The sequence below is a fragment of the Diadema antillarum genome, unplaced genomic scaffold (assembly GCF_040938485.1).
Source record: "Diadema antillarum isolate AM-2024a unplaced genomic scaffold, OU_Dant_1.0 seq00000189_RagTag, whole genome shotgun sequence".
Classification (NCBI taxonomy): domain Eukaryota; kingdom Metazoa; phylum Echinodermata; class Echinoidea; order Diadematoida; family Diadematidae; genus Diadema; species Diadema antillarum.
Genome location: NW_027271253.1, coordinates 139,267 through 274,572, shown reverse-complemented (window position 1 = coordinate 274,572; position 135,306 = coordinate 139,267). Strand labels below are relative to the sequence as shown.

General features: G+C 38.6%; 5 protein-coding genes, 1 long non-coding RNA gene and 1 other non-coding gene across 7 annotated transcripts; 2 read left to right on the top strand and 5 right to left on the bottom strand.

The window, feature by feature from the left end:
- Nucleotides 1-6,196: 6,196 nt before the first annotated feature.
- Nucleotides 6,197-18,327, bottom strand: LOC139728663 (uncharacterized). The gene is made up of 6 exons (XM_071639598.1): nt 18,217-18,327; nt 13,301-13,424; nt 11,279-12,790; nt 8,726-10,450; nt 7,471-7,675; nt 6,197-6,224 (listed from the first exon to the last, which is right to left on the bottom strand). The coding sequence occupies exons 2-6, from the start codon at nt 13,305-13,307 to the stop codon at nt 6,197-6,199; spliced, it is 3,477 nt and encodes a 1,158-aa protein (XP_071495699.1). The 5' UTR covers nt 13,308-13,424; nt 18,217-18,327.
- A 3,828-nt stretch (nt 18,328-22,155) lies between these two features.
- On the top strand, nt 22,156-30,355 carry LOC139728662 (coiled-coil domain-containing protein 63-like). Its single transcript, XM_071639597.1, has 9 exons — nt 22,156-22,316; nt 22,899-23,088; nt 23,744-23,866; nt 25,041-25,222; nt 26,270-26,463; nt 27,422-27,708; nt 28,338-28,586; nt 29,244-29,365; nt 30,082-30,355. Exons 1-9 carry the CDS (start codon nt 22,156-22,158, stop codon nt 30,353-30,355), a joined length of 1,782 nt encoding a protein of 593 aa, XP_071495698.1.
- A 5,184-nt stretch (nt 30,356-35,539) lies between these two features.
- Nucleotides 35,540-53,213, bottom strand: LOC139728645 (glyoxalase domain-containing protein 4-like). Its single transcript, XM_071639582.1, has 9 exons — nt 53,038-53,213; nt 51,897-51,946; nt 49,479-49,599; nt 48,366-48,510; nt 44,219-44,269; nt 42,835-43,001; nt 39,699-39,812; nt 37,204-37,290; nt 35,540-36,036 (listed from the first exon to the last, which is right to left on the bottom strand). Exons 1-9 carry the CDS (start codon nt 53,125-53,127, stop codon nt 35,968-35,970), a joined length of 894 nt encoding a protein of 297 aa, XP_071495683.1. The 5' UTR covers nt 53,128-53,213; the 3' UTR covers nt 35,540-35,967.
- Nucleotides 53,214-58,921: 5,708 nt separating this feature from the next.
- On the bottom strand, nt 58,922-58,994 carry Trnai-gau (transfer RNA isoleucine (anticodon GAU)). The gene has a single exon. It is a non-coding gene; the product is annotated as a tRNA-Ile (tRNA).
- A 5,126-nt stretch (nt 58,995-64,120) lies between these two features.
- Nucleotides 64,121-66,869, top strand: LOC139728644 (uncharacterized). The gene is made up of 3 exons (XR_011710821.1): nt 64,121-64,200; nt 65,350-65,397; nt 66,113-66,869. It is a non-coding gene; the product is annotated as an uncharacterized lncRNA (long non-coding RNA).
- A 5,305-nt stretch (nt 66,870-72,174) lies between these two features.
- On the bottom strand, nt 72,175-95,887 carry LOC139728643 (aromatic-L-amino-acid decarboxylase-like). Its single transcript, XM_071639581.1, has 11 exons — nt 95,684-95,887; nt 83,442-83,555; nt 81,846-81,965; nt 80,427-80,561; nt 79,064-79,207; nt 77,857-77,923; nt 77,109-77,203; nt 76,515-76,673; nt 74,687-74,785; nt 73,680-73,781; nt 72,175-72,489 (listed from the first exon to the last, which is right to left on the bottom strand). The coding sequence occupies exons 1-11, from the start codon at nt 95,885-95,887 to the stop codon at nt 72,268-72,270; spliced, it is 1,461 nt and encodes a 486-aa protein (XP_071495682.1). The 3' UTR covers nt 72,175-72,267.
- An 18,629-nt stretch (nt 95,888-114,516) lies between these two features.
- On the bottom strand, nt 114,517-134,937 carry LOC139728646 (solute carrier family 15 member 4-like). The gene is made up of 7 exons (XM_071639583.1): nt 134,332-134,937; nt 127,181-127,307; nt 125,390-125,564; nt 123,167-123,329; nt 121,328-121,396; nt 117,868-118,213; nt 114,517-115,805 (listed from the first exon to the last, which is right to left on the bottom strand). The coding sequence occupies exons 1-7, from the start codon at nt 134,935-134,937 to the stop codon at nt 115,447-115,449; spliced, it is 1,845 nt and encodes a 614-aa protein (XP_071495684.1). The 3' UTR covers nt 114,517-115,446.
- Nucleotides 134,938-135,306: the final 369 nt, after the last annotated feature.

The window sequence follows — 135,306 nt, the reverse complement described above, 5'->3', positions numbered from 1 at the left end:
GTAAATAGTGATGGTTAGATAGGCATCTTCTCAAGAAAATTTGTGGAAATTGTAAATAATTTTGAGGGAGATTTGTCTTCTAAACAGTGAAAAATGACATACAGTGCACTCCCGTTATAACGAAATGCTCGAGACCTGCAGTTTTCTTTCGTTATAACGAAATTTCGTTATAACCGAACAAATACAATATATAACGAAAACAAGAAAACCACAATATATCATATTCTGTTTGCTGAATACTCATCATACACTGGAAAGCTATGTGAAATGTGATGGAATAACTGTATCACAATAATAAACGCAAGTTCCCCCCAGAAACTGTGCGTGACACAAAGAGCGAACACACAGTGGTGTGAAGCATTCACCCATGCAGAGACGCTATAAATGCTAGTTCCGCTACGAAATTTCGAAAGCAATTCGCATTTCGTTATAACGGAGCACATTTCTTTTGTTTTTCTTTGTCTGTGGCGCTCGGAAAAGACTTCGTTATAACGGAAATTTCGCTATAACCGTGTTCGTTATAAGCGAATTTTTTACCGTAGACTTTAATGGTGATAATTTTGGGACCAGAATATTTACTTCGTTATACCGAAATTTCGTTATAACCGTGTTCGTTATAACGGGAGTGCACTGTACATAATAATGATTCGAGACAGTGTACACTTCTCTGGAATAGGTTTGTTTTAATGAGTCACACTTGGGAATCATACACATTTGGAAACCCAAATCTTGCAAAGTTTCCCCACCCACGACCAACATAAGATATTCCATAATAAATGTGTGCCACATTCATAGAATAAAGACAATTTCTCGCATATAGAGTTTACACAAAGTTCTATAAATTTGCATGATGCTGCACTGAAAACATATTCATCGTGCAAATGAATTTGTACACAAGACAAAATCACAAACTCAATCATGATAGTGAAAGTGGAAGTACATGTAGATATATGTCACATCATTTGTATAAATAAATTTAACGTGCTTCAGAAGACATAATTACTCATCTCGGTGATTCTCCCTGTAATACATAATGCATTTCATAAAAAAAAAAAATAATAACTTCGTGACTTTACCACAGCACATGGAAAGCCCTGGATATACAATCTTGAATATTGAATACAGTGCCAATGATTGCCCACAACTTCAAAGAAAGTCACTAGAAAGCTCAGAAGAATTGTCTTTTTTTTTTTTTTTTGGGGGGGGGGGGCGGGATTCTTGTGCATTTTAATGAGCTGTGTTCCACTGAGCCACAGTTTTCTGCCCACAAGCCCCTCTTGTTTCATTTGTGTCTTTTTTTTTTTGGGGGGGGGGGGGAAGGTATTGGGGCTGAAGCTAAACCATGTTTTCTACTGAAGCTTACAAGGACGTTGACTTTCGGACGATTAACAATGGATACTTTTTCAGGTCACTGATTTTCACAACTCTGACCCATGGTGCACAAAAGAAAGGAGAAAGAGAGAAAGAAAAAAATGAGGGTGGTGGAGGGGGTTAGGAACAGAAAGGGCTGTTTCATTGATTGCATCTATTCAGGGCCATACATGTGACTCCAGTTAAAGCTGGCAATGGCTTTGGAAAACCACAACGCAGAACATTGGGTCCATCAACATTAAACGGATGAAAATGACGAAGATTTAAAGGCGCAATCAGGAAGATTTAAAGGCGCAATCAGGGAGGCGACTGCTTGCTACAGGCATCTCAAAACAGGCAAATATAATAGACCGTTTTGGTAATGCATTCAAATTCCATGCATGCTTTGTTAACAAAAGTTGCCCTTGACAACCACAAAGCTTGCTGGAGGCTTGCCCCACCTAGCAACAACTAAAAGTGGAGAGAACAAGAGAATGAAATGAGTCGTTTCTACGATGGAGAAAAGTTCTCTCCTACTGCTCAAAACTCTTGAGGTACACCCCTGGGTCAAATATACCCATAAAACATAAATTGAGTTTTCTTCTAATACCATAAGAATAATGATAGGCATTTTCATTAGAGTGAGTGAGGCTTACATTACAATTGAATGTAAAATACCTACTGGCTCTTGAGAAACAAAAATCAGATCTTTAAAACCAAAGAGGTAATGAGAATCATGTCAATTCATATGCCTGTGTACAATGTATTACAAATGCATCGCAATTTGTTTCTGTGTGCAGCTTAATTAGCTTGCAGCTCATGCTGGTCTGGAATCTTGCAAAAATGACTACATGTACCACAGAATCTGAACTAGATCCTGTCATCACTTTCATAAATGAAATGATACCCATTACCAGGTCAGGCGTTAGTAAAAATACATACACTTTCCATAACTTTTGAACAGTCCAAAGTACTATTTGGTGGATGATTGTCACTAATGCCTTCTGCGATATACATTATGTATACAAATGACCTTTAACCCATAGAGGACGGACTGATTTTGCTATAACACACATTTCCCATAGACACTTACTCCAGTGTACCTGGGACTCCTCCTCATCGGATTAAGAAAATACACTACACTACATCAGGCTCAACATTGAGCATACAGTGGTCATATCACTCTCACTATATAACTTCTAAAATTGTATATCACATTGGTTTTGCCACTCTCTCATGACAGAAATGTGTAATGACAAAATAAATACTACTTCAATAGTGTCAGATTGTCACTTCATAGAAAACAAATTTGAAAAACACACAATCAAAAGCAGAAAAAAACGATGTATGTATTAGCTTTCTGGAATGTACTCTTTAACTTTAAAAAGCAAATGATAACAAAAAGATTCTCATAATGTTAATCGAGAGTTTCATTACATCGTTTATTTGCCTAGCAATCACAAGTAAATTCTGACTGTTAAAACTTTGTGTGATTTGCACTGCATGCAGCCTAAATTATATTACAATCTTTACTTTTCAACCACTCTTCCTTAATCTACAAGTATCAGAGAACATCACATTTTTGGAAGGGGTGACAAATTTGCAGCAATTGCTGAAGTTACTGGTTATTTGAAACCGAGATGGGCAGGCGAGACTGAATTAAGCTATCATTGTGCACTACGGGGAGAGTGGTGACCAAATACAATCAAAATTTGTAATTTAATTACAAATTTTGCAAACCCTAGTAGGGTAGTAAGGTCCAAATGTGTTCGCTCTACATTCAATGTGCAGAATTATTGTACTGTTTTGTATCTACCTGTACACCAATCACAATGTCAGGCAATTAAGCCTTTGGGCTGCTATGTGCCATTTCTGTTTGATCAGAACAAACCAATATCTTTCCATCTATCTACATATCTATCAAACTGGTTTAGGGAGACAAAGAAAAAAACAAGCCAGCAACAAAGATAGGAAAAAATAAATTTAGTGTACATGCAGCCATACACATATGCATGTAACTTGCATTACATGTTCCTCGTTCTAACTTATCTCTTTGATTCACCCATCATTTCACATTACAAAAATTACAGTAATTTCTTGATATGAAAGAAATTAGGTCAATATTTTCTTATCTAGCAGACCAATTAAAAAAACAAAAAACGACAACAACAACAAAACTTCTTATTGATTCTTCTATCTCACCAACATTCATGTCTTGTTTCTTGTAACTGTAGAATTTGTGTGGTCACTTTGTTGGCCAACTGACCCACGAATTATTGATTTAGACGATTCAATGACGTGAAATGATCTGGCAAACTTGGCAGTTCATTGTTTGCCATTTATTCTGCCATAATCATTGTACATGTAATCATCTACATGCAAACAACAGGGGGGCGCTAGACCACAGTGGTGGTCTGCCACATTATACAGTAACCATCACGATAGCAGCCTCGAGGAGCCTTGGCTGCAATATAAATGCTACAGGTTTCGAGAAGCTGCCTTATCATGGCCAACCCGGAAGTTAATCCCCGAAGGTCATCGGCAGCTAATGTAAACAGACCAGCTATTGTGACTGATCCCCACTAATAAACGCTGCACAACTTGCACACCTTTGTGCTCAATCGTGCTTTTATCTGATTTTTTTTTTTTTTTTTTAAAGATTAAAAAAAATCAAAAGCAACTATATCTGTTTAATAGGGGGAAATTTACAATGGAGAGGGAGCTTGTCAGGGCTGAAGCGGGCGACCAAAGCAATACAAACAGACAAGTGACCGCTTTTTGGAGAGGACTTAACCTCTCGCAATTTTGCTCAGCATTCCTGAATTGCAAAACATGTGGCATTCTACAGTAATAGCCGATTGCACTACATCTATACAAATGTGATGATTGTGTTCTTAAATAATATGTAATAGTATATTATACTATACCAGCTGTGAGATGCTTAACACAAGCAAAACATACATGAAGTGTCTGGCGTATGGTACATGTGTATCTTGTATCAACAAAAGTGTTATCAGGGCCACCTGTATTCTACATTGAGAATGTGATCTTTTCAAATATATTGTTACAGGCGGATATGCTGTCTTCTTTGTTTTCATTATTGCAATATACTAAGAAACTGTTGTGCAGTCAAATAATCTTTCCACTGGCACCTTATCTTTCCTTAGGAAAACATGTAGGAAATTACAACAGAGACTAGATAAATTTGGCCACTAGCATTTCAGTCAAGGTACCATCCCCACCAGTGATTTAGATAATTCGCTGCCTCACTTCTTGAACTTGGAAAAACATATGATACGGTCAAACCTGTCTTAGCGACCACCTGTCTATAGTGGCCATCTATAGTGCCATCAACGGCCACTAAAAGCAATTCCCTTAAAGAGAAAAAGCATGGTAATGAACCCGTCTATAGCGGCCACCTCTCTACAATGGCCAAAATTTTCATTTCCCTTGGGTGGTCACTATAGACAAGTTTGATTATAAAATGGGCTTTAGAATCCCTGCAATCTGATTGGTCAGTTGCCATGCATTGATTTTTACTGATCCACACCGAGTCATGCGTCCGGTAAAATCTGAATGCATGGCTATGCGCCCGGTAAAATCTGAACACATGGCTCAAATTTTGTATAGTGTCGTCTGAAGAGTACCGGATGCATGGTGGGGAAAATGGTTCTATTTCATGAATTTACAGACCCATTTTATAACATAAATGATGCACAGGCCTATTTCGGGATCAGTGAGAGTTGGATGCTCTCGTTTCACTTCTCTGACCGATCCAGTCTGTCCTGTGCATCCAGTGATTATATACTGAACCATGATTTACTTAGGCTGCAGTGCCCTCCAACTGGGATGAGGCCAAAGTACACCTTCAGACATCAATACAGCGGACAATTTGAACGGCATCCATGCAGACTTCACTGGAACCAGAAACAGGTGGTATGGTGGCTTGAGGATTACCTTAAGGAGTGATGTGAGTTCCGTTGGTAATAGCAAGCATTCTCATCCTCTGATGCAGCAATTCCACCAACTCCAGAACTACAGACTACCTCAGCGTTTTGACGGTGCAGAGGACTTTTTCCTGTGAAGGCGAATAAAACGTTTATTGTGATTTGGTACACTGTACACCGTGGCAAACTGATTGACCAATCACCGAGTTACGAATTCTGACATGCACAAATAGACACAAATGGACATACTGGTATGCACAAACACACACACACACACACACACACACACATAAATAAAATTTAGAATGCCGCCCATGTACGTATTTTCTTTTCTTTTTTTCCTTTAGTGTACCAAAAGCTAATACACAAGTTAGTTCGCAGAAATCACGTACTCAATTGAGGGCGGTGAGTTGGCTCAGTTGGCAGTGTGTCTGCCTCCGCCCCAAATGATCTGGTTCGAACCTGAGTCTGGACTGAGCAATGTTGTGTATAATCATACCGTCCCCTCTAGCAAGAGGCAAAACACCTCGAATAGGACATAAAATGCAGGTCCCGTGTGTGAGAGAGTCACAACTCATGCATGTAAAAGATCCCACTTCATTCATTCAGCGCAAAGAGCAGTGTGATTAACCCGGTGAAGTGGTCCCACCTCACATCCAACTGGACCCAATGGAAGACCAGCTTAGCATAGCTGAATATGGGCTATCCAGCCATCTTCTCAGATGGAAAATGAAAAACAAAAAACAAATCAAGAAACTCTACACCAAAGACCAGCCGTCCAAACTTGTCCCGCCAGAAAACAAACTCAACCCTCGTGTGTCACAAAATGACGAAGGAAAAGCAGTTTGAAAAGGTGGATTGGTGATGATGGGCAGAGAGCAAAATACCAAGGCATGAGCTTACGAGGAATACTGGCTTGACAGTAGGCTGAGAATGAGAGGCAAAGAGACAAAAACATATACAGACAGAGACAGAAAGAGTGGCAGAAGAAATATATAGAGTTCCTTTTCAAAAGGTGCTCAATCCACTTTTGGTGGTTGAGTGAAAAACCTTGATTTTTATTTCACATGCTTCCAAGTGTTTTCAGGCAATGTCTTTATGTCCCATGATAGTACTCCATAAAGGGACAAGAAAATGTGCCTCGGAAAAATGTAAATGTAAACACTTAGATAATTGACATTTTTTAGACTTTGTGGATGTACATGTGTAGCATCGTTAGGAACAGGAATTTTAGAATGGTGATGTACAAGTAAAAGTGGTTTTAGTGACTATTTTCGGTGACTTTGTAAATTTACTAATGGAAAAATGAGCAAAGAAAATGGGATTCCATGGGGATTTGGACCCGAGACCTCCAGATGCCAGCCCGATGCTCTACTGACTGAGCTATAGAAAGCCCTAGTTCAGTGTTCATCCCAGAAACCCTAAATTCTCAATGCTCGGAGGGTCAGAAGCTATTGCAGTGAGTTTGTGTGTAATACACATGCACACACTTAAACCTAGCATAAACCCGAAGGATAATTCAACTTGGGGATAAATGCGAGGGATCATCGAAGTGATGCAGCTTTTTGAATATGTAAAAAACGCAAACAGAAGAAAACTGACCAAAAATGAATACTCTGTAAATTCGTCTGGACTTTGTAACTTAACACATTCTTCTCCTATTTTCTCCATCTCTCCAAAGAAATTCTACGCAATGAAATGAAATATTTCACTGCTAACAATCAAAGATTATGTGGGTCACCTGAAAAGCTACATGTACACAAGCAGGGAAGTTGAACAGCCTGGCCTTACTATGGGGTCAAAGTGTGGTCAATCATGCACACAGCTTTTTGAATGGATCCTGCTGGATCTTATTCTAGCACCTTTTGAACAAAACAGAAATGGATTTAGCACCTTTTGGGACAAAAACCATTTTCATTGCCTAATTTCTTCATTTCCTGACAAGAATGTGATACTTACCACTGATCATTGCATTGCATTAGTTTTTTGTTGCGCATAATGTGCAAAAAACTTCTACTTTTGCAGAACATAAAATAAAATAAGAAGATACACAGATAGACAGACAAGCAAAGAGAAAGCGAGAGAGAGCGAATGGGAGCAAAAGAAAGAGGGAGAAACAGGGTGTGATGTCATTATCCAAAGCAGTCCCCCCCCCCCCCTCTCTATATCTCACATCTGTGACTTTCGCTGGCCACGTAGCTGATGCATCTTCTTGTGGCTGTGGAGTGCGAGGGCGCCCTCCTGCGGCCCCGTCCCGTGGAATCTCGTCCCTGGCCCTCTCTGACTTTCCTCCCCCTCTGCCCCGTCCTCTGTTTCAGCGGCTCCTGTGGTGAAACTCTCCTCATCGCTCAGGTCTGGCATACTGGCACTAGGGGGTCCTGATATTCAAAGGCAGGAGTGTAAAATGTATCAATCAGGTCAATGGAGTCTCTTTGAATAGGAAGCAGACCTTACCATCAGCTCTAATTCTCGCAAAGGTTTTATTTTCTCATCTCATTCACTCATTGTAAAAACTGCAAAGATTTTTTTTTTCATTCTCCTTTTCTCTGTATGTTGGTTTTCTTTTGTGGGGATAGGGGGAGGGGTAGATTACAATGATTTGGCCACACTCCTTATCCTAAGTTTCAAACCAAAAGGGCGAAGAACATGTGCATACTTGTTACAATTGTGATTTAAAAGATGAATGACTAATAATAGTGACCAGAGCCTTGCCATTAATGAAAATAATGGCTTGACACTTTGGCTACAGTGACTTCCAATAACGGCATAGCACATACGCATGCTATAATGATATGCATTATGGCATAACAAACAACCAAACTGCACTTAAAAAAAAGTTCATCGAAACAAACAATGGAGTATGATGGATCTTTTGGAGTATTACATCCAAAAATCCTCGACAGGGTTTTTAGGCTTCCTATGTACCAGTGTATTTTCTTATAGATGAAAGAGAATGAAAATACATACCTGATCAGGAAGCAAGCATGCAGCATTGTTAAGGTAACTCTGAGTTTGAGAAGCAGTACCAGTTAAGTTATGGAGGCAAAAACAAAGTGACTGCTTATTGGCAACAATTGAACTTTGGTCAGAGACTAGGGTCATTGATCTCAAAGTGATTGAAGTGATGCTAACTCCCAGGTAGTCTTAAGATGATTATTTACACAGTGTTAAGAGTTAGCATAATTTGTTTACCTTGTTTTCCTTGGCCTTAATCAAATTTCAGATTTGGCTATGCATGTCTTGCTATTCAGGCAAATTATGATTTAATTAAACAATTTACAGAACAGCACAGAATGGTGACATTTGTTATTCACATCTGCTGGCACTACTTCACTCATTGGGTTTGTGCTTCAACATTGACAAAATTGACATTTCTGTGCTTGGGAATGTACTTGGGAATGTACCAGCCAAAGATCTAGATGACTTACCATGGAGGTCGGAAGAAGCTCTGACACTGTTGGCATTGTCATCCTCCAACTTTATCCTGATGTCATTGGACTCGATGCATTCATGTTGGTTCAGCTCCTCAGCTGAGGTGCAAGATTTCTGGCACATGTGGCACACATACGACTCCATCGGGCACTTTTGGGTGTGGATCTGTTCCTGGGGCAGGAACACGGCGGTGCGCCTGTCGCTGCGGAAGGATTGGATCTTGCAGCCATGGCTCCTCAAAGCTGTGATGTCCTTGAAGAGCCTGTTGCACCCATAGCAGAGGAACAAGCCGCCGGGATGTGGCTTTCCGTCTCCAGACACAGCGCCCAAACTCTGCACGGTGGTTTGAACCTCTGGTGTCGATCCCTCTCCAAAAGGCACAGACCTATTCTCTGCAATGGTTTCAGCTGTCAAGGTAACCTCAGCTGTGGAGCTGCCTGTTTGGGTGATGCTGCATATTTTCATGTTGGATGGATTTGTTGTTCCAGCTGAACACTTACCACTGGAAACATGCTGCTCCTTTAGGGCTGCATTTGCATTGGAAGATTCTGTCAAAGCCTGCTGAGTGGGCCTCATTGGTATGTTCACCCTTCGTTGTGGTAATACATTCTTCTGAACATTACTGAATTGCTGGTTTTGGAGTCCTGCATTCAGAGTGTTTGATGCCGGTGCGAGGCCCTGCACAGGTAGTGTTTGCAAGTTCTGGGGCTTGGGAACCACTTGTACCAGCATGCCACTTTTCAAAGAGGGGTTCCTTGCCACAGAAAATTGGATGGGACTGGCATGGCTTTGCTGATTGCCCACTGGAATAAGATAGGCGGTGGAGTTCTGTCCAGCTGGAACACTGCTGATGACCGGCTGCGGGGCAACCCTTCGGAGCATGACGACAGGATTCATGGCCTGGTTAGCATTCACCACTGGTGGCAAGTTCTGCTGGCCAGGGGCCACAGCAAGGTGGCGGGGCAAGGCTCCAGGTAGTGGATTGACAATGGAGGCACTGCTGCATGGCTGCATCTGCTGGTTAATCACCTGACAGAACTCAGGCTGTTGGACCTTCACTTCTTGTGGTTTCCCTTTTGTAGCCACTGTCGGTGTGGGAAGGTCTGTTACGCTGTCTCTCTGGGTGACAACACCCTTGGTGCTTAGCACAAGGGCTGAGGGCTTATCCAAAAGTGATGTTAATAGTGGGTCGGACGAGTTGGTAACAAGCTGCTTTTTGGCACTGGAAACTGGCCGAGTGCAAATTTCTTCCTTGTCTACTCCTGAGCTGACTGACTGGATGCTGGACACTGGAGGGCTAACAGATGTTGGGGGACTGATGGAATTTGTAAAACTGGAAAATGGGAAGGTTCTCCTCTGGAGGCCTTTCTTTTTCTTGTGCCAGGGCAGATGAAGAGTTAGCCTCTCCAGACTTGGGAACACCTGGGGGCACTTGGAGCACTTGAAACGGCAAGACGGGAACTGCCCAACCTTCTGCAGGCAAACTGAGCACAAGTAGGACCTGGATTTCTCGCAGACTTCCTTCGGAAAGTCATGCTGGACAACACGGGCACACATGCCGCACAGCTCTTTGCGGAATGTCTCGAGCGAAGATGTGACGGGTGGAGCTGGCGGCGCAGTCCCTCTGCCCGGCTCAGGTCTCTTGCGGACTTCATAGTAGCTGAGCACCTGATTAGTGACCAGCTTGATGAGAATGTTGGACTCATCATTTGCTCTGCTTCCTGCACATGGTTGGATCAAAATGGAAAGTTGATGTCACAAAAGCTGTAAAAAAAAAATGAAAATTATATCCTGCACTACCCAATTCTAACGCTTCTTTAACTATGCTCGATTTAGCAGAAATCACGATAATCATTTCATCCTGATTTTGTTCTACCATTAGACACCATGTGACATGCCATTTCATCCAATCATTTCCTTGGTCCATTAACATGTCTAGCTATGCCACTGGTATGACGACATCTTTTTAAACACTTCTTACTTTTTAAATCTTTTTATTTAATTTTATTCATACAGGGTGGCCTGGTTAGTAATCGAGAACTGTTTTCCAGAGGGCCCTGTAAACAAATACATTCAAGATAACAATCATAACAAATAACATAAACATAACTCATCAAACAGAATAAAACAGTATTTGTAAAGAGAACAAAGTATAATAGTCCACATGTTACTAGTTCACTTGTCAGTTGCTGCACGGCTGAACAAGCAGCTTGGTTGACTCAGAAACCATGATTGATCATGTACGTTACTTCTGAAAGACTTTCAGCAAATAACAAAATTTATCTTAGGAACATCTCAAATTTCAATACAGTTGACTCTTGTCATAATGAAATCCTTGGGGCAAAGAGTTTTCTTTCTTTATATTGAAATTGTGTTACTATCAAACTAAGGAAGCATACTAATGGATAATCATATTGGGACCTAAATTTTTACTTTGTCAAGACAGGAATTTTGCTACAACCTAGCCTTTTATAACAGGAGTGCATTGTATTTGCAAAACCTGATCCTATGTTTTGTCCACTGACAAAGACACAATTGCCAGATCTCACCAGTGTGGCCTGCATCTTCCACTCTTCCTCCTTCAGTGGCGTCAGGTTTATCCTGCGAAGACCCTGCTCCTGTCCGCTCCCCCTCATTCTCCTCCTCCTCCTCCTCCTTCTCCTCCTGTTCCTCTTCCGAGTCACTCCAATCTTCATAGGCATGCTTGTTCACGAGGCACTTGTGGTAGCCCAGGGCGGACGCGTTCCAGAATGATTTTGAGCACAGCTGGCAGGTGAAAGATGTGTTCAGGACATTCTCGGTCACGGCTGGGACGTTGCTTCCCCGCTCATTCCTCATACTTCGCAGTTCCTGGAGGTGCACGGGATCTTCAATCTTCTTCTTCCTGCCTTCTATACTTTCTCTATAATCCTCCTTGCACTTGTGCCGATTGAATCTGAACAGTGTCTTGAACCAGAACTTGCACGTTGTGCAGACATAGACAAAGTCTGGGGCTGGCTTGATCTTGTGTCTCTCCCCAAGCTGCAGATGATGCCTCTTCTTGTCCTGTTCGTAGAGGGCCTTGGACATAAAGAATGTTTCACAAATCAAACACACAAAGTGCAAACTGTCCCCAATGCCTTCCCTGTGTGCCTGGTACGACGCTACATCTGGGAAATTGATGTTGCAATGGTGGCATATTTTCGGCTCCTCCGTGACGTGGAGGGTCTTGTGCATGTTGCGCGTCTTGTTCTTGTCGAAGACCTGGCAGCACATCGGGCACACATACTTCAGGAGCCTCTCGGCCAGCTGCTCCTGGCAGGCGTGCTGAATGAGCTTCTTGGCCGAGGGGAAGATCACGCGGCAGTGCCGGCAGCGGACGCTATCCAGACACTTCCGGACATGCTTCGAGTAGGCCTTGTGGTGATTGAAAGTGTCCTTGCAATACTTGCATGTGAAGCTTACTGAGGGCCTGCACATAGAGCACAGACCTTGCAAGGCTTGGGGTAGGGATTTTGCCGTTTGGTGAAATATCTTCATGCATTGGGAGCACTTCTGCATATTCTTCCTTTGATAGGCCATTGCTCGAGAGCTATTCACCCCCTCCCCTCCCACATTTTCATCTCCCTCCTCCTCGTCTGTGGAATATTGTGCCTGTAGGTCCCTCTTAATTTTGTTCCTAATCTCCCTTTTTACATGTTCTCTCAGTAGCTGCTGTGGATCAATGGCTTGTGCCGTATCCACAAACTCGTCTTGAGGTTCCTGCTTCAGACGAACAGTGATGATTTTAGGGGGCGGCTCAACATAATCTGGGTCATCTTCATTGACTTCTCGCTTACGCTTGGACCTCACAAGCAGTAACTCTCCCTCTTCTTCCTCTTCTTCGGGGCTCAGACTATATCGACTGTCATTGTAAGACGATGGTGATGCCTGGGCTGGAACAAACCCATCCTCTTCTGAGCCATCATCCTCAGAATCCCGCAGCTCCTCCTTGATCCATGACGTATCAATGACCATGGCCACCTCAGCACCTGCCTCTGATGAATTCAAGTCTCTCTCATGGTTTTCTGTATCCTCAGACCCTGGGTTAATCAAACACAAGACATGTTTCAATCTGATTGTTTCTATCACCATCTTAATTTGTACAGAGGAAACATTGCTGGTTAAACTTCAAAATGCAGGAAATTACAATGAGATAAGCCCAATCCAGAATTGTCAATAGTAGGAATGCCCTACAAAAAAGGCAAAGAAAATTGCAATAAAAAGTTGATGATAAATGATAACAGCTTTACCAACTGAATACACTCTTTATATGGCATATGAACACATGCCTGCATTTTTTGCTTTTCTTACTGTACAGCTGTTATTGCTAGGGTTGGTGAAAATCACATTTTCTTGTTCCAGTCCCACTTTTCTGCTTCCATTAAAATGGTACATAATGTCATTTCCAACTTCCATTTTATGCAATGAACAAGAAAACATTTTACAATGATACTGAAAACTCAACGCTTTATTCTATTAAATGCATGTACTGTAGGGACATGTGAATCTATGATCAGGACATATGACAAAAGCATATTGGAGAAACTCACCTTCCATTTTCTATGTAGTTCACTTCATTACAGTGATTGAAACCCAGAGTGTCTTTTCATTCTGTAAGGTTGACAGCTTCTGTTTCCACCCAGCCACTTGACCAGTAGTTTCTCTGCATTCCTGCTGGAAAAGAGAGCAGATGTGAAGCCGAAAGTACTTAATAATGATAACAATAACAACAATTTAAGAGTCTCTATGAGCTTTATTTACAAAAATCAATCTTATACATTAAAAAAGGCACAATAATGTACGTTTTGAACAGCTTTACAAATTTGCTTAGTGTCTGTTTCAATGAGATGAATATCCGGGTCAAAATAATGCCTGCTGAAATCTCAAAAATGGATTTTGTATTATAAAAGTAGGAACAAAATTGTTTGTGGCCTGGGGTAGGTGCATCAAACATCTTGGAAATCTGCATATTATTCACTTGTCTGCTTGGGCATGTGATGATCACTTGGAAATTTCCCCATGAAATAAACAATATGACAACGTCTGGGTTGAATTACGTAAGAGATCGAGGCACTCAAAAGAGCAACATTTTGTAAATGATGAGCAGAGTCAGTGTCAGCAGATAGACACACAGATAGCTAAATGAATTGATTGCATGTATAACGTTACCCTACAACAACAAATTAAACATTACCACAGGAAGCCAAATACGAGAAATGCATTAAAATTTCTTTCATATATGGACCCCAATACCGTACCCGTTTTTATGTTTTTTTCCCAGAATTTTTAATGCAACTAAAAAAACGATGAATTAAATCTTGGTGTTTTTATTATAGCTCTGTGCAAAAATGTAAATTGCAAACACTAATTTACAACAACTTTTCTTTTTACTGGCTTGTATACCATACATGATGATCAGACTATAACTGGTCATCAGTTGAGTCTTGCTAAGAGTCTATCTGAAAATTACATCAAAGCACCTTTGAGTGCTATAAAAATGGTTTATCATTAAATAGTTAATATGCCTCTGTGCAGTGTTTTTATCCACTTTTATTGCAAGACATATATACAAACTGTACGGTACATGTGTCATATATAGATCTTGATGGTATGGTGCTATTAATTAAGTACCGGTATGACATTTTTTTTTTTTTTAAGAACAAAAAAAAAATCTGAGTTTGAACATCAAATCCACTGCTCTGCGGCTGCTGGTGATATCTCTGTGTATTGAAAGCAAAATAAAATTCGTGTCAATAATCACGTAGAATCTATTGACTATAGATCCTATAATCATTCATAAATTCCTTAATTCTTCTTTTTCTTCTTCTATCCTCTTTTTTTTTTTCTTGCTATCTGGTTGACATGTTTACGTTTGTTTTTTATTCTAACTTTGTGCATTTGAATATGTTTTTGTATCTTTTTATTGTGCAAGACCCCTTGGTAGAGCAGTTTTTTTTAAACTGAAACGGCTATCCTGTTGAAATAAAACAGAAATAAATAAATTACTGAAGGATGTTAATTATTGGTTAGCTCCTAAAATTTGATTATTCCAGATGAGGCTTCACATTATATTAAAGCAATTACTACTAAGTAGATGTCTGCCAAGGATCACTTACATGTATAATGCTGAAGGCTCATAATAAGAACCAGACTGTATTAAAATACCCACATTCTTTATTTTCATGTGCAATTATCACTTGTTTATACCTACAGTGCTCTACACTGAGCGGTGCAGAGCACTTATATATTCACGCCTCACCACACAGGCGTGTTGCTACTCATTGCACATGGGAACCATTGCACATTTATCCAAGCAGGGGCCTGTTTCACAAAGGTCGCACTTAGTAAGTCAGACTTAGCGCTAGTCAATCTTAGTCTAAGTGCGACTTTTTAAGTCTGTTTCACAAAGTCAATCTTAGGCTAAGACTGACTTACTCGATTTCAATAGTAATGTACGAGCCAAAAATATGCAAATTAGCCGAATGTTGTCTGCTGATGATTTTTGAGTAATTTCTGGAAGGGAAATTGCTTTGATTTTCTGCAACTACGATTCATATGACATTACTGTATCATTCGTTATTCACAGTGCTCATTTACTGACTCATATTATTTCTCTTTTGTACATGAATAGCCGCTCGTTTGATGATTATTTTGATATAAGAGATGTTTTGTGCATGAGGCCTCTTTAATCCAGTCCCACATGTTTATATTGGACTGTGTGAAAGTTAGGATGAATGGGGTTGCTCGCGCAGCTCGCAGCAGCTAGCTGGCACTGATATGATTTCTGCATTCTGTACAACCATTCACATTGCACAATTATTGGTAACTGTGGACCTTGGTAGAAGAGGATTCTGGCTAGCCTCTTGTTGCACACGAAGAGAAGTTTTCTTTTCCAACTAGCTAGAAGTGAGTGTAGCTTAATCTGTTTAATCATTTAAATATAGGTCCTTGAATTTGAGCAAGAGATGATTCATTGAAGGTTAGGAAGGGACTGAATATTATGAACTCTGTGTGTGTTGTACCATTTATACTTGTATTGAAATTTGTAGAGTCTGCTCATTACTAATATCATGTCATTAGACAATAGCCCGACCAGATGCTGTTAATACGCTGTGCAAATAACTGGGCTGTGTATAGTTATGTCTACATATAAACTCTTATCAGTTCTAGTATATTAGTATGACTATCAATTAAACAGGGCTATGCCTAACAGTTAGTGTAGAGTCTGTGCACTGTGTTATTAATCAAGATAGGGGCGCAGTGCCACATCTTCATGATTTTGAAGAAAACAAAGTGCATGATTGCCCTAGACTGCACGTATAAGGTTAGTTAGAACCATGATAAATCATGGCTAATGGCTATCAATTGGTTGAATTTTAAAGTCCAATTGCTGGGCCCTGAGTTGAATTGGGAAGTAATTGATGAATTTATGCGTTTTCAGATTTTGGAATAGTGTTCGAGAACTGCATCAATCAAGATTAGGCATAGAAACTACTAGACCTCTAACGTTTTCTGTGTATACGTTACTGTAGCCTTTGTTGATGCGAGGCAGAGGTGACTGTCTATTGGCTAACCGTTCCTCTAACTGACACAAAATGCTGGGGGGGGGGGGGGTTGTTATGTCTTATTTTGTTTTGTTTTTTGCTTCCAGGAAAAAAAAAAGCATTCATTAGATTGTAACTGGTACGGGTACCGTAGAAATGGAAACTTGGCTAATTTCATTGGCAGTCATGTGTAGAGGTAGACCAATAAATCTGCCTCTTGTCGGGTAGCCTCTTGTTAACTGTATTTATGCAGTCGCTAATGCAGTCAACCATATTACAGACTGTATTTATGCAGTCGCTAATGCAGTCAACCGTATTACAGACTGTACAGATACAATTAGGCTACCGAACAAGAGACAAATTTATCGGTCTAACAAGTTAGTGTAAATACACACAGCCCCGTCCTGTACACAAGAGGTATAATATTTCTAACAAGTATAGGTCTAACTAATTTGTTAGGTTTTTCTAATTTGTTGTGAATGCATGATATTTATAATGGATAGGCATGCATTAATATTCATGGGTAAGCAGCTAAGAAGATAACAAAGGCAAGAAAGGATTGGTAGAAATATAATTAATTTCCGAAGTCCAGATACATGTAGATTATATACATAGCTCTTTATGAGCTAAAATTTTGGTTTAACTTAATAATTCAAACTATATCAGTACATTTGTAGGTAGGGATCTATTTTTATGACTATTTTTAATTTGGACCATTGTTCCGTGAATAGTGTAGGAGTAGACCCTCTACGAAACTAGTGATTCTCTAGTTTGTTAAAAATACTGCCGTCTCACTCAGGATAAGATAAAGTGGAAGAAATTAATGAATATTAGGAGTTGATTATGCTTTTGAAATTCCCATTTTGGAATTTAAGTCTGACTTTACGCATGGCTTCAGGCCATGCGTAGAGTTACGCAGGACTTGGTGGGACTTACGCATGACTTAAGCTTTGTGAAACAGGATTCAAAGTCCTGCGTAAATTTACGCAGGACTTAGGGATTTACGCAGGGTTTGGGGATTTACGCATGAGTTAAGTCAAACTTAAATCTTTGTGAAACACCCCCCTGTCTGTGTAGATGTGCGGCACAGGCATTCGGGATTTGCCTACTGAATGGGGTGGGATAATTTTAATCGGAAAGTTGAATGTCGTGTCTGGAATTTCGATAATTGCAGCCCCATATGCTTCGGCCCAAAAGCAACCTGCAAAGTGTTTTAGTAGGGTCCAATGTTTGTTTTCTTTTATTTTTCTCGCTGAGACACGCCGCGGCACGAAAACGTAATTCTGTAATTCTGGTAGGCCTAATCCAGGCACTTCTACACACACAACCAACGACAACGTGTAATAACGCGCAACCCAATTTTAGCTTTACGGGAACCGACTGCGGCAATGTGATATTGAGAGAAAAATATGTGCGTTATTCGCTGACATGTCCAGAGTGGATTTGGCAAAATTATATGACCTAACATCCATTAATATCATGAAACATAGAGTGAACATACTGTCAAGTTGCGTAATTTATTAGATTTTCAGCAGTCAACACGAACATTGGGAAATAACTGCGCACGAAATATGTACGGAGTAGCTTCGCGCAGTAGTACTTTATAGAACGGCCACGGCGCATGCTACGTGGTGATCAATGCGGTAGGATAGTAGTGCTCTGTGTTTCCTTGATACTATGCGGGTTCCGCACACAGGGCGCTGCGTGCATGATGCCAGCATTGCAGCGCGTTCAACCCGTGAGCCTTTCTGGCGTGCAGCAGTCACCACTCGACGATAGATAATCTTCGCGTTTGAACACTGTAACAAGGCAGTACACAAGAAGTGCAACCGTTCTTTGAGGTACAATTATCCCATCCGCCTTGTGCTTCGAGAGCCAACCAGGCTGTAAAATAGGAACTTGTTGAACTACTGAATACTTACCCCACTTTTACAGTCATTACACGACATTTACAGGCCACTCAATCCACGAAATTCCACCGATTTTGAGGTGTTCTGAAGAGAAATTCTCGTGGACGCAGCATACGCGATGGCGGAAATGACGTAGGCCACAGGGGCGCGCGTACGTTCTACTGACGTCACGAAGTATGTTGACCTCATCCTGTACTAGTAACGTACGCAGCAGCCTTGGTGTGCGTCCGTGGTGCTCGAGAATTTCGTGCTTTCGGCATGCAGTGCTTTCGAAGAATTTCGAGTTTTGAGCCAAGAGCTAGCTATGTATGACAAGAAAAAAAAATGTATTTTTCATAAAACAATAAGTTTCATCAAACAATACAATACGCTTGGTTTGGAAAAATATGAAATAAATAAATGTTCTGAGAATATATTATGTTTTCGTTTTCTTTGCAGCCTCTTTACTACTACATTGATTGTAGTTAGTATCATACAGCATGCCCCCCACCCCCCCCCCCCCCCAAAAAATATATATATATAATCAGATTTTCGCTTTGGTAACTTTCAATTATGATGAACTGTCTGAATGCTCTTTTAATTCAGGATATAAAAATGTATACCGTCTTGTACCTTTATTTTGCGGAAAACCCCATTTGATTTGGTTAAGTGGTCACAGAGAAATTTAATTTGTCATGGGTCTGTAACTCTTCCACTTATATCAAACTTACATACATTAATTTTGAAACTTGTTTTTTTTTCTTTTTTTTGGGGGGGGGAGGGGGAAAGGGGGGGACATTCCCATATATGTGTAGCAAAACAATCACATAAATGTCACTACATCAACAACAACGTAAATGTTCCACAGATGTAATGTAACAAACAAACACACACACACACACACACACACACACAAACGCATACAGAAAATAAAGAAAAACAAAAAATAACACACACACACACACACACACACACATACACATACACATACACATACTATATATACTTACTACATATCCTAGAAGATTGTTCAGATTGTACGACACTTTGTAATAGATGTACCGGAGAGCGATTTCACGTTTCAACGCCAGGAAAATAGAAAGAGAAATGTTACAACATTAATATGTCCGTGGCGCTGCTACACCGCGGCTCCGGGGTGGCGCTTCCGATCCAAACTTTGATGAAGTACCGTATAAGAGCAGGTGGTACTGTGACGTAACAGAAGATGAATGATTGCATGCGCGCGCGTGCAAGCAGTAATATACGGCGCCATGGATACTGGGTAATGCACACATTGCGGCTCGTTCAATTCATCGAATCAGAAAATGAGCTGCATTTACATTGGATCAAAAGTACAAGTAGAGGGAACAGGTGAGATCTTAAAGCCATTTTACGTCCAGGATTCTGTGCGTCTGTGATGAATTATTACCAAAGAGGTTACATACGTGTACTGTATTATCATCGCTCTAACTATCATATGTTGGCAGTGTTGTTTCCTTAATCCTCGTGTGAGTATATTCGTATAATGATGCTGAATGTAGAATTAAGGCAATCGAGAAAAGTGGCACCTGCATTTCTGTGGGTGTAGGCGTAATACATTTGTGCTGTATCAAGGCCCCTACTTTTGTTTTCTTTCTCTTGTTTATTTTTTTTACACTGATAGATGCAATTGAGATACAGGGTTTCCCCTCTTGTACAGTCTTAAAGGGAACGCAAATCCAAAGAGCAATGTGGATTAAGTGAAAGCAGCAATATAAGAAGAACACATCAGTGAAAGTTTGAGGAAAATCGGACAATCGATGCAAAAGTTATGAATTTTCAAAGTTTTGTTGTTGGAACCGCTGGATGAGGAGACTACTACAGGATATGACGTATGAGTTGACAACAATACAAAGAAAATATAAAGAAAATTCAACAAAAATTCACTTTTCTAGCATTATGAAAGACCACTTGACTAACCGCTTTCAGAAAGCAAGGGAATGATTGCTACCCTCAACATAATTATGTCAGTATCAAGTTGATGGAATTTGTAATTTTCATGAACAATGAACTTTTGTGGAATTTTCTTCATATTTTCTTTATTTTGTTGTCCACTCATACGTCATAACCTCTAGTAGTCTCCTCATCCAGCGGTTCCTACACCAAAACTTTAAAAGTTCACTGATAACTTTTGCATCGATTGTCTGATTTTCCTCAAACTTTCACTGATGTGTTGTACTAACGTTGTTGCTTTCACTCAATCCACATTGCTCTTTGGGTCTGCGTTCCCTTTAATGTATTCAAACCGGTTTTCAAAGTCACATTGCAGTGGACCATTGAATGTAAATGTTAAAAGCAAAACACAAAACGAAACGAAACGAAACAAACACCACATGCGATACAAGACACAGTGTATGTCATCATTTGCAGGTGTATAAGCCTACATTGCGAGTATAAATTGTTTCAATTAGATTTCCAAACTCAAAAGGAGATGATCAAATACATCAGGACATACAATTTTTGGAAAGCACCAGCGCGTTGTGTTCAGTAACAAACCAGAACCGGAAATAGATTATTTGGCAGTCCTAGCTCTCACTATAATTATCAAGATAGGGAAAGAAACATGCAAAATCACAGTTAAAATCTTGAAGTATGATATCGATCATAACATAATTTCAGCAGACAGTACATCGTGTGGAACAAACTTCGAGCGCGTTAATTTCGTTACTTTATTTTCATCTGAATGATTCGGGAGATCGATTCCTCGAAGAGTGCATAAAACAGTGTTTAATTAAAAGCACGTTAATATGACATATTTGTAAAATTCAAGACTAGAAATATTTCTTCGCTATTTTGTTTGTCCGTTAACATTTTCCAATGGTCGATGTGATTTTGCAAGCATAGTGTGCCATAACGGGCACAATTAGCATCATGGATATAAATAGTAAAACGAGTTTCTCAGGAATTGAGATTGTATTGCTTTGATATGTACGTGATTGAGGCAGGAAAATTATTCTGAAGTAAGTCTCCTTTCCTTGTACTATTTGTCTTGTCATAATTGCATCAGTATCATGGCCCACATGATGGAAATTACAACTTCCTCAACAACTGCAAGCTTGTTAGTGTTCAGATAGAGTTTTTGCTGAAAATAATGATATTGATGGCGTTGATGATAGATAGTAGCTTACCGCAACTGCGATACAAATATATATAAATGAGAGAAATTGTCATTAATATGATGTCACTTTTGCAATGATCAAAATAGTGAAAGGAACAATGAAACAATCAGAGGAGTAAGTGGACCTGCATGATGGAGAACTATAATGATATACGACACTAATTCAAAGCGCTTTCCAATTAATGCGCTTATGTGTAATATCTGTTTATCCCCATGTTGAGCGTGGATAGACTGTTCAGAGACTCTTAACGCCGGATAGATAGACGGAGTAACGAAAGATGTTTGATAACAAGAGGTACTGATCGAAATGGTAGACTGCGAGATGCTCATGCGTTATAAAGTTAAAGTGTCGTACTGGACCCTTTTCATCGATTCCTGTTTTGGGGGATTATACATGCGTTAGGCCGAGTGATGGCGCGATCTCGAGAGATGCTGTGAACGTGCTGCCTCAGTTCTGGGATCGCGCTATCACTCGGCTGAAAGCGTATAGTCAGGAAAAAAATGATAAAAATAACAGTCAAAAATTAGACAATATCTGATCTTACGCGGCATGGCGCAATTTGTGCTTTTTGCTGTTACAAGACCAGTGAGTGGTTTCCAAAAGCTATCCCGCAAAACACTGCACAAAATGAGCATTTTATAAAGTTAAAATTGACATGAGAATGATACAAATATTGGTGATGATGGAAAGTTATGATTTATTGTGGTATCTTAAACACAAGCACAACGCTCTTTAATTCTTTATTTTTTCATCCTCGGTTGCAGACGAAAAACCCAACTAAAGGCAAAGGAGGCCCTCTACCACAGATTCAACCATGAACGCGTTGACGCGGAAGCAGGAGTCGGCCGTGATCGACCCCGATGAGCTCGTCAACGCCGAGGCGGAGCTATGCCAGCTCAAGCAGCGATATCGCATCGTGCAAAACGATCGCAAGGCCTACCTCGATGAGTCCAGCAATGTTCTTCGAAAACAGCGGTAAGAAGGGGTCAACGTACTTTCTCACGAATGATGATGTATATCCAGGTTTCTGTTTGAAGATCACTATAACTATTGAGTACTGTTGTCAGGTCTTTTCGTTTGGCCACATGTATTGCGTGATCATCAGGGAAATCGATTCAAGTCAACATTGCATTTTGCATTCAGATTAGGCATCCTGATGGGGGCCGATCCTGAAATCTGTCAGTTGGTGTTCATATAAGCGGAGTAACATGCTATGGCTCAGTCCGAAAGAGGTCGTAGAAGTGAATAGTGAAAAGACTCTACTTGCTTGTGACGTCATAATAAAAGAACCGCATATTATAGGCAATGTGTAGGCCCACATAATGTCCAGTCTAAGAGCGGATGAAATTAATAAAAGTGAGATTGCAACCATATTATCAAAGAGATTGGTTCGAGTAGATATTGTTATTCTACATTATGCGCGTGCTCTTTCTATAACTCTGAATATTCTAGCATATTAAAAGGTTACAAAATACGAGTACAATTTGTATAGGTATAGTCTCTCAGGAAGACGACGAGTCATTCTTTTCTTTATACTTTGCTATTTTCATCATCAAGGAAATACATAGAGTCCCTACTGGAAGAGAAAGACGAGTTCAAGATGGACATGCGATTGGTCGAGAGCATGACCAATAGGAAACGAGATGCAAATGACCTAGAGACTATGACGATGCTATTGGCCACTTGCAGCGAGGGGAATCGGCAAATAGAGGAGGAGAAGAGTAACATCAGAGCATGTGACCTGAAGGCAAGTCGTCTCCATCAGATTGTAGTTTGAGAGGACACGGGACTTCAAGCTCGTAACCATGCCAACGGCAGAAATTTGCACACGACACGTGCAATCGAAGTAACGTCCGCACCGTCAATCAAAAGCTCCCCTACTTATCATGATTTATGTTACACGCACGCACGAACACAAATATACTATCAATGGAATATAATTATGCTACAATATTATAATAATATGATATCAATAAGAATGGCCAGATGTAATAGATAATGACAACATTCATCATTATTTTCATCATCATCATCATCATCATCATCATCATCATAATCATCGTCTTTATCATCACTATACTGTAATTCATCATCCCTATATAGGTAATTATCATACTTGGAAAATTATTACAAATGTCAGAATAATGTATACTATCTAATTATACTGAATGTCAATAGAAAACAACTATGATTGCTATGATAGCAGCTATAATAATTGCATCATGGAAATGACAGTAATTGTTCTATATCAAAAATTAAAGTAGGCCCTAGTGGAGATGATAACGGTAGCGGCAAAAATAATATCTGGTAACAACGTCAAACGATTATAGACGCAGTATCACATTGTAGAGTAATACGAGTGTAGCAAATCAATGTGTCTCCCTTTATTTTGCCATGGAAAGCTTTCGATCGCTAGTGACTCTAATCTGACTCGTCTGCGAGTTCGAGGGGGTTGGAACGCCGATCAAGTCCGCCAGATGACCAGTCGAAAGAAGATTCGGACAATGGAGAACAAACTCGATAAGGTATTATTATTTCATTTCGTTGTCGATTTAGAGGTGGCAGTGATTCGTATATTTCGTTCTTTGCTCATCAGACAGCCGGGCTATATGGAAATATTCTTCCTCTAATTTAAATTAAAAAAAGTTCGGAGTTTGTGATAGTGAGAGCGTTTGCGATTTTGTTGAACATTTATACACACTTGTGAAATGATGTGACGGATTATGATAAACAAAATAAATAAATCTGTATTGCTGGTAGCTATAAGTATGATAAGAGCTAGTACAATGAAAAATCAACTTTGGAAGGCTGTGCGAGTAATGGGGAAAAGACAATATTTATAATGTAAAATTGTCATCATTATTTTGACAGTCTGATATACGTGCTTCTTTTTCTCATATTGAATATTAATGCCTACTCATCAATTTAGGCCCATATATTGTGAAAGATGGAATCTTGATGCCCTGATCAAGGATATTAAAGTAGGTAATGAACATTGTGAAAATGAGAACTGCATATTGCGTTGCATGTGGAATTGTCTTGGATGTAAAGGTGAGATTTTCCCTGTATCACAAACTGTTCACTTAAAAGGGAACCCAAACCCAAAGAGCAATGTGGATTGAGTGAAAGCGCAGCAACATTAGTAGAACATATCAGTTGTCAGTGAAAATTTGAAGAAAATCGGACAATCGATGCAAAAGTTATGAATTTTTAAAGTTTTGGTGTTGGAACCACTGGATGAGGAGACCACTAGAGGTTATGACGTATGTTTGGACAACAATATAAAGAAAATATAAAGAAAATTACCCAAATCCAATTTACTAGCATAATGAAAGAGCACTTGACTAACCGCTTTCAGAAAGCAGGGGGAATAATTGCTACCCTCAACAACCGCTTAACATGTTATGTCAGTATCAAGTTGATGGAATGATTAATTTTCATGAAAATGCATTTTTTGTGGAATTCCCTTTATATTTTCTTTATATTGTTGTCCACACATGAAGCTATAGCCTCTAGTAGTCTCCTCATCCAACGGTTCCAACACCAAAACTTTAAAAATTTATAGGCCTAACCTTTGCATCGATTGTCCGATTTTCCTCAAACTTTCACTGATAATGTTCTAATGTAATGTTGCTGCTTTCGCTCAATCCACATTTCCCTTTGGGTTTCCTTTAATTTGCAATCTCATTACTTCGGCAGAGGACTGTCGCATTCAACAAAGCTCTAGCCACGAACTGCGATCTCCGCGATCAAATCCAGCAGCATCGCCGAGAGCTGCAGCTCTTCAACGGCACGTACCAGTCGCTGCTTACCCGGCAGGCCTTGCTCAAGGAGGAGATGAACGAGACCATCGAGCAGTCCACGGCGGCTTACGACAACAGGTATACCATAGCGATGGGCGGAGCAGGGATGGGGTGACGAAGGATTTGTATTGAAGATGTGACAGTGATGATGATGGTGGTGGTGGTGGTGGTGATGATGACCACTTCGACGACGACGATAATGATGATGATGTTTGTGTGACGATGATAAAGATGATGATAATGATGTTGATAACGATGGTGGTGATGTTAACAACGATGATGATGATGATGATGATGATGATGATGATGATGTTAATGACATGATAATGACAACGAATATATGTTAACGACGATGATTATACTATAATGATGATGACGGTGATAATGAAGAAAGTAGGGAGCTTTAGATCTGCAACGGGGACGTTAAGACAACGATTGCGTTGATTGTTCTCCTCACTCCCCGCGTCGTGTTGCAAAGCAACTTTAGATTACGAGAAGACGCAACCTACAATATAGAGTAAAATTTCACCCGATATAATCACTGCATCAAGTTGCTCTCTGCGTCGTGAATTTGCAAACTCAGACGACGCGAGATCGATTTTTAATAGCAAATGTACGCATGGGCAAAATATGTGTTTTTTCCCTCTGAACATCCGCGGTGTGGAAATCTAAAGCTCCTTAGTATCAATTATGACGTAGTTGATAATGAGGCATTTGATGACGAAGATGAAAACGATAATATACTCAGTAGTTGATAATGCTTATGATATAATTCGTGGAAATTAGTGATGGAATGATCATACGAAAAGATGAAGTATGATATGATTTTGATGAAAAAGAAGAAGAGGGAAATGAGCAAAGATGATGATCACTATAAAGATGATGAAGTTGCAGCATTTGCTGACGACAACGATATTTTTGTGATCTGTAACGTACGAGAAAGATGATAGAAGATCATTACAATGACCACGACGGAGAAACATGGTAAAATAAGGAGAATTAAGACAGCAACATAACAACAACAATGGCAAAAAACAACAACAGAGAGGTAAATGATAAGCATTAATTTTTGTTAGGCCTGTTAAGTAAGATTAAGAAGCTGAAGACACTGTTGGTGTTTCGCAGGGAAGAGTGCCTGACCAGGATGGCGACTCTCAACGAGCGAAACGAAAAGGACGAAAGCCACTACAACAACACGATCAAAGAGCTCAAGCGCATCCTCGCCCATGACCAGAAGCTGAAGGAGTTCATGAGCCTCAAGACACAGGACAGGTCGGAGCTCCTCAAGGCTGCCTCAGACATCGCCAAGAAGAAACAAGGTATAGGCTCTATATTCCGGTCGATATCAATTCTATTCAGATAATGACCAATGATGACCAGTGACTTATAGCTGACTGCACCGAAAAATGGGTATGTTAACTTCAGTATTCAAGCAAGTAGAGTCAAACCTGCCTTAGCGGCCACCTGCCGTTATATGCAGTCACTAAAAACAAAATCCCCCACACATTAAAAGAGAAAATCCGTGTTAAAGGCTCTGTCTGTAGCGGTCGCCTGTTTATAACGGCAATTTTATTGTCTCCAATGGGTGGCCGCTATAAACAGGTTTGACTGTATTAAATAAACTTCCTAGCTGAAGGTTATCATCAAGACAATATTGAAACTATTATTTTTTTTTTTTAACTGGAGAAGTCGAGGGGCAGAGTCAAAAGTTAGAGCTAATATGCGTGTAAGTGAAAAAGAAAATAATTATGTAAAAGGAAGGAGGTAAAATATACGGCGAGGAAGAGGAAGAAGAAAACGATGAAGGTAGTGATATTGGTAATGATTAGTAGCAGTTGTTTATTATTAGTATTATCATTATCATCGTCATTATTATTATCATTATCATCATTTTCATTGTTATTATTATTATTGTTATTATTATTATCATTATTATAATCATTATCATAATCATTATCTTTATTGTTATTGTGATGATGATAGTGATGATTATCAGTAGTAGTAGTAGTAGTAGAAGTAGTAGCAGCAGTAGAAGAAGAGCTGTAGGAGGCACTAGGCAAAATTCAACTTAATTTTTCCCTCCATCTGAAAGTGAGGAGGATGAGGAGAAAGAGTAGGAGAAGGAAGAAGAGAAGAAAAATGACATATCCCGCCAGTAGGAATTCTAAGAAATATTTAATTCAATATTTTTTATCAAAGATCTTGAAAGATTTCGTCTGTCAATAATATTGCGAACTCTCGTCCTTGTCATCACTATTGTTTTCATCTTGATCGCAGCCAAGAGCAACAAAGTGTGTCTCCACAAAGACGAGATCAAGGCCTATCAGGTCGTCTTCGAGCGCCTCAAGCAGCACTACAACGATCCCGACCTCGATCACCTCATCCGCTGCTTCCTCGACCAGGAGGGCGTCAGCTTCGCCCTCTTCAACTACAACAGCGAGCTCAAATGCGACATCGAGACTCTGACGGCTCGAAACGAAACGCTGAAACGCGACATCGAGACCTTCCTCGAGCAGGGGTCTCTGCTGGAAGGGGAGAGGGTGCACATGATGAAAGACCTCGAGGTGGGTAAAGGGCGTGGTAGGCGGGAGATAATCTTCCCCTTGGATATGACTCTAAACAGCAGAATTCTAAAAGATTTAGATTGTCTAGCCCACAATCTTACAGGAAAGAAGTACATAACGGAAAATGTCTGTCCTCAGATGGAGAAAAAAAAAACATAACTATGGTTACTTGAACTTTGCTGTCTGGAAAGATCTCGGAAGAGGCTGCATGTGATTTTAGCAGAAGTGTAGGCAGGAACACTAGGCGAAGAATGCTGTGTGAGCGAAATAAATCGTCAACCAACAACCAATGACTTTGGATATTGGTATCAAATTTCTGACTCCTGTGGCATGCAATTCGGCATGATACATTGTTGTAGCTTTTGCCAAATTGTCATGACTTTATGCTAGGGATAATGTTGCACGTATTTTCATGTCTATTTTCAACCTTACATTCATCTAATAGTATTTTAAAAGTAAACAAAATCACTTCTATCATGACTGTGTTTGGTTACATTTGGCAATAACGCGCTCTAATTACACTCTATCTGGTATATAACTTTGTGTCATTATTACTGCTTACAGTTGTTTTCATTTTTGCAGACCTCTGAGTTCATTCTTCCATTTTCCTGCTGCTCTTCTTTTATCAGGCCAAGTCAAGTGATGTCATGTCTACCGCCGACGCCGTCGAAAATCAGCTCAAACGAAGTCGCAAGGACCTCGACATCATTATCCGCGCCATCGCCACGTTCGTCAGGAAGCTCGGCTGCGACACCTCGGCGGCCACCGGCCGCCTGGGCTGCCGCGGCGCCATCAACGACCGTAACGCCATGATGATTCTCGGGCTCGCTGAATCCGTGTGCGATGACATGATCCTGATCGAAGCTTTCCGACAGCACGTGGTGAGATTCTTTTTTTTTTTTTTAAAGACAAATTCTTACTTGATTTCTGCCCATATCTGCAAACTAGTTGGAGCATACTGGCTCATAAAATAGTCAAGCTTTCTCCGTGGACGTCGCACGTTGAATAAGAGAGTGTACGTCACGAGTTCGACACCACGGATCATACAGCCCCTCAGTCATACAGCCCATGAATTCGACACTAAGCAAATAGGGTCCATGAGCCCGGAACTAGTCAAACACGACCCTTGAGACTGACACACTAAGCTCCGTGATGTAATGTCAGCCTCATGGGCCTCGTGGGCCTTGTTTGCCTATAGTGTCGGTTTCATGGCCATATCTGAACTCTTGGGCTGTATGACTCGTGGGCAGTATACAACTCAGGTACCTTTTTCTTTTTAATGTCGAACTCGTGGGTGTCAGTCTCGTGAGATGACCCCGAATAAGATTCCCTGAGAGTGATGGACACCGATTTCGTCGGTCGCAGATTCCGCGAAGAATATAATTATCTCAACAATATAAGTCTTCCCTTACAAAGGGAAACAAAGGAAAGAAACATTGAAACTAATATCTTGTATCATGTAATGTATAAATTATGTCTCAAACAGCAAAGAAATGTTTGATTTTGTCTATTTTCTTTTGTCTCTGGTTTGGCAGATAAATCTGAAAAGTACTCTAAGAAAGAAGGCACCTGTAGGCGCTCAGCAGGGAAGCATCATTGCTGCTAGGCTTCGCCCCAAGTCGCCCGTTGCAATATCCATCAAGCCCCCGTCAATCGGGTATGTCTTTGACACGGAAAAAGACTCTTCATATTGTGATGATTCTGACCTGCGGAAATGTTTTCGAAAATTTGTTTTCCATGACAGATTAGTTAATGGAATATTTGACCAATTTAAGTTTTGTGAAGAAGGCACTATCATGAGCTGATGTGAATACAGTATTTGATAATTGCAAGAAGGTTCAACTTTATGTTCAAATAGTATCAACAACGCAATAAGCGTAAAATGCGACGAGTTTCTAGAAGTCGTTTCAAAATGGCTGCGCTACTATAACACAACGGTCTAAAATAGCATTTTAAAAAGAAATATATACATATAGAAATGGAGAAGGTGGCATAACGAATAAAACTCGCGACTTCCAATCGGAGGTCCCGAGTTCGAATCTCTTCAAGTGCCTATACGTCCTTGGACAAAATGTTTTAACCCACCATGTTCGTCTCAACTCGGGTGTAATAAGTATAGGTACATGATAAAATTGGATAATAGTGATGACAAAGCCTTCAGGTAGAGCAGTGGCAACAGTGATCAGAGCCATACCCTGGATAAAGAAGACAATACTATAATCTCAGCAAGATGGATTTCCTCTTGCATTTGGTGATCTTGTCTTCTAGCACGGAATACCCTAACTGGATGACTCGAGAATTAGTCTCCTATTGTTCTCTTTTCCCTGTATAACTCAAGCAGATTCTCATAAATTTTTCTCTTCTTCTATCCAGGGAGGACGGTGAAATTCCTGCCGACCTGGAGGCAATTGCCAGTAGCAACATGGACGAGTCCCAGCCGCTCTCGCTGCACGAAATTCGCCGCAAGGTGGTGACAGCCATAGAGAAGCGCGAATTACATCACGCCTCGCTTAGAAACGACTGTCATTCGCAGTCTACGAATCCAAGCTCGCGAAACGACGCGTCAGCCGAGGACTACCATTCCGACCACGCAGACTCACACGAGGAATTGGTCATTACTTCCGGGTCACATGCAAATACATTGTAGAAGCAACCCCCATCATTCAAAATTTGGACACTTTAACACCATGCAGGAGTCATTATCTAGATTCATTAATTGCAAAATTAAATACATCTAATCTAAAGTGCAAATGAAAAAAAGATACATGTGCCTTTTAAATCTTCCAGTTATCAAAGTAAATGTTACTGTTTCTGCTTTTTGACAGTTTGTAGAAAGCTAGGGATGCGCAAGTAATGGTCTATTTGATGTAGAATGTCATCATCAAACTAGGAATAAAGAATTGTTCTTTAAATGAAAATGACCTGCTTGAGAAAAGATGAAGAAATGGAGACATGATGCTCAATTTGTAATACCTGAAAAGAACTTTGAAATATGCGATTCTTGTCCATTAACTTGAAATTCTATTCGAAACTTAAGTAAATGTATCATCTTTTTGCAGTTGCACTTGAAACAAAACAAAACAAAAATGAAAATAAATCCCTGCAACTACATTTCAAAGCAACGAAAATCAGCGTATCATGTGTAGTCATCATTATTTGTGATGTACAGTATATGGCACTGTATGGGATCATGGGACTGTATGAAAATAAGATGTGTGATACATTTTGTACATTGCAGTACAAGGCATATATTTGACATCCCCCCCCCCCCCCCAAACTCATGTTGTGCCCCATCCTCTCCCATTGTCCTGCATTCTTGGGCAACACTACTTAGAACTAAGTTTACTCATTTCCACACCACAGGCACATACTATTTTACAGGGGCAGATCCAGGAATTTCCTAAAGGGGGGGGGGGGGGGGCGCAACTAATATTTTTGGTGCTTTTTCCGGGCTTCATCTCACTTTTTTCTTTTTATTTCTTTTGTTTTAACAAAAAATAAAGAGGGGTGCGCACCTGGTGCGCCCCCCTCTGGATCCACCATTGCATATAGGCACACACACAAACACACTTTTTGACAAACTTGTATCACAAGGTAAGATACTAGTAGTCCGTTGTCCAAGCACTGATCACACTACATGTACATGTATACTTTTTGCCTTGGGAGACAATATTTTCTCACTGAATCATTTAATATTTTGCCCTCATTTGTCAAATATCACACACACACAAACACACACACACACACACACACACACACACACATACAAACATACCGACATACACACAAGTTTATTAATCTTGCCTAAACTTAGCACAGTGTAATCCAAATGGCAACTCATTTTGTAATGTTAAACGCATGGAGAAGGTAGCACCATTCCATAGGAGCCGACAAGACTCATTAAAACCTGTCATCCCTTGTCAAAACTACAAACACACGCAAAGAATCAGACACACACACACACACACATCTTTATTGGAGAAGCCAGTATTATTTCATGGCATTTGAAGTTCACTTTGCCCGTAGTTCCAATTTGCATCCCTTGTAACACAGTAAGTCAAGAATGACAGGACACACAATGTGTACAGCATAGAAAGTATAAATCTATTTCTGTATCAAAATATTGCATTCATCACAGTACTGCCAAAAAAGCAATCCCATTCTGTATGCACCTATAACTATATATTGTACTAATTCACGGAGATGACTTCTTTTTTGCCAAAGTAACCTTCATTTTCTAAAGCATCTAAAAGGAAGTGCATATTTAGATACTGTGGTAAGGGATATTTTAGGCTCAATCACATGCATTTCTAGATATTCTGGGCCATAAAAAACAACAACAAACGAACAGCAAACTATGGTGTAAAAAAAAATGTGTATCAACATTTAATACAAGAAATGAATGAAAGTAATGTCCAACTTAAGGTCAACACATGATTGTCTAAAAGAAATTTGCACTCTTACTCTTGTACACCCTGTTATCTAGGAAAGTCATAATGCAGGGAGAAAATTAAAACTAAAAAAATGAAATGAAAACATACAATAAAATCAACTTGAAAATTTTCCTCTGTCCATATGTCAATGTATGAAGCCTGTCTCTCCCCCCCCCCCAAAAAAGTACATTTTTTGGAAATCACAGAACAGCCAATTTGCTAAGAGTTATACATCTGCCATTGTATGCACATATCCTATATTGCTCTCAGACAAATGTGACAGTGCACCTCAAAACGAACAACAAGTCGCACACACTGATTTTGCGTGAGGACTGAAAATAAGTGAAATGGTCAACTTAGCCGAACTTGACTTTTTCATATTTTCTGAAAGAGCGGGTCTTCTTTTACATTATGCTAAAATTTGGTATCATAAAACGGGCAGAAAAGTGTGTTTTTTAGCAGTTTATCTCGAACATTTTTGGTAGAATAGTGTGATAAAGTGTGTCTTTAGAATCCCTTTTTCATTTCTGAAAACCTTGTCCACACTCTTCACTTTCAACTCTAAAAACTTTTGAAAGGATAGTGCTACTGCTTTGAAAGTTGGCATTAATTATGGACATAATGTGTTAATGAGGCATGCTTAATTTCAGTTTACTCTGATAATCCCTTCATTGTTGTTACTCTGGTGGTTTACTTCCTGTTTTTTGTCCCATTCATCGCACAGCCAGCACGGTTTGGTAAAGATTAAGCGCTTGAATAGACACTGTACTTCAGAGCCTCTTTTCTCAGTTCACACTTTTCCTGAGTTTGTGCTTTCTTTCCAATATTTAGATAGGTTAGGAGAGTCCATTTGATTTGAGTTATACATCATTTTAAAGCTTAAAGTCTACTCTTTCAGAATATGGTCTTAACTAAAAATTCATGTCTGGCGACTTTTTGTTTTGAGGAGCAGGGTCACATATTTATCTCTTGAACTAACGATGCATGCATATTTGTGGTAAATGACGATGCATACAGACATACATGAACTAGTAACTGATGACTGAAGTTAACCAATATCATAAAACTTGAAGCAAATCTCATGGAAAATTAGAGAGAAAATGAAACGACAAAAACTTTACACGTCAATATGATTACAAAACAAATATGAGTGAAAATTTTGATTTAGTTTGGAAGTTTTACAAATTGGCAGCAGGATATGATGGCTGTGTTTCTGTATATCTTCTGTGTCTATACATATAGGGCTACATATTCACAAACAAGAGACCCGGGGGTCTCGAGCTCACCTGAGTATCGCAAGTTCACCTTCCATGCATTCTGGCAGACTCTTACCTGAGAACATTGGAAACTTGTGGTGGGGTAGCTTTGAGAGCTGGGGGCATGGTGTCCATTTGCATATTCCATCACACTGGTAAAAATACCTGCAAGGTACACTGTACTTTATAGAATGCTGGACTATGCAGTTTTGAAACTTTTGAAATGAACAAACTTGGAACTACAGTCATCAATGTACAAACACAAAGTAACTTTGCTTTATCAAGTCTGGTTCTACAGAAGAATTGTAAATATTCCTAAATGTTTGGGGGGGGGGGGGGAATAAGGCCCCCTCGGTCCCCAAAGGGGAGCATGGTGCCCTGTTGAAGAAATTGAGATCTTAACCAGGGGCGGATCCAGGAATTTCGTAAAGAGGGGGCGCGTTTACAAAATTAAAGGGGGGGGGGGCGCATGCACCCCTCCCCCCATTTTTTTCTTTTTATTTCTTCTGTTTCAACAGAAAATAAAGGGGGGGGGGGCGTGCGCCGGTTGCGGTCCTCCCTGGATCTGCTACTGTTAACTCCCTGGCATGCAACCTGTCAAGTTTGGTGAATATTCATGAACACGTACAATTTACACCACCATTTGGACCCATTCCACCCCACTCCCTTGGGTCAAAAGGGGGGGGGGGGGGGTCCCAAGGGGGAAGGGGCACCCCTGATTCTGCCATGAACAAACTTGAAACAACAGTCATCGACTCATTGTATTAACTTAGCTCAATCACTTCTAGTTCTAGAGAAAATCTAGTTATACCCCTAGATTCCTTACTAGGGGTGGGGGGGGGGCCCCCTGGGGGCCCCCCAGGTGGGGCATGGTGCCTATTTGATAGAATTGAGATTCTATTCCCCTAGGGATGCTACCTGCCAAGTTTGGTGAAAATTCATTAAGGGGTTTTCAAGAAAAAGATGAAAAATTACAATTTAGGCCCCAATTTAGGCCCCCTGGGGTCCCCCAGGTGGGGAATGGTGCCCATTGGATAGGAATTGAATTCTATCCCCCTAAGGATGCCAACTGCCAAGTTTGGTGAAAATTCATAATGGCATTTTCAAGAAAAAGATGAAAATGTACAATTTGGGCCCCATTAGGACCCCTCCCATCCCCCTCCCCTAGGTCCCAAGGGGGGCACCCCTGATTCTGCCATGAACAAACTTGAAACTACAGTCATCAATGTACTAACTCATAGCATTTACTTAGCTCTATCATTTCTGGTTCTAGAGGAGAAGATTTTTTAAGATTTCTTAATTTTTTTTTTTTTTTTTGGGGGGGGGGGGTTTGGGCCCCTCTGGGGGCCCCCCCAGGAGGGGCATGGTGCCCATTTGAACAAATTGAGATCCTATCCCCCTAGGAATGCTACCTGCCAAGTTTGGTAAAAATCGGTCATGGGGTTCTCAAGAAGAAGATGAAAATGTAAAAAGTTTACGCACGACGGACGACGGACGCCGGACGACGCACGACGGACGCCGGACGAAGAGCGATCGCAATATCTCACTTGAGCCTTCGGCTCAGGTGAGCTAATAATGTGTTGATGTGACTCACAGGAAATATAAACCTGCTATGCATGGTATACATTGTACGACATAATTGTAATAATTTTTCCAAGGCTAATAGTGGAGCATTTTTACAAGTTTGCCTCAGCTTTTATTTCTCTTCATTTGTTTATTGATCAACATTGCGTCATTTATAAAGGACATGACTTTTATTCAGGCATATTGTAATATAGATCTATGGAGAAGAAATATTCATATAAAACTCTGAATTTCATCCACAAAATGTAATGTTTAATTTTTGATTGGAAAGCATGACACTACTACCTTTGTACAGAATACATAGATTCTTCTACTGAACAGATGTCATCATTTCAAATATTAGTGTATGATCAAATCAGCCAAATCTTATAATTTGATTAGTAAAGTTTATGGAAGGCTAAAAAACATATTGTATAAAACAAGATTTTTCTTCAATTTTTAATCTAAAATAAGAATTGGTACCTCCTGCATCTTGGATCTTGGATCTGTTTTCTATAAAATGTCATTCTAAAGGTATTAATATCAGCCCTTCATATCTGAGATGGTGATGAAAAATTGACAAAGTCTGCTGCCCTCTTGTGATCGGATGCTGCAGATAATATGCTGCAGCCATAATTTGGCATCACTGCATCTCACAATGCTCCCCATTAACAAGGCTGTTTCCTAGACTCGCCTCACATTGCCTGGCAGCTGAAAAGAAGTTTTTTCTCACCTGCATGGCCACAACAAGTGTGGGACAAGCACTTTTGTGGTGTGAAAATTGTCCTGGTATGCTCTGATGATGCTGCTAACATGATTTGCTCGATTCCATGATCTTCTTGAAAATCAAACCACATTCTTGACTGATTAATGTTCATAGAGATATTATATTGCCATGATCTAGTCTTCAGCAAACCACACTACTTGCATCATAGATTCCAATGCATATACATGGATGGCTCCACACTACACACGCCATGTGACGTCCAGTTCAACTTTCATCTGTTCTATGGTTTGGCTGCTTTTTTCGCTTGCTTCTTTGCAAACCACTCGTCGCTTTTGTCAGCAGCAATTGCCTGAAAAAGATAATGTCAAACAGGATTACATAAATATTCATCTATTTCAGGAAGATATACAAAGTTCCTGTGATCTAAAATGCTCAAAATGGGTATCTGCGTAAAGTGATGACCAAGACACACATCTAAAAGAATCATATTAACCCTATATAGCCTGGCCTATTCTGAAACTGCACAGCCTGTGAAGTTAAAGTCTTAATCTCCCATATCTACCAAAACTATACCATTCCTTTAAATCCTACTCAAGTTAACGTCAAACATATTCTGCAATTAAAGTTTCAGGAAGGACAATCAGATGAATGATACCAGTAACATTCATCTCTCAAAATAGTGATGGATCAAATTCTTCTAACAAAGGACAGTTAAACTAGTACCAAAAACAAATGCAAGGTTAAGAATATTGTTAGAACAAACTCTTCAGATAAAAGAATTCCTCCCTCACCCCACCCTATCACCACGACCACCATTACCACCCCACACCATAAATGGCTTGCCATCTTTTCAAGCAAGTCAACATGTGCATGTTGTACCTCTGATAGGAGGTAGTTTCCCAATCCCTTTTACACAATGAATACTTCAGAGGAAACCAAAACCCAAAGAAAAATGTGGATTGAGTGAAAGCAGCAACATTAGTACATGTACAACACATCAGTGAAAGTTTGAGGAAAATCAGACAATTGATGCAAAAGTTATGAATTTGTTAAGGTTTGGTGTTCAAACCGCTAGATGAGGAGACTACTAGAGTTTATGACGGCATGTGTGGACAAAAATATACAGAAAATATAAAGGGACTTCTACAGTATTTTTCATGAAAATTACATATTCGATCAACTTGACTCTGACATATGTTAAGGGTAGTACATAATCATTCCCCTGCTTTCTGAAAACAGTTAGTCAAGTGCTCCTTAATTATGCTACAAAAGTGAAAGCATGTTGAATTTTCTATAAATTTTCTTTATAATTATTGCCCACACATGATGTCATAAACTCAAGTAGTCTTCTCATCTAGCGGTTCCAACACCAAAACTTTACTTCAAATTTTCACTGATGTGCTCTACTAATGTTACTGCTTTCACTCAATCCACATTTCTCTTTCGAATTTTGGTTTCCTTTAATGAGGGTCACCTGTACCGCCTCTAACAATTTTTTACACAATGGTGAGCTCACCTCGTCTAGGAGACTGTCGGCTTTGGGATCCATCTGTGAGAGTTCCCGGAAGGCCTCGTCTCCAACGAAGCAGATCTCATGTCCATCCTGGGGAGATATTTCAAGATTCAAGACTCAAAGGCCAAAATTCATAAGGGAGGTACAATTGAAACCATGGTTTACACAAATTTCTTCTGCATAAATGCGATTGACAGATTGCGTATGCCAACAGACGTCCAGGAGCAAACGCGCATTGATAAGCGCATGTTAAAGGTACGCCTATTGCACGCTAATTTTAGACCATGGTACAAATTCTGTCATGAAAATGCATGCATAACATTCGTTTTTGGTCATGTAAGTGCACTTATATTACCAATAGTATATTATGATTTAATACACACAATAGCACAGACTACACACAATGGACATTCCATATTACAATCCCTACAACAATATCTGATTGAGTTTCATTTTATTTCTGAATTTCTTTATCATACATACATGAAATACAAAGTCTATTGAACAAACAAATTGAGCACAGTATAATTTGAATCTGACGGTTAAATAAACACAGTTTTAGAAACAAACTTCATTAACCCTACTCAGGCCGGGCTTTTATGGGTGTTCTGTGGCCGGGGGGAGGGTTGATTCAACCCCCCCCCCCCCAAGATCTCGGCCGTTGATCGTGCAATCGCCACGAAAATTGGCTCATGCGTTACCTGCGGTGTAATCTACCAAACTATAAGAAAAGAAATGGAAATTTTTGTCATAATGATTAATTATACTAATATATGCATAAAATCATACATTTTGCTCTAAATCAGAAAGTGAAGCTCCTAGAATCCTAATTTTTGGTGATAACATTCTTTGTAGCAATCCTAACAATGTACTTGAAAAAAATCTGGAATCAAAATTAATTTCTTATGTATTTTATTGTTTTATGAATTTCTTATGCATTTCTTTGTTCTATGATCTTTTGTTTTAACATTTTTTTCGCAAAATTTATGACAGAACCTATTTCAAGCATAATTATGCTAAATCAATTTGTTTCAGCCTATGAAAGTGAAAATAATCATATCTTTATGAATAAGAAGAGAAGACTCCATTTGCATAGACTTTATACACAAAATCACGTTTTTGAGCCATTTTCTGTCTGACAGGCATATGTATAAAAGGTCGTGCAGCGTTGTAATGGTCAGCGCGATTTTCGCAAAAATGGTGTCAAAAGATGCGCGAGACTTGAAAGTAAAAAGTCAGAGAACGGCGCGGTCAAAAAATTTCGCGCAGCGGAGAAGTCGCGAAAAATGTCGAGGGGGGTTCATTCAACCCCCCCCCCCCCCCCCGGCCTTTTTAGGGTAAAGAGCTGAAGAGGCAAAGGAAGTGATGAAATAATGCAGAATCGAGCATGTTGTAAAACTTGTTCTAAGGCTCAGTCCCATCCAGACATGTATGAAAATCAAACTACTAACCTGTTGTTTTGTTTTATTTTTTTTCACACAAATATTTTTTTTTTTTACAAAGCCAATTGAGTTAAGCAGGAGTCACTTCAAAAGAGCCATGTGAGACATTTACAAATCAGAGCGCTCTCATACTAGAAAGGAAATGGAAAAATTGGAGCAAGGTGTTGTAGATAAAATAGAAATATTTTTGTGAGGAAAGTAGATATCGTTAATTAGGAGTGAATATTCACAAATAGTTCTAAACACACATTGGGTATAGAGCAACAGACCTGACTGGGGAAGGGGAACCCTACACATTTTTTCCCCCAAGGTGATGGGGACACTGCTACCACTCCCACTGGCATTTATCTTCTACATATTTAGGTCTCTCTTTGCATAATTTGGGCCATCCTGTGATGATCCACGAATGACTATTGGTCTTCACGTATCAAATCAGTTACCCTCCAGATACAAAAGGATTACACAGTAAAGATTTCTTGATATAAGGAAGACAAGATTCTTCCCTTTCTTCCCCCTGCAAACTTTTGCATTAAATAATGGATAATAAATTGAAAAAAAAAATCACCAAATTTTCATATCTCTCCTTAAATAAAGCTTTTCATAAACCTCTAAAAATTTTACATTTTAAAGGGATGGTATAGTATTGATGGAGATGAGAAATGGGCTTTTAACTTTTTGCGAGAGATCAAGAAACCACTTACTAAAGAGTAGAGAGCATACCATTCTAAGAGGAATAAAAAGTTGATTTGATGAAAATCGGTTTTGTAATGGCCAAGACATCCAAAAACAAAGTAAAACAAAATAGTTGGAATAAAATTTGGGTCTCATCTTTTACTAGAATTGCTCTGTTTTGGGTATCTCAGCCATTTCGAAACGAATTTTTATCAAATAAACGTTGAATTTCTTGTGGAATTGCATGCTCCTTCATATTCATATCAAGAGGTTTCTCACTATCTCACAAAAAAAAATGTTATAAACTTGACGTTAGGTCTCAACCACAACTATGTGATCCCTTTAAAGCAGCAGGTAACCAGTTTTAATCTCAGAAAGACTCACCGGGTCACCAAGAATGACCACCTCAACAGTGGCCTTGCCTGGTGTGTCCAAGCTGACCAGTGGTGTGAGAATGGTGTGTCCACCTTCCTTACTGGCTGCCTCTATGCCTGGAAGCTGAAATGAGAACAGTTAAGACAATGAACATGGAAGCACTGCCTAAAATATGCAAGCATCCAAAAACAGCTACAAAAAAACATACCTAGTTACAATTTCTTGAATTATTGCATCAAAAAAGGGAAAGAGGAAACATGCAAATATCTGATATTGACAAACCAAGGAATACATGAATACACTTACATATTGCAAATTATGTTTATTAAAGAATGAACAAAGACTTTAAAAAAATGTACTACTGATCAGAACTATCCTTAGGAGAAAATTTGTGCTTGATTTACAAGATGAAAAAGACAAGCATCCATGTACATGCACATATGTGTGAGTGTATATGTGACCCGCTACAACAAAAGGATCCTAAAGTCGCTGACGGGCGAGCCAATCATGGCCCGGAAAAATGCTATTTTCAGGCCTTTCCTTTGATCATTTAGCTTCGAAATTTCGGCAGATGATAGAAGATATATTAGACTACAAAATTATGTTAAAAACAGAAATTCAAACGTTTTGACAGATTTTGGTGATCTGACTTCAAACTCGATTTTCTCGGCTCACCCATCAGCGACTTTAGGAATCTTTTGTTGTAGCGGGTCACATATGTGTGTATATGTGCCCTTGTCCATTCTACGCCATGACCACTGAACAGTAATGCAGTAAAAAATATTCCCAAATACAAATGGTCAGTGTGGGAGGTTACCCATGATACCTGACATATACTGGTACATTCCAAACACCATTTATGCCATTTACAGCTTGTCTCGTATTGTTCACCCAGGACTGTATAATGTCAAAAAATACCACATTGCCAATCATCTTGACAAAAAGCAGAATCTACCAGCACTATGTTTGATCGATTGAATGATTATTTCATTGACAGCATAAATAAGACAAGAACTCCTACACTCCTCATTGGATTAAAGCAGCATATACAGCTACATTCATGGATCCAAGGGAAAGAATAATGGAGGCAAAAATGGTATCTTGGGAGTGTCAGAAATAAAGAGTGACTGTACATGTATTTGCTTAAATATATGCCAGTGTCACATATGTCATTATCATACACCACAGGCTTTTATGTGCCTGATAGTTTTTACTCTTTAAGTACTTCAACTACTGATCAGTGATTACATACAAAAATGACATGTCAGTCCAACACAATATGTTATACCCTGCCATGATAGATCATTCTCATGTAAAACAAATGGCAACCCTTACTGAACATTTGAGCAATGCTATTGTAGTGATATCAATGGAATGAATTATTGTATTTATCATATTCTATTTGCTGACAAAAAAAAAGAGCCACTGATAATCTTTGTCACATATGGCGTTGTGATTTACCTCCTACTGCACTCTGATTGCAAATTGGCACGTACAGTGCACTCCCGTTAAAACTAACAAGGTTAATAAGAAGTTCCGGTTACAACGAAATATAAATTCAGGCAGCAACATTGATCAGCTCTATGTATTTTCATTGTTTATCTGTTTGGCTATAACGAAATTTCGATGCAACGAAAGAAAACTGTCCGCCCCAAGGACTTCGTTATAACGAGAGTCCACTGTATGTCTGGAAAATAACTGCCAATGATTAGAGATAACTTAAAGGGTGTGTACAGTTCTGGTCGAGGTGAAGATCTAGCTTTTAACGTTTTGTGAGATATTCAGAAACCACTCTATGAGATGTCAAAGAGCATGCAGTTCTAAGGGGTATCAAAAGTTTATTCTATGAAAATTGGTTTTGATATGGCTGAGATATCCAAAAACAAAGTGAAACAAAGAGATACTAATAAAGTTGGGGCATGTCGCCTTTTATTATTAGCACTTTTTGGGATATCTCGGCCATATGAAAACCAATTTTCATCAAATAAACATTGAATCCTTCTTAAAATTAGATGCTCTTTCATATTTCATAAGAGGCTTTTCATTATCTCACTTAGGAATATTCAAAACAAGAATCCCTACCTCAACCAGTACTGTACAGTCCCTTTAATCTCTTCAATTTCTATTGTGTCACCATGGCCTTGCTGTATGACTGAGGCACTTTGTAGGGGATGGCTAACTTTACACAATTAGGTAAAGTTTGGATGAATCATCTGAATGCAGCTAGGAATTTCACAGATTTTCAACTGTATATGGCGGCCACATTTTGCAAAGCATATATAACTACCTCCGCCAAGGGAGAAGGTTATGTTTTCTTCGGCGTTGGCTTGTTGGTTTGTTGGTTTGATTGTCCATGTGCAAAATAACTCAAAAAGTTGTGAACAGATTTGGATGGAACTTACAGGAAAGGTTGAAAATGACACAAGGAACAGATAATTAAATTTTGGTAGTGATCCAGGAATTTTTATGGATTTCATGAAGGATTTTCAATATTTTGGCAGGTAGGGTCAATGAACTTGGGAGCTCAGGCTGCGCGTATTTGAGGTTTTCATACACACACTTAAGTGCGTGCTCTAGTTTCTGCTAAGGTGAGGTGCCCCGCCCAGCTGGAAATTGATGACTTACAGTAACAAAGGCTTCTGTACGGGGAAATCGGGCGACTTTCAGCACGTTTTTATGGGTGGAAATCATTAATGTATGGAAGAACAAGATCATGCTGGAAATGAGCTGCTTGGCGGAGGTCTGCGCTCTCAGAGTGCTTCTCTAGTTCATTATGTTTTTCTGCTTTAGATGCTGTGCTGTGCATGCATGGCAAACAGTCAAATGATCACCGATGCTGTGTGTATTCAACCGCCATTCAGGTATATAAACTTATGTAAAGCTTGCTTGCTGTATATGCACACTAGTGTGCAATAACGCAATCAATAACAGCAGTGTTAAGTGTATGAAACACGTGCAAATTATACACATACATATACATGTATGCACTTTGTATGTATGCAACGATAATACATGTATGTGATACATACAAAATGGTGGAAACTTGTCTATAGCAATGACCTGTCTACAATGGCCACTATTTTTGTCTCCCTTATAGGTGGTCACTACAGATCCAGGTTTGACTGTACTGATGAAGGTGGCGTACCTGTTCCCTTGGGCAAGCAAAAGCTATTCTCCCGAACGCCGTCTTGTGATCCACAGCACCACCTTGGTCCTGGAGCTCTAACTTGCACTGGCCATTTCCGAAACCAAGAAGGGCGCTCTTCGGCGACTGCTCATAGAGGGTCATGCCGCAGAGTTTGGTCCAATAGTCTTTCCAAGACAAAAACAAACGATAGTCAAACTTTTCGTTTCCCTATTGAAAAACACATTGCACATGTTATCACTCAACACTTTACCCTCACAAACACTGTTTATAACCTCTGGCAACGAAGGGATTATGTTCTCATAACATGCTGGTTCGTTTGTCAGTTTGTTTGTTTGTCTGTGTGCAAAATAACTCAAAACGTTGGAAAGGGATTTGGATGAAACTTGCAGGAGAGGTTGAGAATGACACAAGAAAAAAATGATTAAATTTTGGTGGTGATCCAGGAATTTTTTATAGATTTTATGAAGGGTTTTTGATATTTTGGCAGGTAGGGTCAATGAACTTGGGAGTTCAAGCTGCGCATTTTTTAAGGTTTGCATACATGCACTAAAGTGTGTGCTCTAGTTTCTGCTATTAAAGGAGAGGCGCTGCGCAGCTGGAAGTTGATGATGTAACAAAAGGCTTCCATATTGGGAAATCATGCGATTTTCAGCATGCATATGTATGGGTGGATATCACTGATCTCTGTGGAAGAAGAATTTATGGTGAAAATGAGCTGCTTGGTGGAGGTCTGCGCTCTCAGAGTGCTTCTCTAGTTTTTGTTGTTATTTTTTGTTGTTGCGTAATACACATGGCAGCTGTAAACAAGAGATATCTGCTTAATAGCAGGTTAATCCTCAAAGCACGAAAAGCGCGAAAATAAAACCACCGCGAAAGAAACCACGTTTACAGTAATTGGAAATTTTCATGAAATCTGAATCTAAACACATTATGAATGCAATACATGGCTAACATCTGTCAAAGTACTTCACTAAGTATTATTGTTTGAATGGTGAATTTTATATGTCCAACTAAATCATACATCGCACACACTGCAGCAATTCACAATTGTTTCCGAAGTGTTGTTGTTGTTGTTTTACTTCATACTTTCAAACCACTTGAAAGCAGTTTGATGATTTGTTTTGTAAGAAAACTTGTCTTCAGGACACCATTTCATCAAAGCTGTCAGCCCTGACAATTTGTCAATCGCTGACAATCACCATAGTAACAGTCAGTGACCAGAGCTTCTCAGCCAATCAAAACCAAGGATTTTGCTGAAATTGTCAGAGACTGACATCTTGTTAAATCACTGACAACTTTCACGAAATGGTGCCGGGATCAGACTCTGATCTACCGTGTGCATGGGTCGATCATCTCACACAATATCTCGTTTTATGCTTACCGACTGACTTCTGCAGGTTTGACACCCCCAGTGCCACTTTTTGAACAGGATCTGTAATCAGGAAATATCAGATGAAAAAAAAAAAGAATTAAGATAAAGCATCACTCGAGATCACCTTGAGAATGACATTAAAATTCTCATCATGAGGATGTCTGCTTTTAGTCAATATCAAACCTATCATTTCTTTGACAGAAACTCGCCAAATTTAAGTGCAAAAAAAAGGGGGGGGGGAAATTGCTTGGATTCTTGAGACACACAAAAAACAAAATATAATTGATTAGTGAGTAGTGACTGTTTTTTTAAAGGTTTATGATGAAATGTTTATTTAAACTTTTGCAGATACTATCTATTAATCCAGCTGCATGATTACATGATTAAAATTTATTTGTTTATTGTAGTTCCACAGCACATTTCTATAATGATGTTATTCTATGCATGCAGTCACTGTAACCAACCCTGAAATCACCTTCTGGACATAACTCCACTCTAGAGGAAATATTGCAGCCACGGCAAATCTTTACTGATGCCACTTCACGGTTCACATACACGCTAAAATTACTCCAAGACAACATTCAGCCTCCCACCATGTCTGCCTTAATTTCTACGTGTGGGGAGAGAGGGCAGCTGTGGTCCAGTGTTTTGTGCAAAGGACATACACACACTATGAGAAGGTTTGAACCCTTGACCTGACCATCCTATGAAAGTGCAGGGTACAATCCACTGGATCACGACACCTCCAAATACATATTGCAAACTTCCAAAGATGACATACAGTATGTGTGCCTAACCAGTGCATCCCCTACAACAGATATCAATTTGAAAGGGGACATCATATATTCTTTGAAAATATGTGACCGTGCACCTCAAAACGAACATAAAGTCGCACACACTGATTTTGCGTGAGGACTGCAAATAAGTGAAATGGGTCAACCCAGCCGAACGTGACTTTTTCATATTTTGTGAAAGAGCGGGTCTTCTTTTACATTATGCTAAAATTTGGTATCATAAATCGGGCAGGAAAGTGTGTTTTTTAGCAGTTTATCTCGAACATTTTTTGTAGAATAGTGTGATTAGGTGTGTCTTTAGAATCCCTTTTTCATTTCTGAAAAACCTTGTCCACACACTTCACTTTCAATTCTAATAACTTTTGAAAAGATAGTGCTACTGCTTTGAAAGTTGGCATTAATTATGGACAGAATGTGTTAATGAGGCATGTTTAATTTCAGTCTAATCTGATAATCTCTACATTGTTGTTACTCTGGTGGTTTACTTCCTGTTTTTTGTCCCACTCATCGCACAGCCAGCACGGTTTGGTAAAGATTAAGCGCTTGAATAGACACTGTACTTCAGAGCCTCTTTTCTCAGTTCATACTTTTCCTGAGTTTGTGCTTTCTTTCCAATATTTAGATAGGTTAGGAGAGTCCATTTGATTTGAGTTAAACATCATTTTAAAGCTTAAAGTCTGCTCTTTCAGAATATGGTCTACACTGAAAATTCATGTCTGGCGACTTTTTGTGTGTTTTGAGGTGCAGGGTCACATATATGTATTTGATTTAAGACACAAGGAAATGAAACATGGTCATATGACAAGAAAGATATTGATTTACACATCTGCTCCAATATCTATTTATGGTTTACACAAAACATAGCATGATGATAAGAACAATATGAAATCAATTAAGAAGGGGAGGGGAAGGAGTAAATTTGAGAGGAAACATTCAAATACCCTATTTTGTCCTCCAACAAGTCTCCATTTCACCAGAGATGTAAACAGAATAAAAATTTGATGCCCTTTGGAAGCATTTTGACAAACGGCCCTTACCAAATGTCTACTTAAACTTTGCTCAAGCACTTAACAATGCTCAGTTGGAGGATTATGTACAGAACGGCCCTGACTAACCAAACTCTTCCTTGTGTTGAACTGTTGCCATCACCAAATACTAGCCTACAGTGCATACATGCATCGTAAAACCTAATGACAGCTCAAGGAACATCGAGCTCCTATGCTGAGTTGAGAATTAATGGATTTTGTTTAGTGTTTTAAAATTCAGCTTTCAAAAACTGCTAAATTTTGGGTGTTTGTGTGTTTAAATTGAACTAGAGAGGTAGAAACATCACCAAATAGCCAAAATATGAGAAAATTACTGAAGTCTAAAACTGCACCATATTGATAAATGATATTAGTGGCAACCACATATGCAATGTGAGGAGGTTATGTGTCTCTAAGTTTCCCACTCATTTAGCTGTCAACAAATCTTCACCAAATTTCATACTTTGACAAGAAAAAAAGAGAAATCTAAACCAGGAGTATCCTCTGCATCAAATTAGTACATGGTAGACCTAACTATGGAAAATAGGATGTACAGTGATTCAATTTATCCACAAATCAATCAAACACATTATTTGTGAGATATTCTGTACACATATGCTCAAGTGTAAGAGCTATAAGGTGATGACATCATCTTATCTAATCTGCATATGATGCATCACACGTTACCGCGGGGTACCGTAATACCCGGGGTACCATGTTGTGTAGCGCCACCTCACGTCCACTCGAGGGCAGCCGCAGAAAATGCATGCACCGTGTGTGCGTGTACATCATCATTCCCATGCTACTGCATGTTATACAGTCATGCTTGTACTATGCATGCATGGCACGCTGTGTTAAGGCCGTGTCACACCGTTACGGGCAAGCTACGCAGGCTTGTGGCGAGGAGGTAGTTGCCAGCACGCAGAAGATTTTCAGCGGGCGAACAAGAATGTTTGCAATTTTCATTCATGCCTTGTCATACCATGATGGGGAAGTTTTGCGGCTTGACTTGCGGGGAAACAAATTTACTCCCTGGAGCTCTCCGCAGTTGGTCCACACCTGACAGTATCTAGTGCGTATCTCGCCTGTAGTTGCCCAGAGGTGCTCACGCAAGTCCAATTTAACCGCAACCAAGTTTTGAGCATGACCAAAACTTTTTCCGGGTGAGTCGTGGAAATGCCCGGAGAGGTCCACGCAGAACGCCAGTAGGAGGCCCTTAGCGGCAGCACTTCCCAGGCAACTCCCACGCAGGTGCTTCGCAGTCCCGTATGCAGCCAAGATAATGAAATTCTGTGGGATTTCAGCCATTCCATCAGAGGAATTCCTTCACTAAGTTGTCAGCCCCCACGCGACTGGTACAAAGGTCAGACAGTATACTCGCAAGTATAATTTAAGTAGAACGCGTCCAGCAAGTAAGACACACGCGCTGACTCGTGCAAATCCTTTTCCGCCCTCAGGAATGTCCGGTATGCTAGAAAATCCCTACACGTAACAAGCCCGGGTAGCTTGCCCGGAAAGGTGTGACAGGGCCTAAACACGGTTGCGGGTAAAAAAATATGCGTGCGCACCTCCGGGCGACTACGGTTGAGATACGTGCTAGGTACTGTCATGTGCGGATCATCTACGGGGACCTCCGGGTAGTCAAAATTGTTCTTTGCGAGACGCACGCAAGGCTTGCCCGGAAAGGTGTGACACGGCCTTTAGCAATAGCACGTGCTTCAGTACAGTGCAGTGCAGTGCAGTGCAGTGCATTGCAGTGGCTAGCGCGCGCTAGCTCCAGCACCAAAATAATTTCCACTTTTTGGCAACACAGGGTACAACCTTTTTAAAAAAATAAATAATTCAACAAAATGGCTGATTTTCATTTGGTACCCGGGGATACCATTTATGTCATCATAATCATGTAAATGAGACGACGACATCACATCATCTCATATGAATAATTATGAAGTAAAAACTAAAATCCCTATTGTATAAAATCGATGGCACCTTTAAATGATTCCATAACTATTCCATTTTGATGGAGCTCACATCATGCTATTTACTCAAACATGGAATGGAGGTGCACTAACCCACTGAGGACAGGCTGATTTTGCTATTTAAACACACATTTCCCAAAGACACCTGCCCAAGAATACACAGAACTAGTCTTTAAAATACAGGGAACCTCATTACAAGGACCTAAAAACCATGATTATTACCTTGTTACATCAGATTTCTCATAATATCAGGGTTAAAAAAAAAAGTCGGGACCTGTAAAATCACCAATCTATTTGTTATATCCAAATATGTTATAACAAGGTTCCATTGTACCCAGATGGCTTAGGCGTCTCCTACCTCCACTTGGGGCTGCTTTGTCCACCAGGTAGAATCGGTATCCCCCCGGTGCCTCGACGGAGTATTCCCCCTCCGACACAGAGGCCAGGGTGAGACCGGCCTTCCTGGCATTAGCAACGGCCTTGCTGGATTGGATTGTGATTCCCTGGGTGGGGGGAAAAAGGGGATGGTGTAAGAGGGAGGAATGTAAACAGGAAGAAAGGATGTTTGCATCTTCTACCAGCCAGGGAAACTCTTATCCAGAAAACGTTTAAAATGACATAATTGTGTGCTGTACAATAATAATAATAATAATGATGATAATAATAATGATAACAACAATAATAATAATAATAATAATAATAATAATAATAATAATAATAATAATAATAATAATAATAATAATAATAATAATAATAATAATAACAATAATAACAATCATCATCAATCATCATCATCATCATCACACAGGCACAACTCTCTCACAAAAAATCAGGGGGTATGAGAGTACTTGCAGATATGAGTCTGAAAAAATCTAAAACTGATGAAACAGAGGTTTGAAATGCATTAAATTGTAAAAATTTCAATGCATTTGAATTGCTAAAAAGTCTGGAATCAGATTAAGCTCTGAACTCTCACATCCCTGAAACATACATTTACTCAGACAAACATACAAACAGATAGACGCTCACAAATGATTTGGATTTAATCTGACAGCATGCTGTTTACTTAGCCCCAGAAAGCAAGCAAACACTCATCCCTGTGCAGTGCAATGTCCATGCTCAAACAAGCAGAGGAATTATCCATTATGCCACTTAGTACACTGTGATACCATTTTCAAGACTCCGCCCCTTCATCCCTTCAAACACACATCATCCTTGAATACACTTCTCATTCTGGCACGCAAGTTTCATGAAAGTCCAATACCCATAATAAGACCTGTCCAAAATCAATGCTAAAATACTCACATTTTCCAGATCATATTAACATTTTCCCTATAAATTTTGAAAGACGACTTCTTGTTCTAAACTCATCCTATGAGCTGCAGAGAATACACTTCTTTAGTTTTCCAACTCGAGAGGTTCAACCATAACCTTGGCGACATCGACTACAGACTGTGACCTTTCACCTTACCAGGAAGTCATTTCCGAGGTCGTAGCTCTTGACCCCATAATTGTAGGTCAGCTCCATCACAAAGTGGCTGTCCTCCGCTCCGAATCCCACCATGGACTTGCTCCACTTGCCATCGTACGGTCTACAAATTTTTTTGTGAGGATGACAGAAATATTGCATTTGTAAGCTAGGATATACCACGAATATCATCGAACATACCAACATTTACACACTGCCCTCTTAGGGCCATTACTCATGGCAGATAACATTCAGACAAACATACAACAATTTTATGCTTCCCTTGTATGTGAAAGAGACATTGCATGCGATTGCCTACACATTATAAATTTTGATGGATTCCAGGATAAAAATTTAACCTCTAACCTACAAGATTCTCAGGGCCTCACCAAGCTCTTGCATGCAGTGGTCTGAAGAATATGTTTCATTTTGGTTCTAAATTACCTCTTAAAAGAGGCTGTAAGCACCATAATATATATATCCACATCTCACTTAATTACAGTTAAAGACGTGAACCATCCAACATTGCATCTAGCTCGAGATTGAAGTAGGTTGAGAAATAAACTAATGGGCATGTTTGCCAAGTCATTACATAAATGTCAAGTTTATTGGCTTCACATCTTCCACGCTTATGAAATTGATTAATGAGATAATGGGTAATCCCAAAAACATCTTGGATCTCAAAGGCTGGCAGACTCACCAACATTTACAGCGCATGTGAAATGTGCTGAATCATTGCTCCTCAAATCAAGCTCCTTTTATCGACACTCAGTCTCATTGTTTCTTTCATGTACCCACACCAAGAATTTACACGTTGTAGTTTGTTTTTTCCATACATTGAACGCTATTTCTGATTGTCTGGCAGGCTCTGATACAACACACTATTATTGTGTTCTGCTCCAGTATTGAATTGTTATGCATACAGTGCAGGTCTTACACGTCACACCTTATACATTGCATGATATCTTGATTAATCTTTGCTAGTTACTACTTCCAAGCTGCTTCTCAATGCGTGCTATTCTCTGCTTAGCACTAGAAGGTTGCTTGCAAGGTTACTTCACACACTGGTGTGACTGGTAAATCTCACACATTTTTTGGAAAGGTTTCAGATAATAGATAGTTGCGTACCTACGATGACTAACTGTTAGTGATGCAGGGATAACATGAAAGTGGCAGTTTATCAAATGTGTTTTCACAGACCAGTCCACTACATACAAACACACATATTATGATGCACTGTGTGCAAGGAGTTGACTGCTGGATGTTCGTTCTCATTTCATTAAAAAACAGATGTTATGACAGCAAGTCTTGCTAGAAATAGCAACTTCTTGTAGCAACAGCCAATCAGGAAGCAAGATTCTTGTCATCACTAGGACACTTGCCAATGAGACAAGATCGAGAGTTGATATATCACAGCAGTTAACTTTCTGAGAAATTGAGCCCAGGAGTTTAAGGATTTAAAAGGAAGCTGATGCCTTTGTCAGCTAAATGCTGTGGTTGGTGGAAACTTGCAAAAAATTATACTAGAGGGCATACACAGCCCATTAACCCCCTCACAACTTCCATCTCAAAATACAATTCTGTATATCATACCATATATCTTTACGCGAATAGCGAGTCTAAATTTTTTGCGTATCGGGACTTTCAGACAATTTCATGAGTGGTTAAATTCGCGATGGTGGAGTACTGTACTGAACAGAGAAATGTACATACGTCTGCATCACATTCATATCAGGATCAGAGTCATAATTTTCATGTGTCTTTAATTTCACGAATGGCACCCGACTCGAGAAAATAAAAACCTCGCAAAATGTATTTGGCGTATATTGTATTGCATGTCATGCTTAACCCTCAAGTTGTGACATGGAAAACCTTTTTCCTAAGAGGGTTCTAAAATCCCTGTTGAATCTGTGCAGGATTGACCTGGGTCCAGACTTACCAAGACTCATTCCCCAGAGCTGTAGTAAGAGACCAATCTCACGCTCACTTGCCCACTCAATCACTTTCTCACAGCTCTCAGGGGAAAAAAATAACCCCAAAACAAAACAAAAACTGAGATCAATAATGAACATCAAAGGGGAAGACAGCTAGCCAAATGCTGAACTGAGTGTAAGGTAAACTTTTTCTTTATTCTCATTTTGTTGATTAGAAGATACCTACTGGGCTTAATCTTACATTTATAGCGATGGGTTTTTTTTTCCCGTAAATTCTAAATGGATAATTTAAGAGCTAGAAAATTGTAACTACGTCATGCCTGTCATGTTTTAAACTCATTCAAAACTGGCCAAAATTTTGACCAAAAAAAAAAAAAAATGCCCCTCCTACACCCTCCCCCCCCCCCCCCCTTCTTGGCAGCCAGTTGAGAAACTTGGCATTTCTTAGGGTCTCGTCAACAAAGAGTTCAAGTGGAGGCACACTCACCCATTACAAGTCGCCTTGCAGCCTTCCTCAAACTCTTCATGCCTCAGAAACTGTAAAAAAAAAAAATGAAAATGATATTATGACAAAATTTATGTCATCTTACAGACATTATGATTCATAATGCTGTCAATTTAAGTTACTCATTATCATCATTTCTACGACTCCACCAAAGCGGGTGTGTTTGGTGTTGGCAAGAAATTACTGTGTATATACACTCTCTTCAGCCATTGCCTCCTGTTTGGTTGGTTGGTTAGTCACCTATGATTTTTTTTTTTTACATACAGGGCAGTTTTCAATAGGGAAGTGCTACTTGCCCTGGGCTAGCTGACAAGTGATTTTTAGAACCTACACTTGTGCAAAACCTAACTGTGTGAACAAAGTAAAGATACAGTTCACATTCCTTGAACCATGTACCACAAATACTAAAAATCATGTTTTGTTCTTTATACTTTCCACATCTCTTGAGTCTATTGTCTCTGAAACAGTTGAGTGCACATGGTCGTGACACTTTTGAACACTTTAAACCTGGTGTTGGAATTTCATAACACATTAATGCACTGTAGTGTACGCACACCGTCTTTTACAACCCCTTACTCCTCCAAATCTCCATCATATTTGTCGCTGTCATCACTCCTGGTTTCAAGATAACTGATGTTGGTGGTATTGTTGTTTGAAGAAGAAGAAGGAGAAGAAGAATATAATTCAATCAAAATTATTTCATAAATAATATATTTCCTAATTAATACACGATTGCAGATTGCTTCATGCAGTGAGTGTGCCTGTGCTGTGTTTGGTACAAACATGACAAATGAATTTATTCTGTGCTGTCTGCTGTGTAGCTGTGTGAGCCATATTTACATTTTAGTATTACTTACAATAACCACCAGTCAGTAGGACTACTGGAAAATATGGCACAAATCACTCACGTGAATAATGATTAATAATCATTATTCACGTGAGTGATTTGTGCCATATTTTCCAGTTGAAAAATATTTTGTTAACCTGCATTTGTGCCGAACATACTTACGTAGTGACAACAACGCGTCTAAACGTTTAGATCGAGTCATCGAGAATTACATACAAGGACAAGTATTACGTTAGATAACGATGTGAATGCTTATAATTTGTACCGTGTACAAACCTTCATTCCAAGAACTTCTCGATAAAACTTCGCAGTGTTGGTTCGATCACCAACTTTGAAGACGAAGTGCAAAGCTCGGCGACCAGACATCTTCTCTTCAGGAGTTAGTAAGTTCAAAATAACCGAGACTTTCGCATACAAATCACAACTACTGCCTACGGAGTCTTCCCGTCAGAACTAGCGGATCGGTGTTCCCTACGCAGCGCCGCAGTTTGGCAGGCAGGTCCAGAAGGAGCACGGAGTGGAGTGGTGGAGGGGGTGGGGCGGGACCGAGCAGGTGCGGCGGCGGCTGTGCTAAAAACAGAACGGCTGTAGCTCTCCGCGCAGTAGTACGTACCACGTGGTACGTGCCTGCATTTTGTGTTTACATCATCGTGCGGCCAAAGGTCAACATCGGAAAGAAAACAACGTTCAGTACCGGTACGGTGTGCAGTATTCCATCTTTCTGGACAGGGACATGGTGTCCTCGAAAACCACACTCCTTCTTCTGAAGTACTAGTAGAAAAGTACAATGAGCAAAGATGTTCACAGGTAGGTCGCAACAAGATTAGAAAGATAACTACGAAATACGAATCCCCAAATAAAATCACACTCACCAACCAGGGGATTCACCTCCGTGCACGAGTGTCACGCACGCACACGCTGAAATAAAGGAGTGACTGCGATTACAGTCATTTTGATAGGTGGTGTCTCATTCTTACGAAGGTTGGGTGTAAATTCTATTGGGACTCGAGTAGGGTAGGGGGATATCCCGAAAAATCGTTGAAATATAATGTTCGATTAGTATTTCAAAAAAGGATAAATATATTCTCTACATATCCAAGGCCGGGACTCGAGTAGGGGAAATCCCGAAAAATCGTTGAAATATAGGCTTAATAAAATGGTTTGTTTTTGCGCTTTTGTTTTTTTTTTTTTCATTTTCCCGCGATATATCTTCACTGACTTATCTGAAGTTTTCAAATCTTTCCGAACAATCCTGAAACAGAGTCCCGAATAGGGTTATTTTCAATCCTGAAAATCCCAAAATATGCAGGGATAATGCTTTTGATGTTCTTATGTTTGTTTGTTAGTTTTGGTTTGCTCTTTGTTATATTTTTAGTTTTTGTTTTTGCCCCGATTCTCTTGAAGGTACAGTACTTACGTACTAGCCTAGATACTATGTGCATGTTTTCCTGCAAAGGATGCCAAGCTTTACAAGCTTTTTACTCGCACTTTTCATCTGGGCACTTGAACATCACAAGTGCGATGATAACCCAACGGCGGTCTGTATTAATTTACGGGAACTTGGAAGAAGAAGAAGAAGAAGAGGAGGAGGAGGAGAAGGAGGCTGGTCTTCTTTTCGCAGAACATTTCGCCACCTGGACTCCATGGATACTGGATCCGTCATGTTGCTTTCCCAGTTTCCCTTCCAAAAACCTGTGATGGGGCTAATTTTGATGACCTCCCTTCCTAAATCTTGTGAAAGAGGGTTATACAACCCATTCCCATCCTTAAATGGGGTGTCTTTATGAATATGGAACAAGCATAATGATCATATGTAATATGGTTGACTGCACAAAACAAATTATCAAACAAACGACAGCAAAGAAATCTAGAGGTTTTAGGATCATGTCTTTCATGTAGGTTGTATAAGATTGTAATTCCAATTCAAGGTTCATAATTTTTATAATACTCACATTTTTTTTTTTGTCTTTTTCTTTCCTTTTTCTTTTTCGTTTTCGGATTAACGAATCTGATTTCATGTTCGGAATGATCGAATCTTCGGAATAACAAACCACAATTATTTCATGTTACTACTCGGATTAAAGAACTTTTGGAATGGCGACCCTCCTTTCGTTTTTGGAAGGCCGAAGCTATAGAAGTGATTGTTATGTCCATAGATATGCAAACAGTGTTTAGACAACCATGGAAGCCACTGTTATGTAACCTAGCTTAGCAGGCTTGTTCCTTATGTTTTTTTGTTTAAAGAGCCTTGAGTACATCCAGTATGCACTCCAACAATCCTGCCTATTCCAAACTTTCTTTTGATGGGATATCGGTTGAAAGTTCTGTCGTAAAGTCATCTTCCATTGTTAGGAATCTTGGAGTGTGTTTTGACACGCATCTGAACAAGGAAGCACACATCACAAATGTGTGTAAATCATCATACCATATGATTTATAACCTCAGACGTATCAGGAAATATTTTGATGAGAACAGTATGAAAATGATTGTCCAAGCATGTATTGTTAGTAAATTGGATTATTGTAATGGGTTATTATATGGACTCCCTGATTCTCAAGTTGGGCGCCTGCGGCGAGTCCAAAACTCCTGTAAAGCTTATTTGTATATAACAAACCTAGGTTTTCAAGGATTACTCCTCTTCTGAAAGATTTACACTGGCTTCCGATTCGTAAACGAATATTGTTTAAGATTTTGTTGATTGTGTATAAGTCACTTATCGGTCAAGCCCCCAGTTACATATCCGAATTATTAGTGTTTAAATCTCATCGACATACTCATAATTTGCGCAGTTCTAAGGACATTCTTCTTTTACAGATTCCAACATGTAAAACAAAAGTAACATTGGGAGACAGAGCATTTGCCTGTGCAGCTCCCAAACTCTGGAATGATCTACCATTAGAAGTCCGGAAATCCCCAACAGTAGCAGTCTTTAAATCACGACTCAAAACACATCTTTTCATTTAACTGTTCGTTATTATCAAGCACATCAGAAGAACATATGTCTATAGGTTTTGCGCTTTATAAATTGATATATTATTATTGAAATGATTATGCTCTCTCTCGAGAGGGTCACGAGAAACACCGGGGACAACCATGCACTGCTCTTTTCTGTTTCTCATTCATTTTGTCGTGGTCACAATATAGCTTATGTTCACGGAACCCACGTGATCAAGACGTCAGTGATCAGGCTGTGTAAGAAAGTTTGTATAAGTTTAGGTCCCACAGTTCCCATGCACAGTTATGTCTGAAAAAATGTAGTTTATAGATTCCGGAGTTCTGAATGATTACTGGGAGCTGTCATAAGAACAACAGTTGGCGTAAAAATATGCGATCATGAGAATTCGTCTAATTTCGAGCTACATGTATTAATTAAAATCTTTAAAAAGTCCAGAATTAAAACTATTGCCTTGGTGAAACACGGCCTGTCTTGATCTCCTAAACCAACGGACCCAGAAAAATAAGACCAGCAGTCGTTTTTAGTCTTTACGGATAGCTTCACCAAAGGCCGTTGTCCAACCGTCTCTCAGGAAAGGTCAACATCGATAAGGGATTTCATGAAGAGAGAAAAAGGAATTACAGTCACATCAGGGTCTGCATACTTCATCGCTCGCGAGTTTTGCAAAGCTTTATGTATAATAAAATCTTGTTCCTGCATGATCTTTTGTGATTGGCCCATGTTGTGACCTCTCTTCCAATAGTGAGCGCTCAACCATTCATTATTCTGTAGTTGAGATCATACTTTTTGTGACCTTTCTTCGGTTTTTTTTTTATATTATTGTTGCACGGCGTATTTAGTTCGGCTCGAGAGAAATGTTATCTGCGAGGAACGATGTGGTCTTTCACCGGCGAATTGAATAGTCACCCTCAGTCGGGAACAAACTCGCACAATCCTCGCTCGTTCTCCACCATTTTCCCCATCGGCACCGTTGGGTAAAACGCTGGTTGTAACAAAAAGAGATGGAAATCGTCGGGGAAGAGAACCTCAACACCTGGATTGAGAAGTGGGAGACAGGGAACTGGTTTCCTACAAGCCCCAAGAAGGTGGTAAATGAGTAAGTCTTTTCCATACACTCACTTAACTTTACTTCAGCGAGTTCCATCAGGGGCCGCGCAACACAATGTCAGTAGGCCTTATAAAGGAGCGAAGCCGCTCCCCTAACTACCCACACAGTTTTGGCTCTTAAAAAAAAGTGAACCGAAAAAAAAAGGAGAAGAAAAATCGGAAAAGCACGATTCCAAAAACTCATGACTTTGAAGAGTTTTATCCCGGTCTACCCAAACGTCTTCCAAAATGAAAACAACGCAGACTATATACAACCGTGATTAAGCCGCTGTTTGATTTAACTGCTCTCTGTATGGCACCCACCACCGCAATTTCATAAAACACCCTGCACTTGATTGCTTTAATGTTTTCCTAATAGAGTCATGTCGCTGAATACATTTATTTTTGTGAGGTCCCTTCCATTTTCCAGCCTATTTAACCGCTCATGATGGCGGCGGTCTATTGCATTCAATTATCTTTCTCATTTACTGGAAATGATTTACCATTTATGCTTCTTATTTCATTCAAATTTTCTGTTTAAGTTATAGGCCTATCGTATGATATTGCCTATTATATTATGTTGTATTTATGTTTTCTATACTTGTGACGTATTTTGGTATTGGTTTAATCATTGCAATTGTTATAGTTATTGTTTGCATACTTTGGAACTGAAATTGAATTTGTATGTGTTGAACTGCAGAAAATCTTAAACCAAAGCAAACCAAAATCAAAAATAGAAGGGGCCGGGAGGGGGAGGGGATCATCGATCCTGCATGCATTCATGCTACGCCTGACTTTCCGCTGGTCTCTTGTCCATAATTATGGTACTGTGAAACGTCTGCCTCCTTTTTATGTGGATTTACACCATAGCCACAGCTTATGTTCCTTTGAAATCAATTTTCAGCTGACTGTGTTGTGTTGTGCAGAGTTAGTACCTATGGTATCATTCATTCATTAGTAATTATTCAAACTTGCAACGAATAGCGGATACCAGGTTAGAACTTACTGCACTTTCTAGTGCACGCGATTGGTTCGAAAGGCACAAACTTGAATGAGACAATATGAGAAAATGAAGTGAAAACCCCCCGTAAATCCCCAAATAGTATCATACAACAAAATATATTTTCAAAATGTTTTGCATTCTGTTGATATTAGACTGCGTAATTACCTTACTGCTATAGTTGGATGAAGTCAATCTGAAATACGTGTATTAAAGGTCGTGTTTACCTTTGGGAGCAGTAATAAAAAAACCCCCAAGATATTACATACACTATGTGTAGGTCTGTTGTATTACAAAACACCCTATCATAACATTTTCACTATAAAGCATAAAATATAAGGAGATATCAGTATTTTTCTCATTATACCATAACTGTATTGATAGACGTTTAGTCTGGAGACATTTTAATTATAACTATTGTTCACATTTTGTGTATTTCAATATACTTAACATGGAGGATTCAATAATCTTTACATTTGTTTTTTTTTATATCCCTAACTCGCATTTCAGAACTGTTTTAAAGCACTAATGCTTGGTTCTTGTTTCATCTGCAAATGGTAAATTAGGCCTTTAACACTTTTTAGAGAACACTGCATTGTTTTTTCGCGTAGTGAAGGAATTTACAAAAAAAAATATGAAAGAACAGATGAATCTCAAAGTCAGGTGAACAATGGAAATATACGTTAGTCTCAAATGTTTTGCGCTCTGCTAGCTTGTCAGTGTATTACTGTTTGTGACATTGAGGTCGTTCCCATGATTTACATTTAATACCAACGTCACGGTCCGGATACACTCATGGAACACACTTCCTGAGGAATTGAAACAATGTGCCTCCTTGTTTTCATTCAAAGCAAACTTAAAGAAGCACATTTTATTACAGTATACTTCAAATACGAACTAAAAACTAATAATTTATATGACTATAATGTTGGTCTCCCGATAGCAACATCGCATATCGTCCCCTCTTCCAGCAAACCAATTCTATTCAAATTCATGAATTTCTTCCGTCGAGATGTTTTCATTGCAACTGATTGACAAATTGTCCTACATCGACGTAAATAAGCACTGAATTGATCAGTGTTTAGTAGTAGCCATGATAAAAAAAATCATGGGCGTACATACTCGAGCAGGATTCGAACCTACGACCTCCTGATCATCGGACAGGCGTCATCTCCACTAGACCACCGAGCTTTCGCCCGAAAGCAAGTGTTGGTTCTAATCCTTATAGCATGCAGCGGGTACTGCTTTGTTATTCAAATTCATGAATTTCTTCCGTCGAGATGTTTTCATTGCAACTGATTGACAAATTGCCCTACATCGACGTAAATAAGCACTGAATTGATCAGTGTTTAGTAGTAGCCATGATAAGAAATCATGGGCGTACATACTCGAGCAGGATTCGAACCTACGACCTCCTGATCACCGGACAGGCGTCATCTCCACTAGACCACCGAGCTTTCGCCCGAAAGCAAGTGTTGGTTCTAATCCTTATAGCATGCAGCGGGTACTGCTTTGTAGGTTCGAATCCTGCTCGAGTATGTACGCCCATGATTTTTTATCATGGCTACTACTAAACACTGATCAATTCAGTGCTTATTTACGTCGATGTAGGGCAATTTGTCAATCAGTTGCAAAACCAATTCTATTATTCTAAATTCCAGCCTATCTGCCCTTGTGCACTTTCAAGCACTTGCACGCACAATCACCACCATCACACATCAGAGTTTATTTTCCCCTGCTATCTTCGCTGCAGAATTTGTATTGTTACGAATCTAGTACGTCCCTACCTTTTCCTCGGGCCGGCCATCTTTTCAAGCAATGCTTACAATGGCGGCCCTCTGCATAATCGCTTCTTAAATTGTTGTTGTAATCCCCGCTGCATAGACATGCATATTGTATATCATAATATTATTAATTTCCTTTTATATCGTTGTTTATGCAAGTCAAACGACTCTGTTTTGAATTTACTTTGTATATTTCCCCACATGTTCATGATTATGTAACTTATATGTATATTGATTTGCTGATTGAGTCATTGATTTGCAGAAAATAAAGTATCTATAAAAAAAAACTTGAAATGTCACTACTTCATTAGTTAAAGAACATTGGTCAGTTTAATAGGAGTCCATCCTTGTTTTGATGTATCACGTTATTGTTTGTTTTCTGTAGGTTTTAAAATCTTGGTGTGTTTTTGTTTGTTTGTTTGTTTGTTTATCTGAAAATACCGAAATATCGAATTGTAAATAATAACAAACCCAAGTGATGTTAGATCTCCCAGGAGGTATCTTTAATTATAATGGTCACTTTTTGTTTATGAGTATTGTGTACTTATATTTCTGCATGTTTTTATGAACTATCTTATCGTATATCATGTGCTTTCTATGAAGCGAATTAAAGGATACGATGATGTTTGTTTTGTTTTGTTATGTTTTGTTTTGTTTTGTGTGTGTGTGTGTGTGTGTGTGTTTTACTTTGCCCAGGAATCTGATTAAACATGCAGAGAAGATAACCCGAGGGAAGAAAATCTGCAGAATCTTTGTCCCATTATGTGGAAAGTCTGCAGACATGAGATGGTGAGTTTCTTGTGTGTGTGTGTGTGTGTGTGTGTGTGTGTGTGTGTGTGTGTGGGTGTGTGTGCAATGTGCGTGTGAGTGTTTTCTTTGAGATCATTATAGGGCAACATTGTGCTGTCAAAAGGGCCAAACTTGACGTTACATCGAACGGACAAAGGACTAGGAGTTCAAAGGACAAAATTAATGTCGTAACGAATTTGATTATGAATTGAGTTAAAGACAAAAAGAAATCGAATACACCAAGAAAAAGATACCGAAGAATGAATACAATGATGCACCATTAGGTCTTCTACCACCCAACGCCAAATCAGCTATGTAGTGATAAGACATATGTCTTCCAATTCATTTTGAGCCAAACGGGTTATCGTCCTATTCCCCTCTGTCATGGCATTCAAAAACAAAACGGATGTAACATCAATTTATTCCAATGCTTTTCCTTACACGTAGAATAATAATAATGATAGCAATTATTTAACATTGTACAAATTCTCAAGCGCAAATATTGGTAATCAGTCGCTTAAAAGTATATTGTATGTATATTGGGAACATGATATATCATGCTCGCAAAAAAAAAAAAAACAGCATAGGAATAAGAATGCCTTGTTTGAGAGATAACTGGTTTTTTTTTCTATGGAGAGACTATTCTTATTGTTTACAGATTATTAGTTGACTTACACCAGAACCTAAACTGGCTTGAAAGATGGATACAAGCTCTGAAAAAATGTGGCAAAGCTTGTACCTCCATGAAGTCATTTGAAAAAGCGCATTGTTTCCTTTAATTAGTATTAATTTGCTGATCTTTCTTTTTTTTTTCGTCAGGTTGTGGGAACAAGGCCATTTCGTTGTTGGTGTAGAGATCAGCAGGAAGGCAATAACTGAGTTCTTCCTGGACCAAAGTATAGACTACAGTGTGTCAGATATCCCCACGGTTATGAACGGAAAACTGTATCAGGTTTGACAGTATGATAAATTATTGTATATAATCGCTTTATTGTTAAAGGGATCATATTATAGTTTTGGGTGAGACCTAACTTCATAAGCAGGTCTGTAATTTTTTTTTTACTGTGAGATAATGAAAAACCTCTTATGAAACATGAAAGAGCAATGAAATGAGTCCAACGTTTATTTGATGAAAATTGTTTGTTGTTGTTGTTTGGAGGGGGTTAATATCCAAAATAAAGCGACCCACTTTTTATGTTATGATCGCTTTGTTTTACTTTGTCTTTGGATGTTTCAGCCATTCCAAAACCGATTTTCATAAAATGAACTTTGAATTCCTCTTAAGATGGTATTTTCTGTGCTATTTCATTAGTGATTTCTTGGTATCTTGCAAATAGTTAAAAGCCTAATCCTCATCTCCACCAATACCATATCTTCCCTATTTTTTTTTAAAGCAGTTAATTTACGCGGAACAACTCGATGAAAGAAAAACAAAACAAAACAAAGCCGCGATTTTTTTTTTCATTTTATCCTCGATTTCATAAACTTATCATTTGTTCTTCTTTTTAGGGTGGGGTATTAAAAAAACAGATCGGTCTCCTTTTTTTTTTTCATTTCCCCCGATTTTTGCCCTCATAGCGCAACTGCTGCTTCCCGAAAAAAAAAAAGAAAAGGGGTTCGCATTCTAGGCTCACATTCCTACAACGCCATCAACGATGAAATATTAGTATGCTCTCTCATAGACTGTATACTGTGTGGAAAGCTGCACGGACGAGGGCGCATTATGTAAAAGGAGTACAGTTGGCAAAGGGTCTAGAAATCAGACTAATGTTAGATTTACTGTATGCATTTATGACGGCTAAAGAAGCACACGATTACCTATGAAGGTTAGAAAAAAAAAAGACCGATGAAGAAGAGGTTATTTCCATCCATCCGGGCAGAATTTCGTTATAGCCTCTTGACTATGACAACTGACAAATGTATTGTGTGGTTTGTCTGGGATGTCTTTATCTGTCATGTATAGAATCATGATTTCTATATTGTTTGATTGTTTTCTGGAATTTCTTTATCAACTTCTTACAAGAAAATCGGTACAGACATAGATTACTGATACATGCAATAGAATGACAACAAATGAAATGATTTCAGCAAATTTGTCTGCCCTCATCGACTAGGAATTTCAGTCTACATGTATTTCGTTTCAGATTCTTATACTTCAAACTGTTACACCATGTTTTCAGCACTCACACATGAGTGCATTCGACAACATTTTTTTTTTTTAATTTGAAAATGTTTTTCTTTTGTATACAGAGCAAGGATCTGAGGATAACGATCTACCAGTGTGATTTGTTTGTACTCAACAGGTATTAAAGAATTTTTAAAATATTGCATTCCAGTAAATGTTCTGCCTATCATTTGCAGCCATTTATCTTTTAGACAATGTAATATACAGAGACGTAATTTGAAGTGCACTCAACAAAAACTGTGCTTTTATTTGATGTTCTCGTTTTCAGTGCATTTAAGTTATGTTTTGTTATTTAACATCCCTCTCATACTCAAGTCTGTCAATAAAAATCTCTCAATATAAAGAAGACAATCTGGTGTAGACGTCTAATATGATGTATCGACTACACGTGAATATTGGTATTCTCATCCATATGTCCATTATATTATTACGCAGCCTCACTGCTCATAATATCATTTCTAAGTTGGTACGCTTGTGAATTGTGAGGTAATGGTAAGCATATAACACTATTCGAAACACTATAACCGTGTTGCAGCTTTTGCATTCCTAAATACCCCATACACCTTATTTTCGGAACATTTTTTTCATCAAGAAAACTATCAAAGTGAATGATTAGATTGAACAAAAAACGAAATCAAATTACATCGTCATCAGCTGGTAGTCGAGATGATTCTACATAAGTCATTATTATAGTGGTAGCGGTATATAGTAAATATAGTTGTAATATCACTACTTTACTATGGCGTAAGGATCATGACAAGCCGCCGTGGAAATAGCAGCATGATTGATATTGTATAAACTGGCGCAATTAATGTTAGAGGCTTTCATATCTCAACCTTTTGTATACTTATGCGCAACAAAAATGTAAACGATGTTTTCTCTTTTATTTATAGTGAACATTTAGGAATATTTGATGCTGTTTGGGACTGCGGATCAATGGTCGCCATAAATCCAAGCGAACGAATAAGGTAATTAATTCTACACAGTACACATCAATTTTTATAACGGAAATCAATAAGATTATTTTGATCAAAAAAGATGTAGAAAGATTATGTACTTACGTTGGATTCCATTTATCAAAACAAAAGCCATTTCTTATGTCAGTATACCTAATTCGTATTCATTGCGGATATTATTCTCCGAAACCATACTCCGTTCTGGAAACACAATTCCCATTCCTGTATAGGAAAACAAACCGATATTCATATTAGTACATACTGGAAGCAGATTAAGAATTCTACCCAGATAGAGTGCATCAGTGGCGGATCCAATCGGGAGCTCCCCCCCCCTTTTTTTTGGATAAAACAAAAGAAATAAAAAAAAATGGGGGAGGGGGGGGGCGTCCGCCCACCTTTAATTTTGTTAAAGGGGCCCCTCTTCACGGAATTCCTGGATCCGCCCCTTGTGCATGGACACAATCATACAGAAGTCTGTTGTCAGATGTTTGTTTTTGTGGAATTTAGTTGATATTAGATCATGACAGCTATATGATTTTTTCCTAAAGTGACCCACTGCAATAGTACCCTGCAAATTCTGTTTAAATTCAGATACACCAAGTTGATCAAGTCTATACTCCTGAGGGAAGGGAGAGTCTTGTTGGAATCTTACCTGTTCGACCCGACGGGGTACGCACGAAAGAGTAAGTTACTATATTAGACGATGACTTGTATACTTTAAAGGAAACCAAAACCAAAGAGAAATGGGGATTGAGTGGAAGCAGCAACATTAGTAGAACATATCAGTGAAAGTTTGAGGAAAATCAGACAATCGATGCGAAAGTTATGAGTTTTTAAAGTTTTGGTGTTGGAACCGCTGGACGAGGAGACTATCACCAGAAGTTATGACGTATGTTAGGACAACAATGTAAAGAAAATATAAAGGGAGTTCCACAAAATTCACTTTTCTAGCATAATGAAAGAGTATTTGACTACCCGCTTTCAGAAAGCAGGGGGAATAACTGCTACCCTTAACATTATGTCAGTTTCAAGTTGATGGTATAATAAAAATGTGTAATTTTCATGAAAAATGAATTTTTGTGGAATTCCCTTTATTTTTTCTTTATAAATTTTGTTGTCCACAAATGACTTCATAACCTCTAGCAGGCTCCTCATCCAGCGGTTCCAGCACCAAAAAGTTTGCATCGATTCTCCAATTTCCCTCAATTTTTCACTAATGTGTTCTACTAATGTTGCTGCTTTCACTCAATCCACATTTCTCTTGGGGTTTTGGTTTCTTCTGAAGTATTTCATTTATGACATTTCCTGAAAATCACGGTTGTATTACTATTATAACATAATAGATACGCGATGGACAATCTTATTGTAATGGTAAAGTGAGGCACCTAAAAGAGGCGCCAGAGGCTGTTTAATGATATGTGAAACGTACCTGTCAGATATGGGGCTTTTCCCTAAGTTCTAACGACATTCTGGCTTTTCGTGTCTATTTGTATCTTTTGTGTAATGAGATCATGCAAATTGTATTCTCGTATATTTTATGCATGATGTACTGTCCTGGCAAGATTCAGCATTCTCATTTTGCAATGCATGCATTTGACACCAGAATTAAAACTTTTTTCCCTCTTTGGAACGTGCTCCTAAAGGCAAGGAGGCATAAACCCATTCTCTTACATGCTAATTCTATGTATAACTATAATAACGCTGAACAAATCTCGACATCAACGAATCTCATACTGAAAATATTACACAGTACATACCAAAGATATAAATATCAGTTAGGCGTCTTTGGTACATACCCTATGCTTTCATTCTGGTGTTTTATATACTTGCAGGTCGTGCTCCATTTTGTCTTCCTCTGAGTCAAGTTCAAACTTTATTTGGTAAGCGTCATGTTATCCATTTGTAAAATATATTTTGTGGGGAATCTGTTTAATGTATGAAACTTGCAGACGTGTATGCGTCCGTTTCATCAGCCTCAACCACAAAGAGGAAGAGTTATTCTTAGATAAGTTGGACAGTGTGATGTTATCATTATTTGTCAGACATGACCAGCTTAAAACGTAGTTTGCTACAACGAGATCCGTTAATAGCGAGAACATCTTCCGTGATTAGAAATGATAAAAATCATTACTACTGCATTGACTGTGATGTTTCAACGTTCTTCTGTAAATACATTTCTAGACAATTGATAAATTTAAAAAAAAGCCCGGGGATGTCGTATCGTAAAAAGGATTACCAATCGCTCCCTTCACACCTTCTCAGAATATCGATTTTATATTACAATGCACTCCCGTTATAACGAACACGGTTATAACGAAATGCCGGTTACAACGAAGTAAGGACTCAGGCCGCACCATTATCCGCTGTATGCATTTCTATTGTTTATTTGTTCGTTTATAACGAAACTTCGATCAACGAAAGAAAACTACCTTTTCCGCGGACTTCGTTCAACGGGAGTCAACTGTATACATTGTACCTATATGTCCTGCAGTCTTTTTACCCTCTCAGTTTGGAGTGTGCATCATAACTTTGAAATATTTCGTTCCTTTTACATTTCGTTTCATAATACATTTGTATGTCGCATCGAAATCCAAGGTTCAGACTGTGTGGTGGAACTGCTGTGTACGAAGGACGCACTCAACGACCACTACAAACAACAAGGTCTCCAGTCCCTGGAAATAGCAATGATCCTTGTCTGTTTCAAAGCCATATGTAGTTACACCCGATTATAGCTCCGGATATAATGCCGAAGCGTTATATCTATTGTAATGCGCATTGCTTTGTACGTTTTACTGGCCATATAGAAAGCACCTTGAAAGATCACTCATTCCATGACTTTGTCTTTTCCATATAGGCCCTAAAGACATGAGGGATTAGGGCCTATTGCTTTTTTCTCGTGATGTACTAGTATGGCTTGTTGTCACCTGCCAATATGGCGTCTTGTCAAGGATTAACATAACGACCACCACAGACAACAAGGTCTGAAGTCCCTGGAAATAACATTACGGTCCTTGAATATTTTGAAACCACAATGTAGCAAGAACCCATAATAGCTCCAGCTTATTTATACCGAATTAATGCATCCGTAACCATGGTAACATACAATACAGTACCTTGTACCTTTTACTTGCCATATTATAGCCCCGGGATTATAGCAAGTACTTCCAGTGTCACTCATTCTCTGAATGTTTCTTCGCATTGTTTTACCTTAGTGTTAAGTTCTTACCACTTGGCACTAAGGCGCCTTGTGAAGGAAAATAGTGCCTCGTTATGGCGTACTGCTGATATAGAACACCCGCTCTGACGAAAAAAAGAATGTGGTTCGCACTATAAAAGGCTAGAGGAAATCCACCCCAAAATAAATAAACTTTAAAAGAGAAAAATATTTCCTACAGAACGAAACAAAATGACCCAAATCGGATAAGAAATAACTGAAAGATTTAAAAATTCCACATTTTTTTTTGGAAAACATTTCTAGGCCGGTCCTCATGAACATTCAAATGAGTGAGTTGATGATGTCGTACCATTGCAATTTTTCATGTATGCTATGTATAGAAATACGGAAAATTGTTATTTTTAGGTAATACAAGTAAAAACATGTTTTCATAGAAGATATATCAGAGTTAACATTTGGTTGTTGTTTTTTGTTTTGGGTGGTTTTAAGGCAAGTTCTACATGTATGCAGCTCAAATATGAAATTTTTGCCATTTCTGTATGTCAGCTGAATAAGAAATTGCGAGAGCATGACATCGTCAACTTGCTCACATTTTCATTAGGACTGGTTAAAAAATGCCCCCCCCCCAAAAAAAAAAAAAAAAAAAGAAAAAAAAGAAAAGAAAAGTGAAATTTCAAAATGTCATATCTTAATTCCTTATTTCTTATCCGATTTATGTCATTTTCGACTCATTCTGTAGGGAATATTTTTCTTTCTTTTGAAATTTATTAATTTTGGGGTGGATTTCTTTTAAGCCTTCTGAGTTAGATCTAAGAAGGCCTCCATGATATGACGCCAGCCACCACTCATCTAAACTATTAAAATGACAAATATTCTGGATGAAGACCAGCCACAATTACCGTATAAAGGTATTTCCCTTATTGTTCCATTAACATTGCACATATTATGCAACATACGCACATGTATACACAGACGCAGACACAGACAGACAGACAGAAACACACACACACACACACACACGCACACACACATGCAGTTACATTGCATAAGGGTATTAATCATGCAGTCTGCGTCAGGACGAGTGGCATCTTGAATGGAAAGAAATTCGTCATTAGCTCTTGCTCAGATCAGTGAATATAATATGCATGTCTTGTATGTGTATAAAGGAACGATTATTTTTGAAATGAAAAATAATGATAGTGTAGATCGGGAGGTGAATTGTACCATTTTTATGTTATAACTCTAATTGTGATTACGAAATAAGGTCTTACAATTTATAGTCGATTTTAATTTGTTTTGATAGGTCTTAATTCTGACTTTCAATTGCAGTCTGACAGAACAAAATATTTTTTCAAGCACTAATACTATAGTAGATAATAATAAACAATATAAACAATATTTTAATGTTTGTATTTTACGAACAAATTTATGGAAATGAATATTGTATTATTCCTTCCAAATCAAGTGCAAGAAAGTGCAAAAAAAAAAGTTATAGAAAAGTAAAAGTAATAGAACGAGATTTGTTAGAGGGCTCCTAACTGGTAATACGGTGCCCATAATTATTATGACACGCGTATATTTACACTTTCGTCGGATTCTACGTCGAAAAAGTACAACAACGGATCATACCCGCACTCACACATTGCATATCATCGAAAGAAAGCAAAAACAAACGACAACCGAAAATAAATCCATGCTATAAGGGAAACCTTGTTCATGGTTAATCGTAGACGGAATCTTTGTCCATTGTGGTAGATTTTAAACGATGTTACAATAATATCGAACGTCCTATTTGGGGCAATCACCGTTTCTCACTGTGGTATTATAGCTACATTTTTTTTTTTTGTGTGTGTGTGTGTGTAAGTTTGTAGTTATGTCTTTCTTGTTGATGGAGGTCAATTTATTCACTCCTGAGTTGAAACTTTTGATTCAATTTTTACGAAATAAGAATGCATTAACAACATTCAAGAAGTGAATCAAAAATTTTTTATTCGTTTAACTTTTTATTTGTATATTATAGATAGATGCATTAATTCTGAGAGATGATATTCACCACAAATGATAGAAATACATTGCCGAGATAAAACATAAAACACGATTAGATACGAGGGCGTGTTTTTCTATCCTTGCTATTGCCTATAGTATCACATGTTACTAAGTTTCAACGCAAATCTATAGCTATTAAACTTGCTTGGTGACATAAGATCTCTAATTATTGTAAAGTTGAATCGTTCTAATTTTATCTTTTATCATTATCTTCTGTATGCAGTGTTCCGTCATTCACAGTAATGTTCGTTTGTAATTTTACGCTTCGGCTGTCTTGTCAGAAAAAAGAAATATGCATGCATATACATGACGATGTATATATATATATATATATATATATATATATATATATTCTGTCGATGTGGCACTCGCGAATAACTACACTGCAAAAAGTCCGGTGTTAAATAGTGAACACCGAGCTGGTGTTAAATTTTCGGTGCTCATTTATGGTGTTAAATTAACACCAACGGGTGTAATTTCCAAATTTCAAACTGTTTTTTGAAGAGTTTCTTAGTAACTGCACTTCTTGTTGATTTTTAATTCAAACAAGACGATCAAGAATTTTACATTAAAATACTCGATTTTTGAAAAAAATGTGAAAATAAATTTACACCAAAGTAACACCAGCTGGTGTGGTCTCTTATTGAAGCTGGACGGGTATTAAACCATTGATATTAACACCAACAAATATCAAATCAACACCATGTGGTGTCATTTTTGAATTAACACCAGTACAGTGTCAAAATAACACCAGGTACAGTGTCAAATTAACACCACGAAGTGTCACGTGAACACTTTTCAACACCATCACAGTGCATTTTTAACACCTGTGGGTGTGGTCCTTTATTGAAGTTTGATCGGTGTTAGATTTAACACCCGTGGTGTTAAATCTAACACCGATGTTGTTACAGTGTATCTATTGGAAGGAAAGAAATCAGGACATGTGCTGTTCTTTTTGTCGGAATCATCAAAGGCACTGAGGTAAATTGACGGAAAATAAATTCGATTGATTTTCAAGACAGCAGCAAAATACAAAACCATAAACATTCAAACTTGATATGTCTATTCTATTTATCAAGAGGTCATGGAATGCATCTATACATCATGACTCTTCTCCGTTAATTACTACTTATGAATACTATTTCCTCTCAGACTCTTTGAATAAAACTATTTTTGGGGGTAATTCTTTGACTATCTTTGCAATTCGTGTAATGCCATTCCGTCTATACAATCTTAGCAAAATCATCAAAGGATTTTTTTTTCTTTCTAACCAACTCAGGATTTCCCGGGTTTTTTCCTCTTTCTTTTCTCTGTTTAGAAACCCACTATGAAAAAAAAAAATTATTGCACATCGACAACGTTAAACTTTCGGCTTTGTACCTATTCAGACTCCTATAAGGTACACATGGAAAGGTGGATTGTGCCTGGGTTATTATTGTTACTATAACTACTACTAACAATAATGACACTAAACAAAATGATTCTGTTTAAGTAACCAAAGGTAAAAAAACCATATTTTAAGTTTAAATTCACCATTCGAGAATAAGGAATGTCATGACAGACACGCCTAAGATTTAAAGAATCTATCGGTGAAAAATATAGCAGTGAAATGACGTGATGTTGTAATTTACCATTAGTGCATTAAACAATTGTTAAAGACATATCGATGTACTTGCTTTCTTCTATATCACATATGCATGCGTTTGTTAAACGTACTTACGAAAAGTTGAATCTTTCTTGTACTAACGGTTCTGATTACAAAATACGTTATTAACATTAGCGCACTAATAATGTGCAACAAGGTATGTGTATCCCATTCTTCCCATTTATCACCACGCTAGTAATTAATGCGAAACTCGGCGTTTTTCAATGAGTACAGATGTAATCGTTGTGTAAATACATAAACGTGTATTGGAATTGTAATCATTTGTAAACAGTTCATGTATACATGTATCATGTACGACATGTTATATATATATATATATATATATATATATATATATATATTTATTTATACTCTCTAAAAGAAAATAGAGTGAAAATATTCACTCCTAAAAGAGTGAATACAAAAAAAGAGTGAATTTAGAGTGAAATTGGAGTGAATTTTGAGTGAAAATGTTCATTTTCACTCGTTTTAGAGTGACGTCAGGGATCACTCCAAAATCTTCAAGTGATCCCTGAGGTCACTCCAAAATGAGTGAAAATGAACATTTTCACTCAAAATTTACTCCAATTTCACTCTAAATTCACTCTTTTTTGTATTCACTCTTTTAAGAGTGAATATTTTCACTCGATTTTTTTAGAGAGTACAATGTATATATATATATATGTATATAATATGTATATTTATATATCTTATGTATATATATATATATATATATATATATATATATGTGTGTGTGTGTGTGTGTGTAACTTGGAATGTCAAGTGTCAAATATCCAGTTTTACTTTTTGTTTCTAATGAATAGTATATCACTCATTATCACTTATTATGTAGCATTACTCGAAACATGCATGTCAGAAACAAGTGGCGGAATGTTTATTTTTTAATGTTTGAATGTGGAAGAATAAAGATTGAAAATAAAATTAACCCTCTGCTCATGACAATTGATATTATTCTTACTAAGATAAACTATTATCACATATGGGGCCTATACAAAATCAACATTGTTCACACGTTCCTCCAGTAACCATGGTAACCATGTAGTCTGCTGGTGTCCAGTCCATCCATTACAGGTTCGTAAAGTTTAGGTCTCTATCATTTTATCATCTTCTAATCATGAGTTAATTGCCTCCTCCACCAATACTTACAATACCATCCGTAAATCATCTAGAATAGATACCCTCTGACAGAATGAATTAACATCTACCGTTAGTAAGAAGAATAACAAAAAAGAATCTCCAAACTGAAGATAGCACCGTACCATAAATACAGAAAGTGAAGTATAATTACACTCGCGTGCCTATATAATCCATGCGATATGAATAGACAGGCTGCTACCTGTGAGGATCATAAACCAACACCTACACTCCATCTTTCTGAATCAGTCTACGAATTCAGGCACGTGACTCATTGCTTTATCTCTTCATCACATTTTAGGACGGAAATCGAACAGAATACATTCAGCAATGAATGATTCAACGGAGTCACAAATTGATACTAGCCTAGACCTTGTGCTTCAGAAATGAAATTACCATTCGCATAGTTATAACCAACTATATTATCAAGAAACCATTCCGAAATGTGTCTCACTACATGAGATTTCGTATGCTGACGGAAATCTTATACTACATGACAGAAATAAAATATATTCCTATGTAACAACGTCACATTTTTAAGTGCAATAAAACCGCACGGAAGATGATGAACGCGGGCTCTTTCTGAGAGTAAAATGTATACAACAGCTTGGTATTAGGCGTTCTGGTTTTATCTGACCTACAGGCAAGAATTTGATCTATATAGTTGAGTTTGTTTTAAAATATATCTGACCTAATGATTAGAGTATATGACCCACTCCTGCGTTCGTTTTACTTGCGGCAGACAGCGTGCCCGTTCGGGTACTCGGCCCCGAGTTTCGCGGTTTCCTCCCGTATGACGTCCCAAGCCTGTGCCATATGCCGCGACTCGGTTTGCGTGCCGCAGACCGCTAGACGCAGAATGTAGCGTCCCTTGAGAACAGAACCCACCATGTGGATCTTCCCGCCGGAGTTGATGCGGTCCAGGAGAGTCTTGTTGACGTCATCTGAACCCTAGATGATCAAACGCAGGGACAAGGAATACTTCAATGTGTGAACCCAACATGTCTGTTGAAAATCCTTCGTCAAACCACAGGACTCTAGAATATTATCAGCCAATTAAATGTGGAAGTTGTTGGTATGAGAGTTGTTGATGGTAATGACTTTTGAGAGATGAAGAGAATTTGTCAGGTTAGTATCCAGGGAGGTGGCTCTCACCTCCCTGGGTTATCATAATCATTCTCCAAGAATCGGCGGGGTCGGGTAAGCTTGTTTATTTATTCATTTATTCCGTTTTATTTTCACAGGGTAGCGCTTTCAGTTAAAAAAGCATCAGTTACGTCTCGTTATGAGAGCCCTGGCAATCATTATAAGTGACTCCACTGTAGGCACCCTACTCGACCTGCAGGCTGATAAATTCTTCCTCTGAATTAAAGGAGTCATCCAGATTATATATAGACTTTTGTATTTGAAAATCTATGACTTGGTTACATTGGGTAGCCTACAGAGTGTCAGAATTCGTGATTAGGATGAGGAATGAGAATGTCTTCAAAATTCAAGACAAATCTCAACGAACGAGGATGATGACATAGCAGCTTCACATTAGAATGCATGATAGACCGCTTCTGTATAATGTGTTTAGATTTTATGCATGCTTTGTCCACAAAAGTTGATTTGAGTGTCCGATTGCTGTTTATATCACTACAATTCTGTGAAAACATCTTAACCCTCACAATTTCAAATTTCTGTTATCTATTAGTATTTGTTCATCTAATTTACGTAATTCAACTTGAACATGGCCTTGAATTGCTTTTCTACTATAATAAGTTTGCAACGGAGTAATGCATACATAAATATTAATGATGATCGATTGATTAGTAGCAGATGACTGAAAGAGCTAGACTGCCTTGTCTGTTGGCTTGTGCTGAGAGGGGCTATTGATATGAATCAATTCAGATGATCGATGAATTTAATTGAGTTATTGCGTTTAGTTTTCAACTTATATCTTTTTTCTCATTCACAAGAAATAAACTATCGATAAAACAGGTATTTCAGGTTATAAGTTCAAATCAGAACTTTCGCAAAAGCCAATAAATGATACAGCAAATTGTGTGAATTTTGAGAATAAATTCTATGAAAGTTCGATAGCGAAAACTCCATCAATCCTTTCTCTCTCTCTCTCTCTCTCACACACGTTTTGTTACCTTCAGCCTGAAGCACACGAGTCCGAGAACGACATCGGCCACGATTTCGAAGCGATCATCAGCAGCGACCATGGCCTCAAATTCCTTGGCCAAGGACACTTGCTGGAGTGAAAAAAAATGAACCAATCTCACAAAGGTGTGTCTGCCTTAACAGGGTTAATTGACCTTGTAGCGAGTATACCCTGTCAATTCATTATCGCCCATTTTGACTAAATCCTTTTTCTATTAAACGTTACACATTTCCACATTTCACTCCTAATTTGACACAAACTGATGGGCAAAAGGAAGTTTGGAACATGACAGGTAATCTTCACTTCTAATCTATTTTTTTCCCGACATGTTTGTTAAAATATGGATCAGCAGTTTCGATCATATACATCAATTTGTACAGAGCGAGAATATAATGATAACAATCTTTCATAACACATCTTCCCCCCTCGGCCTTAATAATCTCTTGATTTCATAAAAAAAACCCGTTGGTATACAGCTCGGAGAGTACTAGTATTTCGTTGTTAAGAAATATGATTTAAGATGTCTTTGTTATTCAATAGAAGTAACTATTCTGCTGATGGGTGCAACCTGCTATAAAGATGGTACCTTAGGCAACTATACTAGTATTTTGAAGAGAGAAAAAGTTAGTCGTGATATTCTATATAGCAGCAAGACAACGGCATGACCAGTGCTGTGTACAACATCACACATTATTTGCAGTCTCATTCGTCATACACTCTGGATTAATGTGATACTACGTTCTTGGAATATGAACGATGTACAACATTAGTACAGTGGCGGATCCAGGAATTCCGTAAAGGAGAGGCGCCTTTACAAAATTAAAGGGGCGCACGCTCCCCCCCCCCCCCCATTTTCTTCTTTTTATTTTTTGTTTTGTTTTAACAAATAATCAAGAGGATGCCCGCGCGCGGTGCGCCCCCTCTAGGTCCGCCACTTTACATGTATTACGACTATTAATGCATGGTAGTGTCACCTCTTTCAATATAGTTGCTCACCTTTCTAACATGATCTTGAAGCTTCTCAACTCCAAACAGCCTGAAAACAAACCAGAGTTTCAGCGACCTGAACCGACGACCCAGTGGAATCTGCCAGTGCTGAATTTGAGAAAAGTATTATTATATCATGATTAACTATAAAGTGAATTCACAAATCAAAAAAAAAACAACACGATTTACTTAGTTCTTGACAACAGTTGTAAACTCATAAGCATAATCAATAATGTTTAGAAAGCGTCGCGAAGAAAGAAGCACACGGTCTGTCGTGCGTTATTCCAAATTCGCTCCTTCACGTATTTGTATGTAAGTGTATCATATTGTTCATATGCTTTTTGCGCCTTAGTCTAAATATCGCATTTCACTCCTTCGTACACGCTCTGTACTTACACAATGTGATCTTCTGCTTAGTCAACACTTGGTCTTCAAATTTAGCATTGGGCATAACATCCGTAAGCTGTACTGCAAATGTGACAATGTGAACAATATTGCGTAATCGTTCATGTAATTTTCATTCTTCGACTTCACTAGTTGTTTTATCTTTTTATTTGATGACTGCTTGTATGTCAGATCTATTTGATCAACTGCTTTAAAACGAGCTTGCATTTACGTAAATATGCCCGTCAATGGTAATTTCGTTACATGGTATTCAGTCAATATCATCGTATGCCACCGACCATTTGGGTCATTTGTGTTTATGTTCAGTAATAACATTCAGTTGTATTACATTTGTCGTTTTAATGTATTGTATTCAATTTAGTATCATCGTTTGAGAAATATGAACAAGTGGAGGAATGAAAATGAAATAACAGGGCAACAAACATGGGGAGACTTCTTGTGATATTGAGCGATGTTCTTCCAACAGTGCAGGTTATACCTTTGCCTACATTTTGAGGTGGTTTTTTCTTTTTGTTTTGTTTTGTTTTGTTTTTGGTTTTGTTCATCTCTCGGCGCCATCGTGATAAAAACATTACGTACTGGAAATTTGCTGCAAATTTATGTAACTTGTTAGAGAGAGATTAAGGGCTAGGGACCAATCCCGAGATTCAAAAAGTTTCTCAGCCTCAGAGATTAGTGACCATACGAATAGCTCGGAAAACTAGCTTCTTTTTTTAGCTCTCAAGTTGTTCGTTTTTGTTTGCTTGCATTTGTCTTGAAACCCGAGTATGATTTTGACCAAGGATGTACAAATTCTATTCATATGTTCGCTGCCTGTAGGCTTGACGTCAGCATGACGTTTACGAAATAAAGCCTTACCAATCTACAATGAACAAGAAAATCATCATCAGTGGAAGCAGTATGTGCAAGTTACGTAGGAACGCCCCTCGTTTCTTCTTTCCTTGAGAGTTCAGTCTTTAATTTTACAGTTATGCCACTCTACTACGTAATTCTAAGCTTTGATTCTGAAGTTAAAAAAAAGGAAGAAAAAATATTAAAGGGAGAAATCATGATCTGTTCTTCTCTTCTCTTCTTGCACTCATAGAACTTCACATGACGTAGACGATTTCGATGTACGTTGTATTTAGAATCATTCTCAAGCTACCATGAATTTCCTTTCGTTATATTTTTAGCCTTATCTGTGTCGGAAGACGAAAAAATGAGGACAGGTTTTCTAAGACGGAAATCCGGAACTATTTACAATATTTCCCCAGTACCTTTTATCACATTGATTGGCCATTGATTCTTCTGTTGCCATGCAATAGCCATGAACATTAAAATGACTACTGGTTATCATTCGCATAAATCAGCATTTAAAGCAAGGTGAGCTGCAAAATAGAAAAGTGTATCGAATTCACACGACCATTTACGAGACGTGCATTCTTCCCCCTACCCTGTAATCAATAACCACGTCTTCGTGGTTGTGTTTCAGGTAAGCCGGGCTGACATGAAAAGCTCCCTCTATAGCCGACCTGTCTCTAGTCCACAGGGTTGAGCAGTCAAAGGTCACGTTCAAGAATTTGTGCGGGTTGAAGTTGAACGAATCTGCATACTGGATATAAATCATGTTGAAAGTGGGAGGGGCATGATGATGAACGAAATTTAGCAAAAATCACAGCATGTTTATTTACACGGGGACATACAGCTCAAAGAAGAAAAGACATTAAGCAGCATTTGTTATTCACACTAATACCTCCAAGCCATTTCAATTTACAAAGTTCATATACACATCCTTTAAGGTCAAAGGTCAAATTATCATTTCTAATTTTTTCACTAGATTCACTTCATCGTATTTCGTGGAATGACACAATATAAATTCACCATGTCGACTTTAGTTGATTCTTCCACCAGTTTACATCTATCTAAACAGATACAATAATTTTTTTTTTTACCGTAGTCGATGATTTTAGATGCATAAGAATAGTAAACGCTGCAAATGTCAAATTCTTCTCTTGAAATAAAATTGTCGATTTTAGGATCTACTTACTTCTACTCCGTTGAGGAGATGTCTGAATTCTGGACAGATGAAAGAACTTCCGGCATATGCCGCGTCAATATGCAGCCATATTCCTTCCTCTTGGCCTGGGGGAAAAATCGTTCGAAAACATGGTGTTACGAACCGAAGTTTGAAAATTATTGCCACTTAATCTAGGTCAGCGATATTAGTGGTGGCTCATTACATTCGCCTTCTTCAACGAAAACTAATTTGTTCCACTTATTACGTAACTCATGTAGCTCTGTCACATTGTGGCTTCATCAGACTTTATATGGAATTCAGAAGTTTCAAAAATAGCATATAATCTATATAATATTCTTATCGGATTTCCAATTAATGCGTTTGGTACAACTGCTTTACATATAATTTATGAGGAGGAATGTACATAAATACATACCTTTTGACAACAGTATTTTTTTCAACTTATGTTATTCCTTTCTGTACAAACAACTTTTGTAATCTTTTTGCCAAGAGTGAATACGAATGACAATTACCATCTTATTGACGTACACACAGGCAATGACAAAAGTTGTCGTCGTTCAGTTTGGCACAGTCATTTTCTGCATAAAAATCCGACCAAGCCACATTAAGTGCGGGAAGCAAGTGGTAGCAAGATTTTGACGACATACATTTTCTTGGTGAATGACGTATATAGATTAATGTCATTTTATTGAATAGAGAGATGTATACTCAGTAGTCATATGGAATACATTCACGGATGCTGACTATGTCTACTCACATACGAGTCCAAGCTCAGAAATGTTGTCGAACGCACACGAAGTTGTCGTGCCAAGCGTTGCGCAAACCTGGAAAGGAATATAGAATCAAATGCAAACAGTTGCTATACATACGCTGGAATATACCTCACATTGCTGTCACACAATCAATCCACATTCATCTTAGGACAAGATTCCTCCTCTCCAAACCTCAGCGTCCCCAACTCTCTCCCTAAAATGAAGATGATTAACCCTCAGCATGTCATCAATTCCCTGTCCATAGACTTTGTGTGTGAAACTAAATTGTGCGCAATAATTCATGGCACGGAAGGGGTTAAAAGATACCACACGTAGCCCACCCCAATCTTTACCTCACTTTTATATAGCTCAAGTTGAGCAAAGAGACATGAAAACAATATTTTTTAAATCTCCATTGACTTTGAATTGTCTCTGTAATCTAAGCGAGATTTCAAATAACTGTCCGAAAAGTAAGTTCGATTCATTCATCAGTTTGCAGGACGTGTTTAAATGAAATGGAACTCATTGTGTGCTTTGGTTGCCGATTAGTACAGAAAAGCACATTGCGTTGTTAACACCATCCAAACCACTGGTTCAAGATAGGGTTAATCGTCAGTGCCAACTGTTAAGCGTTGCACCTTGCATACAACACCAATGGCATACTGAGGGCCCGACATGGTCATGAGAGGGTTAAAACAGGTGCATGGAAAGTAGTCGAGGCTCCCCATGACTCCCGCATCCCAGAAAATGTTCACTCCTTTTATGAAGTTGCTTACTTATGTGCATTTTATACTTTGTTATGAAAGTAATGTATCTTCGAGCTGTGTTTTTTTTTTCACTTGATATTACTATTAGAAAACTCTGTAATGAAATAGCGATAGGCAGTGCAGTGATACGCTTTTCAAACAGCATTTGAAAACAGGCAAAGCAGTTTACTATCCATGAATGCAGGTTATTCATGTTTTGGAAATGACATCGATTCTTGTTCGACTGAATCCAGCAAAGCAGAAAACAGGAACAGAGGGAGATACACGTGACTCTTTGCAGACTTCTGACGAAACCCAGTGTGCCACTACAAGGCGCCGGTTATGATGCATGCATATAAAAGATACTGATCCAATAATAAGAAAGTATTATCCTTGAGAGAGTTAAGGGCATGTCCAGGGAAGCATACGATGTGTTTGTAGGGCAAGGTAGGGTAAGGTGTCTTACAAAGACTGGTATTCGTCCCTTCGCCTTATCCTCCTCGATGGCTACTCGCAGAGTCTCGCCCCTCAGCGCGTGTTTCTCGTCCGTTTGCAGTGACCTGATGCGCACGCTGGCGATCAGAGCTGCACGCTCTACGGAGGAATGGCTCTATAGAACGGACAAAGAGAAAAATGTTACGTGGTTGTAATCATGTTGAAATGGCTGACACGTAAGATTTCAACCATTCACTTCCACTACAACTATGACAACTACTTGCTACTTCTACCACAACTTGTATACCACTACTACTACTACTACTACTACTGCTGCTGCTACTACTACTACTACTACTACTTCTACTACTACTACTTGCTAGTACCGTACTTCTACTTCACATTTGCTCCTATTGATGATTTAAACAAGCAGAACAAGAAACGTTTGATTCTCGGTGTCATATTTGCATGTCTTGTCTGAAATCACAATAATCATCAAGCTTTTTATTATATATTATAATACACACACACACACACATGATTGTAGTGTATTTTCTTATGTATTCATAGTTTCTCGTATTTCTCAAATAATATGATATAAAATTGTTTTTGTAACAATCATTATATTATATTCAAAAGAAAAAAAATAAACCTAAAGATAATTGTACAGAAAAGGGAAAAACAATTGAAGGGTATATTAGAATATGGATTAACAGCAAAAAAAAATGGAGTGATTTTGTGAACAGTTTCCTATACCTTTGTATACCTTTATATATGTTTATTTCTTGATACATCTATGACAGTTCATCTTTTACATTTCTACCTGGCGCCGTATCCATATTTTATGACATCATTCTGATACGTCTCTCAAGCAAGGCCTACTGGTTTAGATCATTAATGTGAATCTGTCCTTGGGTCATGAATATGTCAGTTATACATGATGACAAACAGATATGTTGGGTCTGATATTAATGGCACACCCTCTACGATTTCGTCAGGGTATACGACTACTACTAATGCCGTTTCTATACTTTCATCAGCATCACTTCTATACTACCACTACCACTATACTACTACTACTACTACTATACTACTACTACTTTACTTTACTTTTTAAATTACAAACTACGACTACTTGGCTTTTGAGTGGTAATCCTTCACATTACACTGTTATAACTGATTATCCCTCACATAACCACCATTACCACTACTATACGATGTACATTACTTTTACCATATGATATTCTACTACAATTTCATGTACATATCCAATACCGTCAGTACTGATATTGGAGCCACTACGTGCACTACACCTATACTACTTTGCGTATAGAAACTATCAATATATTGATCCTACATTACATAAAGTGTTCCTAATACGTTGCCAAATGTACCTGGTCCGATGTATATGCGACGAGTTTGGACATGATGTCGTACTGATCGAGGCCCGGGTTGGCCGCCTGCTGTTGCCGAATGGCTCTCATCTTGGCGGCTAGGAGCGCCACAAGGGTCGCTTCGCTTGCAGTCCCCTGTGTGACGTATATACGTCAATAGAATGTATCATTATTATCCCTTATAGCAGAAATCCAGTTTAGTGATTGGTCTACATAGCGTCATGTGACCAAACATAAGATTGCCATAATGCTGATGCTGTTGAAAGTACCAATGGAGAAAATGTGCTATACCGTGTCGACATTTATAGCGTCTTATACCATCAATGCCATACATGTACATCATAAGATCAATCACTGAAAATGAAAATGTATTACATAATAACAAAAATTAAAGAAGATCGAATAATAGATTCGCATGGTCATGAAGCATTACTCGATATTTGGCAGTTCAATTGCAGAAGGGACGAGGGTAGATTTTTATCAAACGTTATGGGTGTTCCTTCTTCATGAACATGATGAAGGGTCGAATGCACGTTGTCATGAAAAATGGATAGAGCAGTCTCTATACTGCATTGAATGTTTTATGGGACTCCCGGATAGCACTTAACTGTCTTCTGTAAATGGCTTCCAAGTTTCCATGGCAACTAATATTGCAATGCTTTGGCGGATTGCTACATATAAATTTTGATCTTGTGCCAAAAATGAAACGACTTTCAAGTTACTTTATACTCTGGATTTGAATTTTGGAAGCGAAACCAACAGACAGATAAAAACTCGGGCAATATTGTGCAAATATGAACAAAGATAATCAAAAAGGAGTGTCCTCCATTCATCTCACTCAATATCTAACGGGTATTTTCACACAAATTTCCATGAAGTTAACATCACTGACGATTTTTTTAAATGGTCGTCGCACGAAAATAACCAGCTCTCATAACAGAAGTGTTTTCTCAAAAGAAAAAAATCCTGCATACATGTAGATGCATCAATGACATTATGTCTTTACATCATCCATAGGGCTGAGGTGAACATCTCTTTTCTGTAAGATGCAAGGAAATAGAATGATATAGGTCTTTTTGCTTGTAAAACAAATAAGGATCTCCATTGATTCGGAGTCGCATTGAAGTACGGCGATAAGAGCATCCCTTATCATTAATCAGATAATACTCATTTAACCGCCTTTGTCTAAGTTTTTTTTTTTTTAAGAAAAAGAGTTTGATTGATACAAAGGACATTCTCAGTGAAAAGACAATGATATAAATTTCAGGGAAATAGAAATTCCTTCAAATATGATTCTTTCTCGGTTCAAAGAAACTAATTGAAATATGAAACATACTCAGTGAAAAAGATGTGATTAAAATGTAGAACGTTTCCTCTCTTGGGCAAAGCCCCATTGGATTTGATAGGTAGCCTACTGACCTGTATGACTCCTCCGCCTCGGCTGTCCTTTCCGAAGAGATATTCCTCGGGAAGATGCAGCATTCGTGCCAACCAGTTCATCATGACCATCTCCAACTCCGTGCAGGCGGGACTCGCGATCTAAGATTGTTATAGCATGATTTCAAAACAATATAGATAAGATGTACATATACAAAATCTAGAGCTTCCTTAATAGATACAATTTGGGGTCCGGTTTATTATGCGTACACGATGTCAGACGATGCTAGACGCGATGTTAGTATATGTATGATGTTAGGGTTTGGTATTGTTAATGGGCTGTTGGTTTTAATGAGAAACTTGAAATGCAGTTTATGGAAAAGCAATGAATAAGGTGTTAAATGGATTAAAGGAAAGTTATAGAGTCAGGGGAAGGGCAAAAGAAAGGAGGGACCTGATGAGTTTAAAAATAAGGAGGGTATAGGGAGAAAGAGAGATAAGAGGGGGGAGATCGTGTGTTGTGCAGCAGGGGGCAGGGAACAAGTTAGAAGGAGGCTGATGAAGATTAAATGGAAAGAGAAAAAAGAGTGAGCTAATAAAGGAAGGAGAGGGAGAGGGAAGAAAACAGAAGAATGAGACAAAGTTGTGTGATTGAGACAGAAATGTAGCGTTTTAGAATCAAATATAACATATATTTACATTTATTTGTGAATACTTACAATTTTTATTTGGTTATATTTGTAATTGTTGAGTGCATTTATTACTGTGTAAAGGCATATTCAGATGCTATTCTGTATAACATATATATATATATATATATATATATATATATATATATATATAATTGCAGGGGCGGATCCAGGGAGGACCGCAACCGGCGCACGCCCCCCCCCCCCCTATTTTTTGTTGAAACAAAAGAAATAAAAAGAAAAAATGGGGGGAGGGGTGCGTGCGCCCCCCCCCTTTAATTTTGTAAACACGCCCCCTCTTTACGGAATTCCTGGATCCGCCCCTGAATTGTTATATATTTGTAATTGTTGGGTACATGTTGTACTGTGTAAAGGTATATTCAGATGCTATTCTGTAAGATCTTTTTATGAAACATGTGTCATGAATCTCTGTCTGTTATGCTTTTCTTTTCTTTCTTTTTCATCTGTGCCTTGTGTCTCCTGCTTTATTCACGAAGCAACCTAGGCTTTCCATGATATATTGTTTGTTGATGTGATAAAAGATGTTGAACTACAACCAAGATTTATCGATCAATGATTACATTATGATTAAGATTCATGGCCGTCCAAACTTGACTTGCTATTTTAATTTAATATTGATTCGTCTTATATGTGGGGGCGCTGTGGCATAGTGGATAAGATTCCCGACTCCCAATCGGAGGACCCGAGTTCGATTCCCGCCGAGTGCTTACGGCCTTGTAAACACAATGTCCCTCTCGACACAGGTCTATCAAAAGGGTACGTGGCAACGCTGGGGTAATAATACTGGCAGAACCCTCTTCTGGTAGAGCAGTGGCGACACTGAAGAGGCTACCCTGTTAAATAAGACCGCATTATTATCATCATTATTATTACTATTATTATTATTATTATCATCATCATCATAATTATTATACACTGTGATACACACCCATGAAAAACCGATACAGCCAATGGCGTCGGATACCATATCACCCAGGATGGCCGCGAAGGAGTTGGCGGTTGGGAAGTAGGCGTGGAAGTTTGGATGATTCCAGTGCGACACCTGTTGTGAAGAGGATTAATATAAAGTCTAATATTACCCACTGGTATAGATGCAGTGTGTTAGTGGTCAATGCAACCCGTCCGGAAATGTTCAAAGGGGGCAATTCCGAGCCAGTTACTTCTGAGTCTGAAAAGAAAGAGTAGAATTCTATAATTGCAACAGTAACAATTTGATCAAAATCGGATGAAAATAAGGGAAGTTATATAAAAAAAATGGTGAATTATGAATATGCAAATGAGTGACCTGATGATGCAATCATCTCACAATATTTCATTATGTAAAAAAGAAAATTGACGAAAGTTCAATGTTTGTGCTGTAAAAGTGCAAAATTTGATGCCATTCCTGGCTAAATAATTCAAAGATAATGGTCAGTCTGATACATAAGGATTTGAGAATGGGGCACAATTTCGTTTAACAAAAACAAAACAAAAAACCCTGGAAATTTCAAGATTTTGTGTACAAACTATGTGGCAAGTAGAAAGGCGATGACTTGGTCAACTCACTCATTTGCAAATTCATATTGACCGTTCAAAATCCGCTTTCTGAAAATTAGAGAAATTTCAGATTTTCGTCACTTGTCGAATTTTATCCAATGTTGACAAAATGTTCACTGTTGAATTATGCTTCACTCTTTCTTTTCAGGCTAATTTTCAACTGGTCCTACATTGCAGTTCGACGAGGTTAAATTTAGGTTAGTTCTAGTGCGTCATCCACAGTGGAGGATTTTATAGATTGTATCTGTGAGCAGCACTGGCCCTCTTGCTGCCTAAGAAGTTGTGATGACGATGAAAGTTTTGGGGCAATCCCTGACGCAGTTGCCTCATTTATTGTCCCATCTTACACATTTCTTCTCTATCTCAACTGACCAGTGAGCACAAAATGAACCACTTTATAGTTGAACACCCGATCATCTTGATTTCCTTCTTTTTTCTATCAGATAATGTTCAAACTCACAGCAGAAATTATTATAAAGAATGAATAGACAGAAAAATCCAAAACTTTTTTAGAACCTCATTGTGAAGTACGTATAAACTGATCATGTGCTGTTCGAAAATTGAAAGTGATCTACATGTATTATTGCACTGTTGTACCTTTACTAGTTTGTCCGGCAGCAGAACCTAATAACGTAACTGACGATCTAAAGTAGATATAAACATCATGTGGGCATACGGGTGGCCACGTACAAGTTTGTGCGTTGTGTGTGTGTGTGTGTGTCTGTGTGTGTCTGTGTGTCTGTGTGTCTGTGTTTGTGTCTGTGTTTGTGTCTGTGTGCGTGTGTGAATGTGTGTGAATGTGCGTATAAGCTAGGGACAATAGTGTAAAATATATTTGTTTTTACCAATAACATGTGAGTGCACTGAGTGTGCAAATCATGGAAAACGTAACTGGCATGGCATAGCCCACTAAGAATCAACCAAGTTTGGTGTGCACCGATGTGGATGTATCAGAGCTGTTCTGTCATTGCAAGATGACGCCAGGGTCGATAATTTTCACGACTCACGAGGGGACTGCATTCTACAAGCTTGGCTTTTTAGCAGTCCCCTCCATTTCCGACCTTTTCTTTCTTATGATTCAGTCACATTTGCCCATGTATTTTTTCAACTAGTATGTTTATTGAGTCATGTAAACAAATGACGTGTATCTAAATTTCATTTGGAAATGTAATAGTTACATTGTACTTAATTTGTTTATATGAAATTGTCATATTATATGTTTTGGCCGGAAATGAAATAAAAATGAAATGAAATGAAATGACATTCCTGAAAATGACATTCCCCTCCTGAAAACCACAATATTCACGCAGGCTTTATTACAGCGCAGATTAATTACCACAACGATAGAAGCATTTATCTCCATTAAACAGTTAAAAGTAAACACTGTAGGATGGGTGTTAATAGTAATACGATCCCACTCGTACCTACTTCATACGTCACTACACTGTTGGCTAGGTTTTCCTCTTTAATGAAAGCATTATTCACGAGTCATTTTTTTTTTACCTCCCTTGATTTTTTTTAACTTCCATGAAAAGTCACCTCTTCCACTTCTCCCTCATTATCACTTCCCATATCTGTACTAAGACACGTACCCACCGACACACACCTCAAAACATCCTCTTACACTTCAGCAAAGTATTTAAAAACACAACAAAAACAAAACAAAAATTAAACAAAAACGAGAGAACTATACTAACACACACACACACACACACACACACAAATGAAATTCGGAAAGATGAATAAATACGCCCATTGGGACTGGTTAATTAGCGAGCATAAAAATAAAATTTTGCCACACATTACAAATATACCAATTTAGGAGAATGGAAAACGTTAAAGTCAATATGCAGGCAATCATAAAGAAGAAAATTATCTGATTGGGAGCGAATATCTCCCAAAGGGTGTCAAATATCATTCACTTCCACTTAATTCTCCTATGTGCACAGATTATTCTCAAAATGAGGCTTTTTAGGGTAATGGGAAGCTTTGTCTTCGAGTGGCAATTAGTCTTGGTTGCCCCGTATTATACATCACTACGTCTGGACTAATCATCTGTGTTCTTGAATCTCTTGGTAGTTGGACCTTTGGACCTTTGCGTCTCATCAGGGAGGTGGAACCACCTCCCTGGTCTCATTAGAACTATCACGAAAGACCACCCAGCTTACGAGTAATTAGAAACAGGGTGGCTCTGTAACAGCGGTTATAGTTATAAGGTTTAATGGGTTAATCGGCAAGGGTTCACGGTGTTTCGAGAAATTTCTAGCGAATCGCAAGCAAGGTTGAATGTTCCAACGCCTTCAGCATCGGAAATGTAAGACACGGATGTCTTCATACACGTAGTATAGGTTTATTATTGTCATCAAAACATGCAGACAGGAGAAAAGTCTGAAGACTTATAATTTCCGTTTACAAAATACAAAAATATATAAAAGATTAAGATATCTTTTAAAATACACAGTGTATCATAATTGACAAGAAATAATTAAAATAACGAAGGATCGCTGCACACACACACACACACACACACACTCACACACACATACACACACACACACACACACACACACACACACACACACACACACACACACACACACACACACACACACACACACACACAGAAAACAGGTACACGAACTAACCAGAAACACGTCATGCAATGGACTTATCAATCCCGAAATACTGTACTCGTAAAAGAAATCGTGAGCTTGACACCCCCCCCCCCCCTGTTCCGGAGCGCCCCACCCCACCCCCCCCCCCACACACACACATTGAAAACGTTCCGAGGCCCCTGACAGGTCACAAAAGCATCGTGACAGAAAATGTAAACAGTAGAGGCCTATGTTCAAAATCACATGTTTCAATGTTTCCTGCTAAAAATATGCATTAGTGGGGTAGAAAAAAATATATATAAGAAAATCGAGAAGTTTTGATTCCTGGGTGACAATGGGGAGGGAAGGTCTAGCTCTATATTACAATGGATGTCTACGGTGGAGGTAGGTGGGAGGTGTGAAGACTCGCGCTCCAAGGCAGACAAACACATGCATATCATTTTCTATTTTCTTCTTCATTCTGTTGAGATATTTGAAAAGCTCTTAATTCCTTGTCATCAATCAACCGTGCATTTCGGTACTTGGCAGTCTCACTGGTACCCTGTACCTCATTAATGACCTACTTTGCCACTACCACCGACTCTCGATATGAATATTATACCATGCAAAGGGGTAGAAAGTACCCATCCATAATCACGATCAATATATCATTCTTTGGTGCTATTTGGGCTTTGCTCAGTAAGAACATGGCAGAGGTCATTTTACGAAACTCTGATATTGCAACACTTCACTTTCTCTTGTTACTATTATATATGTATATATATACATATATATACATAAACATGTGTATATATATATATATATATATATATATATATATATACACACACACATCATACTGAATTATTTGCTCCGCGTGTCAACACTTTCATTCCTGACTAAGGGGGAGGCCCCCGAAAATTTGGATTTTGAGTAAAAACCAAGGCAGTTGGCATTTACTGCATTCCTCTATCGTATATATATATATATATATATATATATATATATATACATATACATAAGATATTATTCTTACGATAACACTTAAACACCTGTTGTTTATTTCTTTCCACCACTGGGTACTCTCACTTCTCATGTAGATGTAATACTCTCGATCCGAATGGCGATTATGAACACGACAATGCCTGAGAAATGTCTGTCTTGTGCCTACACTGCAATCCACAGTGCCCGCTGCGTGCCGACAAAAAAGAAAAAGAAAAAAGAAAAAAGAGTCATCGCCGAAAGTGCGACGTGTAGAACGTTAAGACGGCGGTCATCTGTAATCATTCGTCCGTGTTGACGTCTTTCTGTGCTCACGGGTGGTACTGACCGGCCTTTCCTTAGAATTTGAAGGATTTTGCGGACACGTTTGAACTCAAAATATTTCCACGACCACTAACATGCCCTCCTTTAAGAGCCCTTTGAAATACATTGGAATGTTTCGTCTTTTGTCAGTAATCTCGTACTGATTGATTTTATCACGCGTATGTGCTCCCCCACCCACAAGGTGTTTTCAGCGTCTTTTTATAGTGGCGACGATTGGTGTACAATCTTAGCACGGATAATGAATGACAGGATTGTTCGGGGACACAGTCTAATGATCTCTAACTTTTCAACAGCGGTCTGCTCTGAACCTCACCAAGCAGTCGCACGATAGGTCTCGGCATTCACATCTATACATTTAAAGTTTAGACATCTGAAGTTTGCTTGTCTGTTTGAGGTGCAACACAGTTGTCAGGTACAGGCCACTTAGCAAAATAAATGCATGTGAATAACACCAACTCATTTACTCTACTTTAGTATTTCCCTCAAGTGACTTTAGGCCTAACATGCCTAAATGCTGATTTAATGAGGTGCAGGTATATCTGGCATCTAAGTTTTCTTTATTACCTCCTCAGCATTTCAAACACACATACACGCACACATTTATACACATACACTTTCTTTCTCTCTCTCTCTCTCTCTCTCTCTCTCTCTCTCGTTAGAACTCTACTAGCCTTCAAGGTTGCTTGGAAAACTTGATCTTTAAAGCACAATTTTGAATCTGCTAAAACTCCAAGGTCTTTCTCAACATAACCCTCCTTGAGAGCTACATGTGCATAGTTCTCTCTTCCGAATAAATCTTATGATACTAAATCAATATCCATTTCTGTGCTTTATTTCCTAAACTTCAACACAGTACACTTTCCAGGAGGAAAACGAAGCTGCCACTTTACAGTCCATTTTCAACTTACTCAGTCATTTGTTTAGGTGAAAGATTATCTCCCCCTCTCCCACCCCCCCCCCAAAAAAAAACCCGATAGATTTCTGTAAAAAAAAAGAAGAAGAAAACGGCCCCCTGGGCAATTACCCCGGACCCTTCCCCTGGCCCTAATCCTAATCCTGAACCTAATCCTAACCCTAACCCAAACCCCGAACCCTAAAACCCAACCCTAACCCTAATCTTTACTCTAACCTTACCACTGACCAGTATTTAGCCAGGGGTAAAATTGCCCTCTGGGGGTAATTGCCCGGATACTTGCCAAGAGCGTTAACTTTAACGCATGATATAAAGTGCCACATTTGTAATCAATCATGTTGAAAAACACATCACAATCATTAAAAACACACACCTGATCAGAACCCAAGCGCAAAACCACGTTATCACACAAAACCATTAAATCAATTATTCCTAATGGCTTTAATCTGTGAAGGGTAAGCTGTCTTGCCTATGATAAATCCCTATAATTCGAAAATATGAAGTGATTAGAATATATACAGTAATACCATAAGTATCCACTAAAAAAAAATCTGATTGCTGTGATTGAGTGATTAAAAACAATAACCATTTTTCATATTCGAAGCACTGCTGTCCGTCTATACAAAGAAACAAAATGTAAAACCATATCTCATTTCAAACAAGCCTGTTATAAGCCTCACATGCACTCCAAACTACCTGAAAGATTTCCATATCAATCACACACACACACACACACACACACACACACACACACACACACACACAAATGTAATGATCCTTTATGCATTGATGACATATTGTGATTACACTCATTAATTTGATTACACTGTGTAAATCACACATTTCCATTCATTGATTTGTGAATCTCAATGGAATGATCTGCCGTTGCCCATACGGGAGTGCACTTCAACATACTCATTAGGTAGATCTCTAAAATCACATTTGTTGGCTGTGCAATACCCAAAATATAATTGTGTGCTTTCTCCAATTCAACTGTTGAATATATACAATACTATATGTATATATAATTATTCTATTTATAGTAGTATATTTCCTTGCTTATTGCAGCTACATTGTTTTAGACCCACATATTTTATTTATACTAGAACATGCATTATCATGTCAAGATTTCTACTCAAATGTATGTAAATAGTTGTAAATATAGATATTCATATTTTCATGTATTTTCAAACTAGAACTATTCATTGTCCATGTACTTACTAATACTTATTTAGAACATTTGCATTATAGAGGTTTATCAAACTTTGTTTGCATTCATGCAATTTTCTGGTACATCTATCGTGTATTAATCCATGACGGCGTGTGTCATTTGTTATATGCATTATGCCATCTAAACATGTGAATATGGATAATGATAAACTTCAACCTCAACTTCAACTCCATTTCTGCGGTCACTGAGAGGCTTACCACAAGTGCTTCATGTCTAACATTTCAATAGATCAGAAACGGATTTGGGTAGAGGTAGTGGTTGTAGATACAAAAGTCATAGATTAAACGATAGATGCAAAAGCCGCCATGTTACAACAGCGTATGGTCATACTTCATCATGAGGGACATAACAGATGTTTACGTGCCATCGCGAGGGATCCACCGACCCCATCCCCGAATTCTGCATCACGTATTTCACCCTTTGCTGTGTGTCAGAGGCATTGGGCACTAATTACAGTTCAGACGACGGCACATTTTACGACGATTCTGCCATATCATCAAGCAGTGTCGCAGAAGAAGACAAATTAATTCCTCCCTACAATCCAGAGCGCCGCACTCTAGCATGTTGTCAGGACGTTTGGATGCGTTCAGACAAGAGTGCGCACATGATACAACGTATAGGGGCAATTCTGCGTCCCGTTTCAGTAACAGATTATCTTTGCTACGATATTCTCATTTGCTCATCGCCAAAAAGCATATAACATATTGTTGTTGTTGTCGAATAATCACATTATAAAGAAGGTAGTTTCCGTTTATACACTTTACATAGCCTCTCGAAATTCTTTTGATTTCAATTCATTTCTGCATTTTTCAATAAGTAACAATCATAACGTTACAATAACTTTTTCCACAAATAATTTGATATGCATAGGACCAAGAAGTACATATATCAATCGTAAATTGTAGTAATACATGAACAACAGGAAAATCATTAATTGTTCAATCAAATTATTACGAACAATGCAGCAAACCACTATCTTAAGCGGAAGGTTGAGTTTGGTGACGGCCTCTGAAAAGAGGCCGTCATCATTAATAGCGCCAATGTTTAATGCATGAATTAATGATTTGTGTGTTTGTGTGTGTGATGTTGTGTTGTGTTGTGTACGTTAGTCTGTCGGGGAGTGTGTATGAAGGTGCCGGTGCCCATGCACGCATATAATCGTAGACTCACATTCACACACAAGCCACGTTCAAACTGGTCAAAAATATTACATATAATTAATTAATATAAATAGGCCACCACGAAACCTGGTGATGATGGCGTAACCATAGTTACACATCATATAAGAAACCGTATAAAAACAAAACCTGCAACAACAACAAAAAAAATTAAAAACAATGTCAACAAATCCGCCATATATCATTCCCTTATTCATTTGAGGAAAGTCGTGCAAGGTTGTAAACAAGAGTGAAAATGAATACAATAATTTTCACGTTATGTTAATGGAAAGAGAAAGACTGTGTCCTTACCTCTTAATCTAACCTATCCATCTTTTGTATCAGACGAGCAATAGGGAATCAGTGAACGAAGCATATTTTCCAGAGCCATCTGAACGCGATTCATTTTGCCCCCGCCGAAATTAGGCAGACGACACCTTCTGTCTATTAATAGCCCGCCAGAGGCCGAATGTATCGATCCTAAGCGTGGAAGACCAGAATTATGTATCAAATTCTTGTTCCGATTTCGTCTCGGCTTGTTTCTGGCAAGGCACTCTATTATCGGTGAGTGAGCTAAGCCTGATGAATGCCACGTCAACTAACAAGATGAAACACTATATAGACGAAATGAAATAAAGAAGAAACTTGAATCGTCTCTAACCTTATTCGGAATTGAATATGTTATTCATGTTTAGTAAGCAAGGAAATATACGGAAAACAGCTGTTTCACTTGGTTCAAATACTTGTAACGCTACCTATTGATGCATTATTTCATGAGTCCATGATTTTCATATCCTACATGCTTATAGGGAAACTTTCCAAAAAATTGTATAATCGTTGTGTGGTCATCCCTGCCAATTAAAGAGACAGACAGTTTGATTAATTCAGATTCTGACGAAAGGTTATGCCAGATGACAGTAACGAATGAATTCATATAATGGACAATGTTGACCTTGGTTTATATACCCACGAAATATCCTTCAAGATTAATGGAAATATTATCATCTTGAAACGACATACCTTGCTTTTATGGCAGTTTGTTTTTATATTCGTGATATTAATGTGTCTGGAAACACATCGGTCTTCATCTGCATTCTTGACTCGTCTCAAAAAGTGCAGCAGTTACTAAAATGAAAAATCATAAACGTCTAAACTGTATAGTGGCTATCTAGGTCCCTCCAACATACAGTTCGGAACACTTAATGTTTCTTTTTTCCTTTTGTTGTTTATTCCTATTGTTCATGCTTTACAACTTAATCAGTACAATTTTTGTGATTTCACCAACATGATGCGTGTTTCGTAACAATTCATGGATTCTGTTGTTAAAGAACCACTAATTGATGTGCCCCCTACAGAGCAGATAAGCTCAATTATATACTTCCCGAGAATATTATAGAAAGACGACTGACGTAGTATTTACAGGGGATGATAATGACGTAGAACAAATTTAAGAATGGCGTACGGTGCATCACAAGGGGTGGAAATTGCGTAAATCCGATTAAAAATGACCATAGCGCAATTGTTAGGAAAGTTAACCTATACGTGGAAAGAATCTGCGTGATAAAGGGATCCTGGCTTATTCTTTCTTTTCTTTTTTTTTTTTACTGTTTGGACTTCGTGTAACCCATGATGTAGACTTTCCCAATAACAGCTCAGTCCCATTGGCCGGGAAATAATTTTGAGTGGTCTAATACAGATGTAATGATAATATGTGCAGATATGACATAGCAAAGACGTTGCAGCCAGGCCCTGAATTATATTGACAGACGGAATGATAAGAGTTAATGTCAAATACATTAACTGGTGAGAGAATAAATGAATAGCTACATGAATAGATCAACATGGACTATGGAAGTGTTAACGAATTGAATTATTTAGCCCCGCAAAAATCACACAAAGAAAAAAATTAACTCCTAAGTTATTGTTGCTTGCCAATTTACTTTAGATAGACAATTAATCACTTCTCGCGAACTTGAGTTTTAGCTACAATCAGTGGCAGATCTACGGGGGTGGTTTAGGGGTATAACTCCTCCCCCCCCCCCCCGCCTTAGCTCTTTTTTGTTTTGTTTTGTTTGGGGTTTATGGGAGGTTTAACCCCTTGGGGTTTTTGTTTGTTTGTTTGTGTCTTCGTTTAGCTTTTTTTTTTTGCTAGTCATGACCAATATCGGCATTGGGTTAACCCCCCTCCCCCTTAGCAAAAAGCTAGATCCTCCCCTGACGATATAGTTACAAAGTTTGTATTATTTCCACCTTTGCGGGGTTTTTTTGCCTCAAATAACGATTCATAAACAAAAGGGCTCTGACAATTAACCAGCATTGCAAATTTGAAGCAGTGAAGAGAGCGCATCTCAAGGACGTGGCGCCTCAATGTTCTGCGTCAGAAGGACGAGTACTAGTGGTTACATGCAATCACTTAATAGTTTCATGATAAAACTTGCGATGATGAAGATGAAAATAATCTTGATCACGGCGATGCTGACATCAGCAATAATAGAGTGAACGATTGACATTCCCCTTTTCCACCTACGATGATGATGTGCATTTAAGAGCCAACTAACTACCAGTATGCGCGAGCCCGAGCTCGCACACACACAGATGCACACATTCACACACGCACGTAATAAGAAATACTATAAACGGGGGAAGTGGAGGAGAAGGGTATGCTTTGATAAAGACAAAGGGTAATGAAGCAAATTAAGAGAGACATTTTATAGATCTACATCCTAAGTAATGTATGTAGGCCTATATATAAATATTATATATCCATATCATATCTTTATATCATATTCTGCATGTCGGGAGAATATGATATTTCATATTACACTACATACAAACCATACAATGGTCACCATAAAACAACTATGCTACAAACATGAATTTGAAATCAACAAGGCAGAAGGGTAAACATTCAAGGACAAAACCGGCACGATGTTTCGTGTCACATTTAATGATAAAAACGTCGAAGAGAATTATCAGGTCACGACAGTGCCTCACTACGTCTCTTTGTACTGCGTTGCCTGCTGCCATGTTAGGCAGTTTTCACATTTTCCCAGCTCGTATTTCTGAATGTATGGCGTCAGACAGCCGATGTAATAACCAACCAGACCACTGAAGGAATGACTTGATGGTTTAGAATTTGGAAACAGACGAGCCTTTGACCGATCGCAGTCAGCCTGAAAACTATGTAATTTTTCCAAGCCCGGGTTTAAGGAGACTCATCTTATTCAGTTCAGTTCAGTTCAGTTCAATTCAATTCAATTCAATTCAATTCAATTCAATTCAATTCAATTCAATTCAATTCAAATCAATTCAATTCAAATCAAATCAATTCAATTCAATTTAATTCAATTCAATTCAAATCAATTGAATTCAATTCAATTCAATCGAATTCAATTCAATTTAATTCAATTCAATTATTTTTTATTCTCATTAAAACCAACTCGAGAAAATCAGAACATTACGTAAGTGGAATATAGTTTCTAATAAAATGGACATGAAAGGGATGAAGGAAATTATGCGGTCTACTTGATTATCACGGTTTTTAGGTTGTGTATTTTCTATGAGTTTCATGCAACCCTCTTCTGACTGAGTCAATGTTTGCGGAGTATTCGGTGTTAGCACCGATGATGCCTGCCCGCATCTTCCCGCCCCCCCCCCCCCCCCCCAACAGGATATTGCCGGCCAGAAGTTATGTTGACAGAGAAATCTCTGTCGGAGAGAATTGACAGGGAGAAAAATGAACATCCCAAGACGAAAAAAAAAAAGTAGAAAATTAGCTGATGCTGACATAGAGTGAGATCAACATTCATCGTGAATAATCGAACGTCTATATTTGACAAATTGACGAAAACGTCTTCCGTAATGACGCAGATAGATCTGAAGTGAGATCCAGGCAACCGGGGTAAAAACGATCCATTTATCAGCAGAGCATGAATTACCTTTATTTCGATGTCTTTTCCGCACATACTTCTTCCTGTTCTAGTGATTCTTTCTTTTAATTTCTCTTTTTTTTCTATCTCTCTCCTGTCTTCTCTGTGTTTGATTTATAATCTGTGTTCCATTGGAACTAGGCGTGTAAACTTGATAGCATTCACGATCAAGTCATAGGATCTGTGTGATGCGCGCAAATTGGCATGAAATCAAAATTGCCATGAACAAGATTGCATGCATTGCGAGCAAACAAGTATGCAAAATCACCGGACACCATGGACAAATAATACACTGAGGCCCGAATTCACGATGATAGTTCAATCTTTGTCCATGGTTTTAACTATGGTCTAAGTTTGTACCAGGTTTACATAGACCACGGTTTCAAAGCATACATGGTTTAATCTTGTTCCACCTTCGTGATTTCCGGCCTGAGAGTTTATCATTGCGCAACCGGTAACATTTCAAACGACTTGATGGCCTTACCCCCGGCATAATGAGTCGCTCCACGTCGGATAGGACATCCTTCCACTCATCAGGCTTGACCGGGGCCTCTTTGGGTATCTGCTCCAGGAGATAGCCCGGAGAGACCTGGGCCAGGGCGGGGCGCTCTTCGATCTGGTCCTGGTAGTCTGAGATGTAGTCCACCATCTCCTTGCCCCACACTCGGAAATCATCTGAGTTTGTCATGGCAACGATCGGTCGGTAAAAAAAAAAATCGGCGGTGCGCTCACAGCCCTGTCTTGCTTGTCACAGTGTTATACGTAGGGAAAGAGCCCTGTATCTGACAGTGATCAAACAGAGCACAAAATAGATAAACCTGATGATGGTAATGTTGATGTTAATATAATAATGATCATGATCATCACACTTGATTATGATAATGACGTTACCAATATAATGTGATCTATATACCCAATAAGATAAGCGCTTCCTTGAATGCAATGTTTTGCTGGAGTTTTCGGTGTTCTTCAGCTTACCGGTGTCGTAATGTGCTTCTCTTTTTATTTTCATTTAATCATTTTTGTGCTGTTCAACATTAACAACAAAGCAAGGCAGAAAGATATAAACACTAAATTACAGTATAATGGGCTTACTTATGCATTACCACCACCAACGAAAAAAGCAAACAACAAAATTTTTGTCTCACAGGAAGTTTCTTTCTGACTTATCTAAATTTATTTCTGTATATTTGGGTTGGGTTTTTTTTTTTCAATAGATACCTGCCAATATTATTGGCCAATGTGATAGAAGTCGCCATCTTGGTAATCATGAGAAATGGGGTGGTGGGGGGGGGGGGGGGGGAGGGGCGATGCTTTAGAAATGCGTGGCTACGATACAATGCTCACACCCGACGTATATACAGTCAATGTATATACAGTAGTAGTTGGAAACGTTTAATACGAGCAAACACAAAAGGCTAAATTACGTAACAGTCTCGTAGCATGTGTTTGGGAGAGCGCTCTGTATATGAAAGCACATACGCATTGGCATGGGTAATTGCAATCTGCCACGGGTCGGAGGTGACTGTTGAGTATAGTTGTACAATGGAACCCATTCCCTAGATAGCTGAAGATGGGATACAATGCATTAAAGTCTCTCGAAGAGACTAAATTATTTAAATGGTGAGACTAACAATGGTCTCCAAAGTTAACGGGAATGATGAGTGCAATGTTCTATTGCAGATCGAAGGTCGAAATTGTATAGCTGTATTGTTTACATACATTCTTAGGCGCCCGGCGTCAACCAACTTATATGTTCAAGATGAATATCTGCCTTCAATCTCATTTCGATGAGTCACAAACTAAAATGTTTAGAAAACACCACATTTTGGACGAATGCAGCTCTTAAAAGAAGAAGGAAATACCCTTCTAGTTACACCATACAAGGATGAACAATATTAAACTAAATGGCATTACTCGCTCAGTTAATTATCTTGGACGTCGAACAGATTAACAATCCTACATCTGGTAGACTATAAAAAAAAAAAAAACACGATAATCAAAGTGATAGACAGGTACAGATAATTATATCAAACACAAAGCCAAAGCGTCCAGTGAAAGTGATTCTTATCACACGCAGATGCGGATAGCTGAAGATGGAGTAAGGAAGAAAAAGTAATAAAAAAATAAGGAGTACTCACAATCTAAGGAAGATTCTATTATGAAATGAAGAATCGTCTCTTCTTTTCAGTCGCACTTTTCCTTGAGATCAAACTATTTTGTCGAACGAAGTATCGGACGGAGGCACCAGACACCTTGCAGCTATCCCGAATGGCGTCGAGCGTTCGTACACCCGATACTTAAACTTGTTGCACACCCGGCCGAGCGATCGACGCGCGGTCGATCGTTGCGATCCTCGTACGCAGACGACACTGGCTGATAGAATACTGGTACTCGCGGCAAGTTAAGGACCGTATGCAAACAGAAATTGGTAATACGGCTCGCGCGGGCATAATGAACTATTTGCGCATGCTGATCGACCAATGTTTAACGACAAAAGATTGATGGTACATTGCACTGGGCAAGATTATGTTGTCGATGAAGACTGACTGACGGAAGCAGACGGAGTGAAGACACCACACCCAAACCTACAACATTTCCCTCTTCCGGAGGAATGTGATGAATAGTATAAGCTTAGACCTTTTTCGAACAGAAAGATAAAAGGAAGATGAAGGAAGAAGACAACGACGAAGAAGAAGTAGAGTGAGAAGTAGATAATGGAAACAGGTCTATCAGACAGAGAAGAAAAGTAGAAGAAGTAGAAGGGGCGAAAGAAGAAGATTTTGACGATTGCTGATTATAACCATGATGGAGGATCAGGAAGGGAACTTCAAGGTGATAATGACGAGGAAGAAGAACAAACAAAAAGAAAAGGAAGACATTGAAGACATGAAGAAGAGAGAAAACATTTGAAAAGAAGAGAAAAGAAAGCAGAAGAGCAAGTAAAGAAGAAGACAAGTCATGATGAATGAGAGAGAGAGAGAGAGAGAGAGAGAGAGAGAGAGAGAGAAATACTTATGTATCTGTCCAAAACATTTCTAGTGCACACACACTTAAGAACACCAGAGAGTGATATGCAATAGAAACTACTGACTTAAGAGTGATACTTTATTCCACTTATTTAATGTGTATCGTCATACAACAGTTAGTGTATTATAAGTCAGACTATAATCTTGGCTCTTGGTAATTGAAAGAGGGTCTTTTGACTCACAAACAAATGATATCAAAGTAGAAGTACATGGGGTATTTTTCATTTGTATTTCGCTGCCTACATTTTTAATTGACCAATTCTATTGTTCATGCCAACCGACGCCTTCAAAAGAATTTCATGTAGGCCTACTTGACAAAGAATGTCATTGGATTTTTACAAAGAGATCTTCACAAAAACTATATTAAGAACTATTTCATTCATTAAAAAAAAACCAGAATCGTGACAGCGAATGCAAGTCAAGCAAGATGCTAACGTGAATGTCATTATACCATCAATGTAGCTACTACAGCACCATTTACAAGATGTATTTAAGATATTGAGTGGAGCAGATAGACATTTTGGGTATAATGAATAACCAGCAGACGACACTAATGATGGCTAACGCTAAACACTGGTCACTTTATTATCACTGACCGAATGGCGGAAAATGCGCGCTCTGGATGACAAGCACTTGTTGCTTCCACCTTATACATGCTGTCCTGATAAGACGCACTGATCGAGCGAGCACATTATACGTTCTCTCATCTGCCCTTTATCACCGGCGACAATATTATATGGCTTCGCATCGACCGTAGCGCGCGGCTTCGATCAATAATACCGAGGAATCTTTATGAGAATTTAGATTGCACGGAGAGTATAGCTCGCAAACCAAGAAAGATGAGCGGTGTGTGTGTGTGTGTGTGTGTGTGTGTGTGTGTGTGTGTGTGTGTGTGTGTGTGTTTGCCTTTTCTCCATCCCTTTTTATGTATACAAAATTCTTTCTTTTTAATTCGTAATACAGACAATGTGGAATTTATGTTGTCATTATGAACATTGTATTGTTTTGTAATTGACTAAATTGCATATTGTTTGTATGAAAAAAAGAAAGAAAAACAAAAAAGTGTACATAGGCGTGTGTATGTGTGTGTGTGTGTATTCAATTTCAATTTCAATTTCAAAGTTTATTTCATTTTCCGGCAAAATATATGTATTTCACTTGCTTTGATAACAGAGAATAAGGTAAAAAGAACATTGTAGAATGAAAAGACTATACTATAATTGAGGAACCGTAGAGTAATTAGGGCCTATACATTTTAGTAAAAAAGAAACAGAAGCGGTCGAAGTAAAGTACATGTATAACCTTGCTTAAGTGCGGAAAATGGAGGAACCCACTAAGAGGACAGAGCTTGTAGAATATGGGCCCCTCTAAATAAATTGAAGCATCGCAAATAAAAAAACAAAGAGAAGACGAAGAAGTGGTGAAATCCACTGAAAAATAGATTAACAGATAAATGCACTTACATAGACGCGAATAAACATGAAACGAGACTAGACAACAATATAACTACTGAAGGAAAGGTTGTGCGACACAAGACCAACATACAGAAGACAAAATAGCAAACAAAAACGCACAACGGAGACAGCGATCTTCGGCAGAAGTATGTCAAGAGAAACAAATGATTGTCTATTGTCTCTCCATTATCTTTTTTTTTTATAGATTATGTCATTTCAATATTGTAAAATTATTAGGGCCTACAGAAAATAGTACTGTCTTTATGATTCTGATTTGGGAATAAGTTGATATAGGCTATTGCTTACTTTCAACATCTATAGTGGATTAAAGTTTGTACGAAATTTCGTGTTTTCATTTTATGATGGATTTATAGAATGCTTACAGTAATCTATTCGTTCACATAATGCACTTTGATTCTGTGAGTCATTTATCAACAATAATTTCCTAACCGCGTATACCGAGTACTAATTTGAATATTAATGATAATAGATATCAAAATAATTTATTTTAAAAATTGCGCGTGTAAGTATGTGTGTGCCAAAGAGAAAAAAAGGAGTAGGTGTTTCTCCGTGTGGAAGTATATGAGTGTACGTGCTTTTCTCGATTTACACGTCGATGTTAGAAAGTTAGATCAAGATCTCGCTGGAAAATCAAAGAGGCTATTCTTATTATCAATTCATTTCCATTCCAAGTAACATTTTTTCCTTCAATACCATGCAAATCGTTCCAATGAACACCTAGTCTATACAAACACAGTTTATGTACATTGAAGGAGATGGGACACCAAAAAGCACATCTTGTATGAGGCACGCCTAATGATATTACACATTTACATCAGATAGACATCAACGAAAAAAATAAAACAAAACAAAAAAACAATAAAAAACAAACAAATCAAACGAGACCCTTGCCCAAACTACAGCCCCGCAACGCCCCCTCTTAAAAATACACACAAACATACCACACACACTCACTCACACACACACACACACACACACACACACACACACACACACACACCACACACACACACACACATACACACACACACACACACACACACACACACACACAAAAAGTTCCGCCACCCCTACTTAGGTGTAGGCCTACTCTTTAGGAAAATTGAATATGGAATTATGGAAGTTCACGTAACCATGTCCAGGGGGAAGAAATATTCATAACACTGTAATGCACTCGCAAATCGGTGAAATTTGTACCGCCCCACCCTGGCAAAAGGCAACAAGTGACATATGGGATAAATTTCTTGTAAATGAACAAATTTTGCTGTCGATTCCAATAACATATCTCAATAACATTAATTTGTGCACCATATTTTCACATATAGAATCATTAACTCTGATTTGAGTGATTTGTTGACCCCTTCCCCCACAGTAAAGTAGGACAGTACATGTACAGACAATCATTATCATAGAGTAATCATTTAAGAGGAATGATTTACGTTTGAATTTACGTTCATTGTACTGTTTGCAGTCTTGTAAACGTAGTTGTATCTTTAGCGAAAACTGTTCGAATGGACGGTAATAAGTAAAAATCACTCTGTCGAGTGAATTATGCAGGCCTTATGAACCAAATGGTTTCAACATGTATTGTGTTGAAAAGTTATTGGTAATTCTTTCGCAGGCAAAATGTGTAGGCCTATAAATGAAAATTCCAATGTTATTAGCATGTGATGGGAAATGTAAACAGTATATGTGTGAATGTTTCTATGTTTCGTGCTAAACTTATTTGCTAATGGGGAGGAGAAACGAGAAGAAAAGTCTCTCTTCATGAGAGATGTTAAGATGCCGCCCTACATCACAACGCCTACGGTGTCTCAAGATGGAGGTGGATTAGAATGTCTTGTATACAGAGCACCAACCTTGGGAAATTTAAGTGCAGACTGATTTTGAAGAGAAACAGTGCTTTGTTTCACATCGAGATGATAGCAGACATGCCATTAGTAATCTTGTTGAGTAACAGTCTGTTAAATATGTCAATATAATGAGAAAAAAAAATGAAGGCCACCTGCAAACAGCCTCGCGTTTTCTAACATCACACCAACTTTGGTCAACACATTCCATTATTTACTCGTGATGAAGAGGGAAAAACAGGAAACAACAACATTGCAAGATTAATGCATTTCTGCCAAGACAACTGATGGGAACTGATTCCACGTAAAATACATAAACATGCATTTTGATTTGTCCATATTTCCCATATCATTACACTCAAAGCAATACATCAGTGAAAGTCTGGGGGAAATCGAGCAATCCATTCAAAAGTTATGAATTTTTAAACTATCTACGCAGTCACTCCTGGATGAGAAGACTACTACTGCTTGTGATCCCACATAATTATGTGTAACGATATAAAGAAAATGAAGGTGAACTTGTTCTTTTACAATATGACATCAATACGAAATTGAGGAATGTGTACTTTTCATAACAAATCAAACTTTGTGGAATTCTCCTTGTGATACCAAGAAGATATCTTTAAAGGCCTATCGTTTCCCATACTTGACGTCACGAGCTGTAGTAGTCTTCTCATTCAGCGTTGGCTGCATCGAAAAACTAAAAATTCATATCTTTTAAATGGATTTTCCTATTTTACTCAAATTTCGCTGATGTGTTCAAATGATTATTGCTGCGTTCACTCAATCCACATTTATATTTGGGTTTCATTCCTCTTTAATTACCACTGGACCGAAGTCTTTAGGAAAATCCCTATTCCGAAAGCCTATAATGCTGTAGGCAATGAGGATAAATTGCTGTTAGGGGGGCCTACCCGCTGCCGCCAGGAAACTCGATCCAGTATACAGGGCCTTCAGGATTGAGAATCCGTGATCTTCTCCACAAACCACAGTGGCTCCTTCCCCATTTTGCAATTGAGCAGAAGTTGAAAATTACCGAGCATTCCTGGTTCGCTAGTAAAAATGTCGATTTCAAGGTGGAAAAATCAGTCTCCCACACAATATAACTGCGAAAAAAATATCAACGTCATTATTTTAGCCACGATGTGAAATGTAAATGAACCTACACAAAAGTTTTCACCCGCTCAGATACCATTTCGTTGGTAATTTATGGACTGTTTTATGAAGTAATTGTTACTGCTGCTATAACACTCTAGAATATTTGATAAAGAGAAATATTTGCTTTTTCGCATCATTCTAAAAAAGCTTAAAGATGTTAAAACGCACACACCGATGTGGGATTTTTTAATATAACATAAAGAGGACATTGGCGACGAAGAATAATATAGCCTACGACGCAAAACCATGCAGTATATCATGACGTTTTACTGAGAGTTAGAGACTGAGGATTGGGACAGATAATAAAGAGACCGTTTATAGATATCAGCAATATTCTCACAGAGAGTAGATGGCTCTAATATGGACTAGGGTGTAATGCAGGGAAGCTAATTTCCCAGAGGGTCCAGGAATACCAGCGAGGTGTTGACATTACTATATGTTGACAGGCCGGTAAGAGAGCACGGATCAATGTAATGGTAAGAGGTAGGCTTTCTGCATGTGCCTGTGCTTAACTCGACTTCCTTTGTGTACCTATTTTTTCTTTTTCTTTTTTGCGCATATATTTCACATGAGGGGTAGTGTGAACTATTAGCATGTGTATCAACTACGCAACTACCATACTCTCATGGAATTAGTCTGGGTGCCAAAGGCTGAACTTTGTTTTATCATTCCCTCCTCCAAAAGAAAAGAAAAATAGTTTGTCAATGACTTAACCCTATTTCAAGAGTCCTGAATCCGAATCTGGAAGGTGAAACTGCAGGCCACCACCGCCAAACAAGTAAGTTGTGAGATTTTTGGTTTAAACTTTCTTTCCATCAAGAAACTGTTGTATCCTTGAGAGTTTTGAAATATTTAAAGTGACTGCTAAACTGGCCACAAAAATGACAATCAACATGGCACCAATATAAAAAATTCCTATAAACAATAAACAGGATCTAATAAATGGTATAAATTGACAACAAATAATACTTTTTACTCCTTTACGTGGGGGCTGAATCCGAATCAGAATGATGCCACACATTTATAGACTTGAAAGTTTTGAGGTACGTGTATTAAAGATGGCTGCCAAAATCTGAAATTCCATCAAGCATATATTTTCTTATAGATGAAAAAAGGGTGATCCAAAGTGATTCGAGTTATGGAATCATAAGTTTTCATTTTGATTTACATTTCATATAAGCGAGAAATTTGTCAAATCAGCAAGAATGTTATCTAAAATGGCTTTCTCCACAATGAATGATTTCATTATGCCAAAAAAGACACATAAAATGGCCATGAAGAATGGTTCCCAAGATGCGAAGTTATACTCTATTTTGGCAAGTGTCAATTGTGTGACTTTTTCGTTAAAATGTTGAAATTAGATTGTCTCGTGTGTTCATGACACTTGTATATATTCTGATAACATCATTAGAAATGACCAGTGACCAGTGGTTCCATGTAACGAGTCCACCCCCCACCTTCCCGCATCGCCGCATGTGTTGTACACGGGGAGAATATGGTGTTCCTTACGAGCATTCAATATCGACATTTGAATAAAACATATAATGACGGATTTATAAACTTACAGAACTGTTTCCCACTCCCAAATGACCAGTTTTTTAAGTCTAGAATACTCTTAACATGCCACACACAACGTCAACTGCATCAGGGGGTAATTTCACAATAAACGGTATGTCCCAAAAAATTACAACCGGACCCTCCGGAACGATAACTTTAAAAATAGTGAATCAATCCAAATACAATTTCAGGGTATGATATTATAACTTATTACCCACGTCTTGCAGAAAACCCCATCCGATTTGCTTCAGTGGTCAAAGAGAAATGAGGATTTTGGTAGAGCATGCCAGGAATCCCTTCCCTGAAAGTTCTGTCCATTGTGTTCACACATTAATATGCAGTTCCAAGAGCATCCAAGTGCTAAACTTGGAAGAATTAATCAGATCCACTAAATGATTCACAACGATTCACATTTCTCTATGACCACTTAACCAAATTGAATGGGGTTTTATGCAAAATACGTGTACATGTATACGTAAGATGTTATATGTTTAGACCCTGAAATAGCAATTAGACATTTTCAATAATATTGGAAGTTACCAAGGCAAATATCCGATTGAAATTTTTTGGAGTGACATACCGTTTGTACTGTCATCTTGGGATCCATCTTTGCGGCCACTTAGAAATCAATTTTTCAGTATTTTGCAGGAGTGTCAGACTTTCATCCTTTAAATATGCTGTTTATTTTAACCTCGTTTGTATGAGTTTAAACATTGATTTCTATGAGACATAAAGTATTGGGATAACTTAGTGTGGCGGGCATTTGAATGTTATTTTGGTTGATTTGACAAATTCGCTCGACTGATATGTAAATAGAAAAACGAAATATTTGTTTTTACCGTGGATTCAACTTCCTAAATTACGTTTCTTTATACTATCTATAAGAAATACATGCAAACATGTATTAGATTTTCAGATTTTGGCCAAGTAGCCCATGAACTCTTTACATGCCACCTGATTTCGATCACAAATCTCTTTTAAGGACAAGTATGTATGGGTTGAGTGAATGCATCAATATTAGTAGAACACATTTATAGTAAAAGTTTGAGAAAAATCAGACAATCCGTTCCAAAAGTATGAATGATTTGAAGTTTCAATGTCACCATTGCTGAATGAGAAGATTAGAAGTGGATAGTCACAAGATACACAAAATTATTTATGGAAGAATGCAGTGTGTGTACGTGTGTGTGAGTGTGTGAGTGTGTGAGTGTGTGTGTGTCAGATTGCAGTGGATGACTTGTTTTTCTCTCTTTTTTATTATCTTTTTTTTTTTTTTTGGGGGGGTAGTGTATAGTAAAGTAGCACATTATATGGTAAGGGAGGGTAGTGAGGTTAGTTAGGGGTGGGTTTTATGTATATATAATGTACGTAATTTTTTCCCTTCAGTCATTGCCGTACTACTGCCATATTATTTGTTATATTTAAACATGAAAATGTGTAATTATTTCAGCTATTAAGAAAATTATTCCCTTATGTATGCACAGTAATACCAAAGAGAATTGGTGTATTTTGTAATATTCGATTGGAAGGGAACAGATATCATTAAAAAATACGCAATCATCAAACAGTAACACTGATATGTTGTAGAAAATTAAAACAATCTTCAATTCCATTATGAAACTAAGACTTCTTTAATATGTCTTTCATTGCATAATACATCCATTTGGAAACAGTACAATGTTTACAAAGAAGTTCCACAATACACTTGTTCTTCCTGTCTCCGATTTCCGCATAATACAAATTCAAATAACAACAGTTTACTTCTGTTGTACAGAAAAAAAGTTCAGTCGACTCAATGCAGTATAGATACAGTATACATACATGTCTATTCTGTCACCTGAATATTATGGATGACGTCAGCTCACGAGTAAGTAAGTGTTGAGGCTACGCTGTGGAATAAGCATTTAGATAAGAGCAAGAGAAAGAGAGAAAGAGAAAAAAAAGGAACTCCAAAAATGCCCTCTAGCAAAGAAATTCAAGGAAATCTGCGTATGTACATGTATTTCCTGGAATAACCTGAGCAAAAAGATTTGAGCGAAGTAGCTCTATGGTGAAAAAATTTCTCGCTGTTCGTCCTGGTCAGGATAGCCCTTAGCACAAAAGGGTTTCTCTGTCTAAAAGATCGCATGATAACGAAAATATTACAGTCATCATCGCAATGATCTGTTATACACACGTTGGCCTGTACAGTGGTATCAGGTTTCTAGTTATCATTGCCCCAGGACTATAAGGCAGGAATTTATACAAAACTCAATAAAACACCTGACATACCTCGTCCAATGGTGATTCGAAATATGAATATGTATTATGAACCTCCTTTTCCCATGACCAGAGCTGCTTCCATTTTACCACACACTTGTCAGATTTCTCATTTAAGGCTCAACACCACACAATGCTAAAATTGGTTTAATAATAATAATAACAATAATAATAATAATAATAATAATAATAATAATAATAATAATAATAATAATGATAATAATAATAATAATAATAATAATAATAATAATAATAATAATAATAATAATATTAATACTACTACTTCTAATAATAATAATAATAATGATAATGATAATCATAATCATAATCATAATCATAATCATAATCATAATAATTATAATAATAATAATATAATATTAATAATATGGTTTCTTTATCCAGGGTAACCTCTTCAGTGTTGCCACTGCTCTACCAGAGGGTCCTGTCATTATCATTATCCTAGAGCTTTGCCAGGTACCCATTTATACATCTGCGTCGAGAGGGGCAGGGTGGGTAAAAACATCTTGTCCAAGGACAATTTTCACCCTAAATCACTTTTTGCCGGCAGCTGACGGATTAGTCTTGACATTTACTACATGTTCATGTAAAAGCTTACATGTTAGTTCAAATATCAATAAATCTATTTCCAACTGCTTCATACCAAAATGATTGATACTGAAAGTGGAAATTAAAAATATGACTCTAATATATACAACCTTCTTGTATGCTTCAATAGGCAAAAATGAATGCTTGCTTCAACAAATCTGCTCTACAATGATAAAGCAACTCATCATACACATACTTATTCTTTTATTCAAAATATTAGCATCAATTTAAACTTTAAATAGTACAATATTGTACTAGGAAGTATTGCCTCTTCTTTCAGCCTGCAATTCATCTGCAAAGATTCTCACAAAGATTCTATGTAATCTTGTAAAGATGGGAACTCTAAGTGAAAGTTCTTTTTTTTTTTGACAATCTCATTTGCCTAGATAATCAATATCTTCCTTGCCTGACAGATATGCTATAGTTTTACTATAGATTATGATAGATTAGGGATTACTACTTTGCATATTATGACCTTTATCTAAAGATGTCTCTCTTTATCATGCTACACAAAATCTATAGACAAAGAAGACAAAACTGCCTTGCACTTATTCCCTGACAACATGACCATACATAATACAGTTGAACCTCTCGTATCTGGACAAGTCGGGACCGGGGCTCATCCGGATAAGGGATTTGGCCGGATATGGGAGACTCAATGCTTTATACATGTACATATACATACACATGTACTGATGTAGCCCATTGTAGTACCACATGTAGTAATGTGTATACTGCAACCTTTTCATTGTTACACTTAGTAACAGACCCCAAAATAGAGGTTCGTGTTTGCAAGAATGAAATCATTTTCTTTTATAAATTCTTGGGATGATTTACCTGTATAGTTATTAAGAAATGTATCAAGTAGATCTTGAAAATAAACAGTAGGAGTCGACGAAACTACGCTTCAAAATTCGATCATCACGGCTCGGCAAAATCGACTGTAGGTCGCCATTGTTAGATTGAGTTGGGAATCCCCCTTTCCTCCCGTAATTATAAAAAAAAAAAAAAAAAAAAATCACGGCGAGATTGCGTCCATATAATAGAGAGATACGGATAAAGGGAGGCCGGATAAGAGAGGTTCAACTGTAATACAATACAAAATCATCACTCTATAGACATTTGAGCATCTCAAACTCGAATGAATGGAAAATAGCCACCAAAATTTACAACTCACAACTGTGGAATATGGGCTCCCTAGAAAACGAGTTGAAACATGACCACAACATGACTGTTTTGCCACTATTATCACTGCCATTTTTAAGCTCCATTCTGTAGAAAAATCTCATATAAGAACCTGGACAAAAAGACTACATCAATATACAATGTGCAACAGTATTTTCATATCATGGTTCACTATCCTTGTGTTGATGTACACACACGTACAGTATTCCATTTACAAGCGAAGTAGTGACAACTCCACCGACAGTACAGAGTAACACATGTTTACAAGTGCATGTGCAGTCAACCTTGCCCAAGTCAAGTCAAATGGCAGCTGGGAAAATCCTTCAAATTATATGAATTTGGACTTCCATCTGCAATAAAATTAGCACATATTCATATCCGTTTAGAGTAGAATTTTTCTTCAAATTAGCCAATTTTTAAACTCGTGCGAGGTGGACTTAAGCTAGGCTGACTATACAATGTACAATATGTATTTTGCTTTGACATCTCCTCGACGGTAGACATCTTGCAATTGCTGTTTGGAGTACTTTTACAGAACATGACATCACAGGTTTCCTAATATTAGATTAGATTAGATTATAAGATTAGATCTTACTGCCTTTCATAGGTACACCACAACCTTCACAATTATTTGCTCAAGTCATGCACAAAGGGAAAGACAGCCAAACACATGCATCAATAATATGACACCATGACGCTTAGCTTAAGTGACTCACTGAGATATGTGTGTCAGTGGTACACTGTGCTCCTATCATACTGATCATAGTTCTAACAAAACTCTCATTACAAAACAGTTTAGGTGCCACAATCATTACCGGTAATGAAATTCTGATATAACGAAAGAAACCTGGCAGTCCAGAGGACTTCGTCATAAAGAGAGTCAGTGGTATACAATAACATTGTGGGTCTTTTTTTTTTCCTTGTAGTTTCACACGGACAATTAAATTGTTCCACTCTTGTTTTTAAGAGTGCCCACTTTGAAACTCAAAAAACAAACAAAAAACAAAAACAATACCACAAAAAACATATCATGGCATTGCCGAGGCTTGAACAGCAAATTTGAGATGAATATCACATCACAACTGATGGTAAAACAAGGAGTAAAGGTATTTCATACCTGCACGGCTGTTTGCATTGATCAGTGGCAAGACAAATTAATCTTTCTGCAATAGTGTTCTGACACACCGAGTCACAATTCAATAGCTTCATGTTTATTCTATGCTCATTCCTTTTTTTTCCCCATTTTTTTTAAGGTGTGGGTGGAACATATTGCATTGCTGATATAATGGTAGTGGTTTTGATGCGTTCCTTATATTTCCATGAAACTTCGTCTCCCACAACATTTGAAATATTAAAGTTGCAGAGTACAATTTAGAAGGCTACGGCAGCAGAATTTCAATGAGAGGGATATAAGGGTGATAAAAAATCCTGGAGCCAGTGACCGACTTAAAGGGCCAGGAATATGTGATGGGGACAGACAAAGTACACAGGTGATTTTGTTTTCCACAACGTTCCGCTTATGATTTCATTGTCACTAGTCAATATCACTATTTCTGTCATTGCTTTGGTTATGATTTTGTTTTGTTTTGATTTGTTTTAGTATGTGTCCTCTTCTACTGGATGGGGTCATAGTTATTCCAGGCTTAAATAAACTGAAATTTCTTTCTCTTTTTACATTCTGTTACTTTGACAAGCTACAGTAAGGAAGAATGAAATCAAACTGACACAAAGAAAGGAAAAAAGGAATAACAGTTAGTACCTTGTGGTCACCAATAGGCTTACTCCTTCATTACACTTTACCCCATAAAAAGGACCTGGATTCATCATACAATTTATGTGTACCAATACATTAGTAACATGGGTTTATAAAAAAGTACTTTCATAAGGAATATTACAGAATCACTCTGACATTTCATGACCGAACTGCAAGGAAGCAATGTGAAATGGCAGCACAATGCTCCTATAAGTCAGCTATTCTAAAGGAAAACTACTGCCCATTAACATGAGAAATAGCACTGCTTTTTGTCCTCACTGCAACATATGCTATATTCAGGTGCTTTAATCTTAGCATCCAGCAATACATAATTTCAGTACATTGCTAATCTCTATGGTTCCAAGCAGCAAACATTGTTTCATTTTCCATCTGAGAAGATGGCTGGGTAGTCCATAATTCAGCTATACTAGCTGGGGTCCAGTTGGGTGTTAGGCAGATCACCTCACCGGGTGATGTATGCACCCTTCCCTACGCAATGGATGAATGAAGCGGGATCTTTTACATGCACGAGCTGTGACTCACACATACATACGACCTCCATTCTATGTCCTACTTGAGGGACAGAGTATTTTGCCTCTTTAATACCAGAGGGGGATGGTATAATAACACACAACATTGGGCAACTAGACTCAGGGAATCAAACCTTGGTTATGTAGATTGGGAGGCAGACATGTTACAAACTGAGCCAAATCACTACCCTTATTAAACCCTTTGAGGACCACACCCTTAAAGTATCATTGAAACTGTACTCAATATGGTTGCCACTTCTACTGACAGGTTAAAATGAATGTGGCGCTGATATCGCACTGAATCAAAAAGTGTAAAAGTTCATCTGAACCTCTCAATTCACCACTCCGTGCCCACCTGCTGAATGCATCTGAAGCCCTCTTGTGGTCAATCGTTTCAAGAAATAACTACGAAATGGCGTGTGTAGGAGTGGATCCACAACTGATTGATTACTGACCTTGGATTCAAAAGGAAGCTGCCACTTCTTTATCTTTCGTGGGGGGGGGGGGGGGGGAGAGTTTTACAGGTAGAGCTCAATTCTGCATTTTCTCTTAATTCTCCAACCTTTATCACAAAAGCAAAACAAAACAAAAACAGTTATCTTTCATCTCAGTTCGCAACCTTAAGGAGTAAGAGAGATTGCATGCAGTAATCCTTGTTGGCAAGATTTTGGGGGTTGAGGAAGAAAGGGGCTAGAACAGAAGTAGAAATACTATGGCCAAAAAAAAAAAAAGAATCTTATGTAAAGAAAGAAAACAAAAATGATGCTGAATCCAAACTGATGTGATTCAGTCAACCTGTTAAATTAGGCCTCATAGCTTTTGGTATTTTTTTTATTTTTTTTAAATTTTTTTTTTTTTTTTAATTTTTTTTTTTGGGGGGGAGGGGTTTAAGCACAAGATGGACATAACTCCTGGACTAAGTATATGTGAACACCTTTCTGATTCTGAAGTGGTGACTTGACAGCGACAAAAATTATCTCCAGTATTCTCAGAAAAACAACACAAAACACCATAACAAGAGATTGCATGCAGTAATCCTTGTTGGCAAGATTTTGGGGGTTGAGGAAGAAAGGGGCTAGAACAGAAGTAGAAATACTATGGCCAAAAAAAAAAAAAGAATCTTATGTAAAGAAAGAAAACAAAAATGATGCTGAATCCAAACTGATGTGATTCAGTCAACCTGTTAAATTAGGCCTCATAGCTTTTGGTATTTTTTTTATTTTTTTTTAAATTTTTTTTTTTAAATTTTTTTTTTGGGGGGGGAGGGGTTTAAGCACAAGATGGACATAACTCCTGGACTAAGTATATGTGAACACCTTTCTGATTCTGAAGTGGTGACTTGACAGCGACAAAAATTATCTCCAGTATTCTCAGAAAAACAACACAAAACACCATAACATCCTTCATGAATTAGATTCTTTTTTTTTGATGTGGTTGGCAGATACCCAAATGACTTCTAATGTTGAACATAGACTTTAGAATAATTTTGCAAGAATACCATATCAATATATATTTTTTTTGTTGTTTTCAAATATAACTGTCCCCTGTTTTTAAAGAGCAGAAAAACCGTGTTACCGTAAAGACACTATACTACTGTAGAAGACGAAATTTTCATGCATTTTCGCCCAACAAGAAGCTAGTGCAAAAATAAAAGCACACAAATATTTGCTTGCCATGTGTTCCAGTACTTGATGTCTTGATTTCCGTGGAATTAAAAACATACGAAACTTATCTTACCTGGCCATGTGCATGAAAAATTACTCAAGCGAAAATATCTACTTTTTCAGTATTCTGACTGGATCTCTAAATACATTTTTTAGCAATGTGATTTGACAAAGAGCCAGCTGACAAAAGCAAGAAACCATGACCAAGACCTTTTTTTTCTCAATCACTAGTCATAAGATGAGCAGATCTTCTCGATCGAATGGATGTGAGAACAAACTCTGACTTTACTTTTTCATGCTCCCATTAGCCAGAGGAAAAAAAAAACTGCCCCCCCACCCCTCCCCCCCCCCCAAAAAAAAAAAAAAAAAAATCATGTAAAATGCAATCATGCAGCTTAGTAGTTGCAGGCAAGTACACAAAAATATTATCATTCACGTTTTTAGTACAACATATATAGAATAGCAGCATTATTTCAGACAATGATTGAAGGTTCGAAGGGATCGTATAGTTTTGGGGGAGACCTAAATTCGGGTTTCTAACATTTTTTGTTGAGATAATGAGAAACCTCTTATGAAATATGAAAGAGAATGTAATTCTAAGGGGGATTCAACATTTATTTGATGAAAGTTGGTTTTCAAATGGCTGAGATATCCAAAACAGAGCAATCCTTATAAAAGGTGGGACCCATCTTTTATTACGAGTGCTTTGTTTTACTTTGTTTTTGGATGTCTCTGCCATTCCAAAACCGATTTTCATCTAATAAACTTTGAATTCCTCTAAGAATGGTATGCTCTGCATTACTGTGGCTTCTTGGTATCTCGCAAGAAGCTAAAAGCCCAATTCTCATCTCCACCAATACTGTACCATCCCTTTAAACATGACGACAAAGGCACATGAGGTCGTGAACAATGGCATACTTTTAACTTATAAAATAACAAAAAGATAACATCGCGTCATCACCTTCTGGGTGGTCTCTTTGGTATTAGCACCGCTCCTCCATAGGATATTGTAATCCCTATTAGCACGCAAACATTACCAAGCCTCATACGTACATTAGGCTGAACAGGGAAATATTTGGTATAATGCCTTATCCAAGATGGATAGCCTGGCAGGATTTGAATCCATGTTCACATGTCCTGAGCACTATCCACAAACCTTGCCCGTTTCTGTGAAGTCTCTACTAAAAGAAATGAGCCCACGAGTTTAAGACAAAATAAAACTCATTTTCCATCACTTGAGAAGTTACTTCCAATAAATTGACAAGGTCTGCCAAGGAACTTACCTGGCTGACTTGATTTGCCAGGATGATGAGTTGTTTTGAAGGAAGTGTTTTGTGTAAACTTTAGAGTAATAATTGACAGTTCAGCTGGCATAAAAGAATTATGTTTTGGCTTTAAATTATGTTTTGGCTTTAAAAAGCCTCACTTTGTCCACATTTTTTCAAACACAGAAATCCAGCAATGGACGTTAGTATCTTTCCCTCGAATTCCCCTACCTGTGGTACAAACAACTCCAAAGACATCATGTTTTACTTATGACATCGCTCAAAAACATACTCGCTACTCCACTACACATCTGATATGGTATGATGGATTCAAATCTGCTCCTATACTTGCAATTATCAAAATATGCAAACAAAAAAGTGACAAAATTAACTTTGGATATTGTCATTTAAGTTGTCCTAAATTTCTGGTCATGTAAAGTGTTTTGCGGTATACACTGTCCTTCACAAAATAGTGTCAAATATGAGAATGTTAAGTTTCCTACCTATACAGCTATATCTTACAATAGATCTTCACCTTTGAATGAAAGACCTTTACATTAGATACGTTCCTCCTGTATATTAAAAAAAAAAAAAAACAGATGAAGATAAAACTTGATGCCCTCCATAAAATATACTCTAACAGGTTATATCCAGCATGTAAATAAAAATATCGACAGTCAATCATGATGACCACATACTGAGTTTGCACCTGCGAAAGAAGGACATATCCAGAGCTGTTAATGACCTTCATACATCAATAATCAAAAATTATATCGTCATACCTTGTGTTGACAGAACTCCAACAAATGAACAGCCCGCTATATTTCTTTATATTCACACACATTGGATAAAAGTTTTAATAGATGCTTTCCTATCTATGAGAAGGCATACAGCAGGGCCATCAGGTGGATGAACACACATCTTTACAGCATAATGCCCTCTGGCACTCCTTTGTGCAGACATGAACAACATACCGGTAGTAGGAAGCACCACACAAGACATGATTTACAACGAATTGACAGTATTACCATGCACTGATTAGCAGCCAAAATGGATCACCAAACAAACTGTTGTGCTTTTCGACTGGGAGGGCGCTATTCACACTATGACTGACAGATTTATGGCATGTCATTGATCCAATTACGCTGAGTATATTTCTGCACGCGGATCCTAAGGGTATTATAAAGGTTTCCAGCATTTCTAGGCAATTGCTGTCTTATAGAATTAGTATCACTTCAGCCCTATTTTGTCCTTATAGAATTTTCTTTTTTTTTGGTGGGAAAATGATCAAAAGCCTCTTCATTATTGAATTTACTGCTGGTTCTAAAATTGGTGAAACATTCTAGAAAATCAATGTTTCCATTTTTTCTCTCAACTGGCATTCATTTATTTATTTATTTTTTTTTTTTTGCTTTTCTTTCCGATTTTGTGCAGATTTGATGAACTTAAGTAGTTTCACCATAATTCTTCTCCAATATGAGGTAAGCAGTGGCATTCTAAGTTGCCAATTTAGTGATTACGAGATGACAATTTTGGCAGCAAACTTCCTCCAGGACTGGATGGGTTAAGAATATGAAATCAGACTGTGGAAAAAACTCTAATGCTTCTAATATTATAGGTCATGGAACTTAAGTGGATATAGTGAAATGCCTGTTTGGATTCATGAAGCGAGTTTCTAAAATTAGATAGTCATATCTCTTTTTCTTTTTAGAGAGATGTTTGCCCATGTCTAGCAAAAAAGCTGAATGCAGTCTTTCATCCGTTACACACAAAACTGTCTTCAAATTGAATTCTGATCCAATTCTCTCCAACATCAGCCCAACTCCTCTTCAAACTCCGCATGCTCACAGCTTTAGTTCAATTGCTTGCCCACTTTGTGACAGCTCTGCTTCCTCTTCACCCCCCCACCTCGGGTGTCACTCTCCCGAGCTCGACGTCGAGTTCTTCCGCTGCACGTGCACCTGCCTGGACCTCGGGCCCATATCGGCTGCGCCGTGCTGCGCCTCGCTCTTGCCCATCGCAGAGCGCGCCTTCCCGATGCTGAAGATGAGGGTGGCCGCGACCTGGATGCCTGCCAGCAGGAAGAAGTAGTATGCCAGGTGGCCCTCATTGATGTTGCCGCCGTCCCGAGAGGTGAACCATTCAATGCCATCCAGTGAGACGAGGGCCATGAGGGCGCTGCCACACAGCGCGCCGATCCCGTTGGACAAGCAGAAGAGGCCCATGATCAGACCCTGCATGGATTTGGGCGCGTGAGAGTAGGCGTACTCCAGCGCTGCAACCAAACACACATAACAATGAGAATACGGTGAAGATTAGAGGGGTATTGACTTATACTCACTTTCCTATATCCCACAGTGGTACAATGGTCATTGGTATTAGTGTTCATTGGTCTCATGACCTTAACATCCCTTGCATAGATCTTCTCACCGGTCACGTTTTTCTAAAACGAATATCAAAATATTTCTTGTTTTTCATATTTCATCATTAATTTCAAGAATGTAATTAGCTTTGATTTCCTTCCATGGGCAATAGACTGGGCTAATCACCTAACGTTGAATAGAATATTTCTTTCTTTCATCTACAGAACAAATGTTACCATACTGTGTGAGACTTACGAACAGGGGGAAGTGGTATAAAATGGTGGTTAATTGTGATCAACTGCATCTTGGAACAAATGCAAACGAAACCTTCAGTTGATCACAAGTTGCATTGTATAAACAAGTTGCGGTTGATAGGAATTCCTGTTTAACATTTTGTACTTTATTTTAAAAGAAAAACATTGTGGATATAGTCCTCATCTATAATACACAATATCACTTGGATAGTTTATTGTCTGTACATAGCACTGGAGATCAATGGTTATTAAAAATACTCTCAAATCAGCAATACATGGCACACTAGCTGGTGGGTAAGTTATTCTAAAGCTGCGGTTTATGATTTAGAAAGCTATGCTACGTGATATTTCAACAAATTGACTCACTTTTGTGAATTTCAGCAACTGAAAAATTAGACATTAATATGACCAAAAAAAAAATCATATTATGGCAATCAGATATTGCAACAATGATTTTGTAGGTATGAGTATCGTCCAGCCATGTTTCCTAAATGAAGAGGTGACAGGCATTTTTATAAGATATTCCTTTTGTGAATGGACACCGAGGCGATCATGCACTACAGGGGAAACTCGATATAACGAGATGGTCGGGACCGAGTCGTTTTCCTCGTTATAGCCGATATCTCGTTATATCAGTAGGCATACAAGAAAGCATAACATAGAGACATTAATTTGCACATGTGGGACTACCCATCATCTTTCAATCAATACTGATAACTTTGTAATGTGTGTGAGGCCTGAGGGAATTACTCACCTTCATGTGTAAGAAGATGTTTTTCGCCAATGAAATCCAATATAAAGAATGTGTTTCTTATTAATTGTAGATATTTGAATTTGTAAATTTATATAGCTTGCGAATGTGTGAAGATCGTCTGTGGATTGGTATGTGGTTATTGCAAGCGTGTGTTATCACTGTAATATGTGGATATGGTCTGCACAATGCTGTATGTGTATGTGACACATTCTGCATTTATGTACATTATGACAGCGTGTGTGAAGATGGGGAATTCCCTACATAGAAAGCCAATCACAGCATCAGATTGCCTCACACCTGCTAAACATCATGATGATGTCATGTATGCATAAGGCCGTCCCACCACATTTTCTGCATGTATCAGTGCGCACACACACACACACACACACACATGTACATGTACAACATGCGGTGCTAGCTGGAGTGCACTGAAGAAAATGCTTGTGTACAAGACACAGTTTTTGGCACATCGAGCTTTACAATCTCGGAACATGATAGCACAGGTGAAGTAAAGCTTTACCCGAAGACATTTTGCTTTACCTCGCTATAACAGGTTTGATTGGCTATGTTTTTCTTTGTTTGGAAATCACAAAATTTATCTCGTTATAGCAGTTATGTCGTTATAGCCGATCTCGCTATGAGAGTAGCGTTTTACATAGACTTGTGTGGAAGGAAATTTGAGACCGGAAAAGTTTCCTCGTAATAACCGATATCTCTTAATAGCAGTGTTCGTTAAACCGAGTTTCCACTGTATAACCCGAGCACATGGCAACATTTTCCTGTATTGCTGAATTTGCAGTCCAACAGCAATTTGCAAAATTCACAAAAATTAAATGTTCGCAAAAAAATAACAGCTTATACAGTATAACATCTTGTCTAGATAAGGAGAGTCAATCTAATGTTTTAAAGAGCCTCCTGCAGTATTGGCGCAGCTCGGTACCTCTAACAGAATCAAATCAAGCCTACCTGCAACACTCGCCAGAGCTTCACTGATGCCAATCAGCACGAACTGGGGAACCTGGCAAAAGATGGTCATGCGAGCTATTGTGAAATTTGTGCCCATGATGTCCTGTGTGTCGTTGCATTTGGGGTCGTTGGCGCAGTCCCGGCGGTAGATCTCCAGCACACCAGCGGCGCACACCCCGAGTATGCTGAAGATCATCCCCACCAGGATACGGTAGAAGAGGGATATGTTGTAGCCCCGCCGCACCAGGCATGGGTAGATGCATCGGTCCAGGATTGGGAGGAGCAGGATTACAATGATGACGTCAAAGATGGCCAGGGATGCCACAGGAAATTTGACCTGAAAAAGCTATAACAAACAGAGGCATCAAAAAGATTTAATGATAACGATGATGATAATGAAAATAACAATAAACATCATCATCATCATCATCATCATCATCATCATCATCATAATACTAACACCTTGTTTTTGTATAGTGCATTTCAGACTTGTTGAGAATTTCAATGCACTTTTCACAGTCTATCAGTACCTCTGTCACTGGATACATTATTTCCATCCAGTACCAACAGTGCTCACTCTCCACTCAGATCCCTGGGAAGCATTCCAGCCATTTGTGGTCATTTTACAGGCTCGTACATGCTGATCAGCCAATCTAAACATTTTCACCCTACCGTGTACCCATCTATACTACTGGGTAGAGAGGAGCAATGTGGACGAAGTGCCACGCTGAGGAGCACGGCTCTGTTTTATCAAAACATATAATCGATTGCAAATTCCCTTACCACACTGGCAGCCATAGACTTATGATAGAAATCAACTATATAATCCCTTATAACTCTTCATAAAACACGGCCCAGATGTGTGGGGCTTCATGGGACTTGAACCCATATCTTTGTGATTCAGAGACAAGTGCTCTGATAACTCTAAGTGCTCTGCTCAACTCCTCAGAATTTAACTTTTCCCCTCATATCGGTTTTGCACTTGCACAAAACAGGTTTTTTTCCTCTGAACATCTACTGTAAAAGTGGATATTTTCGCGTGACTAATTTTTCGCGCTTGGCCGGGTCGGAAGAGTTTCGCGTGTTTTTAATTCCGCGGAATCAAGACATCATGCACAGGCACATATAGCAAGCAAAAATATTCACGTGCTGTTATTTTCGCGCTAGTTTCTGGTTGCGCGAAATGCGCGAAAATTTGAACACCGCGAAAATTTCCACTTTTACAGTATATCGCAAAAATCTAAAGCTCCCTATTGACTCCAATGGTAAACAGATCATGCAAACATCACAACAAACTCCTCATTTTTTCCACCGCTCCCATTTTCATTCGAGCCCTACCACATGCTAGATTCCAGTCAGCAGAGTTACAACTACTATCTGTATAGCAGCTAGACCGCCACGAAGTCGATTGGGATGGCTGCGCTTCTCATGCAGTCACTACATGTGCTGCATTGGTATATGGCTCTCCATTACCTCCGCCATGGGAGGAGGTTAGGTTTTCATTACCGTTGGTTTGTTCGTTAGTTTGTTTGTTTGTCCGTGTGCAAAATAACTCAAAAAGTTGTGCACAGATTTGGATGAAACCTGGGAAGGTTGAGAATGACACAAGTAACAAATGATTAAATTTTGGTAGTGATCCAAGAATTTTGGGGGAATTTATGGAGAATTTTTGATATTTTGACAGGTAGGATCAATGAACTTGGGAGTTCAAGCTGCGCATTCTCGAGGTTTTCAAACGCGCACTAAAGTACGTGCTCTTGTTTCTGCTAGGGCGAGGTGCGCCGTGCAGCTGAGGGTTTATGACGTAACAAAAGCTTCTATATTAGGAAATTGGGCAATTTTTCAGCATGTATACCTATTGGTGGAAATCACTGATCTCTATGGGAGGCGGGGGGGGTATCTCACTGAGCGGCAAACGTTTGCGAACATAGCAAATTCGTGATTTCGCCAGGGTTCGTAAAGGGTTGAAAAAGATTCATTAACAGTTGCAAGAAAGTTCGCAAACGGTTTTTATTGTCGCAAACAGTTTTTCTTGTCCCAAAGAAAATTTGAACATGTTCAAAATTTCTCTGCGAAATTTGCAAATTTGTATTTTCACTAACAGTTGCAAACATTCGCAAAACACTCGTAAGAATTCGCAAACGGTCGTAATACGGTGTCGCTAACATTTTTATTTGATTCGCCACTGCTAGCGAACAAGTAACCATATGGTACCTATATAAAAGCTCCTGAAACAGGCAAGGTTCCACTCTAGGGAAGTTCTTGACATCTCCATCATGTAATTGCTGCAAAAACTTTTCATATTGACCAAAGTCCGTCCTCTGCAACAACCACTCTTTGACCCAAACAGTCTTTCTTTTCTTCTTCCTTTCTTGTTTTTCTTTATCTTCTTTCTCTTATGCTGCACGATATCTGTAGCAACAGCCTGGCAAAGCAGCTCTTCAAGGATAGCAGCACGTTGAGCCTCTTCTTGGCAGAAATTTATTTCCATATACTGGAAATCCATTTGGAACGGCTGTCACAAGAGATCTGAATTCAGTGGAAGGTTGTACGTTCTTTTTATGGGTCTCACGATACACAATCGCCTGGTGCTTTTCTACGTCCCAGAACATTCGCATATTTTCGCAAAGGATTTGCAAACAGTTGCTAATATTCGCAAAACTGTCGCTAACATTTGCAAAATTGTCGCTAACATTTGCTAACAGTCGCTAATAGTCGCCACCTGTGTTTCGCAAACACTTTCGCAAACATTCGCTGAAGTGTTGCTGATTGTTGCTAAACATCGCTAAAAGTCGCTAACTGTCGCTAATGGCAGAAGCGAACCTTGATTTTTCGCAAACATTCGTCAGAAAAATTGGCGAATCTCAAATCGCAAACGTTCGCCGCTCAGTGAGATACCAGCTTTAGGAAGAGCCCGAGGAACTTTTCCCCAGTGGTGGAGAGGAGAAAAATCTCTTTGGGAACAGCAAGATCATCGGTGGAAAGTAGCTGCTTGGCGGAGGTCTGCGCTCTCAGAGTGCTTTTCTAGTTGACATTTTGATGAAGTTTACTGATAATACTGACCTTTAACTCTCTCTGCATGAAAGAAATACTTTCAGCAAATAACTGACTAAAACTTATTTCACACTAGTAGTGGTGGATTCATACTTCTCAAAATAGGATCAATTTGTAGGAACACAGTGTGTGTTTACACCAAAACATTGACAACAGTCTTACTTACCTGACACTAAATAGAACTGAGGCTTGGAACAACAGATCATACCACCATAAAAGCATGCATTATCTTTAAATATAACAAATGATAATCTTAAAGAGACGTGCAGCCTGCTGAATGATGAACAGGACAATAAAAGGAAGGAAAAAAGTAGAAAGGAATGAAAAACGAGAAAGGAAAGAAAATCCCTGTAAAAGAAAGTCTGCAGGCATTTCACAACAGAAATGAGAAAACGTAAGTACTTACTGCAGCCACCCGTCCTGTAAACAGTGATAAATCCATATGAACTCCTTGGAGAACAAATGTACTCTGCATCTGGAATACGGGAGAGAGAAAAAAAAATTCAAATCTTAGCCCGTTGAGGACGAGTCCAGAGTATACTCGTGCAAGCGTCTATGGGAAATGCGTGTTGTAGTAAAATCAGCCTGTCCACAATGGGTTAATATGTGACCGAATATACAAAATTCAACAAGAAGTCAAATTCTGAATTAGGAGACCTTCAGCTTTAAAATGATGTAAAACTCATCAATATGGCGTGTTTCTAACCCACCAAAATAGTGAGGAAAAAACACGTATGAGCTGATGCTGCTTGTAAAACAAGCGGCTTTATAATTCCAAGTGCACCAAGTCACCCTTTGTTGTGTGTGGAATATTCAGACCCCAAAGAGACTACGGTAAATGGATTAACATCATATTCTACCTTATACTTTGGTGCACTCATTAACAACAGTTTATTCAAGATTATATTAAGTTTCGTGCTGCTCTTTTAAAGGCTTCCATCTTGGTACATTTCAAGCACACTTTCAAATACAAAATGTATCTCGCGGGTGAAAATAAGGGATGTAAAACTGTTGTAATTACTATGGATGTTTAATTCTTTGCCTCCATTCTTTTTATCATTCTGTCCGGAAATACCCAAAACCCCAAATCAGCAGAGTTGACTCCAAATGCAAATGCAAAACTGCAACTACAACATCCCCTCCTCCCCACCCCCAACTCAAATTGTTCTTGCTATGTTGTTATGCTTTTGAAATAACATGTGAAAGGAATCATGCGTTTAGTTTCATTTTTTTAGTTCAAGAAGGAGGCAAAGATCAGTAAAGATTTGTGTGCAGTGGGCTGGATTTGCACCAGGTCCTGTAATATCCCCCAAATGGTCCCTTCCCACCAACCCCCACTCAGTGCACTGCATAAAGAAGGGACTCCCGCCCGCCCTACCCAACTATTGGTCATCCAGTATGGGATGAGGAAGATTATTCAAGGAGGCAAAAATCAGTGAATATCTGCATGCAATGGGGTGGATTTGCACCTGCACTATCCCCTAAATGGTCCCTTTTCTCCAACCCCACCCAGTGCAATGCATATAGAAGGGACTCCCTTCCACCCCTACCCAACTAGCAGGTCATCCAGTATGGGATGAGGAAGATTATTCAACAAGGAGGCAAAAATCAGTGAAGATGTGCTTACAATAGGTTGGATTTTGCACCTGTATTATCCCTCATATCCACCCCCCTCCCCCATCCGGAGTCATGCAGAAAGAAGAGGACCCCCATACCTGGTAGTAAGTCATCCAGTATGGGATGAGGAAGATTATTCAAGGAGGCAAATATTAGTGAATATTCACGTCCAATGAGATGAATTGCACCTGCAATATCCCCCCAAACCATCCCCTCCCCTCCAACTCCACACCTGGGGTGATGCAGAAAGAAGAGTACTCCCACGTGCACCTACCTGGCAGTAGAACATCTAATATGGGTTGAGGGAAATTGTTTTATGAAGGAGGCAAAAATGAGGGAAGATATATACATGCAATGGGGTGGCTTTGCACCCGTAACTTCTCTCAAATGCTCACCTCCCCTACAACCCCCCACAGGAGTGATGCAGAAGAGAGAGGACTCCTTCCCCCACCCGCCCACCCCACCCAGTAGTAGGACATCCAGTATGGGATGAAGAGGATTTCTCAAGGAGGAGGCAAAAATCAGTGAAGATATAAACATACATGCAATGGGGTGGCTTTGCACCTGCACCATCCCCAAATGGTCCCATCCCCTCCACGAGGACTCCCACCCATCCACCTCCCCTTACCTGGTAGTAGGACATCCAGTACGGGATGAGGAGGATGAAGACACCGATGACCTTCTTGAGGCTCTTGACATCCTCCACCATGGAGTCATGGAAGCTGCCTCCGTATCTCTTCTTGGCCATGTCCAGGAAGGTGATCTTTGGACATGCGGTCAGCATGTGGCTACTGCAGGGTGGGGTGGAAGCAGAGGAGGAAAAGTCATGAGTCAATCCACAGGGAGGGAGGAATTTAGATGGATAGACGAATGTACGTATTGACAATATCTATCTTTCGATATATCTATTCATCTATTCTGTCTGCCTTACTTTCCTCTATCCATCTATTTACCTTTCTATCTTTCTATTCCTATTTTATCTATCTACAACACTTCTATGTATCCATCTATCTATCTATCTATCTATCTATCTATCTATCTATCTATCTATCTATCTATCTATCTATCTAACTATATACTTATATATATGCAGAGCTAAAACAAGAAACAAGCTAATGGAGGATTACCAGTAAATGAATAAATCTCATATCACTGAATAAACTTGGTGCATATCACATGAGGGGAAACATGGGAACAAGAAAAGAATACAACCTTAGCGCTACTGAGCAAATCCAGTCCATGTGTGATAGATGGAATTAAACACGGCAAATCAGTTGAATGAACTTCCTTTTGGTGTAGGTGAGATTGTTGGTCTGTAGTTGCATTTAAGGTGACAGAGGAATTAAACTTTGTACTTTGTGTATTGAAACATCTGGAATGTTAAGAGCAGTTTTGGTGCAACCACGTGAATCTTGGTTACCAAACTGAAATCAGCAAAGGATTTGACAAGCCCAGGGTAACTAAAACAGATTATAAAATGGGCTTTAGAATCTCTGAAATCTGATTGGTCAATTGTCATGCATTGATTTTTAATGATCCACACTGAGCCATGCATCCGGTAAACTCCGAACGCATGGCCATGCGTCCGGCAAAATCTGAATGCATGGTTCAAGTCTTGTATAGTGTTGTAGGTGTACCAGATGCATGATGGGGAAAATGTTTGTATTTAATGAATTTATGGGCCTACTTTATAACACAAATGATGGACAGGCCTATTTTGTGGATCAATGAGAATTGGAAGTTCTCGTTTAACTTTGGAATGGTCTAAAACCCACTCACTGCACTCGTGGGTTTAAACAGTTCCAAAGTTAAACTTGCGCATCCAATTCTCACCGATCCACTCAGTCCTATGCATCATTTGTATACTAGCACGTTGGCAGAACAAGGCACCTGGCTACTACAAAAGGCATAAAGCTCCTACAAAAGTGCCCATTCAGGTTAAAGGGGATGGCTAGTAACCGATCAGTGGGAATCAGTGGGAATGCTGAGGGATGATTGTTCCGATCCTTGTGGGATTCATTTAAGAGTACATTATATATCTACTGTTGTGTGAAAATTATTTGCTTCAGAATGGTCTCATATTCAAGTAATGTGCAGATTAATGCCCCGTCACTGACCAGGGACGCTTACCTGGAAACATTAAACTGCACATTACTTGAATATGAGACCATTCTGAAGCAAATAATTTTCACACAAGAATAGATATATAATGTACTCTTAAATGAACCCCACAAGGATCGGAACAATCATCCTCCAGCATTCCCACTGATTCCCACTGATCAGTTACTAGCCATCCCCTTTAAAGGCAGAAATGTTTTGGTGTCACACACTGATGACAGCATTTTATGTCTCTTTATTAAAAATATACCTCAAACAAAGTGACACTTAGGGGCGGATCCAGGAATATTGTAAAGGGGGGGGTGCAACTAATACATCTGGTGCCACTTCTGGGTTTCATTTCATTTTTTTTCTATTTATTTCTTTGTTTTTAACAAAAAATAAAGGGGGGCCTGCACCGGTTGCACCCCCCCCCCCCCCCCCATGGATCTGCCACTGACACTTCACATGTGTCAGACCCCCTAACCTTTCTGACTGAAAAATAGGGATGATTTGGCACAAAAACAGAAAAAGAAAGAGCAGTTTCTATAGGAGTGTCAGTGCAGTAAAATTATCAAGAAAAACGGGAAACTTCTATTGAAACAAAAGCTGGGAACGATCAAAATTCAGATTCTCTCCTCCAATATTCATAATGGTTGGAAGGTCTGCATGTATCGAGGCATTGGCTTGTGTTGCTTTGCCCCTTGTCTCTACCACTCTGGCCGGCAGCTGACCGCGCTGGACCATGGCGTACCTGACTCTCCTCCTGTTCGTCTCTTTCCGCAGCCCTCTCCGTTTGAAGGCCTCCCCGATGATCTTGAACGTGTTGGGAAGAACACTCCCCGTCGGTTTCCTCATCAAGTACGTACACTTTCCGCTGACGAAGACAAACAGTGCCAGGACCAGCGAGCCAGCCACAATCGCATAGCCTGCAAAAGCAGAAAAAAAAAAATATGCAGGGTATTACAACAGTTACTTCTCCTACTGGTCTGAATTAGAAATTTGGGCACTGGCTGGACACTTTTTTTAAAGGACAAGTCCACCTTTATATGCATGTGGATTGAATGAATGCAACAATATTAGTAGAACACATCAGTGAAAGTTTGGGGAAAATCAGACAATCCATTAAAAAGTTGTGAATTTTTTAAGTATCTGCGCAGTCACTGCTGGATGTGAAGACTACTACAGTGTATGATGTCATACACGTACGATATAAAGAAAATAAAAAGAGAATTTCACAAAACTTTGCTGTTTGAATAAAGTGCACATTTCTTTGACTTGTTACTGACATATTATTTTCCCTGCCTTCTGAAAGAGAGAAGTCAAGTGTTCTCTTGTTATGCGAGAAAAGTGAAAATATGTTGAATTTTCTTTATTCTTTCTTTATATCATTGTACACATGTGACATCACAAGCTACAGTATTCTATAGTCTTCTCATCCAGCGTTGAGTGAGCAGAAACTTCAAGAATTTGTGACTTTTGATCGGATAGTCCGATTTTCCTCAAACTCTCACTGATGTATTTTACTAATATTGCTGCATTCACTCAACCCACACGTCTATGAGGGTGAACGTGTCCTTTAACAGGCAAAGTGCCCATTCAAACAACTTGCCCCACAGCGGGTAAAATAAGATGCTCTTGGTAAGTTGCAAGAGGGCAACTTAAGAACTTAACAACCAAGAAAGGTTAAGGGGTGTGTGCACAGGTTAGCCACTTAAAGGTACTGATTACCATTGGGAGCAGTGATTTAAAAAATGTTTGAGATATCACATTTAATGCTTATGTGTAGGTCAGTTGTATAACAAAACATTCTACCATGTAAACATTTTGCAATAAAGCCTTAAATAAAGGAGATATTACTGTTTGTCTCACTCAACCATGACTGCAGACAGTTTAGTCTAGAAACTTTTTTTATTGTAACTATTGTTCACATTTTGTATATTTATCGATACTTAACATTGATTATACTGATTCAAATTTTTACACTGGTTGTTTCTATCCCTAACTCATATTTTAGAACTATTTGGAAGCACTAAAGCTGACTTTTTGTTTCATCTACAAATGGTAAATTATGCCTTTAAAAGCCACAATATCACAATTGACAGAAATGAATGAAAGTCATTATCAATCCTCATAATACATTCATTTGAATAACTGCATGGAACAAGGCTCCAGTCAATCACCTTTGGGGATTTTAGATCATGCTATGGCAACCTATGGGTGTGGCCACTCACAAGTTCATCCCTGAAACTTCTGGTCACTCTGGATACAACTAAAATCCTTATTAATGTTACTTATATCATAGGATTGTTTTATTCCCTGCCTCTTCTTATTTTTCTTTCATTTCTATTTCTTCCTTTTATTATCCTCATTAACACTGTAATCATTTTTAAAGAAATATCAGATTATCATCATAATTACAGATGAAGCACTGTTAGGCAAACAAAGTTAGTATATCATCCAACAGCTCCAATGTCACACCTGGACAGGTGAGGTCAAAATCTAGGAGGCATTTTAATCAAAAACTAGTTTTCCTCTCACAGACCTATGAAGAAGCTGACATTCTGCTGTACGTAGGCCACCCCAGCCAGAGCGAGGAGCGAACCAATGTTGATGGCCCAGTAGAACCAGTTGAAGAAGGTCCGTATCATGTCTGGTCCTTCGTGCTTGACCTTTGGACAATGGAAGGTGGAAGCAGTGAAATATAATATTATTGTTGAATTGAATTGATTTGATTTGAATTGATGTGGCAAAATTGTAAATCATCTTGATAGCTGATATCGCACAGCAAACCAACATCACATGTAAAGTTACAACTGTAGATATAAGTGTCATTAAGAAACAACTGCAATAATATGTCAGGGAGTCTATTTTGAATACTCCTACAAGGTGGAATGCACCACACATGTATGGCTTTATATCAACACTTTTGATATTTAATGAGCAATACAGTACTCTCCGCATAATTGGGTAGGCTCGGGAAGAGGGTTTCTTACCCGATTAAGCGGAGTACCCGATTAACAGAAGAACACGTCTCATTCACAATTGACACACACAATATGTATGTACGCATGCATTGTACACTGCACCAAACACCTACACTGTATGCTTAACACGCGTGCTTGCACGGCACATTATACTTACCTTACACTTGTTCAGTCACGAGCAATAATTTTACACTCTTTTTATGTACAAATATGTCTTCAGAAAACTTTGTCGTTAGACTATATAGACTCCTCGCCAACACGCAGGCGTTTTCCTAAATGAACACGTCTCTTTGCATGCACTAGTCACGTAGAATGTCAGGTTACTTTTCAAGAAGTGACTAGGGAAAAGCAAAATTATGGAGCTGGTGCATGGCCTGATTTTCGTTGTGAACTTCTTGTATTGTGAATGTTGTTGCGGAGCAAGGGTGGAGAGCAAGTGTGTTCAACTCCTGTCTGTCTATGCAGTTGTGAGTGCCAGCTACATGTGTAATGTTCGTTTACGTAAGTCGGTACTGGTACATGTGTTTTCATGTTTAATCACTCCCCAAATGATCAGTCTCCTTTGCAAATTAAGCAGAGAATGTGATTAGCCGTGGAAAATTTGACATTCATGATTTCTTAGAGTGTTATATCTGCAAATAAAATATGGGTAGAAATTAGATAAGAAGAAAATTATTTACCCATTTATGCGGAGAGGCAACCCGATTATCTGGTAATTTTAATGTGCATTGGAACTGATTTTGACATTACTACCCAATTAAACGGAGTACCCGTTTAAGCAATACCCGATTACGCGGAGAGTACTGTATTTACAATTTTTCTCCTCGTCGCTTGCCCGGAAGAAGGGAACGAGCGCGCGAATACGCGTAAAAATAGATTTCGAGAAAAGACCTGCATGAGGTAAGATCATAAGCAATATCATAAGATTTGTAGATTATTCATTATAGCCACTTTAGCTAGTACCAAATTGGAATATTATCTGTTCACTTGTGAATTTTCAGCAGTATTGATATTCAAATATCAAAGATATAGTCAATTGAAACTTTAAATTGCGATTTTCTCGAAATCTATTTTTTACGCGTATTCGCGCGCTCGTTCCCTTCTTCCGGGCAAGCGACGTCCTGTTCATGAACAAATGGTATGGCATGGACACTCTAGAAAGACAGCAAGATGTTTCTTTTTTGATATTTTCATTTCATTCTGGGAAAGTACACACTTCCTTGTCTTGTACCTGATGTATGAAGGTAAATTTACTATTCTCCACTTTAGAATCCAGTCTATATTAGCAATTAAGAGGATATGGATGATCAGCAAACAAACTAGCATGAGGTGTAAATAGCTATTTGTTTTGTGTTTTTGCTTCTGTTCTGTTTACAGATTACTGGACCTTACAAAACACTAGCAATGAATAGTTAACTAGAAATGTCGCAATGGCGACTGGTATGCTTCCGCCATAATGCATGATTCTCCTTATATGTCTAGATAGTATATGTGGACAATGTGTGATTACATTTTCACAAAATTGGCAAAATATTAGAATGACAAGTTTGTCACAAATGTGTTGAATATTTACCTCCCTTGACCTAGGTTAAATTGGATGAATAGGAGAGCATGTATCTGGGGATTTAAGGACTTTAACTTGACTTTGACCCATTCATAAGTTTGTGCATTGAGTACTTTTCAAGGTAGGGAGAAAAAGCAAAATTTCTGTATTGAATAGTAAATTGTTACCATTTTCATCTGGACTTTGACCCTAAGATTCATACGATAATCACTGTCAGGCAGAACATGCATAAATATGTAGTAAGTTTCAAGACAACTTGAGCCACTTCCGAGATATGGAGGAAAAAGCTAGTTCAGCACTTTCACTTGATCTTTGACCTTTTGACCTTTGAGGCAAAAAAAGAACAAAAGAGAAAAAAAGGAACTTTCCAGAGAATCTCTATTAGGTTATACATGCATACACCAAGTGTTTAAAAAAATAATCCTGCTGGCATTGCATAAATATGAGGGAAATAGTAACATTTTGAAGGGTTGCCTTTGACCTTGACCCCTGACCTTTGACCCCATGAACTCTTAATTCTCTAGATAATCACTGCCAGTTAGTACAAGTATACTATGTTCTATAAAGATACCTTGAACAATTTCCAAGGTACGGACAAAAAAAGTGAAGTTTTAATATTTTTACTGGACCTTTTGACCTTTAACCTTTGACCTCATGACCCCAGACTTTCACCAGAGAATCTAAATTGGGTAATACACGTATACACTAAGTTTCAAGAAAATATCCTCAGGCATTGCATAGATATGGTGAAAATAGTGAAATTTTACATATTTGACCTTGACCTTTTGACCTTTAACCTTGAACATGTGCTCCCAAAACTTGGTAGGCACAACTTCACCCCTCATACACATACATGCCAAGTTTCATTAGGATACCTCAAAAGGTTTTTAAGTTATGCTGTCCACAAAATTCATTACGGACGGACGGAAGGACGGACGGACGGACAGACGGACGGACAGACGGACGGACGGACGGACAACCCGAAAACATAATGCCTCTGGCACCACTTCGTGGCGGAGACGTAACAATACATAAAAAGATATAGCCACAAAAGCAAGCACTGAAATAGGGTTTCTGGGATGAAACTTTGTATCCTAGATTCTTGAAAGGTTAGTCTGCTTTCCTAATAATCCTTCAATGACTGTTTGTCTGATCTTTTTGCATTCACCAAAACAAAATCCACATTTAAAATGTTGTTTGGGGACTCTTGTCCCCCAATACTGGACTGCCAGCAGGTATATTGTATAGATCTGTGACCTTAACTATCAGCTTCTTGTCTGTATGTACAGTAAGCGTTCATTATTGCAAATACAATGTCCATTCTATCCAAAGATAGGAATGTTTGACCCCCCAAAAAAAACAACAACAACAACACAAAAACAAACATACATACATACATACATACATACATACATTTGTATACATATACAAAGAACAAGCAAACAAACAACCTGCAAGTTGTTTTAAATCTTTCCATTTCAAGATGGGAAAACTCCCTGTTGCCTCAAAAATTCATCTTAATATGGAAAGAGCTTTCTTTTTGTAATTTACTCCTCTTGGCATGTTTTCCTTACTAATTGGCATGGATATCATTGATCAGGGATTAATAAGGGTCATCCTCCTAATCCTTATTGTGCATCACAATGAGTATTTGTGCAAGATGGACACACTGCTACACCTGACTGGGTTGCACATCAACCAACAAATTTAGGGAGGATATTGTCTGAATAGTAACGTAATAGCACAGCAAGTGACAGTCTATGAAACTATGGACATACCCTCCCAATGATAACTGTGAGATATCATCAATAACACACAGACACAGACACACACACACACACACACACACACACACACACACACACACACACACACACACACAAAATCACTTGCATACATAACTTCCATGAAGCACTTGCAAAATTTAATCTATTTAACTATTCAAACTTTGAACTGCCAATTATACTTTCAATCTGATCTGCCGTGTTGAAAAACCATATGTTGAAATGTTCAAAGTAAGAAACATAAAACATTTACACCCATAAGAAACATAAAACATGCGAGTTCCATCAATAAGTTCAAAACTTTTTAAAAAACGTATCTGTTCAGAAAGTAACATAGTGATTGTAGATGATGATTAATGCAGCATTTTACAGTTTCTGTAAAATGTAATCTTTTTTGTATGTTTCTTTGTCTCCCTCCAAAGCGCATAGAGACCTTGCCAAAGGTATTATGCACTATATAAGAATGGTAATAATCATAATAATAATATTAATAATAATAAAAAGCTCGTGGAAGAGGGCTATCACAACTCTCATGAAGTTTTGGCTCAGTCGTTGCCGCATCTACCTCCCATTCCATATAACCTGGGTTCAATCCTTTGAGTCTAACTGAACAATGTTGTGTGTCCGATCATACCATCCCCCCCCCCCCCCCCAACTACAGTGTAGAATAAATTGTAAGAGGCAAAACACTCTGTCCCTCAGCTAGGACATAAAATGGAGGTCCGTGTGCCAGAGATTCACAACTTAGGCACATAAAAATCTTGCTTCATTCATTCATTCATCATAAAGAGCAGGGTGCATAACTCAGTGAAGAAGAGTAGTCTCACATCAAACTGAACCCCATGGAAGACCAGCTGAATATGGGCTCTCCAGCCATCTTCTCAGATAGAAAATTAAACAAAAAATCAAACAACATTTGGGTTTGAAGTTGATTTACACATACACTTGAGATTAGCACACATTGCAAGTGCCCTCAAGTAGGTCATATTTGAGCAATGATGTTTTCATTTTAATAACAAGGGTCAGATGTACTGGACTGCCCCCCCCCCCCCCCCCCCCCCGAATCCTGAGATTCAGAGAAGCAACCTCTTACAACAAGAAATATCATTTATTTATTTCTACATCAATAAAACCAACCAGAATGTCCCTGAAGACAAGAATTATCTTTAAAGGGGAAGGCTAGTAACTGATCAGTGGGAATCAGTGGAAATGCTGGGAGATGATTGTTCCAATCCTTACGGGATTCATTCAAGAGTTCATTGTATATCTATTGTTGTGTGAAAATGATTTGCTTCAGAATGGTCTCATATTCAAGTAATGTGCAGTTTAATGCTTCCAGGTTAGCGTCCCTGGTCAGTGACGGAGCATTAATCTGCACATTACTTGAATATGAGACCGTTCTGAAGCAAATCATTTTCACACAACAATAGATATACAATGAACTCTTGAATGAATCCCATAAGGATTGGAACAATCATCTCCCAGCATTTCCACTGATTCCCACTGATCAGTTACTAGCCTTCCCGTTTAAAGACTGTCAAAAAAGGTGTCTGCACAAACAATCTTCACAATCTTTTTTTTTTTCTGATAAGGCAATTGCTTATTTCTGCATAAATTACAAGACACCACCCACAAACAAAATAATTTACAAAATCAGAAATAGAGGTATATGCATTAATCTGCTGTACTTAACTCTCAGTACAAATTTAGGTAATTATATATCTTTCTCAGCATTCATTACTGTCACAGGGGAGGTTACTGATTAAAGATTACTGCTGAAAGAAATCGACAGATGTATGTAGCAGATATGGTAAAAACTGCAGGACAAAGTTCCCAGGTTGCAAAGCACACAAACAAGGGAACAGGGAATGAATTACATTGTATTTATATGGTTTACAATGAAAACAAGCCCCAGTGGTCAAGAGCAGAGGAAATGATCCTGCATTGAACATCACTCTTGTACTTTAAATCATATGTTCCACCTGCATTGCTTCCTGAAAACAAACCAAGTGGCGGATCTAAGGGGGAGGGGGGGGGGGGTTGTATTGTGTTGTTGATGCCAGGAAAACATCATTTACACTGTACAGGGATTCAAAACAAAACAAAACAAAACAAATAAACAAATAAATAAATAAGTGAAATTGCTGAGTGGGGGAACCTTCCCCTCCCCCCCCCCCCCCCCCCCCCAGCAATTGGTCCTGACACCCACACATTGTGTCGTCACCACTATGGTTATGTCACTTTTGAGTCTTCACATAAAAACTTTCTACTCTATACTCATCTGCTATTCAAAGCACATAGGTATGTGTTTCAGTCTAGAGATCTGCAAGAACTCTCTAGGAAAGAAAAGCTTACTCATACAATTGTAGACCTGTGTTAGGATTGGATTTTTGAACTGTATGTTTCTTTCATTTCTGGGGATTGCCAACAGCATACATTTAAAAGATACGCTTTCTAAAATCAATTATGATGACACTCTACAACGAAGCAACTTAACAGAGACTATCTAGATAAAGGGACTTGTACTTCTGCAAGTACACATGTACACTTTACAGTGCAGTATGTACATTATACTTTAATAAGGTAATCCCGCATCAAAAACATGGGTAATAAGGGGGGAGGGGGGGGGGGGGTTGCCACATTAACTGGGCCTAACTTGTGGAGTCAGCCAAGCTAACAAAGTAGATCTGAACTGACCCCAGAATACATTGTATGAAATACCCTACACACCTGTGTATAGATATATGTACAGTTGTACTTAGCTGAATGCTGATTGTTATCTCTAGTGTACTACTGGTGTAAGCTGTGTATGATCCTTGCTTGGCAAACATATGGCAGATAACAAAGCAATTTACAACATATGATGAATCTGTCAGCAGTGACCAAGTTATGAGGGGGGGGGGGGGGGTAGTGCATTCATTCTAGTAATCTACAGTACAGCTGTAACTCTGTCATTCTCTGGTGATAACAGTGCAGTCAGGTACTGTAATTCTATAGAATTGTGACAAGAACGGTAAAAAAAAAGGATGAAATCAACATTTGTATGTGGACTTATTAAGGGTAATACTATGTGATGTCATGTGATGTTAAATTTGTGATTCAACCCCAAATGCCAAAAAAAAAAAAAGCATCGCGAAAGAAACCATTTTTACAGCAGTAGTCTCCTTATCTAGTGATGGTGACAACAAAACTTTAAACAGTTCATAACTTTGAAATAGACTGTCCAATTTTTCTTCACACTTTCACCTATTGATGTGTTGGCTGCTATTTGCTGTTTTTACTCAATCCGTATTTATCGTTGCTCTGGCTTCCTTTAATTCCTGCTCAGGAAGATTTGTAATATATATTCCCTCAAACTCACCTGTTCAGCCCCAAAGGGGGACAAGTTTGCCCTCATGGAGCCCCCAGCTATGGCTGTCAGGACGATCCCGGTAAGTAGTGGCCACAGGCATAGCACTGTCTTTTCCGTGGGTGGACCGACTAGTGTCTCTGTGTTGTTTATACCCGTCAAGTCTGTGCTGTTGTGTTTGCTCTGCTCACAATTGCAGAGCCTCTCTAAAAACTCCTTATCGTCTGCAGCTTTCCCCAGGAGGAGGAAAAAGACAATACCACACGAGTAGATGACGAGGCTGATCCAGATCGTCCTGAACCTTCCGAGACAGGTGTCGGCGACCAGGCCCCCGATGACGGAGAAGATGTAGGAGAGGCCCGTGAATGCAAAGAAGATGTGGGAGGCCTTGGACGCAATCCAATTAAAAGGCTTGCCAATCAGAAACATGATGAGGTTGGACACGATCCCGTAATACGCCAGCCTCTCCAGCATCTCAGTCAAGAGGATTGTCCCGCAGGCCAATCGTCGCTTGCTGCGGGAAATGTTGTAGATGACGGGGGTCTGCGGCGGGTCAAACACCCCTTCTTCGGAGATCGTCCGCATCAGGGGACGTCGCTCTTCGGGTTCATACTCCATTGTGGCTCTCGACGTCCACGCTAGCCTTACTGGCAATGGATGTGTGTCTTTTGCTGGGATGTATCAGCTGCGCATACAATCTATGCTCACTCACATGCTTGAATACCTGAAATGACAAAGGAAATTACAAACTGGATAGTTGCCATGGTAATAGGAAAGAAATGTATCCCACCTCATGTGAGGCTTGAAATTTGAATCTATAGCTATATTCGGTCAGCAAGTTTTGGGTAAAATTTGACACACGAGCTGGCTGTAACACATACTTTCTACAGGTAATCAAATCATGTCAGACATCTATTTAGGGAAAAAAAAGAAACAACAGGAAAACCAAAAACCTCAATGACAACAACACAATGAATGCTTGAACCA

Excerpts from the sequence above, each read along its gene's own strand:
- LOC139728643 (XM_071639581.1), bottom strand. The coding sequence starts at position 95,887 with ATGACAAACTCAGATGATTTCCGAGTGTGGGGCAAGGAGATGGTGGAC. Across the intron at positions 81,966-83,441 it reads GCTGTATCGGTTTTTCATGG|ATCGCGAGTCCCGCCTGCAC; the intron begins GTGTGTATCACA and ends TAACAATCTTAG. Across the intron at positions 73,782-74,686 it reads TTCAAGATCATGTTAGAAAG|CAAGTGTCCTTGGCCAAGGA; the intron begins GTGAGCAACTAT and ends TTTTCACTCCAG.
- LOC139728646 (XM_071639583.1), bottom strand. The coding sequence starts at position 134,937 with ATGGAGTATGAACCCGAAGAGCGACGTCCCCTGATGCGGACGATCTCC. Across the intron at positions 121,397-123,166 it reads ACTGGATGTCCTACTACCAG|ATGCAGAGTACATTTGTTCT; the intron begins GTAAGGGGAGGT and ends CCCGTATTCCAG. Across the intron at positions 115,806-117,867 it reads AGCTCTGGCGAGTGTTGCAG|CGCTGGAGTACGCCTACTCT; the intron begins GTAGGCTTGATT and ends GTTTGGTTGCAG.
- LOC139728645 (XM_071639582.1), bottom strand. The coding sequence starts at position 53,127 with ATGTCTGGTCGCCGAGCTTTGCACTTCGTCTTCAAAGTTGGTGATCGA. Across the intron at positions 37,291-39,698 it reads TGGTCATTCTTGGTGACCCG|GATGGACATGAGATCTGCTT; the intron begins GTGAGTCTTTCT and ends ATATCTCCCCAG. Across the intron at positions 36,037-37,203 it reads CCGACAGTCTCCTAGACGAG|GCAATTGCTGCTGACAAAAG; the intron begins GTGAGCTCACCA and ends TATCTTTTTCAG.
- LOC139728662 (XM_071639597.1), top strand. The coding sequence starts at position 22,156 with ATGAACGCGTTGACGCGGAAGCAGGAGTCGGCCGTGATCGACCCCGAT. Across the intron at positions 23,089-23,743 it reads TCAGAGCATGTGACCTGAAG|CTTTCGATCGCTAGTGACTC; the intron begins GCAAGTCGTCTC and ends TGCCATGGAAAG. Across the intron at positions 29,366-30,081 it reads ATCAAGCCCCCGTCAATCGG|GGAGGACGGTGAAATTCCTG; the intron begins GTATGTCTTTGA and ends TCTTCTATCCAG.
- LOC139728663 (XM_071639598.1), bottom strand. Across the intron at positions 7,676-8,725 it reads AGCTTCTTCCGACCTCCATG|GACCCCCTAGTGCCAGTATG; the intron begins GTAAGTCATCTA and ends TTTGAATATCAG. Across the intron at positions 6,225-7,470 it reads GGCCAGCGAAAGTCACAGAT|CCTACTGTCAAGCCAGTATT; the intron begins GTGAGATATAGA and ends TCTCATTCTCAG.